Source organism: Chelmon rostratus, chromosome 18 (genome assembly GCF_017976325.1).
Source record: "Chelmon rostratus isolate fCheRos1 chromosome 18, fCheRos1.pri, whole genome shotgun sequence".
In the NCBI taxonomy this organism is placed as follows: Eukaryota; Metazoa; Chordata; class Actinopteri; order Chaetodontiformes; family Chaetodontidae; genus Chelmon; species Chelmon rostratus.
This window is the reverse complement of record NC_055675.1, coordinates 1821209-1965387: the sequence shown is the minus strand read 5'-3', so window position 1 is coordinate 1965387 and position 144179 is coordinate 1821209. Positions and strand designations below refer to the sequence as shown.

At 42.4% G+C, this 144179-nt stretch overlaps 1 protein-coding gene across 10 annotated transcripts; it reads left to right on the top strand.

Annotated features, from left to right (window-relative positions):
• The first annotated feature begins 34627 nt into the window (after positions 1 to 34627).
• epha7 (eph receptor A7) lies at positions 34628 to 124112 on the top strand. Of its 10 annotated transcripts, XM_041958835.1 has the most exons (18): positions 34628 to 35246; positions 51958 to 52113; positions 61443 to 61800; positions 83488 to 83500; positions 92336 to 92356; positions 93606 to 93615; positions 93958 to 94082; positions 95667 to 95836; positions 99103 to 99216; positions 100679 to 100734; positions 110658 to 110783; positions 111241 to 111426; positions 111754 to 111815; positions 112040 to 112249; positions 113283 to 113432; positions 117222 to 117415; positions 118052 to 118207; positions 119507 to 124112. In XM_041958835.1, exons 1-18 carry the CDS (start codon positions 34643 to 34645, stop codon positions 119619 to 119621), a joined length of 2826 nt encoding a protein of 941 aa, XP_041814769.1. In that variant the 5' UTR covers positions 34628 to 34642; the 3' UTR covers positions 119622 to 124112. The 10 variants fall into 10 exon arrangements, with proteins under 10 accessions (XP_041814769.1, XP_041814774.1, XP_041814770.1 ...); XM_041958840.1 differs by lacking the exons at positions 83488 to 83500; positions 92336 to 92356; positions 93606 to 93615 and adding exons at positions 101346 to 101350; positions 112987 to 112996 and having other exon boundaries at positions 61443 to 61778; positions 95667 to 95835; positions 99108 to 99216; ... (1 more) ...; positions 110670 to 110783; positions 113257 to 113432; XM_041958836.1 differs by lacking the exons at positions 83488 to 83500; positions 92336 to 92356; positions 93606 to 93615 and adding an exon at positions 108915 to 108925 and having other exon boundaries at positions 61443 to 61778; positions 95667 to 95835; positions 99108 to 99216; positions 100679 to 100732.
• Positions 124113 to 144179: the final 20067 nt, after the last annotated feature.

Here is a 144179-nt window from a genome sequence, read left to right as displayed (position 1 = left end):
CAGGAGCAGGTCAGTGATCGTTCTGAGGTGTCTGATGATGAAAAGGTGTTTGCTGAGATCTTTAAATCTCAGCCAAAGTGGTGGACCGACCCGCTGACAGATCGTCCAACATTGACATTTATAGAGCCGTGCTGCTAGTATGGGTAAAAATAAAAGATCACAGTGTGAACAGAGGAGGAAACTGAAAAACACCAAAGTGATCTGAACCTCTGGACATCCATTACTGAGCTCACACAGAGCCAACCTCTCACCAATGCAGCAGTTCATACAGTGATTAGATTTGGACAAAAATAAACCTAGCAATAAAGTTGTGGGTCATGTGACGTATATCCAAAATGCACTTGTTTCTACAATACAGTGACAACAGAAAAAAAAGTTTCTATTCTTCAGTTGTTTAGTGTCATCCTATGGTTTTTGTAATTTCATGCTGTTGTCAAAAAGCCTTATTATTTTAGTCCTACTTAAATGAATGGACTCAACATGTGAAGTTATGGTTCAAATTAAAGGTGCAGTAAGAGATTCTGGAGAAAGATTCTCATTCCCCGGTCATCAGATACTGAGGCTTTAGATTTCCCTGGTTGTCAAATATCAGCGTTAAACCCAAAGCATCCGGCAGAAATGAGACTGAACAATCAGCCGTCTTTCTCCAGAGTCTGTTTCTGCACCGTCGAATGCAAACATTGAATGCAGTGGATGAAATATTTAACAGCAGTATGAGTAAAGTGCATGATGTGATAAATCATCTTCTCCACATCAGAATGTGTGTATCTCACTGTAGTAGTGAGAAATATGGGGAGAGAAAAGACTCAAAGCTGTGTTTGCAGGTGATGTCGTGTGAATAGCTGAAGGAAAATATTCATGTGATTTCTATTCCACCGCCGGTGTCCCTGTCTATTCAGAGGAGGTTGCTGTGCAGCAACTCAATTCGCTCTTCATATGTTTTATGGATTGCCATAACTCTGACACTGATACTGGCTATTTTGACAGTGTATTTTGTTTCTCCGCTCTGCAGCAGGACACAGCCACTGTTATTTCAGCCCTGCATGCCTCCACAGTACTTTGCAGTGTGGGAGGGCACCTGCAGGGTTACAGATGAGATTGCTGATACGAGGTTCCGGTTGTCCCCAACCTTGATACGCCCGGGCACCACCCAGTGAGCCGGCGCGGGCCCCCGTCCTCCTCCGTCTCCCATAAATTTTGAGCGAAAGATTATGGGTTCATTTGGCCGGCCGTTTAGCCCCCGCGAAGCAGCTGTCGCCCTTTGACTGGAGGGGTCTCCGCAACATGAGCCCTGCTGCACGGGGTCTGCATGCTAACACTGAGCCCAGGATTCAGGAGGCAGCCCCCTTCTCCGTGACAGTCACTGCCCCGGCGCTTGACATGGTGTCAAGCCCAGGTGCCGCGGTGGCTCAGCTCCTCTCAGCGCTCCAGACAGGCCAGATCCAGGCTCTGACAGGCTCAGTCTGTGGGGAGAGGCTGAGTCCAGACGCTGCTCTGACCCCGCTGCCCTCCTGTATGTTGTTTACCTTCAGGTGTTGGCACCTGCTCAAAGAGGGAGAGGAGGAAAAAAAAAACAAGGGTGTCTGCTTCTACCTTTCGCAGACAGGAATCAGAAATTGACAATGCTGGGCCTCAAAACACCTCAGCCAGACCTTGGGGGCCCTGTGGGGCTGCCAAGAACTGACTGGAGCTTGACCATGGCTTAAGCAGGTTCTCCAGGCCAAATTGACCTGGCTTCATTGTGGATTCAACAGTTTAATCACAAGTTTCTGTGTTGCTGCCCTGAGGGAAAAAAATATATATATATATATATTTATATGTATGTCAGAATTAATGTTTCCACTATATAATGAATGGCTATGAGGTCATGCAGCGTTTGAATCTGACTTCTGAATCAACCAAGCCTTCAATTACTGCAAGAATAAAAATAAAAGAGAGGAAAAATCAGCCACATTGGTGATCCCCATGTGAGCTCACACTGAATAATCACTTATGTGGACAGCGCCAAACTGCCGCCTTGTTTCACCTCGCCTCGGTATGAATGGGTTCTTTGTCATTAGCTTGATTTGATAACATTTCCTACATTTTCCCTAACATGACGTCCAAATGAGAATTTGAAAATACAATGCAGATTTAAATACATTTGGCCTCTCAAATCGGAGGTTAAAAAGACTGGACGGCAATTACAGCAAATATACTTTCTTGCTGGCGGTTTACTGCACACTGCTCTATTCTTGGTGAGCATTAGTGCATGTGTAATTATGGAGAGTTATTCAATGGGAGCATAATTATGCAAAGTCTTTTAAATGATGGACAAATCTGTCGCATTATATTCATTGTTTTGCAAATGCGGTTGATGGGTCTGTTATCTGTCTCTTGCTCTGCAACACCTGTTTTGTATAATTAAAACAAACTTTGACATGGGATTGTGACTGTGGCAATTAACAGCATCATAACTGCTATTCAACCTCAGAAAATAGCTGGCTAATGATGGCCCACAGGTGATTTTTTTTCATATGGGCATTCTCTCTTCTGGCTGTGTGGGCAGCACCCGCCAGACTAGATTGCCATGCTAGAAATGTGGATTTGAATCTATGCATCTTGGTTGTAGACTTCAGAATGTAGCATTGTTTTTTTTTTTAATCCTCACAAAAGAGGTTTTACTTATCGTTTGCATAATACATTTAGTATTACATGCCTTCATTTTATGTTGCGTTCAAAGACGCCTACAATCCTGCCAATCTTTCCTCATTTACAGCAATATTTCTGCAGTAAACAGAACTCTGAAGTGCTGCTGTTTCAGGCACAGTTTTTCTTCTGAATTCATCTATTTTCACTCTCACATTCATGTAGTTTTGTGTAGGATTCTCATATTGGGCTTTAGAACGAGTGTGTGTAGTACTTCACATTTACAGTACAAACAAATACAGAGTTGCAATTTACAGAAAGTTTGCAGAAAATGACCATTGACTGGTACATTTTATTTCAACCTTTGCATTCATAAGCAAAATATAAGCACTAAATAAATGCTTTATAACAACTATTATGACTCCTCATATGAAACATCCATAGCTGGTGTACTAACTAGTAGTGAATGCTTGACAACACAGTACACATGATTAAATATATTCCATACCATATAGCCCGTAAATCTTACAGTGTGTTATGAAGCTTTTATTCAAGTAGATTTAACATTTAAATGTTATCCAGCAATCATTATCTGTTTGTACAGCAGCTGAAAGCTTTATATGAGATGTTACAGTTGCCTCATCAATATATATTTCTACATAAACTACAGTCATGAAAAATGGTCCACCAAGACTATACAAAATTCAATAGACCACGTTTAAAAGCCAAAATGTTGGTTTTCTCAAAAAGTCAAATATAACTATTAAAGATAATAACCAGTCAGTTGGTCCATCCAACGCTTTGGTCGAAACTGAAATACCCCAACAGCTATTGGATGGATTGCCAAACAATTTAGTTAATTCATGGTCTCCAGAGGATGAATTGTAATGACTTTGATGATCCCTTAACTTTTAATCTAGTGCCACCCGCAGGTCAAAGCTTTATTTTGGCCAATATTTTATCACTTAATACCTAAAAAAACATCTTCCCATCAACCTCAGCTGTACTTTCTATGCTTATACTAGCATGCTAATACTCTAAACTAAGACTGGGAATACTAAGCATTACACCTGCTTAACATCAGCATTTAATCAATGTCATTAATACTTACTATAAAAAAGAAAGTCAACAGTTCCAAAGCAATCTGGATGACCCTTAAAGCATCATTGTAGAGAAATTCTATTCCATAACATGTGTTAAAGACGTAAAGCATATGTTTCCTTTTTCTAAGACCGCAGTCTTTAACAAATGGCTTTGAGTTCTCTAATCTTTCCCTTAAAAACATTAATAAGGCTTCAGCTGCCAGGAGTGGATTTGGGTAAATGAAACAAAATCCCTAAACGTTTTGCTGATACAGTCAACATGAAAATTGTGCAACCTTGCCAATAAGTTCATTAAAAACATATCCTCTGTACGTCAATAAAAAACTGGGCGGCTTTGTTTGGCTTTCAAATCATATTTACTGTTAAAAAAAAAAGGACTGTTTAGGGCTGTCAAATACATGTATGTGTGAAGACATGTATATTTTTATATATGCCTATACGACAAAGCAGACTGAACGTGAGAAGACCAGAATGAGTTTTGGCTAACACAGCATCACAGAGTTTATTGTAAAATGCTGTCAACACTTACTCTAACACTTAGCAAGTAATAGAGGCAGTAGTGGTGCTAAAAAAAATAGTAGTAGGCTGTATTTCTACCATTTAATGGGAACAAAAGGCATTCTGTAGTCCTCTCAAACAAATGGCTTCTCTGTACTGTGTCAGAATCCTAAATGAATGAGAGTAAAGGTGAGAAAATAGAGGTGTACATCCATTTGGATTGTTCTGTTGCTTGAACTGTAGTGAAAGTAAAGTGTCATCCTGTGTCTGCAAATATATTCCCCCTGGGGTCAAAGTCAATAACCCATTACATGGATTAAAAGAGCCTCTTCTGTCCTTCACCGTTCACTTCTGGACAGCAAATAGCTTCTGATTTTTATTCATTGCTTTCTATCACAAAGAAATAGTTGGTAAAGTATGTGTCAAAGCAATTTACTCCCTAACATACACTCCCACACAGAACAAGACTCATGCTGTTCGGCTAAGCATTGGGCTTCCTGACTCACAAAGACAAAAAAAAAAAGGGAAAAAAATCCCATCTTGAAGGAAATCTTAAGCAGATGCATGGAAGAAGGAAAGCCCCTGGATAAGCTGTTACGCTGTGAAAGCCTCTCTCTGGTTATGAGCTGACAACACTCTGCCTTTATTAAACACAGGTTTCATCTGTGACAGATCTAGAGAGGTATTTCAGAGATGCACCGCAGGTCGCGTCTAACCCGAGCACCGGATCCGCCGGTGTGGGCTATTCGCAGCGTTTAAACCGCTGCAGCGGAGAAATGAGACGAGATTTTTGCCTCCGATCTTTCCATTCGAATTCCAGGCTCATGCTCGACAGTGTGTGTACCATTTGATGTGTGCTCATGACACGCCTGATATCTAACAGCCTTACATTTCTCACCATTGTCATATCCAAAGGATCAAAGAATTCTTTCAGAGCCCATTTTGAGTTAAAATGAGGTATAAGCACATCAATCAAAGAGTGAGAATGATGCACTCTTCACAAGACTCCACTTAAACAACCAGGCCAGTTTATGGGTCTCACATACATGGGTCTCAATTTCAAAATCAGTAATAATGACACCACCCCAAGGTACTTGCTGAAATCTTAGAATGGGGCGCTAATACTATCCATCAAATGTGAAACAAATCAAAAATAAACGATGGAATAACAGCAATTATCCAGCACTGGTCCAGAGTGAAATTGCTCAACAGCTATTAGATGGATTGCTCTAAAATTTGGTTCATGTTCCCCAGAGGATGAATCCTGCTCACTTTCATGATTTCCTGCCTTTTTTCTTGTGGTTCGGGGTGAAATGTGTCGACAACTATTGGATGGACTGGCATGAAGTTTCCGATTCACACGTCTTCCTTAGCTTTTCATCGAGCAGTAGCATCAGATCAAGATTACTGGAGTTCATGACCACATATCTACAAAACGAATGAAATTCCATTCATCCTCTGCTGTCCTTTGGTTCGGTGCATGCTAGGAAATCCTTGCATGCTTACATACAACAGCAGACGTGAACATGATAAGCATTACTTTCTAAACAGTATTTTAACATTGTCATTGTGAGCAGGTTAGCATGCTGACGGTACCATATAGAATAAAGTTGAAGCACTAACCTGACTCTGGTTTGTTTTAAACGCATTTTTTAAAAATGGTGCTTAAAACGTCACGTTGGCCGATATATTGGTTGGTAGATGTTTGTACCATGTTTCTAAACTTTTGCACATCCACAGATAATTAATACCCATTTTCTAATTACACAGATAATTTTCTAAAACCCTCTCACAGTATTATAAGTTCATTAGATACAGCGGCAGCGGGAATGAAATCTCCACTGGTCCGAACACAACCTCAGCACGCCCTGATTTGGCTTGTTGCGAGCCAAATGGGGACTTAGAGACTGGGGATTCATAGCTAGCTGGAATTTATAGACAGAACTACTGTGTCCTAACTCAGCTAACCCTGCTGTTTCTGCAATATGTCCAGATGACCTCAGGATTCAATACCGTTATTTGCCTATTTAGTTCAAGACATGCACCCCACACCAAACTTGTTACAGCAAAGCAGTGATTTATTTAGCCAATTAAACTTGGGGATAATTAGGTGGAGACAATGAGGGAGCCGGGCGGGGAATTTGTCCAGTATGCAGGTTAATGATAATCCTCTTTGAGATAAGTGCCATGTGACCAATGGGAGTTCAGACTGGAGGGTCTGATCCAGCAGCCATCACTGGGGCCGCTGAAGTGCATGAATTAGGATAAGGCAAGGCCCTGGCTGATTTACCGTAACTCCCCAGTGTCACGCTCATTATTGGAATGTCTTCTCCACCCTAAAACACACCACTGCACTTATTTCATCACGTTTATTTCAATCCTTAGAGCAGATATTTTTGGTAGTTGCACAAAATTATGAACATGAAAACACCTATTATTGAGTGTACAGTGGGCAAAAAATCATTGCTGCCCCCCCTTCTTTTTTTTTTTTTTTTGATTTCAACATTATTGACAGTGGTACAGTTGCAGTGGTGCATAATGAAATAATCATTGCCTAATCACAGAGATTAAGTGTATTTTGCCTGCACTTATTCATTTAATGGACATTTTGAGCTGTAACATTTAAATAGAGATGGATGTGCTCGCTGTTCCTTTAATTTTGGGGTAATCAAAAACTGTGAGATAATTCTGACAAAATTGGTAAAATGCTAAATTAGCATCAGGCATAATCATATTCAGAAATTTGATCAAAGTTTAAAATACTATTACATAATCACAATTAAAAGCCAATCATAGCATTTAAAATAATTGTGGATAATTGAATTCATTTGCTGGCGACTGGGAAACGTTCTCCCCAGCTGTATGTTACCATTGCAGCAGTCAGATGAAAACAAGATAAAAAGACATTTTTCAGTTGGATTATTATGCACGCACAGATTTGGAAAATGGTTTCAATTCATGGAGATGCATGTCAACTGTGAATGAAAATGGTTTCTTAAATTGGATTGAGATAAACGACCCTGTCTAGCTAAGATTATACTTAAATATATGATTACTTATATTGTATACAAAATATGATTATTATATTATACACACTCAAAAATATGTATACATTTAAGACCCGTCTCTATATTAGTCTAGATATCTCATTTACTGTGATCAGCTGATTTGTTAAGGTACATAAGCTAAGGTGTTTTAGTTTTGTGTATGTAGATGTGTCGACATGTACAGATACAATACATCCACACACTATATAAGCCCAGTATCCATAGGAGTCACAACCATATTGGACAATTCTGCATCTCATGATTTATGCTCAGTGACAACATTTAGTGCCAATGCAGGAAAAGAAAAGTCAGGGTGTGGAAAGTGGGGTGGTGGAGGTGGTGCCTTCTGACTTTTGTGCAGTTTCGTGCAGAGAATGTATGCCTCCTCTCAGACCTGCAATTAACATTTCTCTTGTCATTAACTGTCACCACAATCTTTCCCTAACTTCAATGGAGTGATTTGGTCACCCAGCCGTGACCCTGACGTAGCTGCCATGTGCACATGTTGTAGAAAATGAGAATTTTAAAATGTTGTCACTGAATTAAATCCATTTTTTACAGAATGTGAGGTTCTCCGATGGAAGGGTTGCATAGATGTGTGTACATATTACAAAAAAACTAAAACTAAGGACATTCTTTAAATATGTACAATGATAATATGTGGCACGTAGTGTAAGATATAGTATATTGTATGTTGATGCATCAAATTGGCACGACAAGCCGCTTCAATAAAACTGCATAGATTATTGAAGTATTGAAAATGAATGTACAGTGGGTATACTCAGGTGTGTATAGGTATGTGTATTAATTTGCAGGTATGTATGTTAAGGTATGGAATAATACAGGGATACACACACAGAGGCAGTGTTAAAGCTTTTCATAAGACAAAGCTGAAAAAGAGACATGAAAACTGGAGGTACAAGGTTTTTCATGGGAGAGTGAAGTTAATTACCATTTCCTCATGTAGCTGCCTCGCGGCAGTGAAAAAAACATGTATTGTGCTAATATCTCTGCAAACATGTCAATACGTGTTTGGACAGACCTGTTATTGTCTGTCATAAAGCGTGCCTCATCACAGCTGTTCAGGATCTACTGTATTAGCGTCATAGCAACACAGTCCATGAGTCACAGCCACAGCCAGATGAAGGAAACACACGCCTTGCCTTTGCTGTTGTGTATTGTGCGAGCAGTCAGCCACATGACTTACCAGCTACAGATGGATTTGAGTCAGAGCAGACAAGTGATTAAGGATGGGATCATGCTGTAGAGACACATCATAAGTGTGTCAGCTACTGCAAAGTTAGAATGCAGGTCTGGACTGGAGGAAAACGCAAAGTCAGACTCTCTGCGGTGGAGTCCACGCCTTGGGAAAGCTGATGTCATGTATTCCATGTTTGGGACGTAAACAGGGTGAAGAAGTCTGCGCCTGATGACGCGGTGTGTGATGCAGTATGCAAAGTACTGTTCTTTAAAACACACACACACAAGTACAAACCTCCTTGCAGGGAGTACAAATAACTGATGGAGGGATTCGAGCCACAAGTGGACAGAGAAGCAAACTGGGTTGCTAGTCTAACCATTTCTACCTGCTGGGAGAACTGGGGAGGGAAGTGTTGAGCCCCTCCCCTACAGACCTGTAGCAAATGTTCAAAAAACAGTTGCCGTCCTGCAGGCAGCCAGCTTCCAAACAAACAAGGGAAGTGCTGTGGGAGGAGGCTGCTTTTCTTACTGTAGGACATCCTGAACACCTCACAGCGACTTGAAGCAGAGCGAGAGCTTTGATAATCAGAACCATATTCAGATTCCATCATTTTTATCATGGTGGGGGTAAGTAATGCATTCATAACTAAGTGAAGAACAGGGAATTGCTGGGGGAATACTGTGATTTTGTATACTCATCAATTCCAAGCACATCAGCAGATTATCCAAATGTGAATAAAATCATTATTTGTTCCAACTGTCTGCAGTGAAAGAAATGTTATTGCCTCTGATTTCTAATTATCTTTGGACTGTTTTATATCTCTAATCATGTGGTAGTGGTTATGAATTGTAATAGTAAGCACTGATTATTTTGAAATATGCCATTTTAGCAGGGCCTTATTAACTCGTTAGCGCGGCAGAAATGACCTGTGGGCTCCCGACTCCCTCATCCCCGCTTTTCACTGGTCACTGCGTATGTATTAGTTAGTAATTTGTAATTAGTTTGATTACACACAAATCACGTAAGCATAATATATACTATAGAATCAAAGGCCTGAAAAGGATTCTTTTCTTAACCACTCTACAATTTTAAATATTAGTTTATAATTTTAGTGCTCTTCTGGTGCATATACAGCATCAACAAGTGTGTGAATTTGAAACGACCACAAACTGGGACTGTAAAATAAGTAACTGACAAACTGTGACTGTGAACGTGGAGCCCTCGGGCCCCTGAGGGTCCGAGCTAATTGCTGACTAATTGAGGCACTAGTGGAAGCACTGCTGGTAATTCAGCCTTTCATTTCAGAGGTAGCAGGAGATATTTGTAGGGTATGCACTTTAACTTGTTAGTCATACTACTTAGAAAATGTGAAACATGCAGCAGTGTGCCGTACACTTATAATATCATAGATTGTAGAAGAAATGCATTGTGTTAATACATATATTAATGTATAATCATGAACTTTTTCTTTGTATTTTAAAAGGTGGGAAGTGATAACGATCAAATATGAACAGAAGATTTCTGTCTTTGCTTCCCTTTCTGCTTCCCAGTCATATCTTGTCATGTAATTCATTGCTAGGCTGATATCTTATACTTAAAAGTTCTGCAAATATGAAGCATATTGACATCTTTATCCCGGATAAGATCATTTGTCCTAAGCTATAATAAGCACAAAGCAGTTTAGTAAAAGAAAATGGTGTAAGATGAAGTGGAAAACATCCAAGTAAACCAGTCTGGCTTGATGTCTTAGCCAGCGTCAGAGCTGTCCCTTCCAGATTCCATGCGGCATATTAATCCACTGTGAGTGTATGCACTTGTATGGCTGCATGTTGTGGTTGTCTTTATGTATTTATGGCCACAGCCATGAGTGGAAGCATTATGTTTGCATACGTATGTATGTACAAGTCTTGTGAACGTGATCTCTCTGCATCGCCTGGATGGAATTTCATTACATTTGGCCCAAACATCCATTTGGACTAAATAATAGACAGATCAAATTTTGGCGGTCAAAGGTCACTGTGACCTCACAAAACAAGCTTTTGGCCATTGTTCAAGAATTCATACATTAATTATGACAAGATTTCACACAAATGTCTCCTGGGATGAAATAATTATGTGATAACATTTTATATCCAAAAGGTCAAAGGTCAGCTTCTGACCACCTTGGAACTGTGCTGATTGTACAGATCTTCTGTGCTGCAGGTTTGAGGATGTGAGTAAAGCATCCATGTTTTACAATTTTGAACTTCCTTGCAACAACATCCATATTTGAAGCGTTGCAGTCCAGCACAGGCTCATTGGTTGTGCTGATATTGATCTTCAGGTGATTGTTGTTGCACCATGTGATGAAGCTCTCTCTCAGTGCTCTGTACTCTTCTGGAAAAACAGTCTCTTAGTGAAGACGACATGTTTCTACCTGGAAAATATTCACTGCAATCAAACATGTCAGTTTAGTGGTAGGTTCCATTTAGCGGAAAACACCTTTTATTAAATTCCTTCAGAGTCCTCACTACATAAATTATATGAGTATCAACAGACATAAATATAAACTGCATAGTATCATCAAATAAGTCCTCTCCTGCCTTGTGTGATTTTCAGCTGGTTTTGAAGTGGGGGCCTTATGAGAGCATGCTCGCAGTTGCAGCCACTGACACTACCTTTGTTTCCATTGGAAACAAGATGGTCCATGCTAGCAGCAGTGACAAGGAGAGGAAGAGCATGGCCGTTTACTGGTGTCGGCTGAGTTGAAGGTTAAAGTTTTTCTTGCTTCTCTCGTAACCACAGAAACAGCACTGGTTTTACTGGTATCAGAATATGGACAGAGAACAGACAGATGGATGAAGAAACATTTTCTTGGAGCAACATCAGCTTCAGGATTAAGGGCCAGCAAGCATTTTGGATCCAAGTTAGCAAAACTTGCTATATTAAACATGTGCCATTGCTAACCATTTCCTCTAGATTTAAAACTACGACCAGCTGTATTTGGCTGTGTGATGGGACTTCAGTGGATAGCAGCAGCCCGAGGTGTATGATAGAGGTCATCAGTAGGATCTGGGGTCGCCTGGAGCCACTACAGGGGGAGTTGCTTTCTGCTACCACCCATACAACAGAGCATCAGTGTTGCCTGGTGGCAGATGCCATGGTTGACAGTTGACCACACCAAGTGTCCAACTGACACCTAACTGACAGCAGACACCACTGTCTCCTAACAACAGAAAATGTTGGTTTCTTTAGGTAAATCCTTCTCAGTTTGTTCTCTGGGGAGCGTGCATGTGCTCAGTAATGTCATTTCGATCTACGTATTAGACTTTGAAATTTTAGCCTGATCATGATGCTGGAAAAAGGTCAGGAGTCGGGTCACCGACATCTTTGAGAATTGTCCTCTGGGGACCATTAAAACCTAGATCATGTTTCAGAGCAATCTGGCCTGTAGTAGTTGAGATTTTTTTTGCTTTTGAGCAAAATCTTGGATGGACAGACCTACTAAACAACTAGCAGACATCATCATCCTTGTTTCGGCTAAAATTCGTCTTATTTTTCTTTGAGAGAGGCATCAAATCTCCGTGACCTGCAAGCACCTCTGGAACAGCGCCCTTTCAGAGATCATTTTCATGACATTTGCGCTTTGCAAAGGAAAAGAGACGTAGAGCAACAAAGGTGGGAAGCTGAATTTGTGCCTTAGACATTATAATTACAGGCCAGAAACTGAGCCACCGGAACATCCACAAGCGCTCTTTATGGAGACTTTGGCCTCTGCCCCTCTTCAAGTTCGTGGCTTGCAAATAATATAAGTGCCTGCATTCATGTTTGAACATTTACAGTTGAGCAGCGTTTTGGTATTTGCCCGGAAAGCATGACCTGCAGAGAGATCCAAAGGGAAAGTAGGAAAGCTACAGTGTCTGTTTCCATGTGTGCTGTAATTCTGGTGATGACAAACTGCAGGTAAAAATAAAGTTGACAGGAATCTGATGGGATGTCTGAACCGCTTAGTATTGCGAGACATCAGAAAGATGAATGATTGTATGTGACAGATGTCAGCATGGGACATGTGGTATTCAAAACAATTGATTATAAGTTGTGATGAAATACAAGTGTGGATGGGCATGGGATGAAAACTCGTCTGTGTGTATATATTCTGTGGGTGGAACTCACAAAAACTCGACGCGCCCACTCCCACAACTCGCACTTTCATGCTTGAGTCTTTTTGACAGGTCGTGAAAGGAAAGAATGCTGAGAGAAACATTTATCAGGGTTTGAACGATGAGAAGCGATAACAACGATCAGGACAGGGAGAAAAGAGAAAGAGGGCAAAAACAGATCTGCTTTCAGGGAAATACTGATGAAAGCACTCATGACACCAGGATTAAATCAAATGAAATTAACAGGTTAAAGTAACTCAATTACACTCACTTACACTCGTTAGTGCTGCCGCTCCTGCTCACATTTTGTTTCCCTCCGCTTATTTTTAAACACAAATTCAATTCATACATGAGTTACATGTGGAAACGCTGGAATTTTGAACAAAAGAGGTCCAAATATCACACAAAAGCCTGCACACTTGACTGAGGTGGAAACTGTGTTGTATAGGTAAAAATAAAATACAGAAACAGACTGATAATGTCATGACCCGTGCCATGCACAGCGGTTTTGTTTAGTTTTCCTCTCGATGTTTTGCCTTATTCAGTTTGTAAGTGTTCATTGTAGTGTCTTCTTTGTTCATGTTCGTTTCTCTGTTCTACTCTGTGTATTCCTAATGTCTTCTAGTCATGCCACGTTTTATGTAAGAGTTTTGTATTGTCTTAGTTCTCTACCCTTGCCCTGTCTTGTTGGTATTTTTGTTAAGTTTCCCATTGTGTCTTGTCTTTGCCTGGTTTTCGTTACTTCCTGTTTTATTTTGAAGGTTCATGTTATGTGTCCTTTTGTTACTTTACTTCCTGTGTTTTCCCTCCCGTGTGATTGTCTGATCGTTTCCACCTGTGCGTCATTAGTGTTTGCCCCTAGTGTATTTAAGTCCGTGTCTTCCCTTTGTCCTTGTCGGTTCGTCGTCTGAGAAACAAAAGTCATAGTCCAAGTCTGTGTTCTTGTTATACTTCATGCCATAGTCCCAAAGTAAGTGTTTGTCGTGTGGTTCCTTGTCATGTCCGAGTCGTGTTTCATGTAAGTGTGTTTTTGCTGCGTTGCCTTTGTTCATGTCTTGCTTTATGTAGGGTCCCTGTCCTTAGTGTTGTCTGTGTTTCCCTTGATAAAGTCCCATGCCATGTTCTGTTCAGGTGTGTTGTTTGAAAAGTTTATAATTTAGTTTTCTGCCTAGCCGGATTGTTCTCCTCGTGAAGAGCGATTTTCTGTTAGATTATTTTTGTAATTTAGATTCTCGTTCTTCCATTTACTAGTAGTGAATTTTGAGTTAGTTTTTTCATATCTAGTTCCTTCAGTAGTCAGTTCTGTTTTCCTAGCCCATTGTCCTTTCCTCCTTTGGGACTGTTTTCTGTTCTTTATTTTATTCACTGAAAGTTTGTTTCTAGTTTTGTCAATGTGTGTGTTCTGCCACAAGTTTATGTAATTAAGTTTCTTCTCTTGTAATAGTCCGCCACCTTTTGTGTTAGAGTTCTTGTATTGCCCCTGTCTCATCCATGCCCCATTGTGTTTCTTGAGTTAGCGTGTTCCCATTGCTCAGCTTTTCCCTGTGTTGCCTTGTTGTGTATATATAGCCCTTGTCCTAAGAGTGTTAATTTTAGTTCCCATAGTTGTGTCTTTTGTTGTGAGTAATAAATTTAAGTTGAATCTAGCGTATCCCATGGTTTGTCTGTGTTCATGTCCTGATTGAGTTTTCCTTTTATTGTATTGTCCATAGTCTTGCCCTGTGTGTTAGTGAGTTCCTTGTGTTGCCCTAGTCTTGTCTCGTTGTGTAGCGTGTTATTGTTTATCCATAGTCTACGTCCCCTTTGTTTGTCTGCACCTGGGTTCAACCCATAGTTCCCCTCATAGATCCCCCTAAGTCCCCACCTTCCTGACAGATAATAAATAAATTAATCAAACCAGAACACCTGGAGGTATGGGGGGAATATGGAGCATCTTCACACTTAATCAGTAGGTTAACCCTAAACATGTAGACACATTGTGGACATCCCATATAATAAGATATAATAATCATGGTTTGGTTTCATTTTATTTGCCCTCGTCACACTGGCACAATTCCACTTATTCACACCTGGAAGCTCCCCAGCACAGCTCCAGTCCGACCTGTCGGTCACTGAGTAGCTCCTCTGGACCAGGCGGGGGTTCAGGCCTTCACTCAAGGACTCCTTGGTTGTGGAAATGAGGGAAGGTGAAGCTTCTTCACTTTCCTTACACAGATTTTTTTTCTGCAGTGACTTTCAGCTCAAAAACATACCTGTCAAACTGTAAATTTAATGCTTTATCATACACCTTTTTTTCTAAGATTGGAAAAATCAGTGAAGCTGAAAGGCATTTACACTGAGCAAAATATTCCAACCCAAGACTCAGCATTGGATTATTTTTTTTTGGCAGCAACGTTACATAAACTACAAAAAATTAGATATCTTGTGCATCATTGTATACACATTTCCCCCAAATTTAACTCTAACTTTTATTAAAGACATCATGTCAGTGTATCTCTGTCAGTTGTTTCTTAAAACCAAAAATAGAGATTGATGTGTTTTAAGTGAAAGAAACTATCCGAATGCATTTAATGAACAGACACACTGTCAACAAAAGTCTCTACAGAAATCTGAGGTTTGTGTTACAGAGTAAAATGTTCCCTCCAGCAGTGGTCAGTGCTGACACTTGTGCTGCAGTATTAATGAACCACAGCAGTGCTTCCACTAGAACCTCAATGAGTCATATTTGTAGAGGCAACACATTTTGTCTGCCAGAAACTGTATAGCAGGGAAACAGTGTCTCTACTGTATATATGAGGCACAGCGGGCAGCTCTGTTTGGCCAGTGACAGCCATGTTGGATGGATGTGACCTGCATACATAGATTTTGAAAACACGTCTTCACCACAGAGGGAGGAGGAGGAGCAGCATTGTGGTCAGCATGCCTGTGCACGACTTGGATTCAAGCTCACTGTAGCCATAAGTCATCAGATGCAGGAAAAAAAAAAAAAAAGCTGTAAATGTAGAGAGATCACCGAGCTCCGACAAGAAACCAAAGAGGCAATCAACACATTTAAAAACAACGTATCCACTGCGTCACATTGTGCAGAAAACTTTCGGACTCTGAGACGCTGCGGCGGAGAGGCTAATGGTGTTATCATGAATATCATGTGGTGATGTGGCAGCTACACTGATGACTAGCCCAAGGCAGTGGAAAAACAATTATTGTGCAAAAGCACCGAGGGGAAAAGAGAGGGCATTTTCAGAAAAGCAATGCATTTTCTCACCCCTCATCTTCATAAACCTGTGTGGAGCGAAATGCTTAGGAGCCCGTGTGCTTTGATAGCTGTCACAGGATGTCACTCATGTTTCGGCAGTTTGGACAGGTGGACGTTATCCCTCAAGCCACGAAAATGTCGAGCAGCGCACACGCCAGTGGCAACTGTAAAATTGATGAGCTGTTAAAGTGACTTATTATGATTTCAGATGCCTTGCCTATTATGTCAAGGGAACAGGATTTCAATTTAACGGCAAATATAACTTTACAACAGCTCTAACCCATAAAGCGCATTTTTCACACTTCCTTTGTTATATGGAGGCTATTATTAAGCAAAGCTCTTGAAATGAGGAGTAAGTGCTTCCCTTGTTCTTTATAATCCTCTGCTGTTGTGATATGTCTGGAAATGAAGTGTCCCCTTTCGCCTGTTTGTGGGTCAGAGTGGCAGGTTCGATTTCACATGTCGAATCCGACATGTGAGAAGATGTGGAGCCCGGTTGTATAGAGATTTAATTATCTGATAACATTGTATGAAGTATGGCTTTTCCAATTATTGTAAATTGACGTGTGGCGCCCTGCCTTGTCAATCCTGACTCTGGTCAAGCCTTCTCAGCCTTTTCTGAGCATCTTTTGGATCATAAACTGATCGGTATCTTCACCTCATCCTTTGTCTGTCGTCTGCATGTTCGTATTTATCCTCTTAGTCACAAATCATACTGTCACTTTTTTATTGCTTCTATCTTTTCATTCCCCGTTGTCTGGTCCCCTCAGGTCATTCTTTGAAGTAAGACCAAACTATGTATGTCTGATCTCAGTGGAACAGACTCAGGTTATTGTCATGTAGTGTAGACAGAGACAAACTCTCTGACCTACTGTAAGCACTAACCAATGAGGGTTCTGGAAGCTTTTAAAATGGGTTGTTGGGGGTAAAACCAGGGGCCAGCTCACACTATTTTGTGGCCCTCAGCCACAGCAACGCACCACCAATGACACTTAACTGGAACTGCCAAGGTCAACAATTGAGAACTCACTAAGCCCCCTCTCAAAACATAGGAATGAAAGTCTATCAGTGTGTTTGTCTGCTCTAAAATAAGCTGCAAATATTAGCATACCTGGCTAAGTAGCTTACCGACACTCACAGCTAACTTTAATTAGACAGATGATCAAATCTGCTGAATATATGAGGTAGCAGAATCTAAAGAGTCTGAAATGAAATTCCTGCTTTGGTCTGTCTGATATAAAGGAGCCATTATTTCAAAACTGACTACAGTTTGAAATGATAAATCTGTCACTGACGTCACTGTTAACTGGATAAATGTCGTCCTTGAATGAAAAAACTAAGCGCCTGTGGTCTGTAAGCCATTTTGCACTGCACAAACTTTGCCAGGAATCCAAGAACCATTATAAGAGCAGAAACTGTTGTCGTGCACTGAAGCAGAACTGCACAGTCCTGCAACACTCTGCAGATCATCACTGCTTTAGAGACACGATCAGTCTCCCTTCCCACCTCCCGGCTGTGGCTGAGGAGGAGGAGCAGTCGTCCTGTGAGACGGTCTGCGGTTCGATTCCTGGCCTCGGCAGCCCACATGTCAAAGTATCCTGGGACAACATACTGAGCCCCGAAGTGGTGAGCGAATGGTGCGAGTGTGTTAATGCTCGTGACGAGCAGGTGGCCTGGTGGCTGAATGCAGGCTGGTGTGGTAAAAGCACTTCGAGCAGCCTTCAGACTAGAAAAGCTCTATATAAATACAGTCCATTTACCATTTACCTCTGCAACTCTCCTTTGCAACAAAGAGTTATTGCTGGCCTGTGTGACTAATGTTCATGGTTCTTGTTTGAAACTGCAAACAGAAATGCATAAAAGAGGCTTTTTAGTTCCTCGTTTTGTTGCCGTGGCTCCTTAGTTCCAGACAAACCATCTTAGAGAGGTCTATATTGCTTCTGGAAACCAGTAAGGGGCTGCGCTTTCAGGTACTGGTGAGACCTGGTGAGACAGTAAAATACGATTCAGGAAAGCTTAAATACAATATTTCTAGAAAGGCCAGTGAAGCGTGTTGCTGGATGGTGGTGCATTGTATTGGGCAATTACTGGATGACCCGGCAGTTTTTTTTTTTGGTTGTTGTGTTTTTTTTCTGGCAAAAGTTTGCATGTGCCATCTCAGTGGCCTCATACAAATGAATGAAGCCCTTTAGCTTTTCCACACAGCGCTGACGGGCACCTAATGTAGCTGAAACTTGGAAGCTCTCAGCAATGTCCCTGAAAGGTAGTCAATCGTAAAAAAAAAAAAAAAAAAAGGCATCTACTCTAAAGCTTTTACAAAAATGATATTTCAGGTGATGGAAACTGCCTGTTTGTCTGTGGACAGAAATGCATAGAAGATTTATCCACGTTAGTGTGGAAACATCGGCCCGGTCATTAAAGTTGACTACTTACAGGAGATAAGAGCAGGTATTATGTTCAGTTTAAGGGTTCAGCTGGAACACATTACATTGCAGCAGGGAGTCCTGCTGAGCAGGTTCATTCTGGGGTTTTTATCTTTCTCTGTCATATGAATAGAAAGTTTATGACGTGGCAACATGGTATTCACCATCTAATTTAAGTAGCCGCATATTCATGCCGGATTAAACGAAGTGATGTGATGTTCAAGAAATATTAAAAAAAGCAGATTTCTCACTTTGGACTCAAACTCTCAGTGGAATATTTTTCCTTGTTGCACTGGTGTTTGCGACTGTCTCTTCCTTCCCGACATCCCATAACAGCCTTTAATAAACCCATTACTGGCTCCTCTTGGAAATGCTTAATGGCATAGTGGAGGGATTTATGCACGGAACATAGACGGTTATGGGCTTCACACTATTTCACACTGGATATGTTTGGTGACAGCGAGCTGTAATGGATTGAAAGGTGTGAATCCATATGGATTTACTATAGGGAAGTAATAAAACATGTTGGCTGGCTCTTTCAGGGGGAGTGGGTGACCCAGCTGCAGACCCTGGAAGATGAACAGTCTTTCTTGGCTTAGCAGCGACGCCGACAGATTTCACATAATCACAAACGTGTGGCTTCAATCCCCACCTTCTATCAAACACATTAAAAATAGGGTTGCAAAGGTTTTACGGTTCCACTTTACAACTTTATTATTAATCAAAAAGTTTCTTGTCTCCCTTTTCTGCATTTATGAAGTTCTTTTAGGATTTCCAAATCAATATTTAACTAATTTTATGTACTAATTTGTTCATCTTTACCTCCATATTATTTTATTGACTGTATAAAAAGTCCACTCTCTCCCCTCTCTCATGTATTATTTTCCCACTTACCTGTACTTCTGTTTAATCTCTCTCAGTCCTTCATTTGTGCTTTGGTTGCTTATTAAACTTTTCCATCTCTCAGATTCTTGTCTGGGCTGTTTCTTCAGTCTGTAGTTGAAATGTGTTCTTCACAAGACCGTTGAGGTTTGTGTCTCACCCACACACTGTTCATTTCTTCACTCCGCAATCTGTTGCTGTCAGTTGTATGCAAATCAAGTAAACATGTAAAGCTGTTAATTCCAGTGAGCCTCAAGCATATGTGACGAGACAGTCATGGAAAAAAGGGGAGGAAAAATGTGCAACAGTCTTTGGAGTTCAGTATGAAAGCCGTTTAACCTCAAAGATTCACTTTTAAAACGATGTAAGACAAAGAAGAAAAACAGGAACTAAAGTCCCACCGTTCTTTGTATGATATCTGTAGAAGGTGAAAGCTACAGTCTCCTAAGGTGTCATTGTGTCAACGATGCTCCATTTTCTAACAACAACTCATACATTTCTACATTTTTGAAACTACACTTCACTTCAGTAGTCTTTATTGCATCTTTCAGACTGTGTGAACATCTCAACTCCTTCCTCACTCCAGCCCCCTCTTCCTCCCCCTCTCTTTATCTACATTACAGAACAACAAACAAAGTCTTGCTTCTGTGGTTCTGACAGTCACACGAAAACCAAAGTCACACCAGTTAACAAGTGGCATATTTCCACATGCTAATTCAGCCGCTCTGGGAAGTGAGCACGCAACAGTGACCTCTCTGAGTCTGGGTACGCCACCGGCATATTAATGCCAATGTAAACATGGGCGAAGGCTAAATTACAACGCTACAAGTGCATCCTCCACATTTTAATAAAATGATTCACTGTTAGTACTTGATATTTGTTTTCAGTGGAGCGTTCACTTAAGCTTAAAGGTCAGTGTGGTCAATCCGAGCAGTAATTGTGAAAGAAGCTTAAGGGTGCGTCTCACATATCTATCAAAAAGAGTTTCTGCAGAGTGGTCACTGTGTCACAAAGTGATCAGTTCTGTACCAGACACCGAGGCACAATAAAAAAAAAAATAATGAAACCTTTTCAGAACTGTAACTATTCCATATCCTGTTTTGGAGTTTAATCTATAGCATGCATCAGATGTTCTAAGATGATCAAACAGTATGCGTTATTCAATCTTGATCTGCAAAGTAACCAGTAATCATAGCTGTCAGATAAATGAAGTGGGGTGAAAGGTGTCTCTGTATGTGTTCAAGGAAAAAGATAAAAACAAGACAACATATAACTTTGTTTATTCCTAAGAAAAATTAAATCTATCAGTTAATGTGAATCATAAGCAAGGAAAGAACATGTGCATGGTGTGTCACATCTGAAAATATTAGTATGAAGAAGAAAAAATACACAGAGAGGAGCACTAGTGTTACTATGTTACAAATGTCAATACCACATATAATACAACATATATGGAGGAGACTACGAATGGAAAAAAAAACCTGTAAAGATTTTATTTAGAGAAGCATCACAGATTAAGTAGCAGATACGATAAAAAAAAAGAGCAGAAATGAGTTGTCATAGCAGTGGGTTGAGTTAAAGAAGCATAAAACAGAAATAAGAAATTGTAACCACATACTGCGGTTGAGTAAAGGCTCATAGTTACTTTCCACTCGATAAAAGTTACTTCTCTCCAACAGTAGAATAGAAATAGAATAGAAAGCTAACACTGACGTGCTGGATGTTTGAGACGTCAGCTACAGGTATATTCATATAAAGGAGTTTTTGGGGGGATTTTTGGGATATACACTGATTTGCTTTCTTTCTGGAAGTAAGATGAGAAGATGGATATCAAACTCAGGTCAGCATGTTCAGCTGGAGTCAGGTGTGATTAGCCTAGTTTAGCACAAAGACCGAAGGCTCGGGGAAACAGCTAACCTGTCTGTCCAAAGTGAAAAAACAAATGCCTGTTTAATCTGGATTCATCCAGCTAGATCATGTAACTCCCCCTCAAATCACAGACTGTCTGTTTTATGCTTCAGTCTGTGTACAATTCAAACAGACAGGATACAACATGTTTAATCAGTGACATGGTAGGTGATTTTTTTTAAACTTAGGACAGAAATTAGACTTGTTGTTTCCAGGATTTATGCTAAGCTAGGCTAATCACATCCTGACTCCAGCTCATTTTTCAACATACAGACACCTTATCTCACTCTCAGACAGAAATTGACTACACATATTTCCCAAAATTTGATTTTAGCATAGCATCTGAACGTTAAATAGACTAAACAGGCTGGACAAACACACAAAAGACACAGCCTAGCATGCAAGCAGATAAACAGACTGAGAAGAGGTAGAATTTAGAAAGCCGACGCTCTCCGGTCCCTCTTCAGGCAGAGCGGTGTATGAGTGCTGTCCACCCTGCTTCAAAGCCACGATCCACTCAGCATTCCTCCACGCTCCTTCCTCCAACCAATAATTATCCCAATCAGAAGATAAAAAGGAGCAGAGGGGCCGGGGCTCGATGTGGGCCGATCCCTATAAATCTTACATAATCCCTTTTGTTTCCCTAAAGGGCAAAAAGAACTGAATCTGGAGTCAAAAGTGCACACAGGGTGTTTTAATGACACAGACGAGCCAAAAAGTTTGGAGCTAGCCAGTGGCGTCTCATTAATATATACGCATAGGTTGGAGCCAGTGTTAAAGGATGACTACCTGCTCCCATATTCCGCCTCAGTCAGTGCTGATGTACTGCAGCTCAAACGAGTGGTGATGAGGAAGGAGTTTAAGAGAGGCGAGTGGCGATTGATGTTCTAATGATAGCGGGTTTCTCCCAAGGCTGCCGCCTCGCTGCTGGAGAGCTGTGGGCCTGACTGAAGCCTGCAGGATTCTGCACGTTCTCTCCGACTCGTCAGACGATCAAGACATTGTTTCAGGGCTAAGTTCCTCACACAGCAGTCAAATGTACGAGAAAAGACTGCAGATAGCTGTAGCTTTATATATATATATATATATATATATATATATATATATATATATATATGTATATTTATGACACACCTGATACCCAGTATCCATCTTTATCTGCAACTTTACACGAGGGGGGGAAAGAATATGAATGACTTTATAGCAACATTTGTAAGACAGTTATTTTCATATTTGATGGTTGTATGTGCATAAAATTTATAGATGTGACGACGTCATTGGGCATCATGCAAGAACATTTTTCCATTTTTATCCTAAATCTTTCAAACTCATTTATTTGAGGTTTGCTATTAAAAGTGTTCAAAGTCAGATATACCAAACTCTCTTTTGTTTGTTGCACACGACTTGTTTCAACATGATGAATTCTCTTAAATCATGATATGTGTAACTCAAGAACAAATCTGTTTGTGAGTGGCTCTCGCATGAGGCCCTTTGTCACAACTAAGTCTCAAATGTCTGTGTGTTTTGAGTCCAAAATGAGTCCTTACGAGCCCTACATCAAATTCAATGCCATGATAACATTCGGTATCAGCATAAAACTAGGTTAAAGAAATAAAAAAAATATCAAATAATAATAACATTTATCTTCATTTTACCACAAAGTCACATCCTCAAAAGCAAATTCACAAATAAACTGAGCAGAATTCTGCTGAAGGCGGTGGAGCATTGCACAGGCATTACTTCACCCTCGCTCAACGAAATTTAGTAAAAACGATCAATATTTGCACAGCGTACTCATTTACTCAGACATGTGCTCTGTCAGGCCCCAGTCTGTGAGGGGTGAAACAAAGGCGAACTGATGCGTTCACTGGCTGATTTTTGAGTTGCTGGGATTTGCAGTGGTGCAGACGGACCACAGGAATACACTGCTCAGAATGTGGCACAGCTACGCTCCTTTACCCGATGTGACTGTTGTCTGGCCACTACAGAGCCTCAAAATAAACCACACAGCTGTTAGTGTACTGTAAAATCTGCAAAACCTGGACTTTTTTGTGTTAGAGAGCGACTGAGGTTACAATAAACAAAAAGAAATGCTTACTGTAATGCAGCTCACACTTTGACCTCCCAAAGTTCTACACTTGGTTCAAGTTATGACACCATTAACTTTGTGAGGACCTTGGAGGTATGGTTAAAAGTTCCTAAAGCTAGCACGGTTGTTGTGTTACATATACTGATCCCAAATGTGACAAAGGAACATCCATAATTAGGCTACAGGATGCTATAACCCAAAGCCTGAGAAGACAGTCAGAATTTGCTATAGCTACATTATTTTACCAAATTTCAGTTTCAGCCCGAAAATAAACTCTAACACTGCCCTGAGTTAACAGGAAAGAATATAGCTAATAACAAAATGAAAATATTGAATATTTTAATATTGCTTGCAGCTTTGTTTGTGGGAGGACTCAAATTACTCTACGTATTCGCTGAACTTAGATCATCTGAGACTCGCACTCATTTAGAATTTCTGCACCGCAGATCAAGATGTTCATGAGTAAGTGATCTCCACGTTCATTACAAAGGGCAATCAGTTACACGGGCAAACATTTCGAGACATATGTTCTAAAGTAAGCCTTCACCACACTGAAAGTACTCACAGGAGGAAATAAAGAAAATATTATTATCATTCCTGGAGCTTGGCTCTGATACTGAAGTCCTGCTCAGCAGAACGTGCAGGTGATGTGCAGAGAAAAAGATCTTTGAGTTCAAGGTTATGATCCGACTTTTGTCTGCCTCTCAGCAATATTTGTGAATGTCTGTGTTGTGGATGACTTTACCACATGTTTTTGGTATTTCCAGGGACATTCATATATTTGCATGCCATTAGGTATGCAAATTTTGTGTGCTTTGCTACAATAAAGTCATTTGAAAATGGCCTGTGCCTGTTGGATATTGTTGGAAAACGCACTAAATTTAACCTTTCCTCCGGTGGCAAAACGCAGCGAAAACCAGACACTGGATCGCCGAGCTGGACACAGAATTGAATTTTCCCATACCTACCACAGCTTCAGCTGCATGTTAAAGCGCTCAGCCCATTGTGCGGGCAGCTGATTAAAGAGCAATTGTAAAAAAAAAAAAAGAGGACATTTATTTCTCAGGGGTCTTGAGTGCCAGACAGGCAGCGTGGCTGAAGGCTGTGTCTGGGTGGAGGACAGCCGTTGGACAGACTGCCCGGGGGAGACGCAGGCCAAACATCGCCTAAACTGGATGCTGTCAGCATTGCAGCACAGGCAGCTGGAGAAACACTGAAATAAAACACCTTTCTGCTGAGCATCCTTCAGATTCAAGGGGGCCACCTTCTTCTCTTTCAAGCCGCGGAAACCCTAACTGGCTGCTTCACCCTGTACCCCGAATGCTGAACTCTCACCAAGAGGTTCATTTATAGGAGATAGTTCAGTAACTGGACACTGTTGCTACATTTGGATCTGGGTGATATACAGTATAGCTAACAGTCTGATGTGTTCACTACCTGAGCAGGGCGATACGAGCCCCGTGGAGCCTTGTTAATCCTATTTCACTTCATAAAAAGAGATTTACGGCTGAAAGAGCAGCTGTACAACTAAACTGTTCTTCCAGTTAGGCCTTGACATCTCGGCTGAAGTGCAACTCATCAGATCTGTGACGCTGGAGTTAAAGCCTGAATGTAATACTTTAATATTTCTTCAGGTTGTGATGTGCGCATGTGTTTGGTGTTAGTGTGTGGATTGAGACACACATTGAACAGAACCCAAAATTATGCACAAATTGTACACATTTGTAAATCTTTTTATTATTATTATCATTTGTACGTCATGTTTTGTCGGTTTTGCCGGTTTTGCCTCCTTTTGCGTAGCTGATGTACCATCGCTTACGCGCTTGCATTCAAACTTTAAACTTCTTCGGCCTCTCACGTTTCGCCGGGAGGTTTTCAGACGTCGCCACAGTGGGATCCTGGGCAAACCGGGGGGAAAGCCATTTTAATCACTCCTGAATAAACAAACACGACGGCGGCGGAGGAGCCAGTCGCGTCCCGGAGCGCGGATGATGCCGAGCGAAAGTGACCACATGTTTCCCATAAATGCAGACGTCTGGCTATCTTCATTTGTCAACAGTGATTTCAACAGTCCCACAATGGCACTAACAAGAGCCGTGCCACAGGAAACGAGGCAGTCGGCAGAGCAGCACACTGCAGCATTGTGACATTTCACTAACTGAAAATGATTCAGCTTAAAGCGAATGAAGAGCCGTGATCCAGCCATAATTCGAAATTGGACTATAAAGGCGGTGCCTTGTGTGAACAAGGCCGATTAATTAGCGCTTTAATTAATTTTCATTTGCATGGAAATATCAAACTGGAATTAAAAGGATTGTCTTTACATTTGGTTGTCTTTAATGTGGATACACTGATTACTACAGTTGTGTTTTATGAGTAGGGAGAATGTTGAGTCATTTGAGGCTCCATTAGTGCTGTTTGTGTCTCATTTTCCATTCTGCCTCCCAAAAAAAAATCCTTTTTCTGTACTGCGGCAAAAAAAAAAAAAATACTTATAATATCTTGTTCACTCTGAAGTTGCAATATCACACATCCTGTGGCCCATTAACTGAGACGTAACACACCACTCCTCTGCCGCACCAACACAACTAAAAACTAGAGCAACGTCCCAGACAGAAATGTGCTTAAACAATACAACGACATACTTCTCTCTTTGAATCTCCTAATTGGATCGCAAAGAAATGTGGATTTCTGGTGTACTTCCTTGTCTCCTGATGAACCAATTTTCATAATTGCGACCCAAGGCACATGTGAGTTTAAACACAGGGGAAATTTTGTGTGGAATGATTACTCTTTCCCCGGTGCTTTGCATCTTAAAACTTCAGTGCAGTCGCAGACGGACTCCGGCAGTAATGTGATTATATCAACAAAACGGTGTCAGGTGCAAATGGCTTTGAGCTGCCCCACAACAATACCGGTTGAGTTTTCAACACTTGAGATTTCCTCTGGGACAGACATTCCATATTACCAATCTATAAAAAGAAGCAAATTGCCTGCTTGCACAACCAAACCGCCATTTGACAGGGCCTCTGGGCTGCTCCTCATGGCCGCTATTAAAGCTCTGGGTGGTGTTTTCCTCCAGGGCCTGACAGGCAGGCTTCAGACTGCCCCCACCCCGCCTGCCGGATGCCAGGACCGGCCTGCGCACGGCCCCACGGACGGCTTGTTCGCTACTTACCGACACAGCCCGAGAGGAGCACGAGAACACGATTGTGTACATAAGTATTTCCAACTTCTTTACACATCTCAGCGGTCTGTGGGACTGTCTAAGAGGGGTAATTCGAGCCTGCAGGGAGGAAACACTGGGAGAGGAGTTAAGTGCTGCCTGCTGATGAGGACACTGGATGAATGTTTAACAGATTTCTCGGGAATGGAATACAAATTGTAAATGTCTGTGTGTACTTTTACTTCATATTCTGTCTTTTGAGAATTAAAAGGCCTTTAAAGCGCTGAGAGCACAGATCACAGGACGCGAAAGCTTTCCACCAGCACCGAGCCGGTGGAATCTCCTCCTTCGGGTGGGTGACCCACAGCACTGGTTAACGCTGTGGACGCTCTCACACAGTGTTCACAGGGCTACAGACAGGACTCCTGGGTCCAGCAACTCCACAAGGAGTTTTGACTCCTGACCAAAATAGCACTGTTTGAGCTGATTTTCTGTAGTTTGACAAAAAAAATGGCTTTGACTCTGATGGAGTCCAGAAAAAAGTTATAAATTTACATTAATATTAAGATTTTTTCCATTTTCAAAAATGGACTTTCATGCTCATCATTTTCTGAGAATTAAATGTCAATACACGATGCGCTAAATGTTGTTTCAAAGTGCAAAGAATATAATTCTCATTATGAAATCCTTTGCATCATTTGTCATTTTTAAAATCTAATTAATTTTTTTAAATTATATCTCAAATTTTTAGAGCTACTGGGTACAAAATACGTACAACAAAATAAAATCAGTGCGCAGGACTACAATATAAAATGCTCCTCATTTGTATGTGATGCGTTTTGTACCTTTTATTCAGTACCACTTCTTTTTGAACGCAGAGCTAAAGTCTCGGGGATGGCACTGTTTTTTTCATTTTTATCAAGCAACCTGAGAGTCAATGTGTTTAATTTTGATTCCTTTTAGGCCAACAAAACCTTAACATTTAAACTATTCAGCATTTATTTACAAGAATTATACCCCTAGTAGAGAGGAGAAGGTTTCTGAAGTGTTGGGAAATAAAAACGAATATCATTGATGTAAACTACATTTGAACAGAAGCTGAAAAAATAAACATTAGAAATGTAAAGAATTGAAAAACTGTCCTCTGTCGTGGTATTTTGGGAAATCTGGACACCTGATCTCAGCGGTTCGACAGTCCTGACAGCCCAGTTGCCGTTGTGATGTTGCAGAGCATACAATAATACTGGAGGTGTTTCACTGCATTTTTCTCATTTTCTGAGCAGCTTCTGCTTTCTATTCATTCGGCCTCCCGGGACCTGCAACAGATTTGATGTAAACTGATCTCAGCTGAAATCAGAATGCTGCCACACATGACTGACAGACAGTCTGATCCAGTTTGTGTTCTTCTGTCTGTTTGTGTCCTGTGTTGATTTCAATGTTTCTATCTTACAGTAAAATGACCGTGCCTCTTGTATTTGTATTTATTGTATACCTTTTTTTGTTATGCTGATTTTTTTTCTTTTGATTGTCTCTTTTTTTAGCAGCCTGTACTATCTTGGAATGACTGGACTATATTGTGTTTTTGAAAATATACCAAGGTAATGACTTTGTGGACTTTAAACTCCTTGGAAACAGTGCTGATACTGAGTGGTTATCCTGCTGAAGTATATTAAGTGATTGCTTAATGAAGACAAGCCGTTTCAGTGAATATGTTTTGTTTCATGTGTATATCTATGGCTGCATTCTTCTTCTTCTTATTATTATATTTATGTTAAACCAACACCAGAACACACTGGATGCTCACTGAACATGCAGGCTCTGCGGTCCATTTGTCACCACACCGCCTCAGTAATAACGGAGCAGGTTATCATGTGTTGCTGGTCAAAGTGCAAATACACCCGTGGGTGGCAGCCCTGTGATGCGTGGTCCTTATCACACTGTATGTGTGTGTGTTTTGTGCTTTACTGAACATTAGTTAGTGCTGGAAATCCAGAGAAATACTCGTGTGTTTGTGTTTGATCATTTTTACAAAATGTGCTTATGTCAGTTAATTTTTGATTGTATGTCAAGACTGGGAGAGTCACATCCAGAAACAGATGTCTGTCTCTCTCCACAGCTGGGTCCATTAGGTGTGTGTCAGTCCACAGTCTGCACCAACACTTCACCCCTGCGCATCTTCTTCCAGCCACTCCCTCGTCATTGTTGCCTGTCGTGACTGAGCTGCTATTGAACCGAAATTAGCTGGACTAGGCGCCGCTGGCGGAGAGCTCGTGCACGCTGACACGCAAACTTTCACGGCCCTCACCGCCTGCCAGCGACCTTTTGACACTCACACTTCTCTCTGTTAGCCAATCAGTTTGGCAGCAACAAGGCAAGATGGTAGCAGCTTCATTGCTGTCAGTGCTCAACATAATACCTCTAATGCTTAGTGTCACTTCCATATGAGGATAACAGGAAAGCTTTAATTAGAGGACGCCATGGCAACAGTGAGCATGTTTGGGTTTGGTACAATGAGGTGAAACAGACAGCTTCCAATTTAGTGAGACATCTCACGTTAGTGAAGCAGTTTGAGTGACTGGTACGGTAGTCAGGGTGTTAAGAGACCGACAAAATGACAAACAGTGGGGATGGAGATGTCCGCTGGGCTTCATTTTGGCCCTAACTTTTAAAAAATAGATTCCAAAGAGGAAGTGGAGCCTGTTCCCGTCACACTGGAAGCAAGAGCAGTGAAGAGGGAAGAACAAATACTTCGAACAGTTGTGAGCATCCATCACAGTTTACAGTCTCTCCGACTCGAGGTCGCGCGCACAGAGTTCCTGTGCAACCGGGGATTACCACGACATTTCAGGTGCATTCATCTGAGGTCTAGATAAAATAGTGGCTCAGATCATCGGCATGAAGTGTTGCCGTGGTCACAAATGTCTGATCGTCTGACTGCTCGTGTTTCCAGACCCCGTAGATTTCATGGTAGCAATGTTGCAGCATTCCCAAATATTAGCAGTTCCTTTGGTTCAATGCAGGAATGGAGCCAAAATTTTAAAAAGAGGTCATGTGCCCAAACAAGCAAAATGCTGTCATTGTTTAAAAGCACATTTAAAGATACTGACGCTAAAGAATACCAGAAAAAGAATTAAAGCATGTTCCTTGTTTGTAATTATGGAATGTGGACTCGTTCTCAGTTCCTTAAAATCCTCCGATGCTCAGAAACATTACTGGTAATATCAGACAATGAAGTACCCACAGCCCTGTTATAATCTTACTGACAGAAATGATGGCCCAAACAGTGAAAATAAGACCGGAATGATCCTTAAAGGATGTAGAACCTCTTAGATGTTTGCTGGGTGTCATCTTGTCCTTCACCTTTAATGAGCGCGTTCCAAAGAGGAGGAAGTCTTCCTGTGAGACGCAGCTGAGACGGAACAACACACACCAATGAATATTCAAATATTGTTGACCAAAAATGAGTGGAGAATGTGTGTGTGTGTGTGTGTGTGTGCGTGTGTGTGTCTGACGCAGACTAGTGCAGTGACGGTATCATACAGACAGTTTATGACAAAGGTAACATTAATCCAGATTAATTCAACAATCATTAGTTCTACACTTCCACGCAGGACTCGACTGTGTATCAAGGGCAAAAAGGATTAGCTGCAATTTGCATAATAAACAGGCCAAACAAACAAACAAAAACAGAAAAAGCAGAGGTAAATAAACCTTGAAGTGAGTCCTTGTCTGTTTCTGTCCATTTTTATGTACACAGTTTATTAATCAATATTTGTTGGCCATAATTACAGCTGTTTTGCTTGTTGGGAGGTAATGGAGATTAATTAGTGACCTGCAACAAATGCTGTATGTATAAAGGGATAATGAGCTCTGCTTTATGCTTTAATTTTTAAGTGATATGCCAAGTCATCCAAGAAAGTGGGAAATTAACTTTAGACTTTTTAATTTTTTTTTTTTTTTTTTGTTTATCTTTGTTTGCTTTTTAAGACCCCCGACAGTTCATCTTTATGGTGAAATCTCTCATGCAGCAGAGCCGTAAGGAATCAGGTCCTGTCGTGTCAATGGCCCGTCTCAGAGAAACCGTCCTTTGCTTAAAGTGACCTTCCGCAGATTAAAAGCACCACTGAACGTCTCGCCTTCAAATACTAGATTTGACTCAAACATTAAAGACAGTGGAAATTATAATCCAGGACCTTGATGGAAAGGATTTACAGGGCGTCTGAAACTCTGAAAACTGGTTCATTCTAATTACGTCTTTATTTTCTTAATATTGTATATTGTCATTCTGTTGCTACTGCAGACTTTTCTTCCTTTTTCCCCATTTAACATTGTGTGTGTGTGTGTGTTTGCTATCTGAATGGAGGAGCGAAGGATAGAGGGTGTTGTATGTTGTAGACATTGTGAAACCCTCTGAGACAACTTTTTGACTCTCTCCTCCACCTCTCTTGTGCTGTTGGAGAAGGTGGCAGGTTACTGTAGGGAACTAGCAGCTTTTTGTGACGAGTGTTTATACACACACTCACACTCTGGTAACATCCAAGCACACTCTGTGCGGGTGATCAGTGCAGTGCAAACTACTCTGTGTTAAAGCAGAAATTAGAGAAAAAATGAAAGTCAAAGTTGTGCATGAAAACTTTTTTTCTTCCCTTTTTTCTCTTGGCCCCTCTGATTTATCTGGTGGGGGTCAGACCCTACTGTTGCATCAGTATTAATGATCTAATTTGGAATACCACACTTTTTTACTTGTAATGAAGTACTTTTACATTACTGTACTGAAAAGTAAAGGACACTGAATACTTCCCCACCACAATCCAGACAGTGTCACACATCAAATACGGGCTTTATCCAGTGTTCATTGTATTACCTGCTGGCTGATCAGCCATCACACTGTATGAAATAGATGAGCAGTTGTCAGTTGAATAATGTTTTTGTTGTTTTGGAGTGTCGATCACAGGGTTTTGTTATTTTGTCTCTTAACTCTTTGATTTAAACATTTTTACAAAAAAAGTTGCTATATATATAATTGTAATATTCATATGTGTCTTTGAAAGGAAAATCTTTAAAAGAAAATGTGAAATGCTAAGATTAAAAAGCTTTGTGCAAAGGGAGGCCCTCATCGACAGCTGCCTAGTCTGCCTCAGTGACAGGTTGGCCCCTGCCAGCAGCACCCACCTCCTCCTCCTCCGGGCCACCAACATAGTCAGGCCGCTCTGCTATCTGGGTATCTGGGAGAAACTCAACTTATCTCCCAAGAAGAAAGTGAGCCGAAAATCTCTATTTAATGTAATGCATACGTCAAATTCACCCCTCATGAAGCAGGAAGAGGGGAGGAGAAAATAGGCAAAAACTGCTGGAGAAAGGTGGGAAATAAATGTGTGTTTGCGTGAGCGTGGTTGAAACAGACAAATAGAACTGAGGGCGTCAAAACTCCAAGTCTTCACAAAGGGTCAAAGGTGACATAAAGGAAAATGAAAAAAAAAAAAAAAAAAAAAAAAAACGTTTCAGACTGTGGACCCAGAGTCCTACTGGCATAGATGTGTGTGTGTGTGTGTGTGTGTTTGTGTGTGTGTGTGTGTGCGCGCGCGCGCGCGCGCGTTCGTTTCGAGACACCAACTGAGCTGGAGCATCTCTTGTCCTTCTCCTGGCGAAAACCAAAAATATCTGAAGCGAGTTGTGACAACATTTCCTCCGCCGTGCGTTCCCTCAAAAACCCGTCCACATCCTCGCGCCTATTGGCCCTCGCGTTCCGTGACGTCCCCTTCCCCGCGTTCCGATTGGACAGCGCCTCCGCCTGTCCACCTGACTGACACCGCCGGAGCCACAGTCTCCTCCCAGCGGCCGCGGACGCTATTTGAGTGGGGACCAGCGGATTGTTGTACATAGAAACGGTTTAGTGTCGTCAATGGGAAGCACGCGAGACGGTGGCAAAGCGAGTTACGGTCTAGATTGAAATCCGCGGCTGCACCATGCTCTCCAGGTCCATCCCGTGTCTGTGGATTACATTTTGCCTTCATTTATGCTGTTATGTTGACAGCGGGGAAGCACAGAACGCGAAGGAAGGTAAGTTCTTAAAGTTTGGAGTCTTCCATCCCATCGCATTTGGAAGGCATCCTCCAGAATTTATAGAGATATATCCAAACCCAGCGAACGTCTTCCTCCATTCTGTCTAATTCCTCCTCAAATCCCACTCGAAAGGTGGAAGCTTTCTGCACCCAGCGCGGTCAGATGAAGCCGGTGTGCGGGGATGACAGCGCTCTGCTCCCGGGCTGTTTGCGAGCGACCTCTCGGTGTTTTTACGCACGGCAGTTAAACGCAGGAGGACGCGGATTAGATGCCGGGGCTCTTGTTTTTATTTTACTCCAGCGCCAGTGCGCTATCGTCGTAACTATCCTGCTCGTTAAAGATTAACAATCTATCCCAACAAACTAGGTGATATCAGCGGATCGATCGTCCCGGCAGGCTCGCCTCGCTGGAAGTGAGCGAGCCGTTTATGTGGACGCAGCTTCGGAAGGTTATTTCCTCCAAAGTGGCCTCTGTCTAGTCTTGTTTCTTGGATGGAAAATACAGTAGATTGATGCCGAGCCGTAATCTGCCCCAGACGCCCAAGTTGGCAAGAATCAAGGTTATAAAACGCCAAAATAAGAAGGGATTTAAATAACTCCAGACGGCTGAAATTTGGCACTTTTAATTGAACGGCTTCCGTTTCAATTAATCACATTATTTTATGCGTAAAACAGAACATCACAGGGCAGGTACAGATTTTCTAAACACTGAAACTACAGTGAAATAACCGGGCGCGTTCTGGATGTAGTTTACATGAATGGTAAATCGTCGGGGTTTAATTTCGCAGACCTCCGTATCACACTGCTGGAATATATAACCGGGGAATGGGTCTTTGCGGCGGTGCGTCCTGGCTGCTGGAGCTGCCCGCTGATATGAAATATGATTAAAACAACTTCATTTTTTTTTTGCTGAAAGCCGCCGTGGTGCAGCTTTGCGCTCTCGCACGCATCCAGAACATGAAACAGGCTGGTGGGTCGACAAATCTCCCTCTCACATTAAACCTGCGAGCCGCCTGTCAGACGGGTCCACTGTAGTTTTAGGGCCGTTTCGGTGAGAAAATCCTCCTGAGTTGAAGCGCATGTACTGTGTGCGCGGCGGAGTGGAAGCAGCCGCCGCTTTGACCTTAACGCAACAGCTTCCACTTAAATTCAGTGTTAATAAACTGCTGCGTAAAATAAGCCCACATTTAATACAATTATCGCGTGTAAAGCTTATGCGTAAAGACTCCCGACACATCCCTGCATGTGTTTCCACACTCTTTAATTCTGCACACTGTCAGTGTCTTCATTTGTTTCCCAGAAAGTTCCCCCCGCAGACACGAGGACCTGTCCGCTGCAGTCCATATTCTTACTGAATGTTTTTGCTTTAGCTGCTGCCTGAAATTAGGTCACGGTTATATGCGCTGTAGATATCGATGTGTGGCCTATCAGTAATACCCAGCCCCGGTGCCCCGGTGAGATTTAACCACCTGCCTCTTGGTTTCCTGTCACTAGTGATTCTACTGGACTCCAAGGCACAGCAGACAGAACTGGAGTGGATCTCCTATCCTCCCAATGGGGTAAGTCTGCAGAATCTCTGCATCGCTGGCACGCGGATGCACTCCATGTCTATATTTTTCCCCAAGCTTTCTCTGATGTCCCACATCTGTGATAGGAATAATAATATTTGACGGAAGCGTAAAACATACATAAGGATCAGGAGCCCAAAATTCCCCGCTCACAAAAGTCTTCCCTGAATAAACGATAAAGAATGCAAGAGGTTGTTTCTGCTGCTAAACTCTCCGAGCTTTTGACATTCAGAGCACAAAGGCCTTAAGCAAACCACTTCCAACCTGCTAGTCTGATTAAAAGCAGGCTGGGAGAAACTTTTTAAATAAATAATGTGAGCCAAAGCAGATAAACTGTGCACAATCATTCTTTAAAGATGTGTTTGTGCGATAAAGAAACGCAACTGCTAATCTCCCTTCATCCCCCGCACTTTATCTTAATGAATACTGTCTAAAAGGACTATATTTCATATACCTTTGTCATATTCATTACAGAGTAATCACCTCCAGTTTGATTGCCGATCATTAGACGTCTATTTCAGTTTGATGGCTTTCCCATCTAAATTCAGCATGGTGACGCTCTCTAATGGACGTATTCACTTGCAAATGTATGTCTTCTTCTTTCAGTGGGAAGAGATCAGCGGCTTGGATGAGAACTACACACCCATTCGCACATACCAGGTTTGCCAAGTCATGGAGCCCAATCAGAACAACTGGCTTCGGACTAACTGGATAGAGAAGGGCAATGCCCAGAGAATTTTTGTGGAACTGAAGTTCACCTTGAGGGATTGTAACAGCCTACCTGGTGTGGTGGGCACTTGCAAGGAGACGTTCAACTTGTATTACCAGGAAACAGATTCTGAGGTGGGCAGGAGCTTGCGGGAGAACCAGTACGTGAAAATTGACACGATCGCCGCAGATGAAAGCTTCACCCAGGGCGACCTGGGCGAGAGGAAGATGAAGCTGAATACAGAAGTACGCATAATTGGCCCCCTGTCCAGGCGTGGCTTCTACCTGGCCTTCCAGGATGTAGGGGCGTGTATCGCCCTGGTCTCTGTCAAAGTTTATTACAAGAAGTGCTGGTCTATCATTGAGAACCTGGCCACGTTCCCAGACACCGTGACGGGATCAGAGTTCTCCTCGCTGGTGGAGGTCGAGGGCATGTGCGTGAGCGATGCCGAGGAGGAGGCCGACAACTCTCCCAAGATGCACTGCAGCGCTGAAGGGGAATGGCTGGTGCCCATTGGGAAATGTATATGCAAAGCTGGATTTCATCAGAAAGGAGACGCGTGTGAACGTGAGTGCCTGTTCCTTTTTTTTTTTTTTGTCATGATCAGAGTGAAAAGTATTTTTAGTAGTCTTTTAATTGACTCATTAGCATTCCCGCTGTTTTTTTCTTGTTGAATTAACTTTTAGAAATCAGTCAGGGCCATCCTGGATTTCACTCAACTAAAGGTGTGCCAAAAAAAATGCTATAAACTGGGGAGTGTTTGTGATTTGATTAATGCAAAGCAGGGAAATGACAATTTAGGCATTGCTGGCTGAATAGCTGTGTTGGCAAATGGGATTAAAGGAGCTGATTTGACAGGAGTAAAGATGGATAAAGTACTGAGGCCAAACATTCCCAGTGTAATAATTGGAATCCATGTTAATTGATTATGAGGCTCTTAATTTATAGTCATGATTCTGTTGACACTGGGATTAAATAATAACTAGAGTTTAGCTCCTCAGCTTGAATACTCAGCTCTGTCTTACTGGCAGCGAGCCAAGACAATCACTAGCAGAATACACAGGTTTAGAGGAAGTCCAGCCAGTCTTTCAGTATCGTTCTGCCCCGGCCGAATGACCCTGACAGAGAGGGAAAACAAATAGCCGCCGTACTGTGGCATTTAGGCCTCAGGATATTTATGAAGGAGCCTAACAGGAAGGGCCAACACAGCCTCGCCGTGGCTCGGTTTTACATTGTTGTGGTGCCGGATCGTGCGGCTACAATTAACAATAACATGCTTTCTGTCACTCTAAACGCTCAGGGGATTATTTTCAGTGGCCACCTGACTTGAAAGATAAAAATCACTATGGATTAAAAGGAGGGTGACTTAGGTCACAGAACTTAAGTGGCCTGCCTTGTCAGCCCAGCCTTTGTTTTTTTTTTTTTTTGGCAAAGTGGGCAACCTCAATCTAAGCAGCTTATGAGGAGCAGCAGCCAGTAAGGTTAGTAATTGAATGGAATGCATCTAAGAACAAATTAGTGTCCCTGGCAGACAAGCTTTTATGCCACGCTGTCATCCATTAGGGACCCCACTGAGGGAGGTGTGTTAATGAAATATATTAGGCCGTGTAATTTAGAGCAACACAAGTCGGGCTATGTTTCTGATGTTAGCGGGCTGTTGCTGATTCAACCCCACGGAGCTCCGTTTTATTGTTCTTGTTGTTTTAATATGCATAGATGTAAGATCCAGTTGTGCCCTTTGGTGGAAAGGAAGCCCGCAATTTATTTCCACAGGGAGAGCGATGCAGCATAACAACCGATCGCTCTGGCTGACTTGTCAAAGTAATTTTAGCAATGTTTTCTTATTATGTCGTGGTGCAAAGCTCTCAGAACAGAAGACTGTTGCATCTCTCTATTAATTAATCTGTTCATGTGGCGTCAACTCAAACAACTAGCTAGATATAGGCGGCAGCGCAGTGAACCCACCCTCAGGTTGTTTAAAGTCTGAAGGAGAAGGCTCCTTAATGTGTATGTGGATCAAATTCCGGTCTTGACACTGCACCTTTATGAGCTTTATCTCCACTGAGGCATGAGAAGCCTTTGTATTAAGGGGTAGTTAATCTAAATAAAATGAGAATCACGGTGCACCATCAGCACTTCTTCCAGCAGCTCCACTGACATTAAATTGTCCATTCAGTAGTTTCCCCCAGCACAATCTAAAAGCTATTCAAAGTATTTCTATCAGCTGAACAGCAGAGCAATAAGTCCAAGTGGCTGTGACCGTTAAAAATGTGAAATCCTGCCATTTGTACCTCAGACTGGCTTGTCTTAGCGATGTAAAAGTACATCTTTATAATGGTGCCTTGTGGCGATGCTGCACCTTTTGTATAAAGGGTTCAGTATGCTTCAAACAAACTACTTTGTATGAAGTGTGGTCCGAGCACGTTTAAAGGCAAAAGTGTTTGGACCTGGTTTTAATGGCCAGACTGCAAGATGGGGTAAAAGCCTGCCTTCATACAGAAGGGAGATGCAAAGAATCGAGTGCACACTTTTGAAGAGTCTCTCCACGACAGCATTCTTGTGTCTCACTTGTCACATTTGTACACACATAAAGTGGTTGAAGTAGCTGTGTAAAAAATGTAAAAAATGGAAGCTTGAGAGATAAGTTCAAACCCTGCCTGTCACACGTGGCCAAACGCTGCAAAACAAGGCTAGACTTCTCAGATTGTTGGTTTTTGAAAGTAGTTGCAAACTCCCTGCTTCCATCGGGGGAAAGGTGGTTTTAGATGCTGATAGACGGCAGCAAGAGCTTTGTTTGGAGACCTCTGAGGCCGTAAGGGATCAGTGCCATAACCTAGATTTTTTTTTTTTTTTTTTTTTTGGAGTAGCCACCAAAAAGCACATTTTCTGTAGATTATATCTCCCTACATGAAATCTGAAAGGTGCGGGGGCAGAGGGGTTTCACACGCCATTGACTGATCTGACAGGCACTTCTTCTGAAGCATGCTGATGCCTTCAGACAGTCCTTAACTGGCCTATTTTAGGATCCGCAGTCTGCTATGATTATAACATGGCCGGCGAGTAAAATATTCAGCCGCAGGGCGGGTGCAGGTGGAGTTAAGCGAGTTGAGCTGTCAGTTATGTCATTTGAGGAGCCCCCTCTGTGGTTGCAAAGGCCTCCTCCGAAACGTGTTGTGATCCACTCATTCATCACCGTCAGCAAAGAGGGACCCCTTGTCTTTCACCCCTACTCCCCCCCCCTCCCTCTGTCTCTCTTTAACTCTTTGTGTGGCAATCTGTGGCAGTAAATGTCACTCTTCTTCTCCGCCCGCTGCGTTCAGTGGCCTCAGTGTAATGGGTGTTGAAAAAGGCCAGTTGAAGTGTCCCCGCAGCCTGCGCGGGCTTCATTTTGCGAAGAAGTGCGTGTTGTGAAAATAGCGCCCATTCATCCGCTGGTCCTGTTTAGCGCTGACTACTGGTTGCAGTGGAGCCACAGAGTCGTTTGGACAGAGAGAGGGCCCTTGTAGGAGGACATTGGCGTCTTTGTCTCGCTCAATCCCGGGAATGTATGTTGTCCGATTTTGACACATCACATCATTGTGGCGCTAAGTAACCAGTGCCCGAGAAATGATTGTTGACCCTCCACCAAAGGAAGGGAGAGGCCTCTATCTGGTGGAAAAGGGATAAAACAGGTCGTATCTCGCTGCTATCAGTGCATGCTAACAAGAGAATTAATGAGAGGATGCAGCATCCTGTAGACGCTGGCACCATCCATCTTGACTGTCAGGGAGTTGGACAGAAGTTAGCTGGAGACTGATTGATGATTGGGCCCCTGGGGGACGGGGCTGAGCAGTAGGGGTCTGACCACGACAGCTAACATGTACGGAGGCCACCAGGCGGCCCCTTGCAGCCCGGCTCGCCTCAAGGCCTGGAGAAAAACAGCACTTAGCATTTCAAATGAAGCCAGGAAGTCAAGAGTCAGGAGGTCCTCATTCGTCTTGATGCTCCTCTGATTGATAAGGTGTGAATTTAATACACCAAATGGCTGGCTTTTACAACCGCTCCAGAGCTTAATTATGCAAATGACAGGTGTGCGCCAAATCCACGGGAGACCCAAATGGACCTAAATCACTCAAGATTGAAATAAATTGGTGATGGATGGGAGCTCGTCCTGTCACCGCCAGTGTCGGCTTCCTGTGAATAGTAGCATTCTTCCACAGCCCAGGGCTTTTTCCTCCTCGTCTTGGCCTGGCAGGTAGCAGTCAGACCCACAGATGTGATGTTCCCTGCTCAGGATGTTACCGCCGATACAACTGCCAGTATCCTGAGATTGATCGCTTATGGGAGACAGATTTGGAGAAGCTAAAATTTTTAGATTCTTCAGAAATAAAATGACACACCTTGTTCGGTTTGAGCTTCTCAGATGTGAGGGTTTGATGCTTGTCTCTGGAACCATTCGACTAGCAATGCGCTCGACCATTTTTGCTAAAAAATGAATTAAACGATTAATCGAGGATTAAAATTATTGAAAATTAAGATTCTTTATATGTGAATTTTTTTTTGGATTTCCAGGATTATTAGTGGACCAACTAACAGTCATTTTTGTAAAGTATTACACATCTCTGATATTGATGTTACTGTATTTGGTAGTTCTTGCAGCAGAGAGAACAATAGTTCCTCAGGTGCTCTGCTGAGGACAGATGTAGACTCGTCATGGCCAGAAGATATTCCTATATCCCTGTGCAGTTCTTTTGCTTTAATTCCTGCCTGTTAGCAGAGATAAAACCGCAGTTACAGTTACATATGAAGACAAAGCGAAATGTTTGTGATCGTGTTTTGGCAAGCTGCGCTAAAGAATATTTATTTTTCTTCCACATACAGTGTCCCCTTTTAAATATGCACTTCCAAATGAGAAGTAAAAGCAAGAAGAAGTTGTTTCCACGGATACACTTGCTTGAGCCGGCGCCAGCAGCGCTTTCTGTGGAATCCGGCTGCCCTGTCAACACGTCAAATTAAATACAAATACCTCATTTCACATACGAGAGAAATTTTCACCGGAAGGCTCATTCACAAAGTCTGTTTATTTGGTAAATATTTGTCTCAGAGTTACATACATACGGGCTGCACCAGCGATGCTGAAACAAAGGCAGGAAAACAAAAGAGCAATTATTTGCTCCAGCCGCGTTCCACATTCATAGATGTCACTGGGAGGTGAAGACGGATCTAAAACACATGATCTCAGCACAGAGAACTGATTTTAAAGACGGACGTTAGGCCTCCAGTGTCTGGTCACTGGTAATGGGTTTGTCTCTCACCTCTGCTGATAAGCTACAGCCACTGAACTCATGCATACATGAATATCAAACAGCTGATGGAAAAGCTCGGAGTGCTCAACTGTTGTAGGAGCACAAACCTCGTTCAGAAAACACCAGACTATTAGGAGCAACAAAAGCAAATCCCATGGGATATTTTCCAAATGCTGGTAACCTTATGGTTCATTACTCCTAACTCCTGGACCCCAGGCTGTTTATATTCCCTTTACACACAGGCTTATGGGCTAGTCACTACGTAACTAGGCATGTCATATATCCTTATTTTCAGACTAATTTAGTTTACCCACAATATACATGATGGAGGACAGTTTTTATGAAAAAAAAAGTTACACAGTTTGAAATTGGTGAAAGTTTTCAACACAGGACAAACATCTGTCTTTGAATGATAGAGGAGAGTGATGCAAAGATAGAAGACTTTCTGTCACTTAGTCCTGTCAAAATGTTTCTTTACAATAATCAACTGGATCACTTTCCATCCTAAATTAGCTGATTTTGTTGCAGGATCTGATGTAAGGAGCATGTTTCTTGTATGACTTCCTAGCAGATAACTGTGGTTGTTTGCCCGTGATGCACAGCAGCGATGGTGGGGTGCTTTGCGCTGATTCCAGGAGTACGTGTATGCGTTCTGGTTCGACTGAATGATGCAGGAAGGGATGTGATTATAGATGCAAACTGCACCAAGCGGCTATACAAAGCTATTTCAAGTCGGCAAGAAAAAAAAATAGGGGAGTGATGACTTATCAGTATCCAGGTCTTGGAATTTGACCTGCCAGTGCACATTTTAAACTCTGCATTGCATCACATGAATAGGCAGAATCCGAGTAAACAGCCCTCATTCTCACACAAACAAAGGCATGTGGTCAGCCTTACTGGTACGAGACTTTGTTAACCCCCTAAAAAGGGAGACCTCCACGTCTTTGCGTCAGATAGCGTTATTTCCAAGGTGACACCGGGGTCCGCATTTGGCCATGCATGAGGTCAGTGAATATTAACTTCATTTACACATGGCTGCAGACGGGCGCAGCGTCACAATGGAGGCCTGCCTGTTATGTTTAGTAACATGAGCGCCCGGGCTGACAGGACACTGTCAAGAAGGAAGATGGATGGCCGCAGCAGTTGACCCCTGATCGCCAGAAGAGTCACCTCTCCGGCCCCCTCTCCCTGCATGACAAAAGAGCCCTCCCCGCAGAGCAGCGGCCCTCATCCCCACTTGCACTAACAGGTTCAGACATCTCCATCGATCCCCGCTTCCATACCGCTTGCAATTCTAAGCTTTTGCCCTTTTTAGCTATCCAAACTGTGGCACAGATGTCTTTTTTGTAATTGCTCGCCTGCTGACTGCTTGAGCTGGATGTGATCAGACAGGCAAACTCCATGTCAGGAGACAATGTCTTTGGTGTTCCGTGTTGTGTCCCTGTGGCATGAGGGTGAAAGTGATATGTGACCGGGGCCCGGGGTCTCGCCACCTGAAGCGGCAGAGGGGGAGGGCCGTGTTGTCAGTGGAGCTGCTCCTCTGGGATGCTTCAGACCATCGGCTCTGTACTTCAATCTTACTTGAAGAGGAGAATCAATAACTTATTACATAACTTCACACCTTTTCCCACTTACATCCAGAGCGGAGGAAGCACAACTTAAAATGTGCTGAGGATGGTTCTGTCGCAGGAAATTCTGTTTCTTCCAGAGCGTTATGTTAAAATGAAGACAGCTGGGCAAAACAGGAGGTGTCCAATGTTTGCATAACCAGAGTGGGAATAAAAAGTTTAGGGATCATCCAATGAGTATGAATATTATCTAATCATCTGCCAGATATTTTGTGGACTATTTAAATAATTGTTGATAAAATGTCAGAAAATTGCACAGAACTATTATTATTATTATTTCTCAGTGCATAAAGACAATGACTCATTCTCTGCACCGATCCACGATATTAGCAGAGCTGGAGACTAGTGGGGGTACATCACAAAAACAGCTTGTTGTTCTTGCTTGTTTTTGCATGAATTCGGATGACCCGACCATTTAACATCAATCCAGATTGTGGAAGCACTGGTGGGCATCTGAGGCACAGCCGGTGTCTTTGTGTCGGGGGAGGCCACGGGGGCCTGGCCACAGCAGCGGCGAGCGGCTAGCTTCACATTGTTCCATTCCTTTCTGTCACAGCTCTGGGCCCGGGGTGGTGGGAGGGGGTGCTGGTGGATCGGGATGGGCGGGGGCTGGGTCAGGAGGGTTGGTAGGCATTGGCACAATTCAGAGATAATGCTCAGTTGCTGACTGGGGACATTTTCAGTGCCGATTTCGCTCGGGCTGCAGGGGGCTTTGGATCGGTCAGACCTTTGGACCCTGTGCTTTCATTCCCAGAATGCAGAGTCCTCCCCTCATCGGTGCTGTCTTTTAGCACAGCTCCCCCTTTAAAGCTGACCACCTCATCCATTAAAAGTAGCTGCCTGGCTGGCCTTAAGGGCCTTCTCTTCTATTTCCATGTGAGTTAAATGAACTAAACAAAAGACGATTAGGTAGGGACATTTTCCATGTCACTGAGAATCCATTTCAAAAAGCTCGCTCCGTATGATAGCTTAAAGAAGCAGAGACCTCTTTGGAGGACTTGAGATACAGCTGCTGCTCAGGTGGAGGGAGAGGCTATAAATTTACTGATGTAATGGGTTTAATCTTAAAATGCCCTTCATTTACCACCTCCAGATCCATGCAGTAAACCAGCAGAAGAGATGAAAGAGCAAACAGGTGTTCAAGCTTGTTGTTTGCAGCGTTTGCTGTCAGCGGCGACTGTAATGAAGCTAAAGCGGTTTTCTTTACTGACATCATATTATTTCCTCCTTTATATTTCACTCGTTAAACCACACACACACACACACACGCACACAAGATTAGATAAGACTGGCATTATTGTATTTTTTCTGGTCAACAAACCACTTTTTCAGATCTGTCTTTCAGTACTTTCTGACGTCGCTCACATGTCAGTGGTCAGCATTGCTCAAGCAGGAGTGAGTAGTGCTTTCATGTGATCTGTGGACAATAAGCAAAATATATCTTCTCTAAAACGTGCATTCACCCGAATAACCAAAAACCCATTTTCCCACCTTCCTCCAGATCCGTGGGGATTTTTTAAAGCTTTGAAGTGTCTGTTTCTGAGATCCACACAAAATGTCTTTCTTTTTTAAGTCTGACATCTAAAAGGCTGAACTTACTTGCTTCATAGTAAGGCTAAAATTAACTCTATAAATTATTGTAAACATAGATTACCACAAGAGATGGTAATCTTGATTTAGACCTGATAAAGTGTTCATTAGTTAGCTTTTTAATTCCACATTGTCCCACTTTTCCATCAGACCTGGTGGACTGGCTGCAGCAGCACCATAGCAGGAGCATTAGCTCAAAGTTTAGTATAACTTAATCAGTGTCTGGCTTTGATCTTTGCTGTGAACAACAGAGCCGGCACTTCCTTTGGGTTTTCTCTGCTCAGAGGGCAAAGCTGCATGCCCTCCAACACAGTGTAAGGGAATGCTAATCTTCTCTTTGTTTCTCATGGAAAGCTACTTATCTCCCGCTAAGCACAGGTACCTCGGATGAATGGGTCGGTTGTCTGTATGTGTGGAGTGCAGCGGCAGCCAGACAGAGCCATTCCAAGTATGTGTGGGGTGAAGGGAGGATCCAGCCCAATATGACATCAGGTTCTTTAACCGTTTAACCGTATGTTTCAGTGGCTGCTTTTAATCGGACTTCTTTTGTGGCCTTATTGTAGCCACGTCCTGTATTGTAGCCTTCCCCCCTTCCTCTGAACCCACAGGAGGCGTTGGTGCTCGAAATGAGCTTGTTTGGAAGGGGTTTGACATTGAAACTCTATCTCTGTCCCATGAAGAGATTTTCAGCACGGTCCCAGTTCTTTTCTCTTTCTTTGTGTGATCTGCCACTGTTTCCCGGAGCCAGATAGGCGCCTCGCCTCTCATAGGTGGGAGATTAACATGTCTGCCGGCAAAAACCCAGCTGCTGAGCATCTTTTTCTTTATTGAAAGAAAAAAGATTTAGAGCAGTGCAGCGGGCTCGGAGGAAAAGGAAGAAATCGACAAACACCTGCTGCTTCCTTTGTTGCTCCTGTGATCAGACTAAAAAACAAAGCGTGTCTGAGCGGGAAAAAAAGGAAAAACATGAACTAGAAAAATTCTTAAGCATAATATCAGAGTTCTTAAAATACAATTTAGATAATGCAAACCTAGAAACAAACTGCTAGCGAGCACTGCAGCAACCTTAATAAATAACTCATATCATCCTTCAAGGCACACTTGATTTCTATAAAACCTTTGCAGCTACAAAAGTCCACACATCACCCACAAGATGAGATCAATTGAGCTGTCCTTTGGCTTTTCAAGTAGAAGAAATACACTCGGCGAGGATTTTTCCCAGGTCTGCCTGCCTGTGTTGCTCTGAAATTACTCACAAGATGTACTGCCTCTTGCATTGCAGAGGAAAACACCACAGGCTTTGGTCCATAACAGAGATGCAGCCATAGTTCAGTATGCATAAAATGCCAGTAAACAGAGCCTGATGAATGTCCACACCAAGGCCTACTATTTATTGAGGCAAAGAACATAAGTCACATCTAATCAGAGCAACACACATAGGCCCCGGGCTACATTAATGCATAAGAAATAAGCTCTGTGTGAGCTATTGACATCCTTCTCTATAGTGGGAAGGCACGGTCATGGTCCTAATCGTACGCCCTGAAAGTGAAACCAAAAAACATAAAGCAGGAGCTGGGTTTTTAAATGGCATTTCATGGTTGTCTGAACATCCAGCTAGACACTGGGTGTTTTGAAATAGCTGATAGAGAATGTTTATGGCAGTATTAAGAACGGATTGCGGTGTAATAGAAGCGATCAGACGAGTTTGAGGGAGAGAAGTCCTTTGTTTTTTCACAGGGCATCAGGGATATTTCTTTTGGCACCGACTGGATGTGTGTGTGCACAGAGCATAGCAAAATCGTCAAATACCAAAAGCTGGCATTGAAGTTCTGGTCAGATTCAATTCAGATTTACTCGTGTTTGCTTGTTCCTTAAACAGGCAGTTCCTCATTTAAAGTCTAAATTTGACCAAATGTAGATTCTGGTTTATTTAGGCAAACTGCTTGCGAGGCTGCTTGTGTTTCATAAAAAACATTAAATATTTGAGCACGGGCAGATTAACCTGCCAAGGAGCAAAAAAAATCAGCTGCCGGGCCCCCATTAACCCTCATTCCCCTCACTCTCCAGGCAATATGTCTGGTGCCTGTGTTAGAGAAAACTACCTGGCCACAGTTTTAATGTGTGAAAACACGATTAAGCACATTAATTTCAGAATATACAGCATATACTCAGAATCAAACGGAAAGCTTGACACCAGATTTTGACACAGGACCCTTGTCAAGTCAGACCCTCAAGAAGGAAGACCCACTTTAAGGCCCCCGTCACTGTTGTCATTTAGTGGTGCATGTTCCCGAATTAGCACAGACTAGCTGACATACAGTAAAGCTGGAGCTTTAGGGTCCCCTGCAGTTCTGAGGGCCTGGGGCAGGTCCGTGCTCTGCATGGTTGGTAATCCAGCCTTGCATCTGAGAAGTCTGACTTCTTTTGTTGAAATAATAAAAAAAAAGATTTGTGGAAATACATGTGGGATAAAATATTTGGAAGTCAAGGTTCACCAACCAGCTTTTTGTCCGCAGCTTTTGACAACATCCCGTGGCCCAGCAGCAAATGACTCAGCTTGAATAACATGTTTGTGTAACAAAGTTAGGTATTCAAAAAAAGTACCATTTTGGCATCAATACCAAAACTCAATCCCTCTACAATCTGCATGGGGACATATAAAATACCTATTTCTTATAATAGATATTTCTTATATGTTCAGTATAATATAGATAGAGGAGCATTTCAGTAGATCCAGCCCTGCTCAGAGGCAGGCCAGCTCAGCAGTGGATGTCAGAATCATGCAGACAAATTTAAAGACACTTGGAGGAAACATACTCTTATAAACTACAGGCGACAGGCCCCGCATCATTCCAGGCCTGTGCTTAAAGATGATATTTATAAAGACATTTCCCTATTGGAACGGCAGTGGCTATGGCCTACGCTTTACTGAAAGAAATGCAGTTTTTTTGAAATAAGAAAATAAACTGTTTCCTTTATCACGCTTGACCCGTTCCACCTGGCATTCATCAGCGGCAGGGCCTGCATGTTGGTCCTGTCGGCTGCTCTCCTCCCTCTGCCTCTTTTATCACTCTAATGGGGTGCTATCTCCAGGCTGCTCTCTCCAGGTCTCCGCAGCCCTGCTCGGCTCCCTTCAGCAAGCATTCTTTCCACATCCATCCCGACACACGGGCGGATTTAACACATAATCAGGCTGGACGGGAGGGCAGCCGGAGAAAGGGGTAGGCCCGGCCCTGACAGGAATCATCATGCTAGGACCGTGGAGACAGAAAGGCCCACGCCAGTCATTCTCTGGCCCTGGTAGTCTGCAAAAAACGGAGGGAATCTTCCACACTCTCAAGCTGCAGCTCACTTAGAGAACTGTCCACTGCAATGTTGAGACAGATGGGGAGAAACTCAATATCTCAGCTGCCCTGCTTGGACCAGCTAGAGTCTTCCGTGCTCGGTAGTCATAAGGATTGGAACCCTGATTGGATTTGTGGGCTGCAAGCAAGCAAGGAAGCTCAGCTTCCAGTTTTTCCAGAACAGGGTATTGTTACAAGGGTTTGATACTGGCACCAATGCAGTACTTGAGCCTCAGTACCAATACCAAAGCAGTGTTTTTTTGATACCTTCCTTTGTAATACCTAAAGTTCAAATGTTTCCACATCTGCGTCTGCAGAGCCACGGATCAGACGCGCTCACCACCCATGCAGACAGCAAATGTAGTATAAACCAAACCATTCCTGGCCTTGCTCGGTCAGATTCTAAACTTCACAGTTCTGCATAGTAGATCCTCTGTACACATTTCACTTGGTACTTTAAATGTATTTAGATTCATAACAAGTCCTAGTTAATAAACTAGAAACTACACAGAGACAAGAAGGGCACATTTGAAATTCCATCAGTCAGCAAAGGCGCAATATTAAGATGGAATGACATTGTGGCTTTTGGTTGTAATGAGGAGAGCAGTCCAGATTGGATTTGTGGGCTAAAAGCAACAACAACAACAATTTATTCCATATTTTTTCGATAAACCTCAAAAAATACTTTCTGCATCCACAGAGTCACGTGGATTCACAGGATTATGATCTGTAATTCTCAGATCTGACCAGGCATTCTTGGACATAACTGATACATTACATTAGATTCCAGTTCTTGATGCTATGGGTGCATTTAGGTTGGTGCTTTCTTACCAACCAGCCCCAGAACATGGAAAACTAGGAGACTACACAGAAAACAAAAAGGGCAAACTTGGAATTCGATCTGTCAGCAAAGGCACAAGATTAACTGAGGAAAGTGGCATGGCGTCACCCCCAGACAAGGGGAATGATTCTTTTCTATTTTGGCCAGGAAGGGATATGTCAGGCTGTCGCATAAGGAGTCACTGGCGCTCTCCCACCTCCCTCGCTGTCCCTCACCCGGAGTGTCATGACACTGCCAAAGCGTGAGAGAAATGGATGTAATTCAAGAATGTTAAGAAGCTCAGACGAAAAAGAAATAAACCGAGATCTTACAAAAATACAGAAGTCTGTTTCCCCCCTTTTTTGTGTACGCGTGTCTGCGTAAGATAAGGAGGCTTTGTTTTATTCTGTGGGCCAGTGTGGGCTGTGATTGAGACACTATGGTCACAGGAGCGTTTGATTAACTTCATCCCACTACTCTGAGGACCTCTCCTTTCTCAGGCTCCTCTTCCTCTCTCTGTGGAAAATTGCTGACTGCAGCTTGTCCCCACACACATCACTGAATGAAAGTGCTTGACCACTGGAAGGGAAATTACAGATGCTGGCTCTGTAGCCTGCCGAGGAGCTGGCTGGAATGTACGACTTGTATTATTTTTTTCTCTCTGTTTAACCTCAACCCGCTTCTCTGAGGACTAACTAATTTCTCAGTGTCGTAAATAAGCCGACTGTTGTGTCTGCCGCTGAGCTTTTTTAACGGGCCCGTGTCTACAAGCACAAACCATTAGTTGGCCTTTATCTGTGCCAGAAACAGGCCGGACTTACATAAATGGCCCTTTTTCAAAGGAGTCACTCTCATACACTTCACCCTCGCTAATGTAATTACACGTTGGACTGTAAATCCTCTTGTCAAAGTCACTGCAAGTAGTGAAGAGTCTGGGGTTTCGTATGATGTTTTAACATGTTTGTGTGTCAGTGTTTCGCAGCACGGTGTCAGTCATCTTGTCAGTTAAGAAGGCTACTTGGTGAACAGACTTGGTGTAATTGCTTTGTAGATATTTCCACTCAGATGGAAAGTGTTGCTGCAGGGACAGTCGACAAAGAACCCCTCACTCACGACCATCCCAGCTCGGCGTCTCAGAGGAAGAGTTTCGCTTCATCATCTGGTGCCAGGAACGGAAAGTCGCCAGCAGCGAGTCAGTGTGCACTGTACTGCCGCTGCTGGGCCAGGAATGCTGGGCCGGGACGGCTGTGTTTGTACTTGTCACTCACTGCACTGCCAGTGGTGGGGAGAGCTGCAGAAACACTTACTTGCCTGTGTCATGCAGGCATTCGATTTTTGAGGCCTCATTTGCCGCCTTGTTGCTTCTGTAAACATTTCCAGGTGCCAAGCCCAGTCAGACGCACTGATAAACACGTGGGTTTTAAAGCTAGAAAAAGAACTGTTAAGCTTGTGGGTTTCGTGTAAGTAGTGTTTATTAAGACACAGGTCTCATTTCTGTAGTTTGGACCATCGTTTCTATCAATCAGTTATGATAACACTGAACACTGAACTGAACAATGAAAGTAATTTCTTAAATCGGGTATCATTGCAACACCATGGCAGCGAAGCCCACTGGGGCACGACAGCCCGGGCAGTAAGGCGATCAGACAGGTTGTAAACAAGCCGACAGTTTCATTAGCATGGACGCCGATACTGACCATTTTAAGCGGATTAGGTATTGGTCACACTAAATAGTTTTCTGTCCGTGTGCTGCCATGAGGTAACGTTGATGTAGAAAGCTACTGCTGATACCGTGCCATTTCCTGCAGGCGCTTCCAAGGAAATGAATTTTGATATGAATTTATGCAATAAGAGGTCTCAGCAGCTCAGAAAAAGGAACTACTTTATATTGTGTTAACAAAACTTTACAAATGGAAATTAAAAAAATAAAAAAAACTGTGGAGTGCTATGTTGTGTAGGTCACTTTTTATTATTATTAGTATTATTATTACATAATTAGTCATAAAGGTTGAAAAGCCAACAGAAATACTGTGAAAGCTTTGAAAATAAGAGGGAAGTTGTAATGAATTGGAGTGTTCCAGCAACGGAGTGTTCCAGCAACGCTGTGTGTCCTTTCGAAAGCCCCCCCTCATCCTTGTGCTCATCTTAATCTGGCCTGTGGATCCTCTTGTTTGCTGGAGTGGTGGTCGCGATGGGAGATAGCCTCGGTCCCTGCCGGGCTTTCCCCCTCCGCACGCCGGCCACCCAGCAGATGAGCTCTCAGAAACCCGAAGGCAAACAGACACGCTGGCTTATCAGAATGTTTAAACAGCACGGCATGGCGGGAGAAAGCGTGGTCTTACACGGTCTTCCTTGCCAATCTTTAACCCGCTCGAGAAAGCCCTTCAGTGTCATTATCAACATCCGTGGGGAGTGTTTACACTGCGTATCAGATGCTCGACCAGACATGGCTTCCTTTGCTGTTTGTCAAATGTTATCGCTCATCAGAGCTGTACATACAGTAAAAAAAGCTGCTAAATATGATGAGTAAGCACTTTGTGCTTAGTCCGTACATTTTGCCTGGTCAGCATTTAAGACCCACTGCTCACACCCTGCTCACGGGTCTGTTTTCAATTACTGGCTCGAAAAGGTAGAAAAAGATTAGAGATTAAATCATGTATTTTTTTCCTCTTGAAAAAAAAAACGTCTTGCGTTTGAGGCTGTGGCAGAGCAATAAATGGAGAATGACAGGGCTTCCATTGTAGCTGGAATCGGGATACCTGAGCCCCCGACTCTTCTCTTCAGGCCGTGCTGAAAGTGTTAAAACAAGAAAACTCCGATGCCTCTATCCTTCTTGTTCTGGAGCTGTCACAGGAGGCGGTGGCCAATATATTCCCCTGGAAAAGGGACATAAAAAGTAGCTGAACTGAGATCTGTAATGGAGGCTGCCCAGTATTAAAATCATAGCTTATTTCTCTCCCAGTGGCTCATGAAAAATGCATTTTTGTTGTAATTCGATACTCTGTATGCAGAGCTATTCACACAAGTATAGATATCTTGCGGATTGTTTAAGAAATCATGTGGCATACGTAGATTGCAGTTTCTCGCCAGGCTCAGCTCGGGTTGGCACACACAGCCGGTCTATGCCGATTAGTCCACTTGGAGGCTGAAATAGCCAGGCTCAGAATAGACATTTTACTCCTTTCTGGTATTTAAACATTAACGTGACAAATGCATGTGATTCACAGTGTGGTTGCTATGAATCACTGTGTTCTGTTTGCCATTGACATTCAGCCTTTGTCATCACTTGCTTTCATTTTTGGGAAATGAGAATCGTTTGAATCGTTAGGAAAACGGTGGTGGTTGGGTGAACTACTTGGGGTTAAGGGTAATTCTTAAATTGCTATCTTAGCACACAAGCAGTGATAGTTGTTTTTTGATAAGTCCTCACAGTTTGAGGGTTGTTTACCGCCTTGGTCAAAGGTACAATGTTGAAATGATCCATGCGCTTGTGCTTGATATGTACGCTTATCTCTCTGCTCTGCTGAAAAGTGTTTCGTCTCTTGTTATAAACAAGTTAGACCTCTTTGCTGACCTGAGGATTCACCAGAATAAAAATAACCCTGCTTATTTTTCCTTCAAAGTGAGAGCTTGTAGTTTACCCCTGGGCTAATGCTTCAACATGAGGTTTGCGATGCCGTTTAATGGCTCAGCCTGCGTGATGAAGCCCAGGGGGGGCAGGTTCATTCAAATCCTGTCTGCTGCGAGATGTGAACACAATGGTTTGTTCTGTCATGCCCTCCTCATGCTGAGACTTCAGGTGTGAAGCCAAGACTCTTTCAGAATGTGTTTGCACAGGACTAATATCACCTGGAGACATTCAGTGATTTGTAATGGCTGCTGAGATCATCAGTGAATATAATCCCGTGTGAACCCGGCTTAGCTGGGGTTTACTAAATAAAAAATTCTGTGAGAATTCCACGTATCTATTGAATTTTTAGTGAAGGGTGAGTATAATTTGGATTTTCCTTTATACCAGCATGACTGTATTTACCCACTGGGGGCCCAGGGGTAGAAATGAGCTGTGGGCCCCCACCAGTATGAGGAGTTTTGTTCCGTACAGAAAAAAGATCCATTTTCAGTTTGAAGAAGGTAAACCTGTTTTACCGTGAAATTCCATCTTTTCAATCAACAAGATATGCCAAACTTCACATTGCATCAGATTTAAATGTTTTTTGTTGTTGCCAGACAAGAATTTTGTCCAAACAAAATCGTGTCTGAAGGTTATTCAGTTATTCAAATGAATCCATGTGAGAAGTTTTGAAAGGAGAATCACTCTTCAGTGTAACTGCTTACAACTCACAGATATGTGACATTTGTGAGGGGCTGCGAGCAGACAGTCATTTTCAGGGGTGAGCTGGCCTTTTCTCTCATCGTTTTTCTTTTTTTTTTCCCCGAAAGTTGAACTGTATTCCACCTGACTTCATAATGCAGAGATTTATGGCTAGCTGATAAATCATGTGGAATCCCGACATGACACGGTCTGTGCAAACAGGGTTCCTAACTTTCCTTTTTGTCTTTGTCCTCGTCTCTTTGCCTTGGCCTCATCCTGTTGTTTTCTTCCTTCTTCAGCATGCGGTCGTGGTTTCTACAAGTCTTCCTCCCAGGACCTCCAGTGCTCTCGTTGTCCGGCACACAGCTTCAACGACCGTGAGGGCTCCTGGCGCTGCGACTGCGAGGACGGCTACTACCGAGCGCTCTCTGACCCTCCGTCTGTGGCCTGCACAAGTAAGTCTGCCATGCCGTTGCTAGGTAAACATGGCGCAGATCGCTTGCCGGGATCTGAATTTAAGCGGCCGCACATGCGAGGGAGAAAACACGCTGCGGAGCCAATGCCAGACCTGCTCAGTCAGTCTGCAGTGGTCTCATGAAAGCCCCAGATGTGTTCCATGGCAGTCCCTCTGCCTCCCAGTATGTCATTATAATTATGTTTGCAGGCTTGCATGTCTGTTTTCTGTCTTAGCTGGTTGCTAATGATGAGAGGAGCAATTTGCCATTTCCCGTCTGAAAGATTGCAATTACAGTCAGCAGCGGCAGCCCAGGCAGCACCCTGCGTCTTCATTTGTCCTGGCCAGTGTAATAGTTCTGTGACAGCCATTGATGGCTTATTTACACAGGCCTGGGGATTCAGACTGAAAGGTGGAGCTGATTTGCTTCCAAATCCATTCTCAAACGTGGTTATTTCAAGGTGCTGCTGGATGTTTTTTTTGTGTGTGTTTTTTCTCCCATTGATTTTAGCTACTGTGCACGGGGAGTTGCTCACCCCAGCGGGGCAATGTTAGCACTCTAATTTATCTCTGGAGGTAAACAGCACCCCGAAACATAATCTCTGCACCTTATCTGTGTGCCTTCATTTTACTGATAATGTATCACAAGACTCCTGGAAAGGCCCACAGGCTTTTGGCTGCTAGATACAAACCTCTGTCATTCTTTTTTTTTTTGACATACCTCTTCAGAAGGAGAGTGGATAAATTAACATTATTTTGTGGTTATTTATTTTGTACCATTTTCTGTTGATTAAAAACAACAAAAACAGATATGCATATGCAGGAAAATCAGCATGCCTGGTTCACATCCTGAGCAGCGCTGCTTTTTCCCTGAACACCTAAAGTAGGCCAAGTCAGAATCTCTAATGTGTGTGTGTGTGTGTGTGTGTGTGTGTGACAGAGTGCGACTGCTGGTAAGATATTATGCAAATAGTAGCGCTGCATTGACTTGTCTATGCATTAAATCAAAGAATCAGAGAGAGGATTATACAGATAGGAATTTGGATTTAATGTTGTAAATATCAGATGAAAAACGATTCTTTGTCATTTATGGGTGTCTGTAAAGCAGCTCGTTGAGCAGCGTCTCTGTCACTGCCTGCCCTGAGCTCTTTGCATTTATTTCAGCATATAGTCAGTGTACAGGTGTGTTTATGTTGCACCTTTTCTTTGGTCCTTTCATTGCACTTTTCTGGAAAAACAATGTTGCTATGTACATAAGTGAAAATATGTTACCAGGAAAAAAAAAACAGTGAGTGAAATAGAGCATTGCAAGAAATACCCTCTACTCTCATTCCTGTACAATTAGCCTAACATGCCCATCCAAGTCATCCGAGACATATCCAGAGTCAATTGAAAGCTGTTCTTGGAGAACATACATGTTTTCCCCAACAGTCAGAATCACTGTCAGTGCTCCTGGCATTGAGTAATACAAGTTTGAGCATACTGATGTGTGTTTTTATTGAATATTTTCTTGCTTATAGATCATATCAGGGTCCTTTTCACTGGACAGCGGGGACCACAGAATGACACCTGAATGACCAAGTTCAAAACTAATTGCTAACAATTCCACAGAAAATTAATATTTTACACAGTTTTTTTCTGATGGCACGTCTCGGTGTTCTCTAAAAAATGCCCATTCAGTATATTTAACAAGATAGATATCTATATTTCTATTTAGGTAACAAGTATTTAGGCCATCTATATTTATATATCTTTATATTGATTCCATTCAGTAAATCTCTCATTTCAACCCTCTGTAACATCCCTGTTCCCCACTTGGCTCTAAGTTACCCACTGAAGCAGCAAGTCTTTGTTTTCGGAGTTTCATTGGCTATAAGAAGAACTGGTCGTCTGCACAATTGAACGAGGCCCTTCCTCTCAACGCCGACTCTTGCTGGCTGTTGTCAGCGGTGGACATGACATGGAAGATCTAATCTAATTGGTCGAGTGAGAAAGGTCAGAGTGCGGCAGCCCCTTTGAGGCCAACATATCGCCTACATGTACATGCTTACTGGAGTTATAGCAGGGAAAATGTGGAAGATTAGAATGTCACCAGCTTATTTAAAATGATAAAAAGTGGGTTATTATCCTGTTTTGGACTAAATATTTTACTGGATTGGATCGTTTGGACCTTTGGTGATGTAACCAGACCATTGTTGTCAGTGATATCAATCGATAATTGATGGATTACTATGAGACTTCGTTAGTCAGTTTGTGAAGACATGCAATTAGTGCACGGGCAGAGTGGACACGGGAAAAAAAGTGGACTGTTGTGTGGCAGCTGTGGCTACAGTATCAGCAACAAATAAAGAAATGCATGTTTGGAAACATTTTGACTCACTGCTGGTGCTGGTTGCCGGTCAATAGGGGCCCAAAGGTATTTTTTTCCTTCAGCCTGATAAATTAAGGTTGACCGCTCAGCCGTCATGACCCTTTAGTCCTCCCCCGTCCAAGTGGACCACTGAGTGGCCAGACGTTGTTTATCTGGACATCTATGCATATTTGATCGAATCAACCTGCTACACACCAGCTTTTTGGCATTTTTTTGGTTCTCTTGGCCCAACAAATTTTAGCTGATCACAAAATCTTCAACCTCAACTCACAGTGGTTTCTCATGTCACGTGAAAGTGTGACTCGGCTTTGGTGCTTGTTGACTGGACTGGTTTATTCCCATCAACGACACAAACAAGGACATAACTCAAGCTAACTCAATTCGAGGCCGGCCAATGGCCACAAACCACAAATCTCTCCGTGTAGCAACAGAGGCAACCATACAGATCTTGTTCTGAAAGACAGGTCCATTACTCACTTCTCCAACCATCCTAATCGGATGTTAACGCCTCACTCTAACATCTTCCTCTGATCAAGGGCAGGACTCATGCGGTGGGAAGAACAGGAGAAAGTTCCCACTTCTTTGCAGTGTCCTCTGGCTGTTCCCTTCTGGGTAATCACCTTGGCCAAGTAGCACAGTAATTACTGAAGTTGCCTAATGCACACTTTCCATTATTCATTTTCATTAACTTCGGGTCTACACTTGATGACCCCATACCATTATATGTAAATATGTATTTTTAACTTGTATGAATAGCCTCACCCTTCTCCTCAGTCACCGAACACAATTTTTGCACAGCTTTCTGTACGTGCATTTCCTCATTCATCGCTGGATTAAGTCAGTGTGACCAATAGTCACTGTGATTTCCTTTTTTCAAGCCTTATCCAGACCAGGAGTGAATAGTAATTTAAAATGAATTTGCACTGCCTGAACAAATAGGTTGATTGACAGATTTTTTTAAATTGGGGTTTGTAAAGCTACCATATCGTAGGCCTTAGCAAAACAGTGAGATGGATCTCTGGCACACAGAGATTAAGAATGTGTCTATGAGGATTTGAGAGAAAATGAGATGAAGATGTAATGTGGGGACACGAAAAGCCAAATCCACGCTGAATAAAGATGAGGGAAGAAGTTCCAAAAACATAGCTCCAGATACATTGTTTCCCATGTGGTATGTGCTGAGAGGGGGCGGGAGGAGGAAATGCTTTTGTTTGTTGAGTGTATGTCCATGACATTCATATGCAAAGTTGGGAGAAAATGAGATATATGTGGATGGCCATGGGAAGGCATTTTCTCCAGAGGCGAGGCGCAGACTGGAGCTGTTGACAGGTTTGGGAGTGGGCATCAATCATGCAACAGCTGCGAGCAGTTCTGGTGCAAGCTCGGGGCTGAAAAGGGCAGTTGTGAGCAGTCGCCTCCTCCTCCCAGTCCCAGCCGCCCCCCTTAAAAATGTGCCACCTCAACAAGTTGATGACCGTCAGAGGGCCCATCCTGCCTGGAGTTGCTAGGGGACTGTGACAGGCTTGCAGAATGTTTGCGGCTAGTGCTTCTACCAGATATCAGATCCAGGGTAAAGATTAATATCTTAAGGTTTTCTACTACATCTTTTTCATTCTACTGTTAAACTGAAGCTTGGGCGCAGGAATTCACTGTTAATCCACTCACGTTTGGTTTTAGATAATCTGGCTAAACTGTTGCCATGTTTACAACTTGTCTGATACTGTTGTCACAATATGTCCATGTTCCCAGATTTCAGCAATTACTTACTGTGGCCAGGACTGAATGAGCCAATAAGGAGCAAAAATGTGCTGTCCCTTTTATGGCTAGATTTTGGTCGAAGGCAACTTAACTTGAGAATATTCTCTATAAAACACATTTTATCAATTACAATGTTTAAGATGCTAAATCTAGATTTGGACACAAGCCACAACCTCAAGAATATGTAGAACAAACTGCAGGAAGTAGGTTATAGTAGGAAGTATGGTAAAGGTATGAATGCAGAAAGAAGCCCTCATTTCAGTTTGCATTAGTGAACCAAACAAATTGTCAATTTGTCAAACAGCAACAAAGTGGTAGCTGCTCAAGTGATCAGGAGCCGTTGGGGACCTTATGGGTGTTTGGCCTTTAGGCAGCTGATGGCTTTGCCCAGTTGGTGATTCATCCATTCACCTTTTATATATACTTTATTATCCTTTGCTTTAGCAAGTACGATGTTGACATAATCAAAAGTTTTATACAAGTTGTAATAAACCAAAACTGTCCTTAAAGATGATCACAACATGTCTGCTGGGAAAACGCACAACATATCACCAAAATGACCAAATCTGAATACCATGCTATTATTTACCTGGATGCAAAAATTGGAAATAATAACATAAAGCCACATTGTCCCATCCTGGTCACGCACATGTAAATTCAATGTAAATTACTGCATGTTTATTTTTTTTGTTTGCATTTTGATTAGAAGTGACCATGCAAATAGGGATTGCAGGCAGTTCACTCGCAATGAGAATTCCCAAATACCCCCACATGTAAGGACATCTAATAGTTTGTGTAGAGGCATCATGCTCAATTTGACCACTCACAATGGCTTTGCCAATTGTTTCAAGACTCATTGTTTCAGAGACATAACAAGGCATGACAAAATATTGAGTTCAGTGTGGCAGTGAGGTGGCAGCGGGAGGCCCCTCAGCAGAAAAACTGTTCTCCGAACTTTCCTCTTCCGCATGGCTTCCCTTGCACAGGTTCTGCTGTGGCCACATCATTAGAGGCTAGGTCACCGGGTCACAACACACATTTGTAGAGTGAGGATTACCTCATGGGTGATTTGAATACCACTCACCCCTGCCGCCCCTCTCCCCACAGCTCCCCAATTAGAGCACAGGCAGCTAATAGGCTATGGAGGGTTAAGGCAGCCGCGAGCACCTCTCAAGGCCGATAAGCACCGGATTCCTCCCTCCTAAGCTTGGATTTACTCAGGTCTTACAACTCTGCAAAGAGTGGAGATGGACTTACAAACATGACCTAAAAACGATCAGTTACCTTGCTATGTTTTCTACATGGTATATTATTAGATTTAGAGGATACTTCTGTGCAGCTGGATGTTTTCTCACCACTTGCACCCATGGGAGTTCTTTGTTTATTCCACAAAATCACAGGTTCTGCTTCGAAATCTGTTCCATGTTAGCATGCAAATGATGTAGCAGGAAACATAAACTGTGCATGCACATATTCCATATTTATGCACAGCAACAAAAATACTCTCACACACACACAAACACACACACACACACACTTACCCATGCTCGGTCACAGTGGCAGTGCTGGAGGGAAGCTAGCAAGTGATTGAGACATTTCAGGCTGTGGGGGCTCTGGCAGGCTAATCCGTGAAATGAAACTTGACTGGGAGGAGGGGTGAGAGGAGAGAACACGAAAAGATAAGACAGAGTGGGGGAGTGAGAGACAGGAAAAAAAAGAGTAAAAAGAAGAAGGAGAGCGACAAGCCCTTGAGCTATAAGGATGAGCAGACAGACAGCGGAGGGCTCAGGATGTGGCGCAAATCTGTGCTGGAGGTGAAGTGGGGGCAGAGGAGTTTCATATTCCTGAGTCCAGACAGAGCATAATCGGTGAAACAAAGTGACGCCGAGGCACAAGAAGAAGAAAGACCAGACAGGTTCAGTATTCTTCAAACAAACTGGGTTACATATATGATGTGTCACCGCGTATATACCTTTTATACGTGGACGCACTAGAAGACTGGGTTTTACTGCTTTTACTGTATGTCTCTCTGAGAACTCTTCAAGAACTCTCTGTCTTTTGCATGTCTTTGTAGTCTTGACGTGACAAATCGTACGCTTTCAGACAGTTTCTCCTCAAAAGCATCCATGGCGTTGCACATGCGGCATTGAAACGTGATACGATAAAGAGAGCCTGAGAGAGAGGTTCAGTCCCTGCCTACTTTCACAGCTCTGCACACATTGGATTGTCTGTTACGAAAAGTTACAGAACTTGTCAACCCAAGCTCAAATTTTGCAACCAGGTAGGGAATTTGTGGCTATAGTTGTCTGACGATCCGACAAGCACTTTGTTTGAAGCCTACTGAGGTCTCTCGAGGAAGAAAGGCAAAGCTTGCAGGGTAGCGTGAATCTGAAAAGCAGGACAAAAGACAAAGGTCACACAGATCCAGGGCCAGTCTAATCTAATTTCCTCTCGCCTCTTGTTGCCGAGAAATCACTGCTTTGATCTGTGGCACCTGAGACCCAAATGAGAGTGGCACGAGCAAAATGAGATGTTATCATTGCTTACCGTGGCCATGGAAATGCTAGAATAAAAGATCCCGGAGGTTCAGGGTGTGTGTGTTTGTGTGTGTCTTAGTGCATATGCACACCTTCCCTTTGTTGGTGAAGAAGATTGAGAGTGCGGGTCGAGAGTCAGTGCCAAGGCTGAAGTCGAGTGGCGCTATCAGCAGTCACTCGTCTCCACTTCACCTGCCACAGGTGTCTCTTTCATCTTCCCAGTCCACAGTCTGTCTCTTATCTTACCCGATAATCATGAATATGGATGTCTCTGTTGAGCCCTCGGTTCTAATGGGTGGAACAGGGAAAAACAACTAAGTGCTGTATTAATGAGCCTGGATATTGTGATAGCAGTTTTGGCTCTATGCATATGCATGACCTATTTTGTTAGTTAATGTGACAAATTTAATGAGTTGAGAGGTCCCTCTCCAAGATTCCCTCAAAGAATATTTCCTGAGAAAACAGAACAGTTTAAACCTCCCGGAGAACAAAATCAAGACGTTCTTAAAGCATTCATAAACAAAGAATACAAGTCATATAATCTTTACTGCGTTCGGGGGAGTTTATTTATATCAACATCTGGGCCATAAAAGCCAACAGCCTGGAATTTGAAAGATGAAAGCAGCAATTTGTTATTCATTGTTTTACGAGATCAGCTAATCTCTTCGCCATTATGTGAACGTTTACTAGCAAATGGTCTGTGGTCCTGTGCACTTTTGATGACAGGGAGCTACTTGTTATTGTATGTCAAGGGAAATTGTATATGGCAGTTACAGGGCGGCGATAATCCAGGTTTAAATGTTGTTCATAAATTCTGTGGGTGCGTCAGCCTTTGAGTCTTTTTTTAGAAGACATCAACTTTAAGTGTCCTGCTGTCTGCGTGATATACCTTTCCATGGAAATCCAGAAAGCCACTCTCTCCAGCTGGTATAGTTGTATATCTTTGGAGGACAGGAAGACTTGCTGGCTGTGGCCTCTGATTCCCTGCTATGCATTTATCTGACCATGTAACCAGGTCGCAGTCATTTCCATAGCAGCTGCAGATTTAATGCTGTTAACAGTCGTTATGTAAGTCATGATGAATCACCAGCTATTTTCATGCATGAGTACATTGTAAAAAAGCACTAAGTTCTGTCAAAGTTAAGATACGAGGAAGGAGGCTTCCTAGATGCTGCACTAATCATTATTTTTAGATTAACAATGCATTCGATTACTACATGTACAAATGGCCAAATAGGTCATTCATTAGAAATGTAAAAAAAATAGCATGATCTTTTTAGCATATTTCAGTATCTTTAGCATGTTTGGACCCACCTTATTTGATCTGCTTGGCACCAAACAGCAGATAGATGAAGTTAGCCACTAACTGATGAACATAGTTGAGCATTTAGCCGCTAAATAGCAAGATAGCTATTTCGGGAGTGGGTGGAGGCCAAAACAGATCTTGCAGGAAAGTGAATATCAGGTGGCAGAAAACACAAGCCAAAATTACAGTCATGTTTGTGCTGGTTCTACTGAATGTGTACACGGGCAATACTTTGCTACCTTGATAGCTAGCCATTTTAAAGCTATAATAATTATTTTTGGGTTGTTGTGGAGTTTTGCTCTTAAGTGGCCAAAATAAAAGTTGACAATAGCACTGAATTTGTGATTTAACTAAACTGGTACTAACAAGTTGTTTAGTTGGATTTAATTTATTGTAATTTAACTGAATTTGAGAGTTTAAGATCGAAACTGAGGTCAGCTAATACAGTTTAGTTAAATTTAAAATTATTGCTATTAAGTCTTCACTTCTCCCTTTTTTTTCTTAGGAGTTTAGAGTCAGATCCCTAATTTGCCGCCCTGCCAAATCATTACCCTTTGCTGTACTTCTAGCAGCTTAATGTAGTCAGGATAAATGCTAATGCGTAATAATGCATAATTATGCATTAAGTGTGTGGTTGAAGTGCTTTGTAACATGAAATAAAATGACAAGGAACAAAAGAACAAAGAGTCTCTGAAGAAATTGAAGCCAAATACAAAGTGCGAAGGGATGCTAATAAGCCAACACAACTTTTTTGAGTTAGGTAACCCATCAGTCGGACACTTAGTTAACTCATAATCTTTAGTCATCCATGATTGTGAGTTCTGAAATGTTTATCTGTGTCATAACTGCACAATTTAAGTGGGCCCGATGTTAAACCGAAAAACTCTTTTCATCGCAAAATTTCCTACTCAGTCTAATTTGACAATACAAAGGACAGCGATGGAGGATGAAGGGAAATGAAATGATTGGGTTAGATCGGTGCACTGTCCGGTAATGACAATCCATAAAAACACTGACATAAAAGATGTGTTGCATGAACTCTGACTATGAAATTATTCTCCCTTTGAAACTCTGGGCTCCACTCCTTGATTTCACACTTTTCTAACACTGACCTTGGTTCCTGCCAGAGCTGACTTCCTTTCAGTGTACCTATGCTTTTTTTTTTTTTCTCTTTTTTTTCTCTTATTACAATTGAGTGTGAGCGTTTGGCTCTAGGGCTGGAGCATGTCCATAGTGTTTTTTTTTCTTTTCTCAGAGAACAGTGAAAGCACAGATCGAGTCAATACACACTCTTGGCTGTCACTTTCCTTGGCACCTAGTTGTTTAATTCTGGCTTCCTCCGTGTCCACCTCTGACAGGACCTCCCTCAGCGCCACAGAACCTGGTCTACAACATCAACCAGACCACCGTTAGCCTGGAGTGGAGCCCGCCAGCTGACACGGGTGGCCGCAACGACGTCACCTACAGGGTTATATGCCGGCGTTGCAGCTGGGAACCTGAGGAGTGTGTTCCATGTGGGCCGAATGTGGGATATTCTCCTGCTCAGTCAGGATTAGTGGACTCTTACGTCACCATCGTGGACCTGCTCGCCCATGCCAACTACACTTTTGAGGTGGAGGCTGTTAATGGGGTGTCAGACCTGAGCCGCACGCAGAGGCTGTTTGCGGCGGTTAGCATCGCCACTGGTCAAGCAGGTAAGAACTCTTACATCAATATGTATGATGATGTTGATGTGCATTTGGAAAAATGATCTTTTTCTGTGGGGTAAAAGTGCTTTCTGATTTAAACAACAAGGTACAATGTGTTAATTAGTGATGTTTAGAAGTGCTAAGAAACAATTTTACCTTTAAAACTGAAGTTTCAAAATGTTTGGCTGGCATCAGGCTGTGCACAGTTCACCCTTTGCTCCAGCTGAAGAGCGCATTAGGAACGTGCCGATTGGCAGTTTAATTTTAAAAACCTCTCATATGCAAACTACGGTAATGATTCTCCATTAGCATTAATGACCATAGTTTGACATGATCCATAATATATCCAGTATGCATATTACCCAGATTAATTTAATGTGTATATCAGCACTACAGTGGCAAACATTATTAGCTTAGCAATGATGCAGACTCCCAGTGGTACCTAAAGAGCCAGTACTGTATTTGCAGCTCAGTCTCAAGGGAATCTACCGTAATTAAAATGCTGTATTTTGCGGTGACAAACTCTAAAGCCTTTTTTATTCATTATTTCTATGGATCCACCCAACAAGATTCCTCTTTCATGCTTGAGCATCCATGAAACACAGTTGGCCCAAAAGAGTGTTCTGACGATGGTGATTAAAAAGAGGGCTGTAAAGAGAGCACTGAAGCTCTTGCTGGATATATAACCTCTGTCTCTGGATAACTACACCTGCTGTCTGCGACGTGATGGCCACTCACGTCTTGCTGCTTTAACATCGTATTGGTTTAGTCATTCAGATTCATGTGATCATTTGTTGTAAAGCTGCTGACCTTTCACTTCTCTCTTCAAAAGCATACATCTCTAGAGGCTGTGGTTTGCTACCAAAAACGCTTGCTATTTCGCAGGAAATGGATCTGTGAGAGAGAGGCATGGAGTTGAATAGATGTGTGTGGGATGTAGTGCTGCAGATGATGTATTTCGCGATGCCGAGTTTGTGACGGTGACACATGCTGGAATGTGCAGAGGCCAAGGGCGCGAGGATGGCGGGAAGAGGACGACCTGCAGGACATAGCCAGAAAAAAACAATTAACACATGCTCTTTTAGAGTCAGCCATAATTATATGTGGCATTTTGACAACAGACAATTACTCAGTTAACCCAATGGAATATTTAGCCATTAGCTATTGTGAGACAGAGTGGAGCACTCGGCCAAGAAGGGGTCATGTTTATGATCTGAAGTAAGTGGCACCATTTAAAGTGCTATAGCAGTAAAGTTGGTGTTATTGGTCAGGATGGATCATGTCACTGATAATTTTGCTCATCAGTTCTGTTAAGTTTTGATTTCTAATATTTTGTGCTGATCCTTCCCTGAACTCTGAAGCACTATTCAGACCATGATGCAATACAAAAAAAAAAACTCTGCAAAACCCGGACTAATCAAATTCCTTTAGCAGCTCTTCAAGGCAGAGCAACCTCCTCCGCCTGTTCAATGGCAAGACAGCACTGGGACAGGATGCCATACAGCTGAAATTCTCGAAGATAGCATTGAAACAACACACCAGCTATACAGACGAATAGCCACACAGGTTTATTATGGTTGTTTTGTGAAATGAGGACTATAATCCATTTGTATCTATGGTGCAGGATTATACCACACTGACAGCAAGTACTCCAAACCATAATTTCTAATTGCCTACTTAGTTAGATTTGAAAAAATAATGACTCATGGTCCACTCATGAGCTTTTTCTGGAGCTTTTAAACTGCATCCCACAGACTTGAAATGGAGTTTGTTTAGTTGTCATGGAGATGATTGTTGATGCAATCATGTGATCTAAATATGGAACTTCAGTACCAACAAAGAAGGTGGACGTACTGTCTCCAAGATCAACCGTTCTTGCTCTTTTTGTTCACGGTTTGGATGAAAAGAAGTACTAGTATTTAGAAACGTTTGTTATGATAGTTAAAAGAAGAACTATTTGAATAAGGTTAGGGTTACAATGGCCCCTAATGTAGGGTGGCCATATTTTCAAAACCCCAAACCAGGACTCTTAAGTGCACCACATGTTTGTGTGCCTGTACGCTTGCGTTTGCAGGATGGGGAACAATTATAGTCCTTACCACACCAACCAAGCATACCTCTTGACACCATGGACACCATGAATGCAGCATTTTCGTTGCCAGATACTTTATGAAGGAAGGAGTGAGTCTCCTGGAGCTCTTTAGAAAAGACTGACTCTCTCTCCGGCATGAGAGCTAACCATTAGCATACTGACATACTGGCTGGCCTATGAGTCATTGCCTAGCGACACACTGATTGATTGACAAATCAGTGTTTAATTCAGACGTGTGTATTGTTTAAGTTCTTATGTTGGTTTAGGTCATCATGAGTGGGACAGAACATTATCAATGTCTATGTAAGCACCGGAAACAAACAAAGAATATTGTAATTATTATTGTAATAATGTCGGAAAACCAGGACAAATTTGTAGTGAATGTTAAAAACTGGGACATGTTTTGCAGATGTTTGTCAGGACTCGGGACACCCAGCTTGAAACTGGGACAGTCCTGGGTGAACTGGGATGTCTGATCACCTCGTTATTGATCCATTTATCTAGATAGATAGACAGCTAGATAGATAAGACTTTATTAATCTCATAATGGAGAAATTCACTGTTACAGAATCTCGTAAGAACACACAAAGGGGGGTGCAACCCTGACATCCTCCTTATGAAGTTTTCAAAGTTGCCATGATCAGTTTGAAATCAAAACTGGCTTCTTAGCCAGTTTCTAAGATCTGAGACAGGCGGTGGAAGTGCAGTCACAACTCTCCGCATGCGAGTGACTAGTCAGGATTAGTTTGATATTGACGGCCATGTGATGGGTCTCTCCTGCTTCCCATCTCGAGCAGATAGTAGCTCCATGCTGCACGGCTCATTGTCCTGCTCACTGGACCCTCACTGTGTCCAGCGCTCTCTGAGCTGTTAGGGGATGCTTGAGCGCTTTGTAATTGGAACATCGGAGCTTCCTAAAACAATCGGTCCTTCCTGAGCAAGCGTGCAGGACCACTCATTAGAGAATGACTGCATTATTAAAGCTTTTATGGCTCATCATTCAGAATTGATTAACCTTTGCGTGGCGAGGTGCTGGAGCCCTGTAGCACGGAAAGAACCTTAAAAAAGAGAAGCCGTCTCCTCCGTCCCTCCCCATCTCCACCTCCTGCATGATAATCAGGATGAACATAGGCTCGTAGCTGGGGACTCGGGGAATGAACACGCGGTGTGTGAATGCAGATGGTGATCCATCTGATGAGGAATTCACACCTCCCCTAATTACACCAAAGGAAATGTCTGGAGTGAGGCTGGAGCTACACAAGGTGCTGAGTGCTTATTGTTCCCAGAAACCTAATTACCTCTCAGCTCTGTCTTAAATGAGTTTAAGTAGATGCTGCAAGTTCCTAAGCTTGATTTCTCCAGCTCCGGCCTTGCAACCGTTGAATAGAAATTCGTCATGTTGAGGATTTTTGCCATGTTTGCCATCGCTCTACATTGGAAGTTAAGAGTGTGTTTCAATCAGCACTCTATTGTGAGTCAACAGCGCCACAGAGCCGCCCTGGGAGGCCCTCCGCGCCGTAGCTTTCCTCAAGCGCACTTGTAAACAAGGCATTTTGTTCTTCCGGCACACTTGTGAGTGGGCAATTCTCATGGAATAACCATTAATATTTATTCAAGCGGATGTTCACATCTCTGAGCCAGAAAAATCACTGTGGAGAAGGGCACAGAAATAGGATTTGAAATTAGTTATGGGAAAGGCTACAGGACCTGTTTGTGTGTGTGTGTGTGTGTGTGTGTGTGTGTGTGTGTGTGTGTGTGTGTGTGTGTGTGTGTGTGTGCTGTGTGTACACATTCAGCTTGAGACCATCCAAATAGGGTTTAGGTGCGATCAGCAAGAGGTATAAACAATATAACGAGTGAAAGGAAGAACCTGTGGAAATTGATTTTAAATGTTGACTGCTTGTATTAGCCAGCAGCACAAAGCCTGCTACACTCAGATAGCAACTTTCACAATAGTTGAGCTGTGCTCTAAAACATTCACAGGCTCCATCGGTGAGTCAGAGCAGAAAGCGGGGGGCGTGCACATGCATTATTTGGACTGTGGTGAGTTTGACTAGAAATGCCTCAGAATGCCAAGAATGCCATGGTCGTCGTTCCAAAACATTTGATAAGATGAAGACATTGTTTCACATGTTGCATCTGTCTTTGTGTAAAGCCCTGTTGACACATGGAATATGTAACATAGCTGACTGTATCTATCGGATGTTGGCTTTTTGTCATCCCCAGAGGGAATGAGACGCACCGGTCATTCAGCTAACGCCAATGTTAATCCATCCATGGCAATGTTAGTCACTCCTAGCAACTGCTCCACCCTTCACCAATTCAAAAAAATGCATTCACCACAGCTCCAACCAGCCACCCCCACCCACACGGTACCTCGGATATTGTAAGATTGCCACTGTGACTTTTCTGTTAAAGCTACTTGGGCGCCTGTTTAGACATAATCCCAACATGTAAATTACTATCACATTTACAGAAAAGTTGAATGTCTGAGAGGAGTTTTAGACTTGGTTAGTTTGACTAGATTGAGTCTGCCAATGCCAAGAATCCCACGGCCGTCGTTTCAAAAACAGAGTCATAATGCAGTATTTTTACACCTTTTAACATCTGAGTAATCTCAATATCAGCAAACGGTTATCACTTGTGTTTATTTTTAGCTGCCGATCGCTTCATTTGTTGTGCAGCACTCTGTGAATGCATCATGACGTTATCGTCCCCCTCAAGTACAAACGTACTTAAACATTCAAAGAGAGCAACGGGCTATTCCCGTTAGTACAGTATCGCAATGTGAAAAAGCATTGAGGCACATAAGAATGTAAGCTAAGCATTTGACTTTGATCTGCAAAGCCTCTGTGCCCTTGCATTGCGTGAGAAGCAAATATTCCCGTTTTGTTTGGCTTCAGTGGAAGTCTGTGTCAGTGTCCTCCAGCAGTTTAGTGTGCAGAGATCAGAAAGAGAGATCGCAGAGTTTGCTGCATGATCTCATTATTATTTACCTCTACAACACAGATCAAATGATCATTAAAATATTACATGTTCAAGGGTGCAAATTGATACCCAGGCTCCTCAGTGGTAATCTATACAGCCACTTTATTGACACTTTATCATCTCTAAATGGATATTGTTCAGGGCATTTGTGAAAGTAACACTCAGGGAACAATGAGGGCATTGATTTATCCCTTTTTGTGTTCTAACCTGCCATGGTGGCCTTAAACAGAAGGATTGATTGATTCTGAGCTGTCCCCACTGACCACTGCCAGCCAGTGTAATTTTCTAGTTAAGCGGATCCTCCTTTGTAGCATTTGTCCCAAGTTTTACGTTACCTGGGAGCCCATTCTTTTCACCGCCCTCCCTGCTCCACATGCTCGGAGTAATTTGATGAGAGCTGGGCAAAGCAGCAAGATCCAACAGCTGCAATAAAACTGTGGTGGTCTCAGAGCAGCAGCTCGGAGCACTTAACCTGTAGCTTTTCTGTAAATGCCTCCTGATTTGTCTGTCACCCAATCCGTCAGCAATGAATAATTTTCATGGAAGGTGCACTTTAATTACTTTCCCATTTAAATGGCATTATCGTGGCCTATCTAGGTAATTAATCTCACCAAGTATCCTGTTTCAGCCTTTTATTGCTGGCAGACGAGCTCCCTAAATCCCCCCGAATCTGCCGTGCTTGAATGAGCCCTCCCTCATAGAAGCTGGCGTTGCCTCTTTCCCCTTCACTTGGTCCCTATTGCAGCCATTGGACAGCCTTTTCTCTCGACGCAGGAAGCCTGTCAGAGCAACGGGCTGTTCCACTGCTTTGGAAAGGACAGAGGCAGACACATCTACGCAGGGCGGTAGTCAAGAATAGGCCTCCGCCAGCAGGCTACAGCTTTAAAGAGCTAAAGCTGCAGGTTGCTCTTTTGTGTTGATAGCATCTGTAATTTTCTTCTTATCAACAAATTGTACGAAAAGACCCAAACCAGCAGTGAATGTATCCTACTAACAAGCATGATGTGTGTATCCAAAGCCTGATAGATCTTCTTCCTCTGTGTCATTGTTGTCTAAAATGTTTCTTCAGTAGCATGAACACACAGTTTATTTTGACTCAGTCCCCCCCACACACACACACCATCCTGCTGTCAGAACTACTCACTGTGCACCAACCCACCACTACAAGCAGTAAACCAGCCACGGACAGGTTAAGCTCAGTAAACAGCGTTCAGTTGATATTTTTGCCTTCACCTGACAAATGTAATAAAAGCCCAGTGTTGAGCGCGTTGGTCAAACCTGTGGTAAAGCTCTGAGAACAGCTCCTGTTATTTTTAGCTGTTGTTTTTTGAAACCGTCTGTGTCCCCGTAGCTACTAGGTATGCAAGGCTTTGCGTGACATAAATTTCGTCCATGTCTCCACATGTCGCTCTGTACATATGAGGACGCTGAGAGGTAGCATACACAGAGCCGCGTCGTGTGTCCGGCCTTTAGTGTGAGGCTGAGTTCAAAAGAATCGCTCAGAAAACAAATATTTGTAAAAATGTCTTTTCACAGCTGAACAATAAAATACAGAATCCTTCAAGAGCTTTGCAGGGGTCGCAGAGATGTAGATGTCTGCCGCAGCTCGAGCCCGCAACATGCAACTAAATACCCCATCAAATCAGAGAAACAGGGAGTCAGCATCTAGTTGTGGACCAAAAGAAAAACATCAGTAAAATTGTCTTGAGATTGAAGATGTGCCATTCAGACACTAACATGCACAGAAATATCCTTGGTTCTTTGTTCCTTTGCTCCAGCAGCTGAATAACAGGTGGTTTTACAGCCTGGGCAACCAAAATATTCACTAAAATATCACGTTTAAAGGAGAGGAAGAGTGAAATCACATCAAAGAATCTGATCAATCTTTGTCATGTTATTGTTCATTTTACTCTGTGGTATCTCAGCAGATTTACTTCGTAGCATAGTTTTGTTGTCATTATTCTAATTGTAACTCTGGTATTTCTTTATTAATTTTCTTTTTCTCTCTGACCCTTCCTTATTTTCTGTGGATTATTTTTGTGTATTTCCGCAGAAACTCTGTCGCCGAGCCTGCTTGTTTGTGTTTGGATGCGGCGTTTTTAATTTGGGACATTTGCAGAGAGCGATATTATCTCATCCTTTAAACTGAACTGAAAAGTTGCTGCATTCTGATGTTTCGGGCTCAGCTGGGAATATGCGAAAGTTGAAAAGGGAGCGCTGAATCGCATTCGGCTTCATCCTATAGGCTGTGTTCCCCCGGAGCAGACACAGACACGGTTTTAATTATTCAGACCTCTGCAAGGCAGCAGAAAAAGATTGAGGCAATGCTTTTGCTGGCATTCAATCTGCTGTTTACCTTCCACATAGCAACTCGGCTTTTCAGTCAGACCCTCACCTTTCTGGAATCACTGCTTTTTCCCTCACAGACGTCTGCCGCTCTCATTTATCAGCCGAGACATTTGACAACTCATTTTCTGCGGAAGTTGGCCAATAAACAAGCTTCCCAGAGCATTTTTGCACTTATCGTTTCAGGGATATTAAATTTGTGTGTGTATTTTGCGATATCATAAACCCTTCTGTAAACAAATAAGGATTTCTCCACAGGCTTAAAGCAGGAAGCTCAGACACTGAAATGTTTGACTAGACTCTGCTGCATGTTTACATGTTGGCGACAGGCTGGCCGAGTGGTTAGAGTGACAGTCCCGCTGAGCTAAAGGTTGCAAGTTCACCTCACGGAGCAGTCTGTCGAAGTGTCCTAAAGCAAGACACGAACTGTTCATCTGCTCTGTTGCTGCAAGTCACCCCGGGTGGGACGATCAGCTGAATGCCTTAAATGTGCAAAGTGTCGCCAAGGCTCAGATTATTACAGACCCTCCATCACCAGATCTGTTTTTAGAAGGAAGTCCTCTGTGGAAACACATGCTTTTCATTCAGAATGACGTAGATGGAGCACAGAACCATGGAAGATTCACCAGAAATCAGTTGTTATAATGTGTGGTACACAAATACAATACATTTGAAGTGAACAACAGTTCCTCTTAAAATTACCTGTGATTTGTAAAAATAGAAGGATGGCAGCTAAATGTCAGAAGTTAGCCTGCAGCTACAAAAGTTTTGCAGTGTCCTGGAAATTCTGACCAAAAAAAAAAAAAAAAAGAAGTAGATTTTGGACAGAATTACTAAAAAAATAGTCCCTTTGGAAACGACAACGACTGACAGCAGATCTGTGCATTAACAGAGGCACTGTATCTGGAAAAAATATGCTTTTTTTTAAGATGCCATTTTTCATTTCTGAGAGCATCACAAACAAATTCCATTCACATTTCAAAAACTAGACTAATAAAACCTTGTCATAATTTTGGGGGTTTTTTTTGAGTGTGTGTGTAATTTGGATGAACCAAACAGTGTATTTACAACCCTGATTCCATAAAAGGTTTGAATGCTGTGCAAAACATAAAAAAACAAAACAAAACAAAAAAAGCAATGATTTGCAAATCCTTTTCAACCTGCATCTAACTGAATACATTACAAATGCAAGATATCTGAAGTTCAGACTTCATTGGTTTTTGTAAATGTAGACCCATTCTGAAGTTGATGCCTGCTCCATGGCCAAAAAAGTAGGGACAGGGGTATGTTTACCACTCTGCTACTTCAACTTTTCCTTCATCAACACCCAGTAAGCTTTTAGGAACAAATTGTTATAATTAATAACTAATTGTTGAAGTTGTGAAGGTGCAATTACTTCCCATTCTTTCTTGATATACAGGTTCAGTTGTTCAACAGTCTGGGGTCTCTGTAAACAGGAGACAACTCTGGACTGCAGATTGGCCTCTACTATCTACTACTTGCACTCTTTTTCTACGAAGCCACGCTGTTGTAACACCTGCAGAATGTGGCTTGACATTGTCTGCTTGTACTGTCTTCAGTCGATTAGCAGATTATCACATTCTGATAAACAGCAGCAGACGCATACATGTTTCGATTGCATGGACTGTATTTCCCACATATATGTAACAGAACATGAGCAGATTAAGGGACCCGAGCCCGAGCCCTCTCCTTGCCACCATCACAGGGTGACAGATCATGAGCAGAGAGTATTCGCTCAGTGAAATTACAGACCTGAGGGGTAGTTGATGAGAAATGTCACTGTCGACAAAAATGGAACTCTAATATATTCCATCTCAGGTTTGTTGGACACTTATTAATGTCTCTCAGTGAGTGCCACTAATTAAGGTAGTCAGTCTGGTGCGGCGGATGAAGTGCGGGACAAATAACAGTGTGACCTGAGAACAAAAGAGCTGCGATGAGAATATACATATTTAGCAGCTCCATGAAGCACTCAGTGTTCTCAAGCTGAGCAACAAAGTCGTTATTGTAGCGCCTGATTATTCATCTTCCCTTTTAAAATGTTTTTAGCTGCTTGTATGAAAGTTTCATTTCTAACAACTATCACATCTAAAAACAAAGGTTTGTTTGCTGCGAGGCTTAATGAATCAAGAAAAACATGGTCTGGTTTGACCAGTAGATTATGATGGCTGATGTTAGCCATGTAGGCTAGTTTTTATAGGAAACTTTACAGATAATTGCTGTATAACTGAAAATACTGAGACAGTTCCTTGACTCTCGCAGTGGTTTTATCACAAGAATAAACTTATAGTTATAGACAGCATGACTCATGAACAGACGCCATGTTTGTCCTTTCCTTTACACATCATGTCTTTAAAGCCAATGACTCAAGAGAATGAGAAAGAGTGTCGCTTCAAGCAGAATCATATCATGATGTTGATCAATTAATTAACTTAACTCAAGGTCCACTTCAACCACATCTCATGGTCTTCATCAGCAGATGATGTTTGCTCTGTTTCTGGTTTCATGTAAATATGCATAACATAAAACTAAAGAGCTAGTGCTGAAACAATTACTCAATGAACCAATTACCTGATCATCAGATAATTAATCTTCAGGTTTGATAATATGTCAGTAATGCAAGTAATTTGTCAACTGCCTAAAGCCCTTCACATGTGTTGATATGTTGCTTTTCTCTTTTTCTCTACTTTATATTATTTAAATTGACCTTGGACTCTTGATCGTGACTGTTGGTCACACAAAAGAAGCCATTTGAAGACTTTGCCCTGGACTGACTGATCATGTCGTAGTCTCTTTTCACCATTTGGTAACCAAGTGATCATCAGGTCAGTTGTTCTAATTCATGAAAACACGGCTTTGCTGCAGTGCTACAGCCAACAATAAATGACAAGAAAAGCAGCAGTCAACATCCATCTTTTCCTCTCTGAAAAGTTCGAACTGAAAAGTGAACTTCAGCTTCCACATTGAAAGTTGCCCTGTGTGTTTTCAAGCGTTGACTGGTCAGCGAAGGCAGCTGGCTTCGGTTCTGGAATGCAGCCGCTCTCTGTTTACTGCCCACGGGTGACTGTAAGGCCTCAGTAAACACCAAAATACTTTCTTTCCTTCTCTCTCTTTATCTACTCACTCACTTGCACTCCCTCTCCACTCTCATATACATTCAATCAAACGCACACAGACACACACACAGACGCATACCACACACACCCTGTCAGCATGCACCTGTGACTCCCAGAGCCTCTCTTTATATGGAACACATGCTCGGGAATGTCACGGCCCTGGCTGCAAATGGCTCTGACACTTTGCAATAGAGGCATTCGAGTGTTTCATTTCCTGCCGAAGGAGTTAAAAGGACTTCCAAGGGTAATAAAAGCCAAGCGAGGTTGCATGCCGTAGGTGCCCAGTAGCAGCGAATTCCCCCTACTGGACAAAACACACACACACACACACACACACACACACACAGAGCAGCAGCAATCCCCAGTCAATAGCTAAACTTTGATCGTTGTTTCCTGTAGGCGATGGTATTTGTCTGGTGGTGCAGAGGGATTGTTTGGAGCCCAGACTGTGTTCACATGTTTGCCAGGGAGAGAACATTTCATCTATCACACACAGGAGGACGGCCACATCGGCCCGAGCCTGCCGCGATCAAAACAGCACTTCAGAATTAAATAAAAGACAAAGTAAAAATCCGTAATCCTATTAATCATATATTGTCAAAGAAAGTTCTTACACAAACACAAACTCCTCTCTTATCAACCTTGCTTTTGGCGCTGCCAGGCAGATTTTATTTATTTATATTTCAGCAAAAGAACTCCCAAAACCCCATAATACACCAGCTTCCCATCACCAAACCGCTGACAGGCAAAGTTAACAACTAGCTAGTGAGGGAAGTGGAACACTGAAAAGCTAAGACACCAGTGGCCCGTTGCACCATTTCAGATGGCTGTGTTAGTAGCATGCAAACGCCATCCTAAACTGGAAATTACATTGAAATTAGGCTACGTTTGAACTAGCTTGTGCAACCCAGTGCAGACATTTTTTTTTCTCAGGAGAAAAAAGTGGCCACAGTCGGAGCGACACATAGTGATCCCAGGCCTTTGGGGGAGCTGCGCCCACTTCTGAGACATGCTTTTGAATGACTGTACAACATATCATCTGAATGTGTATCAGCATAGGACAGTTTTATCCTACCATGTGTCATTTACGACCGGATGTATTAAAGATTCCATACAAATAAGATTGATTCTAGTCATTTAAATTGGGGGTTTAAAGAATTCTACATGTATTAGAGAAAATAGACGATTGAACAGTGGCGCAGATGGAGGTTACATCTTTGCATCTGATTGGCTACTCCTGCACAAAGCATTATGCATGTGATCTAATGATCGCTTAAAAAGTGCTTCTAAAGGCCGCTCCTTTAAGTGCTGTAAGTAGCACTAAATTGATTGATTATTGTGTCTTATTCTCCTCACTTTGCAAAGACCTTTCCTTTGTTCTGGTGAGCTGGTTTTCAAAGCATTCTTGAGGGTTAGAGTTATCAGAACTCAGACTTTGAAATAGTTTGACTCCATCTTTGACGTTAGGTATATTTAAGATCTATTTGTGGTGTTGAACGATCTCATTCATGTCTAGCACTCTCTGGCATGACGTGGTTTATGTTTGCTATAAAGCGTCCTCTTTCAAAGCGTTTGTTTTTCCTCCCTCCGCGAGCTCTATGAAATGGTTTTATGGCTGTAGAACTGGCAGAGGTTTGCGTTGCGTAACACAGTCGTGCACTGCGGTCGGGGGGGTGTGTGGGGATTTTTTTGGGGTCTGTGAGCATTACTCACTGGTGCTTTGTGAGATGAAAGAATCAGGCGAGATTGACAGCTCGCCTTTTTTTCCGTCTTTCATTGTCTCATCAGCATACTGTCTCCTGCAGTGAGGAAAACTAATTATGTCTTCAACCCCCTGCCTCACCCCCCCCTCCCCTTTTATTCAGATCATCACACTTGGAAATCATAATGAGTTTGTGGTAGACCACTTTGGCTTTGGAGAAAGGAAGGGAAAAAAAATTCTGAGTCCATTTGTCTCCACTCAAACAGGCCGCTGGCAATTACGGACAACCTTTTGACCCTTGAAAGCTGTCGCCTCAAATTCTTTCAGGGCCCAACCAAGTCCTGCACACCTGCTAGCTTCCTTAGCTACGCTTCTGCTGCTTTAAACTAGCACTGTACCAAAACCTTTTTGCTATCAAAGCAGAGAGAGTGTATGACAGCCATCTGGTAGGCTGCTTTTAATTATTTGGTATAAAACAACAGTAAAAAGATTATGGCAGCCGAGGATCCGAAAGGACGTTGGTATTGGCTGTGGAGCAGATGGGCTTCACATCTGGGCTAGAGGAAGTTAGCGAGGGCATGAGGGGTGCTGTGACAAGGTAACACGGCCAAGAGCTTTTGCAAAGTCTCCCGGCCCCTTTGTATCAGGTGATCTCCTCCACCCGTCTGTCCTCTCCGCTCATTCTGCCGCATCCTCGGACAGCTGGACGAAGAATTAAAGTTCGGGTCCGACTGAAGCGCCGCGAGTCCTGCTGGGAGAAAATGATTGGCCATTTAACCTTGTGATTTCAGAGATTGTTGACAAAATGCAAGAGTACAACACATTTTAGCTGGAAGTAGATCAGTGAGCTTCAGAGAACCAGCTCACAGGCAGGTAGGTGTGGAGAAAAAGCAGTTTTTGGCAAACAGTATTTTGATTTATTATTAGGAAATGAAAATATCCTTGGACATTTCCAATTTCACATCTCTGCGGTGTCTGAAGTTATGAGTTTTTTTTATGAGTTATTTGGTGCACTCTCTTCTCTTTGAGTCTTCTCTTACCTTAGCCAGACTTCCTACATTTCCCAGAATGCTTTGCTACCACCTCACACAGTGCCATTATGTTGCACTGTGTGTGTGTGTGCTGCATTCACGTGGACTCAGGCAGACAGTCGAGGGCAGATGGACGAACACCTTCTGGACAGCACAGCAAAAGAAACACTCATGATGACATGTTGCTATGGTGATGCCGATGGTTTACAAAGAATCATTCATTATTAGACGTATTATGAATGCGATGGATGATGAAGAGTTGATTATTATTAACTTCTCATTGTTCAGATGGCCCATGTTGCCTCAGTGTGAGGCAGCTATCGAGGACAGCAGCAACTTCAAATATCTTTTCATTGGGCGGCAGTGCCGTCTACTGTTGCCGGTATTCTCTGAGGGCCTCACCTAATTTTCCATCATGCTCTCATCATCCAAAGTGATATCTGGTTTGCTGTCTATGATCTGCCTGAATCCATGTGAATGCAGTATAATGATGAATTTCTTTCGGTGTAATTGAATGTTGGTGCAGAGTCTTTGAAGTTTTTGAAGTCTGGTGAACTTTTCCTTCAGATCAGTGAAACTGGATGATTGCTAATCACTGCAACACTAAAGCATACTGTAAACTGCTCCGCTTTGGCTGTGGAGTGATTGTTGTGTGTCTTTAATCCATCATTTGGAAGCGTTATGCTTTCCCAGTGATTTACTGCAACACTGGAAGCTGTTGCTGAGCATGTCTCTGGAAGCGCAAACTGTCAAACAAGCTTAACCCTTTTGCCACGTTATCATCCAAATGCCTACCCTCCTATATTCACATGTGGAAATATCCACTGCATTGGTAGTTGCAGTCTTCTGCTATGCCAAAAATGCACCAAACCAAAACCCAAAAACTCCATTACACCCCAAAATGTGAATTCTTAGTACAATTACACTGCTAATTAATTCAATTAATTCAATAATTTTTGCTGCATTGTGGTGGGTGGGTGTTATTTTCATTGTTTTGCTGTCATTACACTCCCTGACACTAAGCATCCAGCGTGTGCTGCGTGTTGCGAAGCACTGCCACTGAGACGAGCTCCTCTTCTGTGAGGACTGTGTGCTGAAATGTATTCTCCAAAGAAAGATTACATCTAAATGAAAGTTGGAAGAGCTTGTATCCTCTGAGACCGAGCTAATTAAATTTGTAAATTCCTCCCAAATCATCTCCCTATCACACTGGTGACTCGCCGCAGACTGCTGCCAAAAAGTATGTCACAATGTGTGACAAAGACCAGTATACTTTGGCAGCAGACATCTAGATGCGAGATGAAATGAAAGGCCTGCAGAGATCCTGTTTTACTGCAGGTTTGGCTTTTTGTAAAAACACTCCTCTAGTTCTCAGGAAGAGAGATAATCACTTATTAATGTCATGACGTTATTTGATTTTGTCTACTATGCAAAATTGAATTACATCTAGCTCGTAAGAGTCAGCGACTTAATGCATTGACTGGATGTATTTCAGCTGTATGGGCCTATTAATCTGACATATTACTGATAACATCCTCCGCTTTCTGGACGAAATTAAATCACAGTTGATAACACAAGATGAATTCGGTCTGGAAGTCCAAAGTGTGCAGCATCTGTCAGCTGCTGGTGACGGGTGCATGAAGTCAGTGCCCCACACAGTCTGAAAGCACGGCGTGCTGCAGGAGGGGAAGGCCTCTCCCCCGTCTGCCGCCATGCTTTTTGTTATTTTGTCACCTCAAGCTAACTGAAGGTTGCTCGCTTTAAAAAGTGCGAGCACGTCTGGCATTTGCATTAGAAATAACTCACCACTCTCCAATTAACTGGTGACAGTGGATTGGAGATACGCTAAGTAAACACACCGGACGTCTGACACAAAGAGGCAAAAGCCGCTGTTTGTCATTGTTCCCGGGGTAATTGGGACGGGTTTTGGGAGAGGCTCAGCACCCTGAAAGCAAACTCTCACCCGAGCCCTCCCACTAAGTCTTAAGCCTCGTCTCCCTCGTCGCATATTAGACAGAAATCACCAATTACAGTAATGGCAAATCCTGCGGCCAATACACAAAGGCTGACAATGATGTGAGACCTCGCCGGCCTTAATCAGGATGTCGGGCTTCATCTCTCAATTTGCGAGCCCTCTGTCGCTCACTTTGGTACGCAACTTTAAGCCGCTTTGGTCCAATTTCACATGGCCCTGTCATCTTGTTTGGACTTTGTTAGGAGAGAAACCGTCTGTTAACTCGGATTCACAAGTATCAGATGAAAACTTTTCACAGATTTCTGCTTTTGTCAGGTAACAGTAAAATGCAGTAGCTGCAACAGTATTTTGGGGGCTTAATCTTCGATGAAATTATTATGGGCTGAGTTAAATTAGCAGTATTTTATTCCTGTCGTTCATTGTTTTTCCGTTTGTTAGGTTGCTTGTTCATTACTGTTTGCTGGCACAGCATTTAAAACAGTTGCTTTTTGGAACACTTTGCGTCGAGTTGAACTTTGATTTGTCTTTTGAAGGAATGGAAGCCATCCTTACTGGTGGTTACCAAGCTGACTAGCTCAGAGAGCTATTGTGACTGATTCATCCTAGCATTCTGCCTGCCTACATGTTAGTGGTTAGCTCTGTTAGGAGTGACTTTGTCACAAAGCTTCTCGCATCACCTATTTCACGAGGACGCATGGATGAACTTTGCTGTGGCACTCTCTGGTGTGACCAGGCTTTAACACTGTCGGGCTAGGTAGTTTTTGAATGATTTTGATATAATGGCCAATATAATACCCAAGTTTTGGTACCAAAACACTTTTAAAGACTTTGTGGAACATGTTTCTTCAAAAGTCTTTCTTCATTTAACAAGAAAAGCTTTTCAAATGCGACATGCTTCTGCACAAAGTCTTTGCCTAAATGAAGTAGCATAAAATTTCAGTAGTTGGCAGCAACGCTTGGTGCTACAGAGGTTTGATACAGAGTAATAATTGACACCAATGTGAGTGAAATTCTTTCATCAGCTCGTTAAAGCCGGCTGAGGCAGTTTGACACCTCTGCAGGCTGCTGAGTAAAGTCCTAAACCTCCTTCCATCACATCACCAGGGGACAATACTGACTGGCTGATATGTAACTTGTACTACAAGGCCAGGCTCAGCCTGATCTACTGACAAACCAGCTAACTGTATGAGTGTGTGTGTGTGTGTGTGTGTGTGTGTGTATTTGTGCTCCACACCACTGGTGGTCCCCTTCTAGTGGGGAATCTGCATCACAAACAGCCAGCTCCCCCTACCCCCTGCTGCTGCTTTCTGAGGCTGAATCCACACAGCTCTGCGCTGCAGCACACAGCAGCCGCCTATATAGATATGAATGGTCCCACCAACTATTCTTGAGTTTAATAGTGAAGGATTAAGGCGATTCAGACAGATTCACAAAGGACAGGCGGGAGCAGCTTTTTTAATTGTCCCTGTGTGACTAATGGCAGTTGCGTTAGGCCGGGCGTTTTAGGAGACAACACAATGTGTTCAAGGCACTGACTGCTGATTGTTTCCATGCGGAGGCTGAGAATGCGTTTGACCAGACCGTGGTGTATGCAGTGGGGAAAGATTAAGAAATCCCTTCTTTTTTTTAATTTCTTCTCTGTTAAGAACCACTTTAACAGCTTCTCTTTGTGCTGTACCTGCTGCCTTTCCCCTCTTAAAGCAAACAGAAATATGATTCCTAACAGAAGAGAAAAAACCTAGTTAAGTACAGATTGAGCTTTTTTTCGTATTGCCTGGCCAATCTCCAAACTTTAATCAGTGTGTGGACTTCAAGGAGGTGCAGTGCTTTCCACGGGCTTCTCTCCTACCCAGCAGGCAGAGCGATTCATCTGCTCAGCCTGCAGTTTTATGTGACTGTTCCCTGCTTCTGTCGGTTTAAGCAGCTCTCCATAAGCTCACCACAAAGCCATGAAACAGGCAAAATGAGAAAACATTATACAGCTAATAGAGCTGTTACATAAACTACCTTTCTGGATTGCTTAATGCCACGAGGTGCCACCTTGAGCGCACCGGGCGTATTATGCTGCTCACTTCATAGTAGCGTTTTGAAGCCCTTCTCAATATCACCGCTATTTTCTCCCCAGCTTCACTGATGATCTCTGACATCTCATTAGAGTGTCTGTTATTCGTATTACCCGCACTAAGGCAAAGTTATCACGGTGGATATTGTGAAGTAAATTTCTGTAACCAGCCAAAGAAGAAAAGAGTCATTATCAAGTCCAATATACAGTTGGCAGCAAAACAAAGACACTTTGCTCGATGGAGAAAGTACAAGCTATGAGATTGTTTCCCGAGATGCATTTTCAAGGCTAATTATCTCGCAATAATGACATCATTATAATGATATTGAGCCACGGCTCAGGCTGTTGAAGAATGAAGCTTTGTTCACACAACACACACGCTGCCGTGAACGCACGGTTTTCAGAGAAAAAGCTGAAACAATCACAGAAGCTGCAGGTGTTTTTTTTTTTTAATTTAAACACAAGCTCGTACACCCCTGCATCATCAAGCTGCGGCGGCCATCACTCCGTGTATCCCCTGATGAATATTGTCATTCATTTTTTGGACTTTTTCCTCCACCTGCCATGAGTAATTGACTTCCAACATTCGACAGCCTTTTGACAGCCCGCCGAGCGCTGGTGTGAACTTGTTGCTGTCAGCTGTGGGTTTTATGCACAGGTGGAAAGAGCAACAGAGGGAGAAGAAGTAAGAGTCACGACCCTGACTGAAATAGTGCAGTGGCTGCATGGGACTGCAGTGAGCTTCTGTGGCTGGATGCCTCCTCGTGTGATTCTTGAACGCTGTTAAAAGAAAACGTGTTACATCTGTGAGAATTTTTTTATGGACATTTGACAAGTTTTATATTGGAATATAATAAAGAAGCTATGAATTTTTTAGTCAGATGAATGGTTTTGGAGATGCATAGTTTTTCCCAGGACAGTGACGATCAGGGGCAATTCATTAGATTTTGCTGCTCATTGAACAAAGTACACAATTTGAAGATGTCACTTTTGGCTCAAGGAAAATGTGATGGGCAGTTTTTGACATTTTGTAGTAGAATAAAGAATTGATCGTGTGAGAGGAGATTTGATCCTTACTGGCCACCTGTCATCAGCTCATGTGAGGGAAATACCAAATACAATCATGGCGGTCCTCTCTCTCAGACACGGCTACAAAACGAGCTAATGATGCATCACCTGTTGTAGTTTATGGTATAAGTTAATGATGAAAATGTCCTGTGTTTTTTTATTTGGCTTTATTATAAATGAGCCCTCTGCCTCAATATTTCTTCAGGTTAAATAAAGGTTGAACAAATAAATAACAATTGACTTTGGGCTTTTGGGCCCTTGGGGACAATGCCTGCCTTACCCGGTTAATAATAAAGTATAGCAAAAAAAAAAGCAAGACACTTCTCTGAAAGCTGGCTTTACAGCATTGCACATGCTTTAGGGCGGATTGTACCTTTAACTTAAACAGTGGCAAACGGCAGCAACTCCCAACTCAGCACGCCCTCCTGTCTGTCTGTCCTCTGTCAAAGGTTGTGTTTGTTATTCCTAAACCCTGGCACCACTACAATCCTCTTCCTCTCAGAAAAGAATGGGAAAGAGGATTTGGGCCCTGCGTTTTATGGGAGCCCTCTTGTTTATCGAGCAGGTGTCACAGTATTACCAGGCGTCTCTCCATGCAGTGAATCTGACTCCGTGCCCGGCGATTACGGCCAGCCGCTCACCCTGGAAGCCGGTGTTGCCCGGAGGGGTGCGTAGGTGGGACAAAGGACAGTGGACGTGGCTTTGTAGGGCAGAGGGAGCCGGTGGCCGGTCTGCGCCGAGCTCAGCCGGGCAACCTGAGAGCTGGCTTTGTCCACGAGCAGCCGATCACTCAGCGCAGTTTCGGCTGAAAACTGCTCGCAGGCTTAGAGGGCAGACTGCGTGGTCCCGAGTCTGGGAATAATCAGCTCTTGTTAGACTCTGCTGCTTTTTAGCTCTGCAAACTGCTTTGCTCTGCTTTTGCATGACAGTTGAGAATAAATCATAGTTATGAATTTGATATAAACAGATTGTTACAAGCACTGAGTTGTTGGAAACAAACTCTGAAATTGTTTCAAAAGCGCAAGATATTTTTTTTAATCCCACGATATCCATAAACCCTGCAGAGATAGAGTCACTGCATGTCTCCTTCTGTGCTCAGCCGTCATTAATCAGAATCAGTTGGCTGCTGCCATAAGTTAGCAGAACACAAAGAAGCAAAGACGTGGCTCAGGAGGTCAGTCATTTAAAGGCTCGACACACACGAGCCACCGTCACTGTGAAGTGTTCCTGCAGGACAGATATGCTTGCTGTGTGTTTATGTGGGGCGACACACCCAGTCATAAGCGTTTGTGCGCTGCCGTCTGGTTCCCTTCACGTCCTGTCATTTGCTTTTTGTCTGCGCATAAAGAAGACGTCAAGTGAGCTCATAGCGGACAGATGAGTGATAGAAGAGCTCACTGCTGATGACAGACACAAAAAAGCCAATCCCCAAAACTACAGTCAGCCAGTATGTAGGCTTTTGTGCAATCTTTTTTTTTTCTCTCTCTCCCACATGCTGTCTGGCTGGAGGCCTGTCTGGAGTGTCTGGCCCGGGGGTTACTCATCACGAGCGCTGCTGCCAGCATCAGGTCGTCCCCTTGATTACAGGGCTGCCGCTGCTGAGTCGGCTGGGCGTTCCACTCTTATCCCTTATCACCAGGTGCATTTACTCCAACTATGCACCGCTCCATTTTCTGCAGATGCAGTCGGCTAACTCACACAGAGTGTGCAGCCAGATGAGTTCTGTACTTCCTGTGTAAGGTCATTATCACCGTCCAGTTTGTGTTCTCTCAGGCACAGTTAGGCGTTGCTAGGCGGCGCTTTGACGCAGGCATTTCTCCGAGTGTATTCCTGCATGTGGATGTGACTTTAGCATTCAGCAGGAAGTATTTTTCAACTAGGAACGTCAGAACCACAAGGGCATCAGGAGTCACTCTTCATTAGACTTTTTCCTTTCTCCTAATTTTCCACCATTTCAAATCGCCTTAACTATCTTTAAGGCTATTAAAATAATCTTATTCCACAGTGTGTGGTATCACATCAGCCATACATAGAATTCTCTATTTTGTAAAGGCTGAGAGGCTTCTCTTATCCCTCAAATACTACTTGACCCGTTTGCTTTGGCGCTGCTTATTTTGCAATTTATTTGGCAATGTGCACTATTTTTATACAGTATCTCCTAACATATAAAGGTCTTAAAATATGATTTTAACACAACTATATATATATATATATATATATATATATATATAATAAAAGTGACCCCAGATAATGTATGGTTCTTATCATGACAATTGGCACTGTGTTTCGGAAACACACATAAACAAATCTCATGAATCAGATTAACACACAGTGGACGCGGGGCGTTTGGATCCCTTCGGGTAGTCGTCCACTTTCCTGGTAATCCAGCCTTGGCTGCACCATTCCATCAGACATTATTTTGACGTACGACATTTGGAAGATTTGGGATCCCCAGCAGAATTTGAAATAATGTTTTTGACCACACAGCGTGTTCTGAGGCGTCAGTGGTGTTGAAGAGGTCAACAGATTTTTTTTTGTTGTTGTTTTTTGTATCCGGCCGGTTCGCTTTCACTTTGGAGACGAAGGTGACCCCCCTACAACCGGGTGCGTTTGCGCTCTTTCATGGTTGTCCCACTTGCTGTGCGGCAGATTGTTCTCTGTGTTCTTGCAAAATGAAGATCAAAACAGTGCTGACGTAACCAAACTTAGAATTTGTGGCCGTCCCTTCATCTGGCAGAGTACTGGATCTGTTGACAGACTCAAGGTGCTCAGCAACTGTCTGCAGCAGTATGAGTGGGGTCAGTTTCAGTGCTTGTCGGCCTTGTCTTGGGCTCTGATCTGATTTAACTGGATGATGTCTTGGAGAGCTGCAGGCCTGGCCTAGATCTGTTGGCAATCAGCAGCGTGTTGGACTAGACTGCTCCGTACAAAATTACAGAGGCGGCTGGGGGGGCCGTGGATATGATTTCCCTGAGATGGAGCCTGTCCAAGACTGTGATTAAAGAGCATATGAGCGCTGATTAATATGATCATCTTCCTGATGACAGAGGTATTTTTATAATAAACGGGTGTTTATGATGCCAGCCCTCAGCGATCATATGTCCCCACATTCTGCAAAATGGTGGTGGTTGGCTTGATTTGAAATTTTAATATTTCTCATGCCAGATGCCAAACATTAGATTTATGCACTGATAAGGGAACGAGAGCAGCTGCCTCTGTGTGGAACCACAGATAAGTGTGACTACAGGGGTTGAAACCTCAGAATAATGGCAGTGCCTCAGGATTCTGACCCGGCGTACGCCATCAGTCCGCAGCACAGTGCATTTTGTGAATTATCTCACTTATCAATCCCCGTAGAGCTCAGATGTCCAATCAGGGCTTCAGATTGGAGCACAGAGCCTTCAGGCTGTGCTTTGACATTTAAGGGAAGCAAAGAGGTGGAAAGCCGTTTGGCTGCTTAGCAGCTCCTGTAAATATCCACAGTCACCGCACCGGCTCTCGCCCTAATCGGCTCTGTGCCTTTTCACTCCACAGTCTTTGTTTTATTAAGATAAATGATAAAGCCACTGTGCATGCAAACGCATATCTCTGCTTAGCCCGGTCATGTATTTGAAAAGACATGCCTTGCAGCTGCTTGTAGCTGAAAGGTCAGCAAGACAGTGGGTAAGCAAAGCCAAGCGTGTACATTATAACAAGTACCAGTGCTTTCATTTCTCATCTGGTCTGTGCCTGTTTGTTTCACAGCGTATTCGCTCCGACAGTCCGTGTGCCGAGCCAGAGTTAGATAGCATCATTATAACACAGCTCGCCATCAAAAGGACATGGACAGGCATGGCGTATTTTTATGACTTCATTGTGCTTTCTGGCCAATGACTTCTGCAGATTTCAGGAAATTCAGCAATTAAGAATGAGGATATCAGGCTGTGCATCATGCAGCCAGGCAGTTCTCTGGGATTTACTCTGATTAAGTGGGTTCAGATGGAAAACAGTCTGTGAACAAAACCGAGGTTTATTTGCGAACTCTCCGAGCTTTTCCTCTGGTTTTGACCCTGTCATTTATTCCCAGCGACCTCCCTGAAACAAGCCTTCATCTCAAGGCATTTAGCTCCATCTCACCGTGCCACCTCACATCACATTACATCCAGCACACACATGCCGGCCTGCTGTGTATTGTCATTATAATTACGATTGCCAGAATAAGTCAACAAATGTTCTTATTTGGTAGTCTGGGACATTTATTATACACAACTGGGCGCTGTGTTAAGGGTTTTAAATCAAGAGGCTTAGTTTTATGTATGTGGTAAATTCACAGTTTTGGCACAGTCAAGCTGTAATACACATTTAGTTTATGTTCCGTGTCATTGTCCTTTGAGTCATACTGCTGTTTCCCATCTGTCCAGTTAATTATTATGACCTTCTAGAAACATGACGTGGTTTCTGCGAGACACAGGAGGAAATTACAGTTCACACCTGGCATTATTGAAATATGTCTCAACTGGCTGCTCGCGATCAGATTTCCACTCCGCTGCGCATATTTGATGTTATCTCTGGGAAACTGTGAAAGAATCATGCATACATTAGCAATTAGCAGCAAAGCTCTAGAGGAGTGCCGCCGTGGTTTTACTACATGTGGTCACATATGTCTCTGTCCACTGCAGAATTTGGACTGAGCCTTTGGATCTGATGATTCCAGAAAGATTAGTCCTACCAGGCAAAATGGGAGGGTTCTGTATCTGATTCTGTATCAGTCATTTTGCATTGTCTATCAAAACCCCTTTTTATTTTCCTCAGGCGATATAAGGATATAAACCTTTTGGCAATAGAAATCTGTCTGCTGTACTGTCCTCATCCTTTCAATATCACTGGTCATATAAATCATTTGTAATTTTGCAAATTATTCAAAAATGCTTTACTTTTACTTGAATTATATTCCCACTTGGCTATTCTCTCTATTAACAGTTAATCAATTGAATCACCAGAACATCTGGCTTTATTATGAGAAAAATTGCTACCATGATTGTAGCCTGATCTCTTAATCAGCTGTGTTGATATTTGCTCTTAGAGCTTTCTGGGAAAATCTGTCAGCCTTATGTACCGTGTGTGTTTTGGATGCACTCATGTAAACCTGTCCATTTGTGAAAGGATCACCCCCAAAGTGTATTTTAGTGCCCATTGTGAACAGGACCATCATTTCACCATCGCTTGTATGTGATTATGTAAATTCTGGCGATGGTACGATGGAGTCGAGATGACTCTATTCTTGCTCTACATGGGGGAAAATAAATACGGCGATTGCAGACCCCATCCTAGCTGACTTGAAGAAATCAGGGAGTGTGCTAAGAGCCGCTGATGATAGGCTGCCAGCCCTGCTCCCTAATTTGGACACTGACACAAGAAAGCTGAGTGCTTCTTCAATAAGCGGGGTCCCTGCTGGCTTAACAATTATGTAACAAAGCTGACCAGTGATTTCTGCATCTGTTACACTACTGAATGGCATTTTGATATTATACGAGACGCGCGGCACGGAACACCACTGTGGGTTAAAATGAACTCCCCGTCAGGAGGCACTGGAGGGGCAATCAAGCACAGTGCGCCTTGTGTGTGCATGTCAGTGTAGCATGAATGCAATTTCCCCCACTGACCTTCCACTGTGATTCTGATTCCTGGCTTCACAGCAGCGCGCGGGGCTGTACTTAAGCTGTTAGGTGTGGGTGATGCACTCAGCGAATCACACACCAAAAAACATTTACTTGCTTGAGCGCGGGGAGAATTCAAGGAGGGATTCTATTAGCTGAAGAAATTCTCATTGACATCTAATGTGCTTCCTTTATGGCCAAACACATCCCAGATAAGCGTGTCTCTATCAGACCTCACTGCAGACGGTTACACTTAAGAAAAAAAGCTCTGAGGCAGAGAGAATTGGATTTGATACCTCTCTGTTGATCCTGAGAATTGATGTGAATATATGATAGTCGGGTCCTTGAACTAGGAAATAATGAGGGGAAATTTGATGGCTGTGTTGAGCTGTCAGTGGTGAAAGCATCAGATATGTATTAATAATCATCCCACCACCTCTGGAGCTGTCAGTCCTATAGAACATGAAAGACCCAGCCTAGATCTCCTTCAAATCAGGCCCAGCTAATTGCTTTCAAACGGAGCCGCCTTTGACCTCCCCGCATGGTCACTAAAGGTGTCCCTGCCTCGACCGGCATTGTTATGCAGCGAACACTCCGTCCTCTGCCAGGCTCTTTAAAACTCTGTTTTCAAATACTCTTGGTTCAAGGGTATTTCATGCAACTCCACCTGAAGTGTTCGCAGTGAATAGGAATCATCAGGCTCAAAATCCAAATGTTCCAAAATGATACCGTTAGCCTTTGATGGGAGGACACGCTGCAGGTGGAGCTTTGTCTGGCAAGGATCCACATGATCCTCCTAATGGAGAGCTTGTAAAGTAATTTAATTGATCAAACTGAATAATGTAGATACCTCTAAGAGTGTAGGTTTGTTCAAATGTGAGGGGACACAGTTAAATTATTGGTTGTCTCTGAAAGCAGCTGCCTGCTGCTCATGGAAAGAGCTTGATGAGAACAGAGTATATGGGCCAGAAATCTAAAACAGTGAGCTAAAAGAAGCTAACCATACTCATATGGTAATTTGTCATTATATTAACACCGTAAGCACTGAACATTTGATGGCCAAAATATGATGTCTTTGGACGAGGCCTTGACATTTTTTGAAACACTGTGTTGGATGTTGTTCACACGCAAGTTAAAGCCATGATCCACTCTCAAACTGAAAAGTGCTACTGACTGCATCGCTTCTCCCTTTTCGTCCCTGCTTGGATCTGAGCGGAGCTGACATGGGATGGCGTGGCGCTGGCTGGTGAAACGCAATGCCGTGCAGTCTCAGCGCCACCGGCAAGACACTGCCTCTGTAGCCCAACAGCAAGAAACTTGTCACAGCAATTTTGACAGTTCCCTCCACATTCATGGGAGCCCGGGTCTGTTATTGTCCTCCATCATTTACTCTGCCGCTCACTGAGCGTGCTCAGAATGCACACAGTTACTCAAGGGAATTCTCCTTTTAATTCAAGAATGCTTCAGGTGCGTTGCCCACTGTGTGGATGAAGAGCTGAGCTGCAAGCTAGCTTCAGTCTGGCCAGCTCCACAGCCAGGTGGGGAGTAGCTGGGGGCAGATAACATCCACCCACCCACACAAACACACACACACAGACTTTACTGGGTTCACACGGGCAAGTAAACACCCACACACAAACATACACAGGCTTTTCAGCTGTAAAACCCAGCTGGGGTCGCATGAAATTTGCTGAAATGTTCGCGTCGTCTTAAAATGCAAATTGCATATCCCATGCAGGGAGAGACAAACGTCCCCCACCAGGAGAGGATTACATGGAGAGGAGACGACTGGGAGCAGGCGGCAGTTTGACACTGAAGCAGAGTGGTGGAAAGGGAGTGTGTGGAGGTCAGAGGGGGGGCTGACTGCTCCGATACATTTGCTGTGGAATCCAGCGACCCACGTACGATTCTCAACTCATGCAAGCAATTTTTTTCTGAGGCTGAGTGAAGTCTTTATTTCCAGCTAAAGTGGTTTTTCATTTAACCATGAGCAAAAGTTAACCAAACTGCCCTGCCGTGACCTTAAAGGTGAACCCCGCCAATTTTACCGCTAAACGTCAGTTTGCTAGTCTTCTGTGGCTCTGGGGCTGTCAAGCCTTTTTAACACTGCAAACAGAGAGTCTAGCTCACAAACAGTGACAAAATGATGCGTGTGGCTGCATTCTGGGAAGTGGTGGATCCAGCAGTTTGGAGCTTCCCTAAATGCCGGCATAGCTCTAATTTTTACTGTTCTTTTTTAAATGTGTCTCTTGCGAGTCTCCAGACTATGATTTACTGTCATACTAAATAGCTGGACTGCACCTTTAACTTCATGACTCATAATCTCCCCAAATAGAAATATTTCTGCCCACAACAATCACTTCTTTTAGTGTGTCATGCAAAAACCATTCCTTAAACGTCCAGCGCTCCCAAGATGCCAACGTTTAACAGCAGTCGCTTTCTGCTCTGTTATGGGAGTCACAACATCAAGTAGAAGTAATCTTGATTATGTCATACCTCGTTAGTGTCAACCCAGCCCGGGACCAAACTGTCGCCAGGCTTTTGTTTCACAGGCTGCTGGAGATGATGTGTTAAAAAGGCTTCTGTATAACAACCAGAGTCCCCTGAACTGTAAATATTCGGCTCTGCAGTGATGAAAGGGGAAGCTGAATGGGCCGATGCAGCATGTTAAATGCATCAATCGCTGTCAATGTGTGAAATACTTGATATAATGGAGAGCCGGGACATCTGGTGAAGTAGGATTTTAAATATGTTAACATAGGTTCTTAAGGAAAAATAAAAACTACAGCCATAAGATGATGAAAGGACTTTTATTAATGTGTCAAGGAGACATTGTAGTCTCCTGCTCAAATTAAAAACCTAAACGAAAATGGTGCCATAAGCATTAAGATGCACGAGCTCATGTTGAAAACAGCAGTAATTAATATATGTGTTTATAGCACTGGTATGGTCCATGAGGCGGGCATGGAGGCAGAGAAAGACGCTTATGTAATGAACTACCTCCGCTCGGCTTTTCGCCTCCGAGTTGAAATCAGCAGGCTGAGTGAAAGAAGAGGATATTAAAACACACTGTCTAATGTATTCATAAGATATTCAAATGCAGAGCACGGTGGAGACCGGCTTCTGGATCAGTTATCTTTACAGGAGAAGGTGTTCAGGGTCACTAACACATTTTCTAATATTGCAAAATGAATGCACAAATGCCTTCCCACAACAGTCTCTTTAAGACCGGCATAACAATTATACAAATTTTCCGCCGTGCTCAGCCCTGCAGGTATGTTAAAAGTCTGAGAGTGCCTGACTTCTTCTGGCCTCCATGATATCAAGTCAGCCATTAATGGCTGTCACACAGTGCTGCCTGAGTGATCTGCGGGGGAGGAAGAGGAGTAGGTTTTTCTTAGAATTAACGCTGAACTTCATTCACAGCCGTGAGAAATGAAAAATTTTTTGCTTTTCCATTCTGAAAGCGACGCTCTGACGATGATCACCTTGTGGCCCGTGGAATGTTCACTGATCACATGATCTCCGTGGAACCACAGGGCCCCGGCTCTCTGTCACCTGTGGCGGGGTGAGGGAGCGGAGGATGGGGCGCGGCCCGGGCTGAGTCATTGCTACTGCAGCCGTGGGCCGAAGGGGGGTAAATGGGGCAGATCTGGTGTCTGAGCCTGCGTCACACTGTGGAGGCAGAGGAAGCTGTGTGGGAAAGGAGCTCATCACGCTGCACCCTGCCTCTGTGGCTCAGGCAACATCTCTGCTGCCGCTTGAAAGTCGTGTATCTCTGAACGTACGTGGTTTTTAGAAATGATTGCGTCCCCATTTTCCCAATTAGCACACGCATAACAGCACTCGTATGCATATGTGTGACATTTCAGACTTTTGTTTGAGGAAGTAAAAGGCCAAAGTTGCAGGCGGAAAATAAAAAGAATAAGTTCACTGCTTGGTAAAGGAACCAGTCTATAGTATGTTTTGTCTACGATGGGAAGCAATACAGATTAAAGCATAAAGTTGGATTTGGATTGTCTCACCAGCAGACTTGGGGTGATCAATGTGTTTGTTTGTGTACTTCTCTCTGAAAAACAGCATGTGGGTTCTTTTCTTCCTTATTAATTGATTTTCAAAAGAAAAGTAGAAAAGCAAAGTGAAAATCCCAGAGCATCTCACCCAGACAGCAACAAATATATACGCTGAAGCTGTTTTTGTTATATTTGTTGAAATTCTCTTTATAACCCGGCAGCAATCAACAATCATGATGAATCAATAGTCAAATGCTCTGAGAAACAAATAAAAACAACCAGCATGCACTCTGCCTGTGCACTCACTGTGCTCGATCGGAGCCTTCCACAAAGCCATATATGATACGTTGCTAAAGCTACAGCAAGCTATTCACACAGTAATGGCAGAGAGTGTGCAGCCAAAATTTCCCGATGCTACCATGCTATCATGACATCTGTGTGTCAGCAACTAACCCTGTGTCACAGAGCACACACAGGCACGGCAGGGAGCAGTAACTGCAGGGCCGGGAAGCCCGTTCGGACAGAAAGATTGAAGGGTACGGCCATGATGGCTAGTGTGCTTGTTTTTATGTGATAGTGGCATATAACGGCGTTGTTTGTTTATGCATTCATTAATGCATAAACAAACAACCCAGCGCTCTCTCATAAGTAGCCAGCCAGTGTGAGTTCATGTGTTTTGGGGGAGTAGCTTTGGAGGGAGGCATGAAGGGAGGAGATGGGATTTTTCAGTTGGATACTTTCAAAATCTTGCTTAGTCTTTCTGGTTTCTCCGACGTTACCAACCCCATCTTTAAGAATTATAAAAGATAAACACGCCCCCACACACACACACTTCAGGTCAGGAGCTTAGAAACAGACCACTGGGCCAATATGAAACTGAATATATCCATTTGCCAAAGTCCAAGAGCTCATAACAGTGTAAATATACGTATATCCTGGAGTGGCTCCTCTATGCACATGCAGGGTAGAAAAATCCATCTGCAGGGGATGAAAGCAAATGACAGATTAAAGCAGTAAACACAGACAAGAAGCACCATTTAGTGCCCATAAACCCGAACCAGATTTAGGATCGGAAAGAGAGAGGTCCATATTTCAAGGACGCCGTCTGGATGGGGGCAGAGAAAGCAGCCAAATTGGATGAAGTTAAGCTGCACTAACTGCTTGTTGTGACTCGGGAGTGAAAACTCAATCGTCCCTTTGACCGGCTGCCTGTGCTGAGAAAGGATACATTGTTCCTGTGTTTTGGGTGGATTATGAGGGGACATGTCACAACAGCAGGTTTTTGACAAGGTCTTGGGTGTCCGCTGTCGTATGCATTACTGTCAGGAATGCCGATGAGGCCTAATGAGGTTTTAATCCAGCCGGAGTCATTAGTGGCAGGTCATCTTAAAACAATCCGGGGTCAGGCTGCATTAAGGCGACAGAGGTCCACTCCCTCTGGGTCACTGAGCATGGCACCGACACTTCAGCACTTCAGCAGCTTCTGCTAGTCCAGGCCGAGGGGCTTTGTCTCGTGTTGGTCAGTATCAAAAGATAAAGGATATCTCTGAGCCTTGACTCATGGCTGAGACTGCACAATCTGCAGATTTTCCATAAAACACTGCCAGATGGTACGGCAATAGAGAAATATAAGCTTATTGTTCTGTTCATCTCTGGAAATTGCTCAAAATGAGGCAATCAACTACATTTGCATCAACACACTGTCTTTAAAGAATTCACATTTTCTTTGGTCATTAACCATCTTTCCTTTCATTTGAAAGCACTTTTAATCCATGAAAGGCCCAGGAAACAGAAATCAAAGCGGCTTTTACCTCAGAGTTTGCATCGTCCCCAGGACGGCTTTTCAAACTTGCTAAGACATGTTAATTAATATGTTTTGCCCCAAGAGCAGCATGAGTCATCAAGATTTCACACTATGTTTACAGAAAGGATCTTTGGGCTGTTTAGAGTAAGCTTGTTGTTTGAAAGAATCATCTCCTTGGGATGAGGTTTACCAGCACAAAAAGCTCACCCTCTTTTTTTCCTCACCAGGCGCTGGTGAGGAAAAAAAGGAGAGGAAAGAAAAGTGCTGTAAAAATGATGGTGATTATAATCAAGATGATGATGACAGGGATGTAAAGGTAATGAAAGTTGTACAGAAGCAGAAGGCACAGCTGCAGAGTTAGTAGCGGTATTAAACACTCCGAAAAATCTCCAACTTCTCTCTTCTTTGCCTCTAAGTCAGTCCTAAAATTGCATTTATTTAAATGTAAAAGTATGTCAGTACAGTTGTAATATCATGAAACAAAACAAACAAAAAAAAGGGACGCTGACTGCACTGAGGTGGTTTGCATTAGATATAGTTATATTTTCACTTGCTTTTAGAAAATGTGATATAAAAGCTGCACTAACTGATATATTTGTATGAATGATGGATGAAGTGACGCTTTATTGTGAAACAGTTTTTGGGTCAGTGGGAGGAAGAAACTGCAGAGAATCTGAACTGAAGTCTGTCAGTTCATGCAGCTTGTGAGCATCTTTCAGCTCATTGTTTTGTGTAGGCTCCTGTTTGGGTTCAGCCTGTTTGCAGTGAACCTGCAGCGCGCTACCAGCCCAGCCACAAACACCTGACAAAGTTAGAATCAGAGTGGAGCTTTCACCACCTAAAGAGCCAGAGAAGAAAAAACAAAAGGTGGATATCTGTATTTGTCAGGTGGGCAGGCACAGGAATCATAATTGCTCAGTGTCAGGAGGATGTGTAAATAGGCAACTGCTTGCTAGCACATTCTCCATATTAATGTAATACGGTGGAAATACATTAGTGTGTTTCTATTCAAAAAATCTGTTGATACAGCTTTAACCATGGAGACAAGAATCTTTGTCTCTTCCTTAAATTACATTTGATATAAGGATATTTGATTTGCATGTAACTGTGAAAGCAGATGTGGTAGCCTACTGGGATTTTGTAGGGACTGTTGTTCTGTTTATAGTCAGATTCTTCCCTTTGACTTCATTGAATGTCTGCAGCATCTCACAGCAGCTGAAACCATAGGTCCGTCTTTACATTGAGAGAACTGATGTGCACATCTGCACATGTGGTACGGCAACCGTAGCTTTGGTCGGGATCCGATGGTAATTAATGATCCGTGTTCTGCTGCACATCTGACACAGGTCAGCTGTTTCACACAGATTTGTAGCAGTGGAATTGTTTGTGATGAGGCAGCCCTCATGGATGAATGCTGAGCTCCACCAGAGCTGTCAGGACATCTTTATTTTAAGTAGCTAAAAGTCCAAGATAAACCCACCACCACATACCCACTCGCCCCTCCTCCAGTGTCTGACTGAAGATTTCACCCTTCGGTAGGAACAGTTCACACAGCAGTAGCAGTAATTGTCTTAATATTAGTAGCAGCACGAGCTTGAGCAGCAGCAGTACCAGTGGTGTTATTAGTAGCTAAATCAGAAGTGCAGTACAGGAGCAGTAGCTGTAGTTGGCGCTACATCAGTGATAGCAGTAGTGACAGTTGCAGTACAGTAGCTATAGTGGGCGTTTTTGCAGCCACAGCACCGAGCGTATGCTGAAACATTACACGGCACAGACACGAGCTTAAGCATCTGAACAAGGTTGTTAAGTTCAGTACCATCATTTACCTTTGGGTACTGACAACTGAAACTATAACTGAGTGTGCATGTGCGTTGTTTAGCAAATCTAAATGTGGTAGCACTTAATCCAAGCAGCCAGACCCTTAAAATGAGTCATGCAAAGAGCCATAGATAATTGGTGTGCATAAGACTGGTGTTCAGGAGGTTACAGGTACACCCCTCTCCCTCTAAGAGGCTTTCTGAAGCCTTCTGTCATCAGGGAGGGCAAGTGTCTGCTTGTTCCGCTGGAAATGTTGGAATTAATTGAACTGAATTGTCATTCATAATCTACATGTTGCGGTTTTCCACTGGCTGGCGTGACGCTATCTTCCGCTGCTTGCGCTGTAATTGAAATTTCGATCATGAGGTGTAAACACTAGGAAGCATCCCTGTGAATATTCGGCGGCTCGCGAGGGCCGCTGAGTGTTGGGGGGAGCTGATTAGTGGCTGCTGTATGCGTGTGCGTGCGGGTAGGGTTTGCCCTCTGCTTATTGACATGTTCTTGTCTAAACAGCTCCGTCCCAGGTCAGCGAGGTCATCAAGGAGAAGGTCCAGCAGCGCAGCATCCAGCTCTCCTGGCAGGAGCCCCACCAACCCAACGGCGTCATCACGGAATATGAAATCAAATACTATGAAAAAGTGAGTTGCAGTAGATCTGTTTGTGTCCTTGTCTCTTTCTGAAAGCGCTTCCCCTCCATCTCTCACATCACATTCACTTTTGTCAACTCGTCATTTTGTATTCTATCCGCATGCTGCTGTGAGTGGAATTCACAAGATTCTGCAAGTACCTTCTTTGTCTCATAATTGCAATAATGAATGAGATGCTCATAAGATTTTAATCAGGCTGTAGTCCTTCGCAGCCGCCCCCACGCACATGTTAGCACACACACAATCCGTGGCTGCTGCACTGCCAGAATTAGCAATCTGTTACTGTTATCTCCTTTCCCCTTCCACATAGATTATACCGCTGCTTCGCTGTGTTTCAAGTCTGAACGCATCAGCTTTTTACAGCGAGGTTTAATGGAGCGTATTTAAGCCAGCAAATCAAAGGCAGGGTAGCAGAGCTCTGATGCCAGTCCTGCAGGCCACAGCGTCTCGCAAACACGGACGAATCAGTCTCCTATGTCACGTACTGTGGCTGTGGTCTGCCCAGCTGTAAAAGTGGAAAATTGGAAACAACAACTACACCCCTAACAGACCCTGGCATTCCATTTGGGCTTTTGCCAAGCAAAACATTTACAGATCAACAGCAAAGTACACAATGCGTGCAGCCTGTGCATTCAAATGGATTCCTTGATGGAGAACTTTTCATTGGTATTTCATATGTTTTCAATGTTGCAGGCTGCCTAATGGTAAGATGATATATTTCAGTTAAAGAGATGTCCCATAATATGTAAGCAGTGTAAAGAATAATTGAATTAAAGCATAAGTGATTTTCGTTCTTTAATATCGTAAATTCTTAAATAAAAACAGGTATTTAAGTAAAGGCTGGACAAAAAGCACTGAAGGGATGGAGTTAGCTGTACTGTAGCTCATTAGCTGATATGATGCTTTCACCACAATGCACATTTTGAATCAGATTAACAAGCAGAGTTTGTATTTTTTACAGACATGATGACCCTCTCTAATCAGTTCCATTTGCTTCCTTTTTTTTTTTTTCAATTGCTGTTAAGATAATGCTAAGCTAATGCAACGCTCTCAACTGACATTTAATAAGAAACATCTGTGCAGGATGGTGTGTGACCATTGATTACAGCCATTAAACTATAGCAAAGTAGAAGCGATTGGAATGAGACTGTCAATAAAAACAGTATGTCACTCAGAGAGGTGAGTATGATGAACTTAATGCTCTTTATACTGAATTTATCCAGACAACAGGTTTACAAATGCTAATAAGCTATACACTGTTTTATAACTCATTTTTTATATATATAAATAGATAAACTTGATATTAAAATGACAACTAAATTTGAGTGATTTCATCTTAAATTGCCACACTGTCTATCTCTTTGAATTCGACATTTTTAAATCACGTTCATTCCATTTGCAAAGGGCAGGTAATTACACCCTCTGAATTATATCTGCACTATTTTCAAAGCAGACGTTGAGATAACAACACTTAAATGGGACTCAGACTTTCACAGCAGCTGGATTTTCTTTTTTTCCCCCCAAATGGTGAAAAGGTCATTCTTTTGAATAAAAGATGATTTATTCCTCTTACAGGATCAGAAGGACCGTATCTACTCCACGGTGAGGTCCAAGTCCACATCTGCCACAGTGAACAACCTGAAGCCCAGCACAGCCTACGTGTTCCAGATCAGGGCCTTCACAGAGGCAGGATACGGCACCTACGGCCCCAGATTAGAGATAACCACCAAGGAAGAGGCCACAGGTAGGATTTATATACCAGTACCAGTATTACTACTGCTTTAGCTGGGCATTATATGTTTTATGTATAGTGATGTAAACCAATATGAATATATTATTGAGGTATGAACAAAAAATAAGCTCTGTGCAGGTACAAACAGCATTTAAATGTGTGCACTAATGGAATACCTTATTCAAGTATGAACAAAGAAACAGGCTGTGTGCAGATCCAAGCAGCATCCCAATGTGTGCAGGAACATCTGTGAACAGTTTAAAGTTCAGCGTGGTTTGTCCTCAATAACTTTCCATCAGTTTTCACGAGATTTGTTGAGCAGTGCAGGATAAAACTTGGCTGGTGTTCCACATGTGTTATTCAAGCCTCATGTGCCTGGCACCTTACAGTAAACGATCAGATGACCAGTTTAAGTTAGGGACCATCTCAGAAGTGCCTGTAGGGGGGCGACCTGGTACCTCACCAAGTGTCTCACTTCAGCTGCACTATCAAATAAAGGCAAATGGCCCAAAAAATAGAATTTAAAAGTAGAATAGGGGAATAGAACTACAAGCTGTGCTTTTCCTCCAAAAAAACATAACTTTTACTCATATGGACCCATTTCCCATTTCATACACAGCTATTATGCTAACTATTATAACACTTAAGACCAACTTATTCATCTGGACTTACTCCCATCATATCTGCAACTCCCAATATTCAAGTTAAAAATCATGCAATGTGAGATAAAACCTTGTATGCTACCATTACACATAATTTATTTAGGCTCAGTTTAGAGAGTTTAAACATGATGCTATATGAAGTAATGTTTTTATACCTTGCAGGCAGCTAAACTTATACGTATAAGTGGAGCATGGAGTAGAAATGGAAGTAGAAAACAACTGAATGCAGAAAAGTGCAGACACTTTCTAGAAACTTCCTGTATTAGCCTTTGCATGATGGCTAATTACGTTATTTTGCATACAGTATCCTAATATGTGACAAAAGTCAGCTTCAAGTTAAATCGGTATGAAAGTGGAAAATGTGTCGATGAGCTGGTGATATTAGTGGATGTATTAGCTGACAGATGTAATAAAATTAAAAGACTGCAGGCATGATGTATCATTGCGAGACAGTCTCTCCTCATGCTTTTCATTTGATAGTGTTTCACCTGTTTGAATGAAAAGCCCACAGAGAGCATCAGTAGCTCTACAAATTCATCAATGCCAAGCACCTAACAGAGAGAGAGAGAGGGACCACAGCAGTACACTGTACCGGCACACAAGCTTTCAACTCCAAATTTATGCACAACTTGGTAATGTTTCCAGCTTCTGTAGTAAGAGCTCAGGGAAATGATTTACTTTCGAGCAAAGCAAACAGAAATCGCTTTGACTTTATGCTGACAACACGTCATGGGAAAAACCACTAAGCACAAGGACAAGCTGCTGTAGCGTCATGAGGATAAACTCATTTAAATCTAATCAGGTGTGTTAGCTCTGCCCTAGGTGTCAGTGTGTTACTCTGAGCTTTGGTGAGGGATGCCACCGTGAGGCGCTCGTGTTATGGATCACAGTGTCTACCATTATAAGATCTTCTAAACGGGAATACACATGAGGTTAGGCAAAATGAGTCTCTCCTTCAACTTTCAGACTTCCATAAATGAGGCCCAAACTACCCTCACTGACCCTGCTGGCTTAGCTTTCTTAAAAGGCTGCCCTCATGAAATATTTTGGTAATAACACGGCACATGCAACACTTTGGGGAATACGCCTACTAGCTTTCTTTCCCAGAGTGAGATGAGAACATTCTGATCAGCCTCACCTGTGTGTTGTAGTCAGGACACAGTTAGCTTAGCTTCACATAAAGACTTTAAGCTATCCTGGCTCTGTCCACAATGAAAGACATTAATTCACATGCTTTATCTTTTGTCTTTAATATGTACATAATCAGAAATGTAAAAACAGCAATTTGTGGCTTTAGAGGGAGTTGCAGTGTGTTCTGTTTCTTGACAAACAGCAGTTTAGTGCACTTGCTGCCACATTTGGTTGGTTAGCACAGGTTTTTGTTTTGGTCTGCAGGCACAATGTTAGCAAACCTGGCAACCCTTGTCTGAGATCACTCCATGTTTACTATACACTGCGCTATATTTACTCTCCACCATTGTCAGAATGAGAATTTAAATAATTTTAGTGCCATCAAAATTCCCACAATTTAAATTATAATGGTGTCAGTAATGAGGCAAAAAATTACTATTTATAAGTGCCCAAAATCTCAATATACTGGCCACTACACCGTAATCTATTCAGTGCCGATTATAAAGGAAGTAGTGAATGAGAAAGCAAGGGAGTGATTTTGGACACAGCTCAAGACTCTGGGATTCCCGGCTCCCGGCTGTTGTTCGGCAAAAAATAGTTCCAGCATGTAACTCTAAACCACAAATTGTCTTTTTTAATCTCCTGTTTTGCAGAAATTACACAAATTGCAGTGTGTTTATTGCTGTGCATGTAAGTTAAAGCTGCTATTTTTATCATTTATACTTTTTCATTCTTTGTGTATTTTTTGGCTTAGAGCTCTCTTCTAATCTAACCTTCCCACCCAAACACACCCCCGCACATCTTATATCCGACACTACTGCAAAAAAGGTCACATTAATTACTCATACCACATGCAGAGCGCGTCCTGTAACAAGGTTAGAAGGCTGCAGTCCAGTTGACCAGCACAGTGAACCACGAGCCTCCTGCAAGTGGTGGTGAGATACTGAAGCTTGATTGAAAAATGTCGCCACATTTTTCAGCCCCCCTCCTCCTCAGACAGGCCACAAAAAAAAAAATCATCCTCTTTCATTTATACAGTGCAGATCCACTGATTTAAAATGCATGAATTTTCCCCCCTCGTACACCACTCGCGTTGACTTTATGCAATGCTACGGCGAGCCATTCTTCGAGGCAATCGGCAGTTTGTCAACGCAAACAGTTCGAGCACTGTGAGAGTTCTGAATGGGAAACAATCCAACCTGAATGTGTCTTTGTTGGAGATGAAGGGCATCGCCATCGCCGTCTGGGACTATTAAGCCCACTTTCTGAAACAGTAGAGCCGTGTGTATAAGGACAGCTCAAAAATAGAAGCGTCCCTCCTCCACTCTCTCAGAGGGAAGGAGAGGAGGGGGTTATCAATCTCCACGCCTCTCATCGGGCTCAATTATGTCCTGCAGATTGTAGTCTTTGATGTGCTGAAGCTCACACTGAGCATTTCCGTGTTTCTGAATGTCTGACCGTGCGTGTTTACGTGTGTGTCCGTCTCATCAGCTGCGATTGTCTCCAGCGAGCAGAACCCCGTCATCATCATCGCGGTGGTGGCCGTGGCGGGGACCATCATCCTGGTGTTCATGGTGTTCGGCTTCATCATCGGGAGAAGGTACGCTCTCGCGGGCCCCATTGACTCTCCGCTCCTGTGAGTCTGCGCTTGTCAATTAGCCTTTCTGTCACTCACAGGCCTCCACGTCTGTGGAGTTGTCACACGCACACACACGTGCACCCATCATCTCATGGCATGCTGTGCTAATGGGTTGTGATGCATCTTTTTTTTTTTTTTTTCCCCTCCCAAGCCCCAACAAAATTTTTAAGCTATTTTTGCAGAGCCATTATGAGACAAGTGCCCCAGAGCGAGAAAGCTTTGGCTCTGCATTCCTGTCTCTGTGTGTGAGTGTGTGAGATCCTGAGGGCGGGATGACGTATGGCACACTTTTTTTTTCCGCCATTGCAAAGCGCCCTTCCCATTGTCATTATCACCATCCCCTCACATACCTCATCTGTGGTTTCATCTGCACGAATGGCATTTCATCAGAGCTTCTTTTCATGGTGGGTCCATCAGATGCAGGCTTCCCTGGTGCCAGATTAATACTTACAATGCCAATTGCCTCTTCATTTAGATTTAGATTATTATTTAGATGTTTTTAGCCAGACAAATAATAGAGTGCAATGTGTGAGGAGGTGCTTTTCCCCACTGTAAGTTCCCATAGAATTTTTTTTTCTCCACTGACGTCCCTCAGCATTGAACCACTAGTAAATAAAATACTAATAATTCAACTTAGAAAGATTAAAGCACATTCAAGCTTTCAAGTGGTCCAACTGTCACTCACCTTAGATGGCTATGCAGATAATGAATGGGACTTATACTTTGCGATCCATGGACAAGTCCCACTCAGCTACTGTATGAGGAAAAACAAACAAACAAAAATTCTGAGTGATAGAATTGGCTTGTTTTCAGTTCATTTCAGTACTTTGTTCAAGAAAAACGTGACTCTGAATGTCACTTGGTCAGCTTGGTTCTTGTGTCTCCGACACCGACACTCTCATCTGTTTAGTTATTTACAGAGAACCATAATAATATACTTAGCTCAGTCGTAGTGCCGTTGGCTTGTAAGTGAAAGCAGTGTTTTTAGATTTGAAGCATGCCGCATGAACGGCGGAGACAAGCCGCACACGTGTAATGTCCTCGACAGTAAGTGCATGTCCATCACTTGTGGCTTATTTCACCTCCCACATCATCCCTTTTTTCAGTTTGTGCTCAAAGACCAACTTTGTGCAGCAAATCACCTGCTTGAGGGAACCTTCAACACGTTAATATTACAAATTAATATTACAAGACATGTTGAACAGTCCTCTGCAGTGCATGTACTGTCTGATATATTACATGATTAGATACGTTCCCAGGCTATAGGCCGCTGGGTTCACAGCTCCCGCCGCTCAGCTGGGTCTCCTAAGAGATTTGTCATGCACGGCATTAGTTGCAGCATTAAAATTCTTGTACTTTAGGGAATTTATTTCCTGCTCACAATTAGTTGATTCTGCCACTCTCTTCCTCTCCCCCCGTGCAGGCACTGCGGGTACAGCAAAGCCGATCAGGAGGGAGACGAGGAGCTCTACTTCCAGTGTGAGTGCCTGCATTCATCAGCCCAAATGCACACACATATAATATATATGTACACACACGCACGCACAGACAGGCGCATCTCAATCACTGCGCTGAATAGGAAGGCTGCCTTAAAACCCATTAGCACCCACAGGCATGACTGTTTGATCCCAGTTCATTTGCGATGAGTCAGTGCCGGGAACAATCCAGCTAACATCTGCTGCTGATTGGCTAGACTCGGTGTGGGGAGACAAAGAAGTCAGGAGGCTACAAATGCATGAATCTGGCAGCTGCTGGGGAGGGAGCAGAGGTTGACCCGTGAGGAAGGAGTGTTCTTTAAAAAATGTAAAAGCCATAACTCAGATGGTTTTAGAGAGCATCAGAGTTTTTGGTGTACACACAGTTGGTTCTGTCGTGGCGGCTGATTCTGGGGCTCCTTCTATCAGTATGAGGTTTATATATATATAAATATATGATACACCACCCCTAATGATGCCCCTGGAGATACAGCAGCAGACAGCTTCCCCAAGTGGAGCCGTAATGATCCGCGCTGTAGGCAAACTGCTGATTTGGAAACAAAGGGTCAGGGGTGCCACAAAGTGTAGGACTAAAGCAGAGGCAGTGCTGGTGAGCCCAGGTTGGCTGCTGCTAAGTATCTGACAGATCCACCTCAGCAGCTCATGGGCCCCACCCGCTGAAGAAGAAAAAAGAAAAGCGGGAAAAAAACACAAACAAGGCCAGTGTCGGCTTTAATGGAAGGATCCGCCATGCAGTATCAAATGACGAAAGGCTGCCAGGGCGACAGAAGCTAGATAGCGCGCGAATTCAACATGTAGACCCAATTTGTCTGCCATGTAGCAGCAAGGAAGTCGTGATAAGACATCTCCTATCAGATCCACTGACATCTCGGATGGACGAAGCAATTATGGGAGCAAGTGGAGGGAAATCTCGGCTGCCGGCGTCCCCTCGCCGGAGCACAATGCATTTGTTGTATTTACACTGTTGGATTGGCCGCCGAGCCTTCCCTCCACGCAGAGAATAAGTGTCTCTCCAGCTGGATGAGCTCGCAGTTCTAGTCCGTTGTTTGTGTCCAGCATTTATCCAGTGTATCACGGCCGTACTATCTCATTAAATTTTAAAGTTGACAGGTTATATTGTTATCAGTGGAATTTAAAATGCATAGTGTAATCGCCCCCGTGAGTGGACTGTTCACTTAATACTGCATAATATTGTAATTTGCTGATAATTTAGAGTACTGTGCAAAATGGTAGCCCCCTACCCCGTCTCTGTCCTTTCTCTAACCTTGTTTGTTTTCCTTGTTTTCTACAAACTGCTCCCGCTCTCACTTCATGGATATTCATGAACTCTTCCCATATCAGTGTTACTTGAAATTACTTGGACTTCATATTGAAGAAAATCCCAAATGTCTAATGGGATGGCAACCTGTCCAACAGCCTGAGAGGCAAAACCCAGGGCCAAAAAAATAAAATATGAGAATATGAGCCTTGTCAGCAACTGAATAGCTTCTAGTAATAACTTCAGAATTCTTAATGCTGTAAATAGAAATTAATTTGTAGTATTGAAATATTTTAATTTGAAAACCATCTATCTGAATAAGTGTGGTTTGAATTAAACTACTTAATTTAATTTCCAGGTGATGTACTGTGTATTTATTTGGGTTCATAAATTCAGATAGAAAATCCAACTTTATTCAAGTTGCTCACTTTCATTTGGTTATTTTTGGAGCAAAAAAAATCAGAACTCAAGATACATGCCTGAACAGAAATGACCAAATGCCTGTCCTGTCCTAAGTCGAATCAAGATTTCAACATTAAATATTTAGAAGTGGGTAAATTTCTCATGTAGTGTAGCAAACCCACTTTGTGTTTTGCGCTTGCTGTTTCTCGTTTTGTCCACCAGAGGGCAGCTTGCACTGTTTATGAGTTCATTTGAGAGAAACAAATAGTATTTTGACATGATTCTTTATAAATATATTTCATGATTAGAGTTGTGCTAAAAAATGTAATTTCATCTATATGTATGTGTATATTTTGTTCATTTAAGAGCTAAAAGGGTTCATCTTAAGAGTGCAAGATTTTATTTTGAAAGCACTATATTGTACTTCCGGTTTAATAGTGTCGCCGGGAAAATTCAGCCATGAAAACGGTATGAACGATTTGACGGTAAAATTCTAAAGTTGATTGTAAGGTAAACAAGGGTAAACACACGTGAAGCAGCAAAACAAAAACGTGACGGAAACAACGTATATTTTAGCAACCCCCCGAAGAGGCACAAGGTTGGTGTGTGATTGCAATTATATTTTTTAACAATGTGTATGTGTAGGAAATTTACGCTAGCTTGTTGCTCATATGTTTAGCGATCTTACGATATGTTGCTGAGTATTCAGTTACGCTTGCACTGTGATTGTTTACCAGTTGTTATATAGGAAATGGTATTAGAGATGTGATTTGTTGTTTTCTTTGTTTTCTTACAAGTTCTCACGTTGGTTTATTGTGAAATTTGAAGAAAGGAATAAACACTAAAAACCATCAGTCGAGTCTCTTACCATCTTTCGGAGGGTATGCTACAGTGAGAACTTCACCCAGCGAGGGACCAGTGACAACTTGTATGCAACATCAGCTGTTTGTGAGCTATACAATCGTCAAGACACGGAGCAGCGCTGCAGCATCGTCATGGGACGGTAAGGAAGACAACTACAGTCAAAATGGATGCCTTAAAGGAACGGATAAATAAACTAAAGGCAGAAATTGAGGAAAATAGAGGATTATTAAATCAAGGAGATGAAGAAGGCTTGTTGTCAAGGCAGGAATTAAAGGCGCTAACTGAGACTAAAAGAAAACAGTTAGTTGAGCTGGAACATGAAATGGAGGACACAGAGGAATTAAAGACATTACGTCATTCATCACGCAAAAGTGTACCCACAGAGAAATTTCTTGCCTACCAAAACGAAGAACAGAGTAAAAAGAGAAAAAGGCTGCTTAGTCTTTATGAACAATGGAAACTTCAAATCAGATCAACCAAAGAAAGTTTAAAGAAAACCACGTCAGATATGGAACTGGCTAAAATGGCAGACAACATTGAAAATGGAAAGGATAACATAATGAAAGTTTACCACGAAATAAGACAAGACACAACACCATCTACGGATCTAAGACGCAAAATAGATGCTTGTGATGCCGTCACCAGAGACATTATGAAAATAATAAATGAACGCTTATCTGGAATAGATGATGACTTTGATGCAGAGCGTGAAAGGCAGAAACTCCGTGAGCTACAGGCTCATGACTATGCCCACTCCATATATGGCACTGCTTCTCAGTCAACTAGCAGTCATTCTTCTGAATCAGTCATGGCCGCAAAAAGAGCTGAAGCAGCCGCAGAGCTTGCTGCAAAGGAGACTCAATGTAAACTAATGGAGGAAGAAAGAAAGCAGAAAGAAAAAATAAGGATGATGGAGTTTGAGTTAGAACGTTTACAAGCAGAAAGAGACATACAGGTGGCACGTGTCAGACTAGAGAGCTACGACAGAGAAATCAATCAGGAAGTCGACAGTCAGCCCTTGCAGCGACTAGACAGTCAACACATCAGACAAGACCCTGTTATTCCCTCTGTGCATGACCAAAGCCCTTTCATTGCCCCACCAAATCCCTCCAATGACATCTCCTCTCTAGCCCAAGCGATACAAGACAGCATAACCATTAACAGACTCCCCATGCCAATGCCCACTGTGTTTAGTGGCGACCCTATCCACTACATTGAATGGAGAGCTTCATTCATGTCATTGATAGACAGGAAAGGTATTTCGCCAGCCGACAAACTTTATTATTTAAAGAAATATGTCAGCGGCCCTGCACACAAATGTATTGAAGGCACCTTTTACCGAGACGATGATGAAGCATACAAAGATGCATGGAATAAGCTCAACCAGCGCTTCGGGCAGCCATTCGTCATCCAAAGGGCCTTCCGGGACAAGCTGTCAAAATGGCCAAAGGTGCAAAACAAAGACGCTGAAGGATTAAGGGCTTTCTCTGATTTCCTAAATGCCTGTCTCCAAGCCATGCCTCACGTAAAAGGTTTGGAAATCTTGAATGATTGTGAAGAGAACCAAAAGCTGACACAGAAAGTCCCAGATTGGCTAGCAGCACGCTGGAATCGCCAGGTCTCAATAGCCCTCATGGAAGGTGAAGACTTTCCCACTTTCGAAGTTTTTGCCACATTTGTGTCAGTTGAAGCGGAGATAGCATGTAACCCAATCACGTCCCTGCATGCTCTGCACTCATCTAACTCATCCCATGTCAAAAGAAGCACAAGTGAAACTAAGGGAAACAGAGTAAGTGTTTTCAGCACTCAAACAAACGCAAATACTGAAAATTCGAGGTCAAATGCTGGAAAAGAAAGGCCTCCCTGCATGTGGTGCAAAGACGACAAGCATCAACTACCCAAGTGTACGAGTTTCAAAGAAAATTCCCTCAATGAACGACGAGAGTTCATAAAAGACAATAAGCTGTGTTATGGATGTGTCAAACCTGGTCACAGTGCCAAAGAATGTCGTCACCGTCACACTTGTGAGCTGTGTAAAGGAAGGCATCCTACCTGTCTACATGATGAAAACTACAAAAGATATGAAGAAAAGGACAGACCTGTAGCCATGGACAGAAAGAAATCTACAGCTAATTTGATTGCAGCTTCAAACTGTGCAAATGAAATCGTGACTGCTAGCCCACTCTGTGTCACTAAAGAAGATCAGTCATGCAACACATCCATGATCGTACCTGTGTGGGTCTCCTCTGCTATGCAGCCATCCAAGGAGCAGCTAGTCTATGCACTGCTAGACACCCAAAGTGACAGCACCTTCATTGAGAGAGAAGTAAGTGATGAATTGCAACCAGTCACTTTTCCTGTACAACTGAGGCTTACTACGATGTTGGGAAAGAGCACGATTATGAAAAGTGAGAGAGTAGAGGGACTCCGCGTCAGAGGCTATAGTTCAAGTGTTTACATCGACCTTCCTCCTTCTTACACAAAAGACTGCATCCCCCTGAATCGTGATCACATACCTACCCATCAAACAGCGAAACAATGGCCTCACCTAGCAGCAATCGCAGATCAGATGCCACCTCTCCTGAGCTGTGATGTGGGACTCCTCATCGGGTACAACTGTCCCAGAGCAATAAAACCCAGACAAATGATTGATGGAATGGACAACGAGCCCTATGCCGTCCTCACAGACTTGGGGTGGAGTATTGTGGGCTGCTCCACACCTGGCCTCAATGAAAGTCAATCCAGTCTATGTCACAGAGTTGCAGTAAAAGAACTCCCTCCAGTAACGCCAATGGATGTGATAAGTGTACTGGAGTCAGACTTCAAGGACACTAAAGGAGATGACAAAATTGTCTCACAAGAGGATCTCATGTTCTTGAGCAAACTCAAAGATGGAATAAAGAAAAATGCCCTGGGTCACTACGAAATGCCTCTTCCTTTTAAAGAACGGCCATCTTTACCTGACAACAAAAGGCTCGCTGAAATCAGGCTCAACCATTTACAGCGAAAGTTCAGCAAAGATGAGAAATACAAAAGAGATTACACAACGTACATGAAGGAAATCATACAGAGAGGTGACGTGGAAGAGGTGCCGACAGATGGAGCTGAAGGTGAGCGGTGGTATATTCCACATCACGGCATATATCACCCTCAGAAGCCTGACAGACTGCGTGTCGTGTTCGATTGCTCTGCAAAATACTGTGGCACTAGCCTAAACGAACATCTACTCCCAGGGCCAGACATGATTAATAACTTGACAGGCATCCTCATACGGTTCAGACAGCATCCCATCGCTTTTCTATGTGATATAGAGAAAATGTTTCACCAGTTTCACGTCCAAGAGGAAGACCGCAACTACCTCCGGTTCCTCTGGTGGAAAGATGGAGATACCACCACACAACCTCAAGAGTACCGCATGAAAGTACATCTTTTCGGGGCGGTGTCATCGCCTGGGTGTGCGAACTATGGACTCCAATATTTAGCAAAAGAGCACAGCCACTCACACCCAGCAGGTGCCCAGTTTGTTGCAAAAGACTTTTATGTGGACGATGGGGTAACAAGTACCGACACTGTGGAAAAGGCCATTCAGTTGGCAAAGGAAGCAAGGGAGATATGCATTAAAGGGGGTCTCCGTCTCCACAAATTTGTGTCAAATAACCATGCTGTGTTGCAGAGCCTTCCCCCATCAGAATGTGCAGCAGAGGCAAAGACAAGGGATTTGACATTCAGTGACACACTGGAGCGAGCTTTAGGAATCCAATGGAGTGTAAAGGAGGACTGCTTCAGATTCAACAGCACCTTAAAGGACCAACCAGCCACACGTAGAGGCATATTATCAACTGTTGCTTCCATATATGATCCTCTCGGCTTTCTCGCACCATATGTCCTCAACGGGAAGAGAATCCTTCAAGAAATGTGCAACCAAGGCACTGGCTGGGATGAACCCCTGCCAGAAAGACTCAGACCACGGTGGGAGAGTTGGAAACATGACTTCATCAACTTGCAAAAGGTAAAAATAGCTCGCTGTTACTTACCTGCCAACTTTGGGGAAGTTGTTGAAACTGAGTTACACCACTTCTCAGATGCGAGCACCAGCGGATATGGCCAATGTTCTTATCTGAGAGTCAAGAACAAGAAAGGAGAGATTCACTGCTCACTGGTGATAGGAAAGGCTCGTGTTTCCCCCACGAAAGTGACTACAATACCACGGCTCGAATTAACCGCAGCAGTGATTTCCGTCTCCATCAGCAACATGCTCAGAGAAGAATTGAGAATTGTTGATGTGAAAGAATACTTTTGGACGGATTCAAAGGTGGTGTTAGGCTACATAAATAATGATGCTCGGAGATTTCACACCTTTGTCGCCAACCGAGTCCAGAAAATCCGCCACTCCACAAATCCCCAGCAGTGGTGCTACGTTCCTACGGATGAGAATCCAGCAGATGGAGCATCTCGAGGTAAAACTGTGAATGACCTACTTGCATCCAACTGGTTCACCGGCCCCATGTTCCTCTGGCAAAGGGAGATACCCAGAGTAAATGATGCAGTACCAGACCTCTCCATCGGGGATCCAGAAGTCAAAAGGGCACAAACCCTGCAAACAAAAACCACAGAAATAAAGAGTCTTGTTGACCGTCTGTCCAAGTTCTCATCATGGTCCCGAGCTACCAGAGCTGTAGCTCGTCTGCTTCGGAGAGCAAAAGGGATGACATCACAGACCCTTTCTACAGTGAGCGAAAGAGAAAGTGCCAAGCATGTCATCATCAGAGATCTGCAAAGACAAACGTATGAAGTGGAAATCAAGTTGTTGAGCAAAGGTAATCAACTACAGCGTCACAACAAATTACACCACCTTGATATTTTTCTCGACGCAGATGGTCTCGTTAAGGTGGGAGGACGACTCTGCCACTCGTCACTTACTGACTCTTTCAAGCATCCAATTGTCATTCCTAAAGAGCACCATGTGACAAAGTTAATAATCGCTCACAACCATGAAAGGACAAAACATCAGGGAAAAGGATTCACAATCAATGAAATCAGAGGCAGCGGATATTGGATTCCAGGAATGAATAGAGCAGTGGCATCATACATCCATCAGTGTGTAACTTGTCGTAAACTCAGAAGAGCTGCAGAGTGTCAAAGAATGAGTGACTTACCTGTTGAACGTGTCGAGCCCTCCCCTCCTTTCACATACTGTGGAATGGACTGCTTTGGCCCTTTCACGACTACACAGGGAAGGAAGCAGCATAAGCGATACGGACTGCTCTTTACTTGCTTTTGCTCACGAGCCATTCACATCGAGATGTTGGAAGATATGTCCACTGACACTTTCATCAACGCCCTGCGATGCTTTATTGCTCTTCGAGGTGCAGTTCGACAAATTCATTGTGACCAGGGCACTAACTTTGTCGGTGCTAAGAATGAATTCAAAACAGCATTGCAAGAGCTTGACACACAGAGACTGAACACATTCCTGTCACAAAAACAGTGTGACTTCATCATGAATGCACCCCATGCCAGTCACACTGGAGGCGTGTGGGAGCGCCAGATAAAGACTGTCAGAAGTGTCCTGAGCTCTACTCTGTCTCTTTCTCAAGGCAGGCTCAGTGATGCTTCATTAAGGACTGTATTGTACGAAGCTATGGCTATAGTCAACAGTCGACCCCTCACTGTTGATAACTTGAACTGCCCTGACAGCCTTGAACCACTAACCCCGAATCACCTGATTAACATGAAGTCCAGCGCAGCACTCCCTCCACCAGGCACATTCCCCAAAGAGGACTTATATGGAGCAAAAAGATGGCGTCGTGTGCAGTTTCTTGCAGACCAGTTCTGGAGCAGGTGGAAACGAGAATACCTGCACAATATCGCCACCAGACAGCGGTGGCACACGCCAAAGAGAAATTTAATGGTGGGTGATATAGTGATGGACAAAGATGAACTGTTACCCAGAAGTGAATGGAGACTCGCAAGAGTCATAGAGACTGTCAGTGGTAAGGATGGACTTGTGAGGAGGGTGAAAATCTCTGTAGGAGATAAGAGTCTGAACAGGAAAGGTGAGCGTCTTGCCAAACCTTCTATTTTAGAACGCCCAGTGCAGAAGTTAGTTCTGCTGTTTGAAGCTTCTTAAACTGTGGCTACATAAAGACAATGACACTCTTACTGAGAAAATTATTCTTTGTTCACATCATTTAATGTGAAGCATTCATAATTTTGGTGGGAGTGTAGCAAACCCACTTTGTGTTTTGCGCTTGCTGTTTCTCGTTTTGTCCACCAGAGGGCAGCTTGCACTGTTTATGAGTTCATTTGAGAGAAACAAATAGTATTTTGACATGATTCTTTATAAATATATTTCATGATTAGAGTTGTGCTAAAAAATGTAATTTCATCTATATGTATGTGTATATTTTGTTCATTTAAGAGCTAAAAGGGTTCATCTTAAGAGTGCAAGATTTTATTTTGAAAGCACTATATTGTACTTCCGGTTTAATAGTGTCGCCGGGAAAATTCAGCCATGAAAACGGTATGAACGATTTGACGGTAAAATTCTAAAGTTGATTGTAAGGTAAACAAGGGTAAACACACGTGAAGCAGCAAAACAAAAACGTGACGGAAACAACGTATATTTTAGCAACCCCCCGAAGAGGCACAAGGTTGGTGTGTGATTGCAATTATATTTTTTAACAATGTGTATGTGTAGGAAATTTACGCTAGCTTGTTGCTCATATGTTTAGCGATCTTACGATATGTTGCTGAGTATTCAGTTACGCTTGCACTGTGATTGTTTACCAGTTGTTATATAGGAAATGGTATTAGAGATGTGATTTGTTGTTTTCTTTGTTTTCTTACAAGTTCTCACGTTGGTTTATTGTGAAATTTGAAGAAAGGAATAAACACTAAAAACCATCAGTCGAGTCTCTTACCATCTTTCGGAGGGTATGCTACATGTAGGTTGTCCACTGCTTGCAATATTCAAATTATTGTCTTTGGTTCCATAAAAAAAAGTCTACTTGCTGTTGGATTTTCAGAAATTAGTGGAGCAGCCCCCCTCATCCCTAGAATGATATCATATTTCATAAAACCACCAAGCAAGAGAAGCCAGTGAACCGACATGAGACAGATATTCTTCAGTGAGGTAGCCTCAGACGCAGGCGGGTGAAAGGTAACTGTCAGCCTCACAAAAGCCCCACGCGCGGGTTACTCCAATCTTTGCCTCCCATTTGTGAGGAATTTTTCTGTGTGAAAACCCTTTGACACCGGCCGCTGACTGTTCAGCAGTTCCCTCTGAATCACTGGTCTTAGTAATCGTTTGCCTGTCAAGCGCCCGCTGGTGCGCAGTGTGCATATTTAATCATAACAGTAATCCTCTTACCTTTCTACAGTTAAATTTCCAGGCACCAAAACCTACATTGACCCTGAAACCTACGAGGACCCAAACAGGGCTGTCCATCAATTTGCCAAGGAGCTGGACGCCTCCTGCATTAAAATTGAGCGGGTTATTGGAGCAGGTGAGCCCATCCTCTGTCTCTTAGCTCTTGCTGTTTAGTTACTGTGTGCGCTCATATATCACACTGACAGCCAAATATTTACACCTTGAATAGGGACACAGCTTTATGCATTGTATATTGATAGTGCAATTGCAAAGAGGGGAAAAAGTTCATTGCAATTAATGTGTGGGCTTCGTATGGGGGAAGCAGTCACAGAGATCCCCACAGCTGAAAAATTGCTGCCACATGGGTTTTACAGAGGCGGTCAATGACAGTATCTATGCATCTCTAGCATGTCTTATTATAGGTCTTGGTTACACTCCCCTGAGTATAACAAGATGTCACACTCCAATTTGTATTCCACCGCTGCACAGCTGCTTTGTCTCAAAATACACTAATAAATTTGTCATTGTGAAGTGCTTGATTTTTTTTTTTTTTTTACCCACCCCTCACTAATGAACGGTCTCATCCCACACAGGAGAGTTTGGGGAGGTGTGCAGCGGGCGGCTCAAGCTGCCTGGAAAGCGGGACGTGTCGGTCGCCATCAAGACATTAAAAGTGGGCTACACGGAGAAGCAGAGGCGGGACTTCCTGTGCGAAGCCAGCATTATGGGACAGTTCGACCATCCTAATGTGGTTCACCTGGAGGGGGTCGTGACGAGAGGTAATCACACTTGAAGGTGAACTGGAAATATAAACTGTGAATGTGGTGAGACAGGTCAGAGTATATTTAGCTTTGGAAGGTAAGTCCAGTAGTTAGAGTGACATTATATCTGATTCAATTAGCCACACTGCCTGTTTAACATTTTCTCATTTAGACGCTGTAATAAAAGGAACAGATGGTAACTTTTAATTAAAAGCCAATGAAACACACAGCTAAAAATAACTTGGAAGCGGTTTCGGCATAGTTTACTGTGAAGCATTATGTAAGCAAAGAAAATTCAGGTTTCAATTAATCACCTTCTTTTTGTCCATATTTTTTTTTCTCCAGGAAAACCAGTGATGATTGTCATTGAGTACATGGAGAACGGCTCATTAGATGCTTTCCTCAGGGTGAGTTTCACCTTCGACGCACAGGAGGCTCAAAGCGGCATCTTTCCTAACTTTTCTTTGCGTTGGCTGGAAAGTGTCCCAGACAGCAGGCAGTCTGCAGTAGGATCTGTGCAACACATAAATATCATAAATCTTGTGCTAGAGCTGCTGCAGTGCTGTGACCTACATTTCCCTCATGGTCAGTGAAGATGGCTGACCTGCCTGTGTTTCTCTGTGCCGTGCAGAAACACGATGGTCAGTTCACAGTCATCCAGTTGGTGGGGATGCTGCGGGGCATCGCGGCAGGAATGAGATATCTCTCTGATATGGGATACGTCCATCGAGATCTGGCCGCACGAAACATCCTTGTCAACAGCAATCTCGTATGTAAAGTGTCTGACTTCGGCCTGTCAAGGGTGATAGACGACGATCCTGAGGCTGTCTACACAACAACTGTGAGTCAATTAAAGCGCTTGCTCTCTCTACCCAGATCCCTATCTGAATTCTCTAATCAAGTCCCAGCCAGAGCATGAAAATAGAGCAGAAATACGGGTGCACGCACAAGAAGCCTGCACCATTTTTAATATGCAGAACAAGCTTTATGTCAGTACGACCTTCTGACAAGGCACCCCCTCTTTCAAGGTTTCAGAAGTTGTAGTTAACACTTTATCTTATACTAATGCTTTATAGATCAGTTATAAACCATTAATAAGGACAAGTTTTGGGTTGCCAGGTTGGTGAATCTCTTTTGTTAGTTATCACGTGTGTATTAACAATTACCATCCACATTTTATTACAAATACAACACTTGGATCGTGGACCAGAGTCGTTTGAATAATTTAACCATGTCCAGAAAATTAATCACAGACGATTTTTCTAATGAATTATTTGTCATTTTTCAGGCAAAAGGGCCAACACATTTGCAGGCTCTGGCTTCGAAATGCCAGAATCTGCTTCTTATCTTTTGTTTTCTATTGAATAAATTTGAGTTTTGGACTGCTGCTTGTTCTCTGATGGACATTTTTTTTGTTGTTGTTGCTATTTTCAGATATTTAAATGAGCAAATGACTTTTCGATGAATAAGTAAATAAATAAAATATCAAGCCAAGTATAATGTTACAGCACATGACAGGGCAATATTTCAGTGCACATCTAATGAAGAAGTAATCCATAAAGTCTGTCATTTGAAAAGGAAATTAGCTGTTAATGGCTAAACTTTTGTGTAAAAGCTTTGTAGCGCTATAGCAACATCTGCCAGTGGCATATTACATAAGCCTGTTGTTCTTATGGATGAGCGATAATATAATCTATTATAGAGAGTAAATGAAAATTATTTACTAACCATTACTGATATCCTCAGCTACATCTTATAAATCCACAAAGGGTCCCTTATTGGAAAGTGGTGCCAGTTTATGTTTCTGTGTTTTTTGTCCATTGATAATGAGTTTGATCTTAACTCCAGCCACTGTCCCGCATTTTACCGAACAGGGTGGCAAAATACCCGTCCGATGGACCGCGCCAGAAGCCATACAGTATCGGAAATTCACCTCTGCGAGTGACGTGTGGAGTTATGGCATTGTCATGTGGGAGGTCATGTCCTATGGGGAGCGGCCTTACTGGGATATGTCCAATCAAGATGTGAGTTACTATCTGAATCAAAGTCATCAAGTTACTCACATAATAAGATCATCATTCTGCTGATGGAGTTTGTTATAACCAAGGATTACAATATTTCACATTTGAATGTTACTGAAGATTTAATGGATCCTGTATGTGCAATTTCCCATCCCAGACCTTTGACAGTGATTTGGGGTCACGGCTAGGGTTAGGTTTGGAGTTAGGGTTAATATAATGACACCTTCACTGTGCTGTCTGCCAACAGTTGACATGGGCTCTGAGAAGGTGTAATAGGTTGTTGTGAAACTTTTCTATGTCATGACATGTTTGTGATGAGTTCCAAAACCATAAATCATTAATTGTTCACAAATAACAAGCTAGTATAGAGGGTTTTAGTAGAGTGGAAGGTGTCTTACTTCTAGTCTGATCCTGGTGACTACCATGTGAAAATCAGCATGAATTATATGAAAGAAAGATTTTCCCCAGATTCATCTCTAATTGTCCCTAATGAAGTCTTCCCACTAAAGCACAGAAAACGACAGACAGAAATCTCAGTTTGTGGCTCTTCTTTGAGGCTTTCCTGCAGGATCCTCATGAGAGCAGCTCGGCGGGGACAGCAACCTTGGGCTTAATTAGTTCAAGAAGTCTTGCTATAATCATGCCATTTGAATCCGTTTGAAGGAGAAACGGTCGTGAAATGGGACATGCATAGAAATGAAGTCCTGAGAACACGGACTTGATGCTGGTATTAATATAAACAACAGGAGTGGAAAACACTTGTAATACAGAATTTAGATTCAAGTGTCTTTAAACATTTCTAATGACTTATGGTAATGTAAGCCATTGTGAGCAGCAGTGTTGAACCAATTACACAGCAAGCCACTCGTGCATATTTTCAATGTTGCTTTGCACTCATTTTGGTTTAGACATAGAAGTCAAGGATGTTAAGACACACTCGGATTTAAAAGAGACTTTTCACCAATTGTACTCATCAAGATTATTTTACTGTCATGGTAAACTAATGACTGCTCAACCTTCCTGTTGCTTTGGCTGAGAAAAAAACCCTGATGGTGTCATATTGATGTCATCAGGGAAACTGTGGAGGTCTGGAGTTTGAACGATATGGGCATTTACCAGTCAGCTGGGGGTGATGAAAAGCCATTGGTTGCATATGTAGGATGCAGTGTTTTCAAAGCTGGACCCTTACTTTTGTCTAGAAGTCAGGAGGTCAGGATAGCTTGGCTTCTGCTGCTTCGATTTTGACTGTCTTTTTTTTTTTTTTTTTAATCTGACCCCCCAACTTTATGCTAACAGTAAACACTACAGAAAATCAGTACTTTCACTTACTGCAAAGTGTCTTCTTGTACATAAAACATAGCAATACAAGATTTATGTTATGATGATATGTTGTAGTTGTATCCCAAAGTAATACAAAAATAGTTTAAGAAAAAAAAAATAAAAAAAGCAAAAAAACACACACACACACACACCATAAAGAGTCCAGACAGCTTATAAAATGTCATGAAAGTTAATGCACTAGAACAGGAGGGTAATTTGGGAGATTTGGGAGTTCTCGTACATGGGTGCTGTAGTTAAATCAGAGAATGTATCGTTAAGGTGCAGAAGGATGAAGCTGTACATTTCAGAAGCTCAGGTTGATAAACATGATTCAGAATCAAGATGATCATTTTTACACCAGTCCTGCTTTACCATCAAGTGAATTTTAAGAGCTGACTCTTACTCTGACTCGCCTACTGTTTTCCTCCACAAAGAACACATTTACCCACCTCTTTTTTTTTTTAAATGTCACAAATTGCTAAAATGATTGACACACCTGCAGTTCTCTGAGTGCTGTTGCCTTCTTTCCTGCCAACTCCCACTGAGGGACTCCGACTGCGCCAGACCACTTGAAGCTGTTCCTTATTGCCGGACACTTGCCGCATTTTGATTGATGGCAGAAGGCAAGTTCTGGCCTCATAGTTCTGATATGGCGCCTGGTGTTTAGCACCCACGGCATCAGGGCTGAGCATGATTATGATTCTCTGGCGCTGCAAGGCAGAGGCCTGCAGATTGAACAATCAGATGTAAGAAATGCTAAACAAGATGGCTGGGCATTACAGTGGCGTTTGTAATGTTTTGATGCCCTGCTACTTGACAGACATCAATGTCAGAAATTTTTGCGCTTTGTCAAGATGTCAGCAGATATCTCCAGGGATGGAGGGAGAACATTATTTGCATTTTTCCCAACAGTTTCGGTGTTTTGACACCTCTTCCCTGGCTCATTCTTGTCTGAGCAGTCCTGACAGGAATAGCTGATGAACATATGCAGAAACGTACACTGCTCCTTATCCAAACAATAAAAGGAATGGGAGCCCCCCCATGGCACTGACTTTTAATGAACTCTGTGCTAAACTGCATGCACAGTGTGGAGTAACAGGGTATGAGGTTTAAAGGCTCTGCAGAAAGATCTTTTGTGTAGACAAATGAGGGAAATTAATCTCAGGGAAACAAATTAGTCTGCACTGTGGCATATAACATATTACTGATCTACAATGTAACCAGAAACTTTACCTCTTAATGCCTTAAAGATTATCAGTAAAATCAGGAAATTGTAAAACTTGCAGTCAGCCAGTGAAGAGAGACGAGGATGGATGTAATATGAACCTATCTCCTAAAGAGTTCAAAGCGTAGCTGCAGCCTTTAGCACTTACTGAGGCAGGAGGCCGTTTTCCGAGTGAGCCTGCCGAGTAGAGAGCAACAATGATCAAGCTGCTGCAAAATAAAAGCTTGCATAATCTTTTCACATCAGTAAATAGAGAAAATGTTGCATTTTGGTAATGAATTACACAACCTTTTTAACATGACCATCAAATGAAAGTTCATGTGTTTGCAGTATTTCATACTCGATCTCACACCCTTTGCTTCAGCCGTTATCACCAAAGAGCTAGTAACATTTGGTTTCACTGCTGAGGTGCAGGGACATGGTGAAATGTTAGATAAAGATTTATAGTACGGCACATAGGACAAGAACCCAAACCAACAATCAGGCTTTAAGTCCACAATTCAACCATATTATCTAAACCATTTATTTAAAAGTGAAAATGAAAGCAAAGCTTCAAGTTAAGCTGCCAGTATTTTCCATCGTCAGCTAGATCTTGCAGAGCTACTTTAATGCCTGCAGTTTACCCTGTGCAATTAATTGTTGTAGGGGACACGTGGGGTCCGTTTACATTCACATTCTCCTCCGACTAAGTGGTCTAAATGGCTTGGATAAACTTGGGGTTTATTTAAAGCTAGTCCAAACGTGTGACCACTTGTGCGTACCCTTCTGGATTCCACTCTGAAGCTGCCTACTGGTGTCATTGCATCCCTAGGCCAGTTTTTTTAAAGCGGTTCTCCGGCAGTTCAGTGTTATAGTTCCATAAAACTGGTAACTTGTGAGAGACAGCTTTTAAAAAAGATGTTGAAATTGAAGCCACAGAGACAAAGATAGCTTGACTTTTAGTCCTTGGTTCACGTTCTGAACACGTCCAGCAACTTCCACAGAATCTGGCTAGGCAACCAACAAATGAATAAGCTCGGACACTTCTGTTTACAAGCTTGGTGATTAAAGGATGAAACATGCAAGAAGAGCAGTAAATCATTCATCTTACCAGGCTTAGGGTAAGGGTGACACAAAAGGCTGGTACTAAAGGGTTTGGGTCATGGGTTTGTGGTCAGGTTGATACGAGGGGCTTAATGCAAAGGGTTTGAGGTAAGGATTATACTAAATACTGACACTAATGACTCCATCTGGTTTGCATTCTCCAGGTCATAAAGGCAATAGAGGAGGGCTACCGTCTTCCAGCTCCGATGGACTGTCCGCCAGGCCTGCATCAGCTAATGCTGGACTGCTGGCAGAAAGACAGAGCCGAACGTCCCAAATTTGACCAGATAGTTGGCATCCTTGACAAGATGATCCGCAACCCGAACACCTTGAAAACCCCAGTGGGAACATGTACAAGGTGAGGAAAGAAAACCCCCAAATTAATCATTTTAAAATGTGGCTTCATACAATAAAGAATTTTGCCTTTTATTTCACCACATTAGTGGATGATCCAAAGTGTCCAGCGGATGATAAAGCCTATGTAGTTCACAGATGAAAGATAAATCCCGGGGGATCGATACCCCAAAGCAGCTTCCTTGGCTTTATGGTCAATAGCAGGGCTTTTAAATCAATCTCTATAATGAGTTCCTGGTACTTTAAAGTGCAGTGGGAACTCCAGACTTCACTCTGACGTTTGTCAGATGAATTCTATCTGCAGTCAGAACATACTTTCCCGAGGTGAGGGAAACTCAGAGGTTATAACTGGTTAAGAAGCACTTTATTATATGGAGACTGTATGGGATGAATGTACTCAGATTGAAATGATATTGATAAGAATATTTTTCAGAAGTAGAAAGCTTACATGCTGCATCTGTTTGTGAATTTCTTATTGATTGAACCCTCCAATCAACTACTTTTGTCCCCTTCTCACAATTTACTGCACCGCTGGAAGCCTTTGGTCGTCACTTTGTCTCGTCTCCTGCCTGATTGTGTTTTCAGTGGAACGTTTCCTTTTCACATAACACATAAACATCTTTCTGTGCTCATCCCGCAGACCAATTAGTCCACTGTTAGATCAGAGCACACCAGACTTCACTGCTTTCCGCTCAGTGGGAGAGTGGCTGGAAGCCATCAAGATGGAGCGATACAGAGACAACTTCACAGCAGCCGGCTACAGTTCTCTGGAATCTGTGGCCAGGATGTCGATCGAGTAAGTGGATACAAAGCCCTCGAGTGGTTAAGCATCAGTAGAGAACATTAATACAAGCAGCATTTCGGCTGTGATCTCACCTACACTTCGCTTCTTTCTATCCGAACCCGAGTAAACACATCTGCTTGGTTGCGTTCTGCGTTCATGTAGAGCAGCTTCTGAGCGGCAAGTCAAAGCGAACCCAGCCCATAACTCAGCGTTGATCAACAGGCGGTCCATGGGCCACATGTGGCCTGCAGAATATTTAGGGAATGCAGGAAATTTGTGCATCCAACATTACTCACCAATGGATGAGACCCAGTCCGTCCTGAGAGCGATGGATCAGCTTGCAAACCCTCGGCAACGAGCCAAGGAGTCCATAATTCATAGTTCATTCTGCAGAGTGGGATTATTCTCCAACTCCGTCCTCTGTACTCCCAGGCTGACCGTTCCCTGAAGCCAACAGCAGCGTGCTGGCCAGAGTGCTGGAGGTTACTCTGTCAGAGGAGCACTGAGCTTGTCTGTTCGATGCAACAGTTGTACTGAGTCTCAAACTGAGTTTTTTGTTTTTTGCTTCCCTGGGATCCTGAAGGGGATTATTTTAGTTGAGATAGGGACTCATTCATTGTTGGTTGAACTGTGGGTTTTCTATTGACTACTTACATTGTGGAACTATGAGAGCATTTTCTAGTTAAGTATCTAGTTATCATTATGGATTTTCCACGATTCCTGTCCACACTGATATAGGCTCATCAAAATAACATTGCATTTGTAAGAAAGGGAAAATATTTAACGATAATAAGATATTAGGCATTTTCATTTGAAAAAAAAAGTTTAGCTTTATGACTGATTTCAAATCTCACAGGATGAAGGAAGTTTGATGTTCTGTGGTCAGCAGTCAGACACACCCATGATGTGTGTTCCCATGTTAAGCGTCATTAACTCTTTTCTGTTTACTGCATTCATATCAGTTGAGAGCATCTGAATTTGAGCTTGCCCTTGAGTCGTTACTCAGACTTTCCAATGACCATCAGATGTCATCATCAGTCTCCACATCTCCACAAAATCCTCAACAGTTCAAAGAAACGTTCCAAGCAAACTTGCCAAGCAACAAACAACAGATCGTACTTTTTTGCTGCATTATCCTTGAAAATGATGTTAAAAATTTATTATTGCAATTCATAAACAAGCCTGCTGTGCTGCCTTTTTTTTTTTTTACCCCTTTCTCACAATAATGAAAAAGCTGAGGCTGTAAATCTCACTTGTTTTGCCCCGTACTGTGGTCCAGTGCGTTGATTGATGTGTTGTCCTGTCTTCCAGGGACGTGATGAGCTTGGGGATCACGCTGGTGGGCCATCAGAAAAAGATCATGAGCAGCATACAGACTATGAGAGCCCAGATGCTGCATCTCCACGGCACGGGTGTCCAGGTGTGACGGACTGCGACCGGCCGCATCGGACAGGTCGAAAACAAAAACAGAACTTATCTGGAACAGTGCCTGGGGCGTAACTGGGATAATCGTCAAAGTAAACGGACATCTGTTATGTCTGACTCTTCCGGCTGTGTCTGGAGTGAAATCATTCCTTTGTTCCTCAGTGAAGGATTGTGGTCCGCCTCTTCGAAGGGCACTAAAGAGAGGAAAAGGGCAAAAAACAGCGACAAAAAAAGAAACTACCTGGACGAGACGACTTCCCTTTTGTTTTGTTTTTTTAGAAGCGCTTACGAACTCAACCACATATCAAATGGCGCATAAGAAAGGAGTTTAATGCTTTCTTTAACTTAATGAATGATTTAGGTGCACACCATGGCTATGGATTTCCTTTAAAAAGAACAAAAAACAACCTGTCTACTTGCTGTGGTTTCACTTGTTTCTTTTTCTAAATTGTTAATTTTCTTTCCGTCTGCCTCAATGACATGTTGTGGCTCAAACAGCAGGTTTTTTTCTTTCTCTCTCGTCTATTTGGACTTGACAACAGGGTAAACTCTTTATCCAAACGCAGAGGGAACTTTTTAGGTGCAGATTCAGAGGTACTTTTTGTGCTGACACATGCTGGACTGTTTGGACTGTTTGCAGTGACTCGTGGTTTCCTTCATGTGCTGTTGAAGTGAAAGTGGTATCCTCACATGCTTGTTTGCAGCCTGCAGGAGTGGGTATTTGATGTGGTTTCAACCTTTCAAAATTTTCTAAAGGATTTTTCTGAAGAGTGCAACACTGAGGAGACGCAGGAGGTGAATTGTTCTACAAATCACCAGACTTTTATATCAGAGTAGCAATATTCCCCGTCTTGTGTTCACTCCAGGAAATGGAGAACAGTTATTTGGTTATCGAGTAGATTGTTGCAGCACTGTTGAAAGACTGTACTGAATTTCAAGCCACCGCAAATTGTTTTGCCATCATTTTGCCTAAAATGTTGCACACAGTGTCTGTTTTGGTGCATTATTCAGCTGCAAATACAATTTTGAAGGGTGGATCCAAGAAAGGTGTAGACGTAATACTGCCTTAAAATGTGTTTGATTAAGTATTGCCACTATTTTAGGCACTTCAATGGCAATGCTATATGCGGTTCGTTTAAAGTGTGGACAAGCTCCCATTTCTTTGTTCCCCTTGTAGTGTGATGTGTTTTTATCTGGAACTTGAGGTGGTGAAAGCCAGTGCACGGACATGGTTTAATGCCACGAGCGACACAGTCAGTGAAGAAGAGATGGACTAAACAGAGCAATAATTACCAGGTAGAAATGGTCCTCACCTGAGGTTTTTAAGGTGCTAGGTTTTATCACGTGTGTGATGTGCTGAGACAAACCCTTTGGAAAGATTCAGTCACCGCCGGGAAGAGACAAAATGTACCTCTTTGACCTAAAAGGGGTTTGGAAAATGCTCGGAAAACTGCCGTGCCAAGTCATCAAATGAAATAATCATGTCGTGTTTGGCCACTATAACATGCTAAACATTTGATGGAAATCTAATATGGCATGGAGATGTTGAATTGAGCGGCTGCAGATATAAAAGAGGCACCATTCGAAACACTACAAAGGCGCCAATTAGTCGTGCTGACATCATCTTCAGACGCCAACACACGGCCCACAAATCAAAGAGCCCCTTCAGGGTTCGGGTCTGCAAATGCAGGACCAAACGACGGAGCCTGATTCAGACGCAGAACGTGCTGTTAAATCCCACCACCCCGGCTCTGTAGGCAGCCATGCAGCCCCCTTGTTTATTCATGCGTCTCCACCACTCATCCCTCACAGGCGTAGATGTGACGGAACATGCATTAAAGTGTCTCTTAAGATTGCTCCTCTTTTCCTCCATACGGCTTTGTATGGAGAGCAGAAACGAGAGGGCTCTGCAGAAGATGTGCTAAAAGCCAATCAACCCATTCGGTGCCATCTGCCTCCACCTTAAATGCAAAAAAAGAGAGTATGCTTTAGTGCAGTCGTCTTTGATAAGAAAATGCAGCTATTCAGCTGTCATGTAAAGAGGAGTGGTGTTCACAGGGGAAAACCATTTTAACTTCTTCCTTCACTGCTGCTGTTAGCTGAGAGATAAATCTATATTTTCGAAGCTAAAGTCATCTCTTTTAACTTTCTTCATCTCAAATGCTTAGAAAAAGCATAAGCAGTTCAGGAATCAACCTTGAGCTCACTGACAGGCAGCGAAACCATCAGCAGCTTTCTTCATTCTCTCCATTGTCTCTGCATCCACATTAAGCCAGCTACATCAGAGAGCACATCTTTTCCCCTCCGGTTTGGCCCTCTGTCCAGACTAAGCTGGTACGGAGGCTTTAGAGAGCGGTCTGCAGGGTGGATAAATCTGAAAGGCAAGGGACGCGAGGACGACGTAAGCCCGCAGAGACACTATTGAGTGAAGTGTGTCACACGGGGGTAGCTGTGGTCCATAAACGGATGTGGACAGCGGACATGCACGGCTGCAGAGACAGATGTGTTCACGTATGTTTGGCAGCACACACCGCCTGCACATATAGCCTGCACTCGTAAATTCTGGGCGGCATGCGGACAGTTCAGGCTGACCTCACGAACACATGGATGCATGAAGTATTATTCGGGCGTAACTCCCTCTGTGATCACTCGCTGTAAATGTAGCTGATCACACGTTACACGTTCTCATCACAAATCTGTATTTATATTTATTCTTCCTGACAACTTTGCAACCTTTCCAACCAACATAATCAGTTACTCAGTTACAATTACTGACTATTATTTTCTCAATGTATCGGCCTATAAAATGTCAAAAGATAGTGAAAACTGCCCATCACATTTTTTATTTAAATGCAGAGATATTCAGTCAACTGTCATAGACCACTACAGAAACCAGGAAATATTCCCATCTGAGAGGACACCTGTGAAGTAACTCCAACAGTTAGTCACTTATAAATTCCCTGTTAATTTATTCATCAGCTAATTTTTCTCCTGGATTTCATCGACACAGTTGTGTAGGAATGACTGTCTGCCTTGTTCACAGGTAATATCGATGAGCTGCTTGTTCCACCGTCTGACACAGGAAACAGAAAAAAGTAAATGAGGACGACTAACTGTTGACTCTATTAAACACTGCATGATCACAGACACACGATGTTGAATTGGTTGAGACTCAGCACACTAACCAGGCTCTGTCTGTGCCGCGGCTGGTCACCAACAGGAAGACAGAAGAAGACGAAATGTAGCTGCCGTCCAGCTGCTTTGTGAATGAAAACGACCTGAGAAAGCTGATGTGGATGCATGTTAATCTCAGACAAACTGTTTTCACAATCATCCCACTCAGTCTGGATGTACACTTAGATCCATTTTCACTGTGGGACTCACCTTTGTGAGGAGACACCGGGAATTATCCCTGACCAGCTCCGAGCCCATGTCACACACACCCTCCCTTTATCCATACAGCAGAGCTCAGCAACTGGGCCGCGGCCAGACCTTTGAATTGAATAGCGGCATAAATTCATTCAGTCAGCACAAACCTCCCCAGTTCACAGGCAGCACTCTCTCTCAGCCCCACTCCCTGCTCTGATTTTCACAACCGGGCCCCCGGAGACCTCTCACACCCCAGGGTAGAATGCCTCTGTCCCCTTTTTCCTGTGCTGGGGAAACAGCAGTTTGAGCCGAATTGAGATTAAGGCCAGGAAACAATCAATTCACTGTCCAATTCACCTGTAACCTTCACCAACGAAAGTCACTTTACTCTCTGTTTCAACTCGTTTCATTCACATTTTAAACTTCAGGTTGCTCAACTCTGGACAAAAAAAAAAAAAAAAAAAAAAAAAAAAGTTTTGTTGTGACTCTTTCAGCAAAACACAAAAAGAATAAAACATGTTTTAAAAAAAAGACAAAAAACAGAACCCTGTAGGATGTAGAGGATTGGCTGGAATCAGGAATCGCAGATAGAGTATGAAGTTATTTTTCACATCTTGTGGTTCAGCAGTTGGAAATTAGTTTCACCGCTTTGGCGAGGTGGTGGATAATTCCAAAGAGTGCAGCACTGTTGATTGTGTCAGAAAGAGCCGAGATCTGAGGGAATCTTTGTATATGTTCTAATTGTAAAACTTGTACATTTTATTTATATTGTTTTTTACACATATTACTCAGTAGAGAGCTCTGAATACATTGAAAATGCACTATATTTTTCTATCTCGCAGATGAATTATTGTCACCCACAAGATTTCAGTTGTACATAATTTTTCATTTAGGACCAAAGACAGCTGATAGGATTTCCATCTTTACTTTGACGTTGTTTTGATTTGCCTTTCAGTTTGTTGTACAGTAATACAAATTGTCAATTTATTATTTATTTTTCTGTGATGAAAGTATTGAGAATATTCACTGGTCAAAAGTATTTTCCCCAAGAGCAGAACTGTAAAATCATTTAATTAGACAATTTCTTGTTACATAGACAATTCTTTTTGCTTTATAACCTTTGTAATAGACTGTACATATATTTTTGGAAATATAATACAATCTCTATAGAAGTTTTGGGCCTCCTTTGCAGTGCTTTTATGATTTTGACTCTGGGTGGTGCTCCTTTTACCGGCTACGTTTTAGATCTAGATATTAATAAATGCTGACAAAAACATTGTCTATATTTTAGTCTAGTTTTAGTTTGAAACATGTTTATCAGACTTCCAGCTTAAAATCCACATGACTGATTTTATTAGAAAAACATTACAGGTTTTGTGATATAAGAATGTATATTAAGATATATTTTTTTAAAAATGCAGAGGTGTCAGATGTCAAAAAATGTAGGGTTACCACTTTCTAATAAGACCCTTTACAAAGAGTTTACTCGATACAAACAATCATGAGTTTATATAGATCAGTTCTAGTCAGAGCTTTGTTCTTCCAACATGGACAAATGTGTGTGGGCATTTTTGAGATGTAAGAGCTCTCAATAATACAGAAGGTCAAACATAAGGTTTTCTAGTAGCAGCTATCTTAACTTCACAACTCAGTGACTGTCATAAGGGGAAAGTTTACAACATCACTGGAAACATTGCAGAGCAAACTTTGGAACACAGTCACAACAGGGACAAAGCAGGAAAACAAATAAATGTTATGGTACGAACTGCGGTATGAATGAAAGGACTACTACAGACATTACACTAATAGGTAGAATATTTCTGTTTTTATGAAAACAACATGGGGAACACTCTCCAGTAATCAGAAAACAACACCATTTAAACAGTGCAGCTTTCAAAGGGTCAACAAAATCTGAAGACAATGGAATCACTGAAAACCAGATATCCTTTTTTATTCTGTATTTCTAGAATTTTGAGAATTATATTCAACCTTATAAATCAAACTATGTACAATGCATTTGGTGAACCGTCTCAGAGTTACAGACTCAAATAGCGAAAACATACTGACACAACTACACGCCCAGTTTTCTGTCAAACTCTGCCTTCGCAATGATTTATTTTTTGGTCACCTTCTCATTTAGCCACACAGCTCCTCAAGGCTGTAGGATGCAGCTATAGTTCCAGGCTCCAGCTCTGTTAGCGCTGCACTGCGGGTGTGCTACTCCAACCCTGCTGCCAGGCAGGAGTGCTGAAAATGGACAAATATGCCAAACTGCCTTTTGAAATTCCTACTTTTTACAATATCTGTGCATGCCAGCTACAATGTAATAAAGGTAAGTAAAAGATCATGGTTATTGTCTAAAGAAAAAAAAAAGCACAGCAATGCACCAACAAAGGTAAGGACGAAGAAAGATGTTTTCTGTGGGAGGGAATGCATTCAACAAGTCTGTTAGATCTCAGAGATACACACAATAGATTTTGGTAGCACTAAACGTTAACATGCAACTTGAACACTTGTTATGGTTCAGGGACAATAGTGGTTACATTTAAAAAAGGCTGAAGCTTTGCAGGTCTGTGATGGGACATGAATTCTGATCTCCTGCCTGAGAGTCTGGCACTACACACCCATTTGCACCACACCGACCTCCACACCACACTTTCGGCCTTACTATATAAAGACCACACTACCTCCTACACTGGCACTGAACACCGGCACCAGACGTAAATCATGAGGTGCAGAATCATCCAATATGGGTGTAATTAGTAGGGATACTGGGCTGGCTGCTGGGAACCAGGCAAGCAGGAAGAGCAGGAATGGATCAACAAGATTTTTTTCTCCTATTTATTCATCAAAATAAAAGATCTAGAGTCACTGTTTTTGTTTCATTTATTTCTTCTTGTCTATGACACAGAAAAAAAGGTTGTTTACAGATAAATCCTCTTCCTGATATGTTGTATTTTCTATTATTCATCTTCTCGTGGACTACACTTGCAGCTGCCGTTGAGGTTTATGCGCTTGTGAGACTGTGTGGACATGCTTGTTTGTACATGCATGCATGATAAGACGGCTCGAACTGTCCAAACAGCCCTCCAAACTTCCCAGTTTTGTACTTTAATCTTTCAGAAATTCCACTTCTTTGAAGGAGCTTGAATGGATTTCTCCTGATCACATCTTTCAGCAGTTTTACTATTTATTTTGGTAAGTCCAGTAGTGGCTCAACATGCTGTCTCCAAGCATCCTGCAAGACTCTGTCTGCGAAAACACGAGTTTGGTTTTCACATGAATGTTGGCTTCCTTCTTTGTGTTTCTCTGTGGCTACTCCTCACTTCCCAGTAACGTAAGCTGCACAGTCTGATCCTGCTTAAATGGTTGGATCATCCGCAGAGTACTGCAGTGAGAGTCTGAACGTGCAGGAGGAAATAGTGCTGCGTTGTGCTTTGTCTTAGGGCCCGGCTTTAAAATGTGAGGATGACTCTTAGCTTAATAGTCAGCAGCTAAATAAGGTGCTCTTAATCTGTGACCAAACATGACTTACTTTTGTGACTGCTGTGCCGTCTTTTTAGTCGCTCCTGTCATAGAAAACTCTAAATAATGAACAACAACCTCTCTTTACACAAACAGGCTCTGTGTTATGGTGGATAATCAGCAGAACAGATTTTCAGCACTTTTCAAAGAGACTATTCTTTGGTCGAAAAAAAAAGTAATTCCAGTGAAAACTAGTCTGGCAACTAATACACATATAAAGAAAAACACCATGAATTGTTCAATTCCGTGACAATGAGCAGACTCTTTTTGCTCTTGAAAATCATGCGATAGGGTTGAACGCTCCACAGCAGCTTAAATGGACTTTGTGGTGAGACTGTTAAATCAATGCATCCAAAGCTAGTTCAAATTTTAACTACACTTCCAGAAAATCTGCAAAAGAACACACAAATGTCACAGTTCTACAAATATTAGGAGCTGGTTCATGAAGATTATCATGAAATCTCTGGCCGTTAAGAAGAGGAGACAGAGAGATGGTGCAAGCAAGGCCTCCAGTTAAACCTCAATCAACGGAAAACCACGAAGGAAATATGACATCTATGTTCATATAATGCGGAAATCTATGAACACTGCAGTCTCCTCGTCACTCCACGCAGATCTGATGTTTTCATCTGCGGCAACCATTGATTTTCAGAGACACATGTCATACGCTGAAGCAACAATGAGGAAGACACCACTTTCAAGTATCAAAGCATGCAACTGGCCTGAATGTCCAGTAAGGCGAAACCCAATGTTGTACGACAAAAAGGGGAAATCATCTAATTTCAGAATTAATCAGCAAATATACAATTAATCCACTCCCAAAATGATCATGGATTAATTTTCTGTTGACGGACTCATCAACTCATCATTCAACCATACTCTGAATTTGCTTGTGTTATATATTACAATATATATATTACAATACGTACATGTATGGCATGATGACCAGAGGTGCAACTTCCCTCATTACCTTCCCTAAAAATGCCTCATCCTTCAGTCATACATTTTCCAATATGCATATTAATGACTCGTGGATAATTTCTTAGCACTTGCTAGAGCTGGACCAATAAATCAGCCATACTAACATATTAGGAGATATTAAGGCAGATTTATGGTTGATACAATGGCTTAAAGGGAGTCCTGTTATGGTCATTTTATGATGTAGGATTGAATTGTGTGTCTGTGTTAGATTTAACCCATTCGTAGCATTGTACATGACTGGACTGTGCTGTGTCTTGATTATAACTGTATTCGTGGTATTTCATTGACTTTGCGTTACAGAGCACCAATGGGATGGTTCGCCTTGTTCCATTGCCAAATATAAGACTATTATATTAAAGGTGTTTCATCCTCTGTGACAGAGAGCAGGGGGCCTCGTGTGGTCGTCACTGTCAGCAATGTGAATAATGAACACACAGATAAGGAACATGTACAAATCTTCTCAGAATCTCATTTAACAGCTCATTTTCCTAAAATATGTTATCTTTTAAAAGCCATGCTCTTCTTTAGGTTTAGATGGCAAATTAACCCTCATATGGTTTCAATAGTTAGTTAATCACCACCCTGGAATGTATCACATATTGGATCTTTGTGTATCAGAGTACAAAATGTCTTCATCTACATCTCTCCAATATGCTGATGTGCTGCTACAGAACAACAGCGGAACCTGGCAGACTGCCAGAGGAAGATAACGGCGAAAGGAATATTTGTATTTGGCAATTCTGCAATAATCCTGAGCTCTGCTTCACCATTATTACAGTATCTGACATTTGTATCTAATATAGAAGTCAAACGGGGATATGGAGATGAATGGTTTTAAACTGTGTAAATTGATTAGGAGGAATGTGCAGGCCTGACTGATGGTTTACCTGTTGGACTCCACTGGGAAAACAGATCATGACCCATTTAGAAAACAAAGGCTTTGCTTTTCACAGTTCAGATGTATGCTTTGGGGAAATATAACGTGGTATTCACAGATGCAACAAAGTAGACTTTTCACGCCTCATCTGTTGCTATTCTCTAGATGAAAATTAGAGGTCATTTCCGGGGAAAGGGGCCCTTTATTCCAAAAAAAGGAGTTGGTGCCTCATCCAAAGTTTAGCCATTGATTTGCCTGTAGGAAGAAAGCATCAATCATCAATCCATTCTCATTAAGTTGTGGATAGTGTTGCATTCCAAAGTGTTTTTGCTAATCAGACCAAGTTACAAATACAATGCCTTGTGTTTTTTCTTGTATGTTTGAAAATGTACAAAAAGTGGAGTCCCTGAGCTTCTGGACGGTGCAGCCTGCAGGACATTGATCCTGCACATAGGGCGAGTGAGGCCCTGTGTCAACTCAAAAGGTGAGTCTGGATTTTTTGAAGTGGGGTTGTAAACTTACCCATCGGCAGTGTATTACCAACAGTAAATGGTGGTCGACACGCCCCCCAGGCAGGAGTACTGGCACATACTGGAGGTGGAGGTGTGGGGTCAGCCGCAAAATGTTTATAGCCACCTATCAGTCAATATTAGTTTAAGTGTATGCTGTCTACGCTATATTTAGAATATTTTTACCACTTTATTTTGCGGTCAGAAAGCCGTTTCTGGGAATGAAGCCATAATTTCACTTTCTTCAAACCCACCAGACTCCTTTGACAAAAACAGTGATTTTACCAGGCAGAACATGGGAATTTCTGATTTACAGCTCCCTCAGTCAGTTAGGCTTTCTTTTTTTTGTGCTATTGTGACTTTGGTGTTTTCACTAACCCTTTAATGTGCTAGGCCCTGATCACTGACATGTGCATGCACACCATGTTACAACATATAGCTAGTTCAAGTCCAAATAGCACAGCAGAATTTCATGTGATTGAAGTTGGAGGTGCTAAATACACAATAATAAGCAACAACATGGCAGCAGCATTATACACACCAGTGGTAGAACATAATGAAGTACTACATTTACACAGGTACAGTACATTTTCAGCTACTTATACTATACTTTATACTACTTTATACTACTCTACTACCTTTCAGAGCGAAATATTGCACTTTTTACTCCACTGCTCCACTTATCTGATGACAAATTTTACATACAAAACATCAGTTTATTTATGACGCACAGGAACAGATGAAACTACCTTCCATCATATAAAAATGAGCTCCACTTCCACCAACAAGAACATTAAAATCCAGCATTATAATATACAATGACATTCAATGAAAAACGATTCAATAAAAACACAACAACAACCACAACATTGCATGGCCTTGTGCAAATACATAATTCAGTTCCTTGCAAGAGTTGAACACGCAGAAGCCAAAAAGCTCCTGATACAAGTCAGACGTAAAGAAGTGAATTTAAGGTTAGAGTCAGCCCTTCAAACTCATGTTTACTGACTCAAAACAAAGCTGACACAAAAACAAATGCATCATTATCATAACACTTTTTTAATTGCGCTGTATTTATCTCAGAAAGCGCCCTCGAATCCCACATATCACTGCCTCACACCCCCACAGCCCAGCTACACACCATCACAACTGTTCTTATTCGCTGTGTGCAGTATTGAAGATGATTAGGTGCTTTCAGATTTGGCAAACAGCAGAACTTTGTCTTTATTTTCCCTTTAATGTTGCGCGTTAGCTTCAGGAAAAAGATACTCAGGCTGTATGTGTCAGTGAAAATAATAAGGAAAAATAATCTGAAAATCAAACATCGTCTCTCAGCTTAATCCTCTCTCTGGCTTCATCATTAGGAGGGTAAACATAATATTTTCAACACAACGTACTCGCGTTCCTCTGAAGCTGCTTTTGATCCGCAGCTCAGGATAAACGATTATGGCAGAGGTAATTAAGAAGCCTGAGTGACATTTGCAGGGGAATCTCAACGGCAGCTCTGGTTTTAAGAGAACTGAGTACATAATAAGCAGTGATTACATCATCAGATACAATCTTCTGAGAGGAAGTTGGCAATCACCACACTGAACAGCCACATATACTGCATGAAATCCTTTCTGGGAAAAAACACAATGAATGTTATTATTCAAGATGAAGTCATGTTTTGTTTTTTGTTGTTTTTTCTATCTTCTCTGAAAATCTTACCTGGACAACCTGTCTATTGAATCTAAATCAGGAATCAATACTTTAGGCATTTTGCTGAGTAAATTAAGCACCATTGATTTCAGTGAAGCAACCATCAGTTGTTTTCAATCCTGTTTTATAGGTTGCAGCTGTAGGCTACACCACCTGCCCAAAGGTTCTGATAAATATAATGTATGCTTACTGTGTAGATGGATGTTTCACGCTGTGTGCTGGATGTGTAAATCAGTGTTTACACTTCCGGTGTTTGATACCAGACAGTTCTCTCGTCAAATGAGAGAAAGCCACAAAGCCACTTTTCCATGAAAAATAGCCTATAGCCATGCAGGTTTTGCAGGAACATCAGTGCTGATTTTCTGTGTCTTGCCCACAACTGTTGGGTTGGTATGATTCTTGGCTTTGAATGAATGAAATACCTGTAGTCATCACACAGTTAACCTGGTAGAGCATGGGCCCCATGTACTATGGCCGTGTCCTTACTGCAGGAACCAGGCTTCAGTTCAAACCCTGAGCCCTTTGTCATCTCCACTCTCTCCCCCCTTTCCTGCCTTTCAGTAGCTGCACTATCAAATTAAGCCAAAAAAGGCTTCAGACAGGACATATATTACACATGCATACTAAAGTTCATACAGTGATATCCTGAGTCCTGAGCTCCATCAAAGCCAAGTCAATAGACACTCATATTTTATTTCTGTGAAGTTTATAATTCAAGGTACCTTCTCAGTTTTGCTGCCCACGGCATGAACTTATCATACACCGTAAAGACTAATTTACAGTAAACGAATAAATCAATATAGTAATCAGATCGTAATATGCAAACACATTTCACTGTAAATGACTGTAGTTGTTGCAATAAACCTTCCAGTTTTGCAGTCATTGCACAGATAGGGTCATCATTACATGGACATGGATTTGAGTGTGTTGGAGGATAAATCATGAATTCAGCTAATAAAAAGATTGCCAGCATATTAGGGGTGATGTATGTTCCTCTCCAGGCATTGAAACTCATCTATGTTCATCAAAATTACACATTTTTTTTCATGAAAAAAAAAATCCCTTCATGCCTGACACTGGCTTAGACATAATTCCACACCTTTGCCCTCATCTAAGCAGTCCCCACCTCCATCTCCACCCACCCGTCCACGGCTCGCCTGCAGTTTGACTCTGCTGATCAAGTGCACAAACCTTATAAGCAGCTTTGCTATCTGGCAAAATGCTTTGAGTCGCTTTTGTCGTAACCTTCTTTGTCAACGCCCCAAAGCCATGTAAAATGTCCTGTCGGCATCTGACGTGAATCATCACGTAACTTGGCAGGCTAACGTTGGCTAACATTATCTAGCACACTGCAGATTTGTTTGGACACAGTCAACGACTAAAACACAACAAAAATAAACGTATAAACTGAGTAACATGCTGGCTCGTGCTTGCTGTGTCCCCAGGATAAGTCGATCGCAGTGTCTGGCTTCAGTATATATTTGGTGGCAAAGCAGTGCTCTGGAGAAAGACTCCAGTTTGGCTCTATGATTTTCAGATCCTTTAGTGATACATGAAGGCTCACCATTTCACCTTTTGCTACTTTTCTCCCAACTTCTTGCTACAGAGAAATGTTATGAATTTGAATACTGACATCTAACGATCTAACAACGATCTCAAAAATATGGTCTGAATGAAGGGTTTTGAATTACAAACTTAAATTTCTTTCTCTACTTCTACCTCTATAAAAGGGAGGTAAATATCATTTAATTTGTGCTTCTTTCAGTGTTGATAACCCTTTTTAAAAAAAAAAAATCTGGCAACATGTCTTTCCAATTGGATTTCAATAAAATGGAGGTGACTGGATTATCCACAGACCACACAGGCCACACTGAGAATGAGATGAGGACTTTATTAAGATGAAAATAAGTCTCATGCATGAACATCTGACGGCACAAACTTACCTTCCATCTCGCTACATAAAGGACAGATGACCTCCTGCACTGACAGTGAGAGTTGGCATTGGACATAAAGCATGAGGTGCAGAATCGTCCAATGTAAAACTGAAATTTTAGCTGCGGCTGTAGGTCTTTGGCATTTTGCCTAGATTTCATCTCAACTAATGTTGCAGCTACGGTCAGATTTGTTTTCCATATTGTATATGTCTGTATTCAGAGTGTCTCAGGATGCACTGGGCTGATTGAGAGTGGCCTGGCCGCCTTGGATTCATGGGGTCCTTTTTCTGTCCCGGCCTGAAGCACCTTCCTGCATTAAGTATTTAAGGAGGCAGTAAAATATGGCTCCCCGCACTACGGTCCGCAATCCCCAAGGTAGATGATCAGTTTCACAGGCTGGCAAATGCCTCTGTGGGAAAGGTTGATGGATTTGGCAGATACAATGGTTTCTTCAAAGACACAGCGGAGCAGAGTGAGTGATGATGCTGCTGCCATTAGTTTGCTTCTTGCTGAGAGTGTTCAGCTCTGTTTCCAACTCTGGAGAGACTCATTAGAAAAAAATATACCACGTACACTAATGTACGACACGGAAATCTTATTACAGTAGGTAGACTCAATAATAATTATAACCATAACCACAGTGGAAATAAGTTAAGTGCTTTTATCCTGACATGTTTTAATTACATGCATAGCATCTTGTTTGTGTTATTGCCATGCTATTTTTAGTTCATTGTTTTATTTCATTTTATTATTTTTTCACCACACACACACACACACACACACACACACACACACACACACTTGGTAGGTTATTATGTTTTTTAGCAGTAGTACGATGGTTCAATAGTGTAAAAGGATGATTTATTGATGATGATTTATGATTTATTGATCTAACTCAGGGTAAATGAAAGGACGTACAAGAACAGATGCACGTTGTACTTCATACAGTGCAAATTAGTACTCAAGAATACACTACACATTATAACTAGATACAATATTCAATATGAGGTATGAAAAATAAAAACAGGTAGCATATATACAGGTGCAGGTACCTTACACAGGATACCATTGTAACTACATTTTAACACAAATGATCACAAATAATGAAACAGGACAAGGAAGATGCAATAAATATTTATATAAAAGTTGTTCTTATAGGAAAAGAACTGAGTGGTGAATGTGTAAGAACACCAGGGGGCACACAAGCTCCTGTCCGCTTTTGTGTCAACTGGTTTGAACAAATTTTATTGAAAATTTGATTTAAAATGTGCAGCACTAAAGCACAGTATCAACAAACATGATGACTTTCATTTTATTACCTAATCTTGATGCTGTGACTTCTCAAGGCTCCCCATGGCAAAATCTAGTTCTTGATCCTCATTGGTTTAGTTTTATGCTAATGTGTTGCAAATTTTATTTCACCACAAAACAAATCTGAGGCCAGGTAGCATCCCATCATGGATAAAACTGTACCCATTCTACACAGACTGGGAGAAATGGGGGGTTCGTGGGAGCAGGTTTTTTTGCCTTTAGCCCCCCTGAGTAGGTTAGCGCCCGTGCAAGTAGCAGTGTAAGCAGTACGAAGTGCAGTTACAGCAGCAAAAACAAAAGTATATGACAGTTTGATCGGTGTGATTCCTGTTTGAAATGGTGATACTTTTGCTGTATTATCACTACTGTAGGTCCAAAAACACATCTTAGTATAGCACTCCGCAGCAACCACTCCCATCTTACAAACTTGAGCAGCATGGTTGATGATCAAACTGGCTGAATTTTGTAATACCACAGAGTGATTTTTGGAAAAGTTCAACAGATTCACTTGGGTGGCAATAATGCTGTGACATTTGGAAAAACTGAATAGTTTACGTGTTGATATTCACTCTAATTGCAAGTGCTGTGTGTTTGGTTTGATTCACACTTAGAAGTGGATTGAGTGAGTTTTGTAAAAACCCTCATCCACAACAGCTCTGTCGGGTCTCTGTGGTACAGGCGAGGCTGCCTGGAGCAGACACAAACTCACATTTTCACCACTCGGCAGTGGTTCAGAAGTAATACTGAACATGCTAAATATGTCAACAGTTCAGACCAGGTGAAGTAATTGCAAAGTTGCTGGTACTGATAAACAATCCTAATGATCTCCTGTAGATACAGCAACAGTATGGTACAGTACAACTTTTCAAGACTGACCTTCGGATGATCAAGACTCCAGGGGCCTGGAAGGCCTGATCACCTTTTTTCTTTGACCGGAAAGTAACAATGGCCACATGGTTGTTCCAAATGTATGAATGAAACAAGATAGTGAGAGCCAAATGCCCAGTCCAGGATGATTGCTGCTGTATTCATTTCATTGTTTTCATTCAGTAACAATTTGAAAAACTGGTTCATCAAAAGCAGTCATTGATATGGTGTGCACTAAACAGCCAGTGATTCTCCTTTAAGGCTGTGTCTAGCATCTTGTCAGCAGAGCCGCAGGAAGTGAACAGCCCATTCTAATCAAGACCGATCAGTAGCATCCCAGCAGTCAGAGGTCAACAAGAGTGATTTGTGTGGTTGTATGCCTGCGTAAGGTCAGGACGTGCCTCTCTGCAAATCACCCTTTCACTGGGCAGCAATGTGAGGCATGAAGTGGCTGGGAAATCACAGAATGGCCTATTGTAAATTGTGCTGAGCCGGAGATGTGGGGCCAGCATTGTGACACTATTATCTTTCCATCTGACATGAGATGTGCCACATTATTCATGGCGAATGAATAGATGGAGGATCCCAAAGGCTTGGGTGAGTGGAGACGGGCAAACAAAACAATAGATGAGTATTTATGCAGCCACTGTAGTGGAAGCACTGCCTGGAGATTACTTACAAACTGATATATAACGTGCGTGATATGCCATCCCTTTAGGAATGATTAGACTGTGCACATTTGCAGATTTTCATAAAACGAACAGCAATTGTTAACATCTGTCCCTTCCCTGCTTTATTTTGCACAAACGCATTTGCAGATAACATTCAAACGCCTCTGAAATCAGCCACAATTCATTGCAACTCTTACACTGAATGTATAATAGTCCGGTCCTACTGGCAAACAGCTGCTTGGCTGTCCTCTCAGAGGAAGCTTGATTTCGATAAACACAGCTGATAAATGCGCCTCGCACAGTCTCCAGTAATCACTGTAATAATAATAGTGCTCGGCTAGGATGCATGAGAGGTTAGTAATGCATATGATGCACCTTTAGGAGCTGCAGCTCGATGGAGCAGGATGGACGAGTGCCGCAGCAGCTGGTGAGGCCTGTAGGGTCTCTCCACTGACTGGGGCGAGCAGTCGATGTTCAGAAGCCAGACCCAATAGGGGTCCATAATGGGGGCTGTATTGATCCTAGCATGGTGTTCACCCCATGGGTCTAATGGAAAAGACTGTAGAGAAAAGGAAAAAGCGCTCCCCAGTCTCCAAATTTGGATCACACATTGGGGCCGAAGTGTTCACTTTGCCATGTCCTTCAGATTGAGCAACAGCGTCTCAAATAGCTGTTTGGTCTAAGGTGAGCCGATACAGTAAAAGAGCAGCTGAGTAGACTCGTGCTGGAAAACCTGGCTGCTCTTGAGTGCTTCGCTCCCCCTTTTGAATAAGTGCTCACAGTCACCGGCTATGATATATAGCCTACATGTCTCCTAATGACCTTGACGTGGTATATTGAATGTAAACTAGGTTTCAGAGTATGTTTGCACATTAAGTGTGGTACATGGTGCTAAAGGGTCATCGTCAGTCTTAAGGCCAGATAAACAGATGGTTTGATTTGGCTTAGAAAGATGCAGGTTAAGTAAGGCACTTCTGCTGGTGTGTGACACACATATCAGTCCAGTTTCTCTGGAATTTATATTCAAATTGCACAATTCTGCACAAGTTACATTTAGTGCCAACATGCAATACCAGTGCAAGAATTAACGTATCTTTCATGTAGCGAAGCAGGAAGTAAGGGTGTGGAGGTCAGGGTGGTGGATGGGCAGGATGGCTCTTTTCATTCTGGAATGTTTCCATGGGAAGGTGTGCACTAGTGATGACATCGTCAGATAAAGTACTCTAGTGTTGCTTTGTGAGCTAAAGTGGAGCTAGAACTGTGGTGACGTTACTGAGTGCTATAGTGACAGTCTAGGGACAGCAGTCATTTTGAACCGCGGTAGATAGAACACTTATGGCGTCTTAACTCTGGTCGTGTCATAGAGAGCTACTTCAGAACACTATTGATTACATTATGAGCCACAGTAGAACATTTTGTCATAACCCTTGTGATGAAATTCTGAGCTACTTTACAACTAGTGATCCCATTGGGAGCTACAGTAGCACTGGAATGATATCCATATAGTGCTATCGTAGAACATGTGTGATGTCATAACACATGACAACACTGAGAGGAGCTACAAATGAAGACCAGTGATGTTACTGAGATCTGTAGACTGCTAGTGATGACACTATGAGTTACAGTGGAGCACTAGCGATGTCACTGAGAAATAACAGAACTGCAGTCTTGTCACTGAGAGCTACAGTAGAACTCCAGTGGTCATAGCAACAGTGGAACTGTAATGATATTATTGTAGGCCACAGTAGAACTCTATTGAGGCCAATGAAAGCTATAACAGAACCCTAGTGAACGGTATTGTGGCACTCTAGTGAGGTAATTGAGAGCTACAGCACAACACTAGTGATGTCTCGGACTACAGCAGAACAGTACTGATACCAGTGTGAGCTACAATAGAAGAGTAATGTGTATAGAGCTACCGAAGAACTGTAGTGATGAAACTGTGAGGTTCTGTAGAACTCTATTGATGTCAATGAAATATATATATACATATATATATATATATATATATATATATACACACACTCCAAAATGCAGTCATTTGAATGATTTGTTTTACAAAGTGTTCCAAAGCCCATGTAATTCTCAGAGGATACAAGGAGTTTGACGATTGTTATGTGGTGATGTGAAGTCTTTACTTTATTTATTATCCCAGTTTGACTTCCTGTGGCTCTTTTGTAAATACTTATTCATTACACACATGCACACACACACGCACACACACACACCATTGTGAGCACCTATTGCTTCAGCAAAGTATGTCCATGATGGTAAAGTATTTCAGAATATCTCAATGTCTGAACTTGCTCAGCTGCCTGTAGCGTGATCAAACTACTGTATAACCACTATCAGTGTTCTGTCTAACCACAGCAAATTTACTGTTAACTTACGATTCCTATTAAATGTGACTATATTCAAGTAGTTGGTTGACAAAATAAAGGTAACACCGACCAAACCGAGCAGCTAATAACGAGACAGAAAATGCACCTAACACCTGACACACCTGAAATCCTGCATGCAAACGAGGGAACAATCAGACGGGTTCAAGCTGACACAGGTGGCTCTTCACATTCAGTGTGGGCGTAATGTGTTTCACAATCATGTGAAGGACTGAGCCTTTCCAGGATGCCCCTTTCATACACAATCATGACACTATCACCTGTTACCAATCAGCATGTTTACCTGTGGAATACTAAAATTCATAAGCATATATTTACATTAATCTATGAAGGTAAAATGTTAAATATATTGCCTTTGTGCTGTTTTTAATTGAGTATATGTCAAAAAGGATTGGCAAGTTATCACACTCTGTTTTATTAATGTTGTAGACAACAAACCTTTGGAATCAGGGTTGTTCTTATCCCTTTTTCTAGATCAGACAAAATGCTTCACAATGAAAGACACATGAATGAAAGAATAACAGAGACACAATATTGATGCTGTTAATATAATGCAGCTAAAAATAAATAGATAAAACCGATAAAATGAAGTATTTTATCACGATCCTGTTCCAAGTTTTATGGTCAGTTCCAAAGAATTCACTTTGATATCCAGTCAACTTTCAGCTGGGAATCATCCTTTTCTTTTGATTCAATGATAAATGTCTCCCGTTGTCATAATTTATTGCAGCTATCATTACTGCAGATTCACTGATTACCAAATTAACCTTCAGATCACTATTCAACTGTAATTGTTAACAAGAAATGTTTGTCTGCAATTGCTCATTCTCTTTCAGCCGCTGGTGCAGCTGTCAGCTGCAGTGCACATCTGCAGGGAAATTGAATATATGGGAGAAAGAACAGGCAGCAGCCAGCACAGAGATGCTTTCCAGCACATAAAGGATACTCTGCATAATATTTCAAACTTTTCTACATCCTGCAGAGTTCGATCAGATCACTCAGCTGTGATTTATGGGAAAGGTCAACTAAATGCACGATAAAATGATTGGCTGAAGATTAAAGTGCTGTTCTGCTGATGTTTAGTGAGTCTACTCGGTAAGCAGAAGTTTTGCACTCTTCTTTCCTGCGCCAATAAAGACTCAGTCAACATTACTGCAAGACAGGCAATGATTCATTTCAGTTTTATACGTTCAGTATCCATGCGGAGTGATTTTAAAGCATGAAATAACTGTATTAGTGGCGTCCAGCAAGCCTCACCTCAGTTTGACCATTACAAAGCCAGTGATTTTTTTCCACCTGCTATCTCCCACAAAAAGAGCACAGCCATCTGTGTTGCAGTGTTCTTTGAGAATACGTCTTTGATACCTGTGAAAACCTCAAAATCTTGCAAGTTGAAAAAGGGAAATTTGCTTTCCACTTTGTCTTAATTTAATAATCATCTAGGATATCTGCCATCTACAGTATTTCTCAGTCCTCTTGCATGAGCTTATTTTTATTTGAGTTACTTTTCAGTCACAGTCTCCCGTCAGAGGAAACACTCAGTGCCAGTGCAGGAAATTGTGCCATGTTTCTGTACTGTGCTATAGTGCGGATGTGGAAAGTTGGGGCGTTCAAGTGTCAGTTTTCAACACCAGTATTCCAGGGCAAAGTGCAAATTTCACAAAGTGAAATATTGGATTCACATTAACCCCTTAACGCCGATTGTCACAAATTCGCATCATACCGCTTTAATCAGCCGAATCGCGCATGCATTCTCCTTGCTTTTAAGCATCAACGCCTGTTGTTGAAAATTTGCATCATACCTAAATTTATATCTATGTGCTACAGAAAAATTAACAAACTCTTTTTAATTTAGGATCAATTTGAAAGCAAAAACACAGAGAAATTACTTTTTTATATAATTCTAAATAAATCCAGGCGTCAAAGGGTTAAAAATACTTCAGTTTTACTCCTACTCAGAAACTTTAGGATACAAGCAATTTCTTTTAAATTTCTTTTAATAATACTCTGAAATGTAATAAGCTCCAGAGCTCTGAGTCCTAGATAATCAGTGGTCATGAAATATGTTACAACTACTTGTGACCTCAATTTTTTAGTTAATTTAGTAGCTTAATCTTAACAATACCTAGTACATACGTATATAGCACATATACAGTGTAGATACCAACGTTGCAGATGCATATGAAATGATGAGTATAAGGATTTTCTAGCTGATGAAAAATAGTTGCATTTGAACACAACATTTGCTGTTTGTATCTGTTTACCAAACAGACTTCACATTCCATGTTAACAGCTGAAGTGGAATGGCAGAGGGGTACAAACAACTGAAATAATGCCCCATAAATGTAGCATTCATCACACACAAAGGATAGATGATGATGGATTGAGTGTGAGCAGCAGCAAGAGGAAACTGGCTTCTTCCTGATCTGCGTGACAGACCATCAGAAGAGGTGAGGAATGGATGCAATTAACACTGTGTCATTGGCTGCATTATCATAAATATTGCAAGGTGAGGGGTAATTTGTATGATTGATAGAAGGAGTCTCTAACCAAAGACTCAGAATATTACTACCCATATGGCTTTGCAGTTAAAGGCCGATGGGAGACAAACAACATAAAAATCTGGTAAAAATACGTCTATATATATATATATATATATAGACTGGGAAAGCTTAATGTAGCATAGCATGTATGGTTTACTGGTATTTTAGGTTTCTTAAAGAGTAACACTGCTCTTTTGTGTTACTAAGAGTCAAGGTTTGCTCTCTTTTCATCTGTGGTGTCACGTTGTCAGTAGCTTATAGGTTCTGGTGACTCCAAATCATTGGATAATTTGGAATTACTTCCGTTTTTTCTTTTTTTGTTTTTTTTTTTTTGTAGGTAACCACCTGCTCGTTAGAGGTAGCTAGAAGTTTGGGTTTTGGTTCTTCATATGCTCTGTCAGCACAGCGCTTTTCTTTGTAAATAAACCTTATAATCTTTTGCCAAGCCTCTGTCTGCCATGTTTGTGTCTGCACCTGAACTTCTGAGACCCGCTTCATGACACAACAGTAATGTAGGGGTTGCTGTAACTGCAGAAACATTAAGAAAACTACATTTTTTTTTTTGTTTAATGTTTACAATTTTGACAAATGGAGGCAATCAGCCTTCTAATGGCCATTGCAACTTGCTGAGCTGTCAACACTCTATATCACTTCAAGGTTGACATTCAGCCACAAAGGTGATGGTGCCTCTCTGTCAGGGCTCCCAGACTCTGGAATGACCCACCTGTGGAGATCAAGACAGCAAGAAGAGTCTCCTCTTCTTCCCAAGTATGCTATTTAGTGATCACCATACTGATACTTATTTCATCTGTTTTCTTACCTTTTGTTATGTAAAGCAATTTTTAACCTTGTTTTGAAAATTAGGCTGTATTAATATAAAATATTAATGAAATAAATTAAGGTATTATTATTATTATTATTATTATCTTTAGATTAACCTCAGTTCTACACATACTTGCTGAACTGTGATCCAATATGTAAAGCCAGCAAGTTTTTAAAACGGGCAGTGAACAAACATGCCTGATGAAAAGATCTTGATCTCCATCTGTACACAAGATAATCGTGACATCTCTCACGGCACGTGTTCAGGCTGCAATTAATCCTCCGATTTTTGTTTTTCACATTTGCATAAGTTATTACATTAGTCTGCAGCAGCCATATGTTGCACCTGTGTTAATTGCTTAATGGTAGCACAGGGGGTTTTGGGACTTGCATGAAGTGTGTCCCTCTGAGAAGAAAACCTTCAATGAAAGCCGTGTCATCTCCAATCTAACATGGCATTTCCTTTTTTTTTAACGTCTGGAGCTGAGGGCAGAAACGCCCCTCTCTGGAAGAAGCTGTTGACCCTTTGTCAGACTTTATACACAAGGTCGCTCCAACGGCGGAGCCAAGATCAATTGTATTCATGTCATTTCTGCTGACGCTGCTGTCTTGCGGCGGGTCAGTCCACTCACTCGAGCTGTCACCACACACTAACTCAGCCGAGTGGGGGATCCTCTGCATCTCCGCACACATTCGTGCAGATCATTTCTTCTTGTTGGTTCTGATTTGTTTAACATAAGCACTTTAATTTTCCTGTTTAGATAAAAAACATGCATCTCTTTTGACATCATTTGAGATGTGGATAGAGGAAAAAAGCAGTTTCTGAGCTTAACTGTGAAGGTAGACTCCAATAAACCACAAATTTCAAGGAACTGTGACAGAAATCAGTTTTTGTCATTACAGCTTTTTTTTTTGTTGGATTTGATCCCACAAAGTAAGTTTTCAACATAAAAGTCATGAGTTCTGTCTCCTTAATTATTGTGCTTGTATTTATTATTTGTTATTTGTGTTTTTACCTGCTCTGTAAAGTGTCCTTGAGTTTTCTGAAAGGCGCTTCTAAATAAAATGTATTATTATTATTAGTCCTTGGTGCCTTCGGTAGAATAACAGTGATGATAGATAGACAGATAAACACTGATGTGGTGATGGCTCTCTTCACTGCTAAAGCATCACCTGTTAACTGCAACACATCCTCACACCTAATTGACTGGATAGGTTGATTGCCAGTTACTCCCAAAAAACCAAGATGACATAACCATTGTAGAGTACCAGTGACAGGTGTACTTTTTAAAAAATTCTCTTTTTGTATATAATGTACACACACACACACACACACACACACATAAATATGTATATAGAGTTTATTTTATTTTGTATTCTTTTTGATTATTTAATTTTTTATTGTCTATTTGTTCTTTTCTTATGTCTCCTTTTTATTTTTGCCATTTGTAAGAACGATATTTCCCCAGCGTGGGATCAATAAAGTTTTTTTTTTTTTTTACTAGACCTTCGTCATACTGCACCTTTGTTCCCCCGTGTTTAACACTGTAAAACGGTCGCTGTTTGCTTAGGTGTAGCTGCCAAAACAACTTGGTTAGCTTTAGGTCAAGATCATGCATTTAAAAAAGCATGTTGAAACTACCATTAATGTAGTTTCAGTTGCATGTCAGCTGTTGTATACATGCAGCAATATTCACACCTGAACAGTATCCTGTACAACCAGTCTAATCTTTTAGTGACCGAGCAGCTCCAGGCAAGCTCTAGCCAAGCAAAGTCTCACATCTACATTGGCTAAAGTACAGTGGCTGGCCGTACTGTCTTGGCGGGCAGTTTCTACTAACAACCATGAATCTGCTCAGTAGTCCAGCCGTCATCCCTGCTTATCTAGCACCATAAATCTTGGAAATAGTCACTACTCATTAAACCTTTCACACCATTCTCTGATCTAGTGTGCCTTTAAACTATCTTTGAAAGCAACCTCGCCCAAGCAAAGAGCAAAGACAGAGACATATTCAGCTGTTTGTTGTAGCCTAAGATGGCTCAACTGGCTTGATAGGCAAGTTCATCCATGGCCTGCTTAATTATCCAACCACCATCACTGTTAATCTGTCATTCAGGAGCTATTTGTAAGGATAGTGGAACCGAACTATTCTAAGACTATTACCAAATGAAAAGACATGGCTTCAATATGAATTTGTGCAGGCAAGTCTACAGGGTCATCAGGTGGGCTCTGTCTCAATCACTGGTGCTTCGTTGAGTTTGCCTAAGACACAGAAGGCCATCAACCAGCTAACAACATGTTAGGCTACTGAGCATGTTTCCTTCATTGCTAGCAAGCTGCATGACCCATCAAATAGTTTTAATTCTAACAGGTATTACAATTAATCTTAATTTGTCAGAACAAAGTATTTCTGACATGCACAGATAGCTGTCACACTTTGGAGCTGCCACAGTGTAAACCAGCTCAGTAAGACCTCAACCAGACACAGCGTAGGCCTCAAAGCTGCGTAAAAAAGCCAATACATTTTCATGATGTGATGTGCTCACCTGATATCGATGTGGCCACATGTGCTCTGCAGTTCAGAGGGGCGAAACAAATCAATGAAGGCATTTGGTAATTCAAGCCTATAAATGAAGGGTCAAACACTACTATCCAGTATTTCCCGATAATTTAGACGTACAGAAGGCTAACCAGTGATTAAGGTTGTAATTTACATTTAGAGAGATATAAAAATGTCCTCATACAAGTGGAAAGGTCTTGTGGAAAGAACATCATTCTTGGGTGAATTTTTATTCTCCAAAAGAACTGGATTCTTTTTCTTAGAGGGCAAAGGAGGGCTAAATGTTTCTTTTACCACGTAGAGCTACAAGATTGGTGCTTTGATATTAGACAGGAGATACTTTACACAGATAAAAACAACCAACTGATCTCAACAGGAGGTTTACATCTTAAGGTCATGGCTCAACACTGTATGCATGTAGAAAAAAAGACTGAAAGAGAACATGGCTCGGTATGCCCCGATCAAAGGATAGACTCACCATCCATTTTT

What these genes read in the sequence shown, in the direction of transcription:
- epha7 (XM_041958830.1), top strand. Translation starts at nt 34,643, where the DNA reads ATGGAGCCCAATCAGAACAACTGGCTTCGGACTAACTGGATAGAGAAG. An exon ending in CACCAAGGAAGAGGCCACAG is followed by an intron (nt 95,836 to 99,107) that starts GTAGGATTTATA and finishes CCGTCTCATCAG; the next exon opens with CTGCGATTGTCTCCAGCGAG. An exon ending in GGAGGGGGTCGTGACGAGAG is followed by an intron (nt 111,427 to 111,753) that starts GTAATCACACTT and finishes TTTTTTCTCCAG; the next exon opens with GAAAACCAGTGATGATTGTC.